This window comes from Lepus europaeus, chromosome 10 (genome assembly GCF_033115175.1).
Source record: "Lepus europaeus isolate LE1 chromosome 10, mLepTim1.pri, whole genome shotgun sequence".
NCBI lineage: Eukaryota > Metazoa > Chordata > Mammalia > Lagomorpha > Leporidae > Lepus > Lepus europaeus.
In genome coordinates, this window is record NC_084836.1 from 103877618 (window position 1) to 103981657 (window position 104040).

Here is a 104040-nt window from a genome sequence, read left to right on the forward strand (position 1 = left end):
GCCCCAGCCTCAGGAGTCGCAGTTGTTTCCACAAAGTCCTATTGGTTACTCGGGTCAACCCTGCAGGTGGCAGGGACAGGTCCCCCAGGACAGGAAGACCAGGAAGTTGGGGGGGGGGTCTCTGGGGTACATGGAGGGGGCTGGCTACTGTGTGCTTGACTGGTCATGCCCAGCAGGAAGAGTTAGGACTGAGTGAGTGCCCGTATACATACAGCTGCCCACTGCACATACAGTGGGTGCTCACAAAAGGCTCACTGGGATTAGCTGGAGCGGAACACTCACCGCCCCATCACTGGTGGCATCCTCATGACCTCTGGCCCTTCTTCCACATCACACACCCTGATGAGATGTCCTGCATCCTCCAGGCGCCGTGCTGGGGACACGGCAGGGACAGAAGCACACCTGGCCCCCTGTTCAGGCTGCTTGGGGAAGACGCTGGTGAATCGCAGGAAGGGCTGCAGGTGAGGAGCTGCCCTGGCCAGCTGTTTCTGGAGGGAGCATTGAGCTGGGGCCTGGGTGACATGAAGGAGCCTTGTGGGTGCACGGGAGAGGTAGGGCCTTTCACACAGATGGGCCAGGAGGGCAGAAGGGGGTACATGATCCAAATTCAGGGACCGTAATAAAAACTCAAGGGACTGGCCGGCGCCGTGGCTCAACAGGCTAATCCTCCGCCTTGCGGCGCCGGCACACCAGGTTCTAGTCCCGGTTGGGGCACCGGTTTCTATCCCGGTTGCCCCTCTTCCAGGCCAGCTCTCTGCTATGGCCCGGGAGTGCAGTGGAGGATGGCCCAAGTGCTTGGGCCCTGCACCTGCATGGGAAAACCAGGAGAAGCACCTGGCTCCTGGCTTCGGATCAGCGAGATGCACCGGCCGCAGCGGCCGTTGGAGGGTGAACCAACGGCAAAAAGGAAGACCTTTCTCTCTGTCTCTCTGTCTCTCTCACTATCCACTCTGCCTGTCAAAAAAAAAAAAAACTCAAGGGACAAGAGGCAGGAAATGCAGTACTTGGAGCGAGGAGGAAGATGAGCTTAAGTCCAAGGGCTGTGGGCATCTTGGAAAGGACTTGCGAGCGGTGTCTGGGCAAGAGGTGGTAGGGGCCTGGCCCAGGAGGGCTGTGCACCTGTGACAAGGCAGGGCCTTTGTGCAGCATTTGCTGCTGAATGGGATGTGTGTATGTGTGTGGGGAGAGAGAGAGAGAGAGAGAGAGAGAGAGAGAGAGAGAGAGACAGTCAGAGCTGCTTCCAGGCTTCAACCCTGAACTAGCAGGACAACGATGGTGGCCCTGAGCTGGGTGGAGGCAGACTGGGAGCAGGAGGCCAGGGCTGGGGGGTAGGGTGGGTATTCCATCCAGGTGAGATGTCAAGGAGGCAGAGATGTGGGGTTGGGCGGAAGATGTAAATTCGGGAGCTGTCGGATGTGGGGGGGGTGTGCAGAGAGAAGCCCGGAGCTCCTAGTTGCTCTTGTAGTCAGAGGTCAGAGGAGGAGCAGCTGGCAGGAGACAGAGAGGAGGATGGGAGGGGCCCAGTGACAGCCAGCGGGCAGCACAGCTGGCATCTCTCCAAGTCCCCTATCCCCAGCAGCACCAGCACCCTCCCCTTCCGCACAGCTCTCTGTCAGAGAGCTGGGACAGTGGCTGTGTCCTCCATGGGCTGCTGTGGGCAGCCCCACAGTTGCAGCCCTGCCACACCCTACCCCACGCATCTGCCTGTCCCTTGCTGGCAGGGCCCAGCACCGAGCAGGGCGATCCCCTTCCTTCATTCTGTGTCATGGGAGGCCATGGGGCTGCCCTAGCTCTGTCAGCATAACCTTGGACAGGACTGGCCTTTCTGGTCACTGGAGACAGAAGATGCCTGTGGGGGTGGCCAGGGATGGGCAGGTTAAAGCGAGGACTATGAAGAAGGGAAGTGGGGTGGGTAACGAAGTGAGGGTCTTGCCTGCCACATCAAAGAGGCTGGACTGAGGAGGGAAGAGAGATGCACAGAAGGTTCTGGATTGGGTGGAAGATGCAGTCCAGTGAGTTTTGCTCCAGGAAGAGCCGTGCTGGGCTCTGATCCTGGCCTTGTCACTCCTGTGCTCTCACCTGCTCACAGCCCAGCTCTGCTCCTGCCCCTGCAGTGGGGCAGGCAGGAGGTCGCTGCTGCAGACCCAGGGGCTCCTGGAGGTGGCAGCTGCACTGTTTGCGGCGGTTCCAGGCGGGCAGTGAGGCTTGTATTAACGAGAGGTAATTACGGGCATCCGGATGGGCCTAAGTATAGCTCATTGACAAGAGCAGCCCGGGCACAGCTGCTTCCCCCACAGGGCCGAGGCCCTGCCTGTTTTAAGACTTCTCTAAGGTGAGGCTGCTGCCACCCCTGGGTGCTGGGTGGCTGAGCGGATGGCACCCCAGGGACCAGGAACCCTGAGCAGAGAAGCTCGGAGGGCGTCACTGCGACCGGAGGCTCAGGTTGTCCTCACCAAGCTCGGTGCTGCACAGAGGGGACACCGAGGCCCGGAGGAGGGAGAGGACCGGTCCTAGGTCACAGCAAGTAAACAGCACAGCCCGGATTTGAGTCCAGGTCCAGCGTCAGGCGCTTTCGACCGTGCTGTGTGGCATCCCTGAACCGGATGCTGTGGCCTGTCCCCAGGAGCATGGTGCAGTGAGGTGTGGCTGACAGTCCTCCCAATCATCAAAGGAAGGAAGGGCCACCGTACGCATGTCACAGACCTGGAGACTGAGGCTCGGGTGGAAGAATTCAATACCCGGTGCCCTGCAGTGTCCTGTCTCAGTCAAGTCCTGCAAGTTCCTGGAGACTTCTAATTCCTGTGGGAGGCGAGGGGCACAGGACCGGGTGCAGGGAGTGGCTGAACCTCGATGCATTTACCGTGAAGGCCCTCAGACCCATGGACAGCTCTGGAGCTGGGTGGACACTTCTAGGTGGTTCTTTATTTTTTTTTTAAGAGTTATATATTTATTTGAAAGGCAGAGTTGCAGAGAGAGAAGGAGAAAGGTGGGGGGAGAGTGAGTTCATCCTTCTGCTGGTTCACTTCCCAGATGGCCTCAAGGTCCAGAGCTGGGCCAGACCAAAGCCGGGAGCCAGGAGCTTCATCCAGGTCTCCCGGGTGAGTGCAAGGGCCCGAGTACTGGGACCAACTTCTGCTGCTTTCCCCGGCACATGGGCAGTGTGGAAGCACATGCAAAGATGCTCAGTGTCATGGTCATCGGGGAAGGCCCAGCAGACCCACAGCGGGACACCAGTTCGCACCTGCCAGATGGTGCTGATGAAAGCATGGCTGGCCGTCCCGTAACACAAGGACGAAAGAGGAAAATAACAAGTGCTGGGGGGGACGTGGAGAGCTTGGAATCTGAGCATTGCTGGTGGGAGTATAAGACGGCACAGCTGCCGTGGGAGACTCTGCTGGTTCCCCAGGGAGTTAAACAGAGGTGGTGCAGCAGTTCTGCCCTCGGGGGTACGCCCACAAGCATTGAAAACAGGGACTTAGACAGAGAGTGCTGTACCCATGTCCGAGGGGCCATTACTTACAGTGGCCAGCAGGTGGAGACAACCACAGGTGTTCATCAGTCTGCAGTGGCACCAGATGGAGCTAACGGGTCCACACACTGAGAGTGCACTCAGCGTCACAGAATTGTATGCTTTAAAATGGCTGGTTTTACATTATGTGCGTTTTACCTCAATTTTTTTATTTCTTTGAAAGGCAGAGTTACAGAGAGAGGGAGAGATAGAGGAAGAGATCTTCCATCCATTGGTCCCCCCCATCCCACCCTCCATGGCTGCAAGGGCCAGGGCTGAGCCAGCCCGAAGCCAAGAGCTTCTTCCAGGTGTAGATGGCAGGGGCCCAAGCACTTGGACCATCTTTCACTGCTTTGCCAGGCCATTAGCAGGGAACTGGATCTGAAGTGGGCCAGCCGGGACACAAACTGTCACCCACAAGGGATGCTGGCATCGCAGGCAGCAGCTTGTAACCCACCGTGCCACAACACCCGCCACCTCAGTTTTTTAAAAAAAGGGAAAATGGGCTGGTGCTGTGGCATAATAGGTTAAACCTCTGCCTGTAGTGTTAGCATCCCACGTGGGTGCTGGTTCATGTCCCAGCTATTCCACTTCCCATCCAGCTCTCTGTTATGGCGGTGGAAAGTGGCAGAAGTGCTTGGGCCCCTGCACCCACGTGGGAGACCTGGAAGAAGCTCCCGGCTCCCAGCTTCAGATGGGCCCAGCTCTGGCCATTGCAGCTATTTGAGGGAGTGAACCAGTAGGTGGAAGATATATCTCCCCCCACACACCGTCCCTCCCTCTCTCTGTAACTCTGCCTCTCAAATAAATAAATAAATCTTTTTTTTTTTTTTTTGACAGGCAGAGTGGACAGTGAGAGAGAGAGACAGGTCTTCCTTTGCCGTTGGTTCACCCTCCAATGGCTGCCAAGAACTTGGGCCATCCTCCACAGCAGAGAGCTGGCCTGGAAGAGGGGCAACCGTGACAGAATCTGGTGCCCCGACCGGGACTAGAACCCGGTGTGCCGGTGCCGCAGGCAGAGGATTAGCCTATTGAGCTGCAGCACTGGCCAAATAAATCTTTAAAACACACACACACACACACACACAAGAAAACATCCATGGAGAAATAAAATCTACACTAAGCAGCCAAGTGGGCAGTGGGGGAGTATGTATGGCTTTTGTGTGACACATTTATTAGAACATAAGGAAGTCAGAAAACAAGTGAAGGAAGTTTCCAGCCCACACAGGTGTTGGAGGAAAGTGCTGAGCCCAGCCTTTGCAGGGGGCGACGGAGGCGTCTTCCGGGAGTGGTTTGAACCTCTAGAACTGTACTCCCCAACGTGGTAGCCATTTGGCATGTGTGCTGTTTGAATTTAAGTTAATTAAACTTAAATACGACACTGCTTGGGACACCCCATCTCATATCATGGGGTGCCTGGTTCAAGTCCCAGCTCCACTTCTAATTCCAGCTTCCTGCTAACGCACACACTGGGAGGCAGCCGTGATGGTCCCCACAAGGGAGGCCTGGATAGAGTTCTGGGCTCCTGGCTTTGGCCTGGCTCAGCCTGGCTGTTACAGGTATTTGGAGGAGGGAATCAGTAGATGGACAGTCTCATCCCACCTCCCTTCTTTTCCTTCCACTTAAAAATAAAACAAATAGGGCCCGGCGCTGTGGCGCAGCAGGTTAAGCTGCCACCTGCAGTGCCAGCATCCCGTTTGGGCACCAGTTCAAGTCCCGGCTGCTCCACTTCTGATCCAGGTCTGTGCTATGGCCTGAGAAAGCAGTAGAAGATGCCCCAAGTCCTTGGGCCCCTGCATCTGCGTGGGAGACCTGGAGGAAGCTCCTGGCTTTGGATTGGCCCAGCTCTGACCATTGTGGCCATCTGGGGAGTGAACCAGCAGATGGAAGAACTTTCTCTCTGTCTCTGTCTCTCTCTCTCTCTAATTATGCTTCTCAAATAAATAAATAAAGCTTTTCTTAAAAAATAAATAAAATTAGAACTCCAGCTGCTCATGGGCACTATCTGCATTGACACCTGTGCCTGGTGGGCCTGGTGTTACCACGTTGCACAGCTCAGGATCTAGGGAGTGACAGCACACACTGGGCAGACAAGTAAATGTGAGAGTTTCCAAGAGCAGTGAGAATGATGGAGAAAACCCAGCGGGGCCCTGAGCTTGGCTGGCGGGCGGGGATGAGGCTGGAGGTGCCGACCAGATCTGCACTGTGCAGGGACTATGCCCGTGCTCCCCACTGCAGCCCCTCGGCTGGTGGGTGCAGCCCCCACACTTCTCCTTCTTTTCATGAGGGCTGGGGAGCTGGGCCTGCACTGTGAGCCGAGACCTGGGTTCCAGGCCCAGCTGTGCGTGGCTTCGTGCTGCCTGCTCCTTGCTGCCGTCTGTCACGGGAGGCCGTGGGGCTGCAGCCTGTCAGTTCCAGAGGTCTGAAGTCTGAAATGCTTCACGGGGCTGGCTTCCTGCTGCGGGCTGCAGGACGGAAGTCGTCTTCTTGGCTGCTTCTGCTCCTGCCCCTGCTGTGGGCATTCCTTGGCTCATGAGCTTGCCTCGCTCTGACCTCTGCTTCTGTCCTCCTGTCACTGGCTCTGACCCGGTAGGCTGCAAGGACCCAGGAGATTAGGTTACAGCCGTCAGGTAACTCGAGGTCAAATCCCCGTCTTGAGACCCTTAACTTAGTCACATTTGCTGGGAAATCACATCTGCACAGTTCCTTTAAAAAATATATAGTTAAGAGGCCAGTGCTGTGGCACAGTGGGTTAACGCCCTGGCCTGAGGCGCCGGCATCCCATATGGGTGCCACTTCCAATCCGGCTGCTCCATTTCCAATCCAGCTCTCTGCTGTGGCCTAAGAAAGCAGTGGAGGATGGCCCAGGTCCTTGGGCCCCTGCACCTGCGTGGGAGACCTGGAAGAAGCTCCTGGCTCCTGGCTTCAGGTCGGCACAGCTCCGGCCATTGTGGCCATTTGGGGAGTGAACTAGCAGATGGAAGACCTCTCTCTCTCTGTGTAACTCTGACTTTTAATAAATAAATCTTAATATATATATGTATGTATATGTATATATATGTATATGTATATATATATATATATAGTTAACTGAAAGGCAGAGCTGGAGATGGAGAAAGAGAGAAAGAATCTTCCATCTGCTGGTTCACTCCCCCAGTAGCTTCAACAACCAGAGCTGCACCAGGCTGAAGCCAGGAGCTGCTTCTGGGTCTCCCACGTCGGTGGCCAGGACCCAGGGACTTCTGCCATCTTCCGCTGCCTTCCCAGGTGCACTAACACGGAGCTGGATTAGAAGTGGAGCAGCCGGGACTCAAACCGGCACCCATATGGGATGCTGGCACTGCAGAGACGGCTTAACCTGCCATGCCACAGCGCCAGCCCCCTGCACAGTTCGTTTTCACTTTTGACAAGCACAGGGCATAGTAACTGCATGCCATGCTTGGCTCCAGACAGATCCTGTGTCCGATGTGGCCCAGCCCCTCCGAGAGCCACTGCCCTGGCTCGTGCTTGCTCTGCTGCAGCCACACCAGCTCCTCGCTGATCCTTAGCTCTCCAGGCACAGGCCAGGGGGCTCCTCCGAGCAGGGCTGGCGAGGGTCCAGGCTCAGAAACCTCGAGAACTGCTCTCTGCTCTCTGCTACAGACACGAGGATTGGGGCCTGGGAAAGGGGAGGAGCTTGCTTCAATCTGTGTCTGGCATTTCCAGGATGGCCCTGACCCAGGATCAGGTAGTCCAGTGCCCACGTTGTAGATGGGGACACAGACACAGCAGCTCCATGCAAATGCCGCCCCCTGGTGGGGCCTTGCGTATGCACACAGCCCTGAGGGTGTACCTGTCACCAGCCAGCACTGCGCATCCCCAGTGGAAACGGGCACCCTGCAGGCTCCCGGGGCCCCTCTCAGGCGGACTTCGAGCCACACAGGGAGGGACACAGTGGGTTGTCACCGGGGGCTTCTGGGTGGGACTCTGTGCTCAGGCAGAAAGCTGGGCAGCGCTACTTTCAGACCAAGGTAAGATGGGTCCCTGCCCCGGCTCTCCCCCCGGACTTCTGGCCTCGAAAGAGCCATGTTCCTCCCCGCAAAGCAAGGGGTGCTCAGGGGCCCAGAGGCCCCCCCTCAAGAGCTGCAGAACCCCTGTAGACTACACCCTGGGCCGGCATTCCTGGGCAGCATCTCCAGGCCCAAGGGCTGGATTGTTGGAGGGCACGTGCACATGTGCTGGCATGTGCAGGAGTTGCAGCTCCTCATGGGCGGGGACAGAGGTGGTGATGGGAAGAGGGTGGGGGCTGGGCAGCCGCTCCCACCGCATTCCGCCCGGAAGTCAGAGGAGACCCGGAACTGTGTGGCCGAGCTGGCTTCCCAGGCCATTGGGAAGATGTACTCACCCAGCTGGGGAGGAGAGCACGCTGTGTCTGACCCCATGGCTGCACCGATTCCACGGGTCTGTATTTGTCAAGGGCAAACTCCCTGACCAGAGAGGCACCCCCCCCCCCCCGCCGAGGCCTGACCTTCCCAACACCCTGTCCCCTCCAAGTCCAGCTGACCCCGCCCTGTCTTCTCTCCTCAGGATCCCTGCCGCCCGGAGAGGCAACCCAGGCGCCCCGATAGGGCGACGGCCCCAGCCCCTGCCCCGCGGGCCGGGATCATGAAAGGCCTCGGCGACAGCCGCCCCCGCCACCTCTCCGACAGCCTGGACCCACCGCACGAGCCCCTGTTCACAGGGCCTGACCGCAACCCCTACCTGCTGTCACCCACGGAGGCCTTCGCCCGCGAGGCCCGCTTCCCGGAGCGAGCGCGCTGCCGGGGGACGGCCTGTTCCCCCTCAACAACCAGCTGCCGCCGCCCAGCAGCACCTTCCCACGCATCCACTACAACTCCCACTTCGAGGTGCCAGAGGAGAGCCCCTTCCCAGCCATGCCCAGGCCACCAAGATCAACCGGCTGCCCGCCAACCTCCTGGACCAGTTCGAGAAGCAGCTGCCCATCCACCGGGATGGCTTCAGCACACTCCAGTTCCCCCGCGGCGAGGCCAAGGCCCGCGGCGAGAGCCCCAGGCCGCATCCGGCACCTGGTCCACTCGGTGCAGCGGCTCTTCTTCACCAAGGCCCCCTCGCTGGAGGGCACGGTGGGCAAGGCCGCTGGCAATGGCAGCAAGAAAGGTGGCTTGGAGGACAGCAAGGGCCGCAGGGCTAAAAGCAAGGAGCGGGCCAAGGCCGGGGAGCCCAAGCGGCGCAGCCGCTCCAACATCTCGGGCTGGTGGAGCTCCGACGACAACCTGGACGGCGAGGCCGGTGCCTTCCGCAGCAGCGGCCCAGCCTCCGGGCTGATGACGCTCGGGCGCCAGGCGGAGCGCAGCCAGCCGCGCTACTTCATGCACGCCTACAACACCATCAGCGGGCACATGCTCAAAGCCACCAAGAACACCGCCACCGAGCTGGCCGCCCCGCCACCCCCACCGGCACCCCCGGCCACCTGCCCCAGCCTTGGGGTGGGCACGGACACCAACTACGTCAAACGGGGCTCCTGGTCCACTCTGACCCTCAGCCACACCCACGAGGTCTGCCCTAAGACCTCAGCCACCTTGGACAAGAGCCTGCTCAAGTCCAAATCCTGCCACCAGGGTCTAGCCTACCATTACCTGCAGGTGGGTGACCCCCAGGGCCGGGGGCGGGGCAGTGCCCGCTTTGAGGCCCAGGGGAACCATGCCCTTGCTCAGGAGGTTGCATTGTTCTGGACCTCTGCCCTCTGTGTGCGTGCCCCGTGGGCGATTCCTCCCATTAGGCACACTCCTCAGATGCTGATTAGGGGCCCCCGAGCCCAGCCCCCAGTGGGGACCCAAGCATGTCCCTGCACTGGAAGCTGTGCCATGCCAGCCCCTCACAACGCCAGGGGCATGGCCTAGTTGCCAGCATCCTGCCCGCCTCCCCCATCACACTGGCGGCTCCTTGTGGACAGGAGCCATAGCTGACGTGGCTGTGTGTCCACAAGGCCCAGGACTGAATCTGAAGTGCTCAGGAAATGCGAGAGAGAGGTAGATGGTCAGATGGACGACAAAATGGGCAGCCAGGAACAGCTGAGGCACAGCCCCGAGGAGCAGGGTGCTTGACACAGATGCAGGGAGGGTCGTGCCCGGGCAGGCAGCGTGTGATGGAGTCAGCAGAGGGTCACAGGAGCCCCAAGCCCCCCCCCCCCCCAGCTGGGGGAGGCGCCGCCCTGCAATGCTGGTGCTTACAGAGGCACTTACGGTGCACCAAGGCCACAGGTGCGCCACGTGGGCCGGTGCACAGCCGGTGCTGAGGCGAGGACACTGTGAGCGGGGACCTGTTGTCCCCAGTGCGGTGGCTGCTGGTACAAGCATGTGTGTGCGTGCTGAGAGGGTGTACCGAGGCCGTGGCGGGATGTGTGTCCGGTATGTGTCGCTGGGGTGTGGGATGCTGGGGCGCTTGCTGAGGGGCAGGGGGTGGGGGAGGTGTGCGCACACACAGGGTGGGCTCCCGCTGGGCTCGGGCCAAGGTATGTGTGTCCTCGCTGGGGGGGGGGGGGCAGGTGCACGAGCTCTGTGCACGTGGAGGTGTGCGCACACACAGGGTGGGCTCCCGCTGGGCTCAGGCCAAGATATGTGTGTCCTCGCGGGGGCGGGGGGGCAGGTGCACGGGCTCTGTGCACGTGGAGGTGTGCGCACACACAGGGTGGGCTCCCGCTGGGCTCAGGCCAAGGTATGTGTGTCCTCGCGGGGGGGGGGGGGCAGGTGCACGAGCTCTGTGCACATGGAGGTGTGCGCACACACAGGGTGGGCTCCCGCTGGGCTCAGGCCAAGGTATGTGTGTCCTCGCGGGGGGGGTGGGGAGCAGGTGCACGGGCTCTGTGCACGTGGAGGTGTGCGCACACACAGGGTGGGCTCCCGCTGGGCTCAGGCCAAGGTATGTGTGTCCTCGCGGGGGGGGGGGGGGGCAAGGTATGTGTGTCCTCGCTGGGGGGGGGGGGGCAGGTGCACGAGCTCTATGCACGTGGAGGTGTGCACACACACAGGTGGGCTCCCGCTGGGCTCAGGCCAAGGTATGTGTGTCCTCGCGGGGGGGGGGGGCAAGGTATGTGTGTCCTCGCTGGGGGGGGGGCAAGGTATGTGTGTCCTTGCTGGGGGGGGGGCAGGTGCACGAGCTCTGTGCACGTGGAGGTGTGCGCACACACAGGGTGGGCTCCCGCTGGGCTCAGGCCAAGGTATGTGTGTCCTCGCGGGGGGGTGGGGAGCAGGTGCACGAGCTCTGTGCACGGGGAGGTGTGCGCACACACAGGGTGGGCTCCCGCTGGGCTCAGGCCAAGGTATGTGTGTCCTCGCTGGGGGGGGGGGGGCAAGGTATGTGTGTCCTCGCTGGGGGGGGGGGCAGGTGCACGAGCTCTGTGCACGTGGAGGTGTGCACACACACAGGTGGGCTCCCGCTGGGCTCGGGCCAAGGTGTGTGTGTGAATGGGTCACATGACCACCCACTAGGTGTTCACGACAGTGCGGACTGAGTGATGGAGGAGAGTGACTGCGTGTGTGGCCCCCAGCAGCCGGCAGAGCCTGGCCCAGGAAGGGCCGGCCAGGGCCCCTTGCTGTGCTACTGGTTCTCTAACTAGCCGGACCAGGAACCGCGGCCGCGTGCCCAGCTGTGGCCTCACTTGCTGTGCGTCCTGCACCTTGGTTTCCCCACCTGTGGGACACAGGCTGTTGATTGCCTCCAGGACCCCCTGACGGGCACCCTGCGGCCGGCGCTGGGTCCAGGTGTGGGCTGCCTCAGCCTGGTGTCCACCTGTGCAGTGGGACCAGAAGCCCCCCGGAGGTGGTGGCCTTGAAGTGACAGCAACAGTGGGCCCTCAGTGAGGAAGGAAGACTGCAGGGGAGGCCACTGTGGCCACCGGCCAGGGCAGCTTTGCCCACAGGGTCGCGGAACAACCCGGGGCTGTGGACATTGCCTGTGGCAGGCACTGGTTTGAGACCCGGCGCCGACGCTGTGGCGGAGCGGGCTCCTGCCCTTCGGCCGGGGGTGTCTGGACGCCAGTGACCCTAGCCCAGGGGACTGAGGTCTCCGAGGCGGGAAGCAATCCGACCTGCAGGTGGTGAGCCCGAGGCTGAGCCCTGCCCCGTCCCCAGGTGCCCGGCGGCGGCGGCGAGTGGAGCACCGCGCTGCTGTCCCCGCGCGAGGCCGACGCTGCGGCCGAGGGGCCCATCCCGTGCCGGCGCATGCGCAGCGGCAGCTACATCAAGGCCATGGGCGACGAGGACAGCGACGAGTCGGGCGGCAGCCCCAAGCCTTCGCCCAAGACCGCGGCGCGGCGCCAGAGCTACCTGCGGGCCACGCAGCAGTCGCTGGGAGAGCAGAGCAACCCCCGCAGGTGGGCTGCAGCCCCGCCCACGCGAGGCCCCGCCCACGCGGGGCCCCTCCCCGACGCCCCGCCCACCCGCGAGCGCGCTCCGGGGAGCAGGGAGCAGCCCGGCTCCTGGGCTCCTGCGCAGGCCGTGTCCCCCGTGAGCTCCTCACGCGTGTGCCGCGCACCTGGGAGCCTCCCGGCCCCAGAGCCTTAGATCCAGGTGGAGCTGCTTTCAGGCGAGCCCCGCCCCCAGGTGCGGGTCCTTAGCTTGGCACCCCAGACCGGGCACAGGTGAGCCCCTGCCCACAGCGGGGACGCACCCCCAGGTGAGCGCCACTCCCAAAGGGAAATTGTCCCTGGGGAGCCTGCCCTCAGAAAGCCCGTCCCTTGGTCCCTTGCAGCAGTGTTAACCAGGGCAGCCCTGAGCCCGTGACTGACCCCCACCCCACCCCACCCCACCCCGGGAGCCCCAGGGTGGAGAGAGGGCCTTCACGGCCCCCACCCCCCTCCCCAGGCGCCACCATTTGAGCCTCATTCCATCGACTGTGAGACTTGGTAAAGGTAGAAGGGACAGGCTAGTCCTAGCTCTTCAGCCCCCGGGGGCGTCAGCCAAGGCTGCAGGTGGCCCGGGAATCCAGCAGGGCGGTGGTGACGCGAGGCGGGCGGGGGTGGTGGCTGGGTCAGAGGGCAGGGATTGGCCTCCAGTTGGGACCCAGGACTCCCCCAGACAGCCCATCGGAGCCCGGGTTTTCCCCATCTTTTAGTGAGGGAGCTGAGCAGGAGGCCTGTGAGACCCCTTGCAGCCCTGAGACCCCACAGTTCTGTGAATGGGGTCTAAGGTGGGCGAGGAGGGCAGCTGCAGGGCACAGGCCTGGGGTGGACTGGCGTCCGGGGCAGTGACAGCTGCCCCCAGCTGTGACTCCAGCTCACCCCGGCGCCCGCCTGGTGCACCTGCGGCTGCACCACGGGAGCCCACAGGCCGTGTAGTTGTCATCTTGTCGGCGAGGACACAGATGAAGCCCGGGGTGGTGGCTTGCCCAGGGCCGCCTAGCACAGGAAGTTGGGTTCCAGCCCAGCCCGCTCTGTGTCCGGGGCCTGAGCTGTTGGAGTGCTTGGACGTCATCCCCAGACGTGGGACTCACCACCGGGCTCAGATGTGAAAGGGATCGGAGAACTGGGCCCGAGGGCTGCGTGCCCTCGGGGACCTGGTAGAGGCCCCTTCATGGTGGCACTGATGCCCTGTGACCCGCCTGGCCCGAGATCTGGCCACCTCTGTCCCATCTCCGGAATTGCCCCCCAGACTTGCAGGGATGAGACATGTGCTGCAGAATTGGGCGGGGCTGGGCGAGTCACCTGCTCAAACCGTGAAATGCAAGCTTGTTCTGCCACCTCGTGGCTGAAGCTGGCATGACAAGCGAGGACCTCCTGCTCCCAAAGCTGGTGTTTCCCCCACCCCTTGGCCCCCAGCTGCCCAGCTTGGCAGGGACTTCTGTTTTTCCCTCTGCCACTGGATGGCCTTGGCCAGGCTTTTCCCACTCTGACCCTCAGTTCTCCAGGCTGAACAATGGGTGGGCTCATCTGCTCCCCACCCCCATCTGCTCCCCCACCCACCAGGAGTCTGGACCGGCTGGATTCAGTGGATATGCTGCTGCCTTCCAAGTGCCCCAGCTGGGAAGAGGACTATAACCCCATCAGCGACAGCCTCAATGACTCCAGCTGCCTCAGCCAGGTGAGGGCGGCAGGTCAGTGGTCTTGGGAAAGCCCACTCCCCCAAGAAGGACAGGTGCCCAGCCCAGCCCCTGCTCAGTGGTCCCCAGACATCTACACTGTGCTTCTGTTTGTTTTCTGTTCTCCAAGTGCCCATGCATGTCTGCTCTGCGGACTGTCCCGTGGCGGGGGAGCGTTACCAGGGGCCCAGCACGCCCGGCCTCCGGAGCCCAGGGCCCCGCTGTGAACCCAGGCTGCCAGCAGGGGCTGTGGGCCCCGTCAGCCCTGTTGGGTTCAGAGCCATGAGGACGGGGAGCTGGAGGCCTGTGTTCGAGTCCTGTTCCTGTCACTGGTGGAACAGGCCCAGCTCAAGGCCCCTCCCTGAGCCTCAGCTCCCCGAGTGGCTCGGCAGGTGGCAGTTCTGTGTCGGGGGCTGCTCTGAGGAGGGAATGAGATGGTGAGCTTCTCACGTTCAGCCAGGGGCGGCTGCCTTTGCGTTATCATCTCTTGTTGTGCAACGTCGCAAGTTACCTCTCTCCTCTGACCCTCTGTGCCCAGAGGAAAGTGGGACTTCCGGTGGCTTTGCACTAAGAGTGATAAGAACTCCTTGCTGCATTTAAAAAAAAAAAAAAGATTTTATGTGTTTATTTGAAAGGCAGAGTGACAGACAAACAGGAAGAGATCTTCCATCTGCTGGGTCACTCCCCAAATGGCTGCAACAGCTGAGGCTGGGCCAGGCTGAAGCCAGGAGCCCAGAACTCCATCTGAGTCTCCTGCAAGGATGTGGGGGCCGAAGGACTTGGGCCATCGTCTGCTGCTTTCCCAGGCGCATCAGCAGGGAGCTGGCTGGGAAGCGGAGCAGCCGGAACTTGACCCCGCACTCCAGTATGGAATGTGGGCATCAGAAATGGCAGCCTAGCCTACTGTGCCAGGACGCCGGCCCCACTGTGCTGTCCTCTTAATTTACCTGCAGTTCTCTCAACTGTCAGCTCCTTGAACTCTCACAGATGGTGCGGTCACGTGGCTGGGAGAAGGTGACGCTGGATGGGGGCCCCCCAGCCCCTGCCCCGTGCACAGTGCTCTGGAGTTCGGAGAGGGCAGAGGGCAAGGTGTGCATGGGAGGGCAAGCACCCGCTGCTGGTAGGTGCACACGCAGCATCCGTGCACCCAGGCTCGTGGGCCTCGCTCTCCTCACCACTGCCCGAGCCCCTCCCCCAGGCTTCCCACACCCAAGAGTCTGACCCCCAAGTGTGGCGGGCGCAGGCCCAGCTTTCACCCGGGGAGCGGCCCTGGCTTCCAGTCCACTGGCCGCAGCCTGGAGCTCCGTGTCGGATCCCCCAGCCCGCCACGTGGTCCCTGCCTCGCATGAGGGAAAGCCAGCGCCTCCGTGGACCAGACCCGGGCCTTCCTCTCAGTCCTAGCCCTGTTCCAGCCACACTGGATCCTTTCTGCTGCTCAGCCAGCACCGTGCCACCACCCCGTGCCGGGCGCCCTGCGTTTGCTGTTCTCTCCCACGAGCACTCTGCTCGCACATCCTGCAGAGCGGGCTCCTCCTTGGATCGCAGGTCTTGAGACGCTCAAATGTCGTCTCCTCCAGGAAGCCTTCCCAGATCAATGAAGCGGCCCCGGCCCCGCTGCCATCCCCAGCTTCATCTGACACTAGCTGGAGTGATGGCGCTTTGCTGTTCACTTGATGTCTGTCTCCCTCCTAAGAGGGGCTCTCCTTGTAGGTAGTGACCTGGCTGTCTTGCGCGCTGAGCATCCCTGGCCGGGGCCCTGGTGCAGGGCGGATGCTCAGTGGGCGGACATTGCTCCTCACTGTCTGTCCCGTCACGTGCTGTCCTCTCTCGGCTCTGTCGGTGTCCGCCTCTGTGATTGTCTCCATCCCCTCCCGCCTCGTGGACTTTTCTCCCGTTCTCTCACGTGCATCTTCATCCTTACTCCACGTCTGTCTCTCTCACGGACCCCATCTCCGTGCCCAGCCTGGCCCTGTTACCCAGAAGACGTTGGCCCTTTGGCACACAAAAAGGCTCATGGACCCCCACCCCCCAGGCTGGGGACCCCAGCAGGACTTACCTGCCATCCTCCACCCAGCCCCAGCTCTCTCCTGTGACCCCAACCCCAAACCCCCAAGCCCCCTCCTGCAGAAACGAATGAGTTGAGCTACCTATGTGGCCCCCGAGTCAGAGCCGTCCCAGCCTGGGGAAGAGAGGGTTCTCAGCCCCTTCCCTAACCTGTGTATCCAGGTGGGCTGCCTGTCGAGGTGGGGGGCAGCCAGCAAGAGAAGGCCTCGGTGACACCCAGCCCCATGTTCCCGGGGGCAGCCGAGCGACCGCTTCGAGCAGCTGGGCACCAGCCGGTCTGGGAGGAGACTCATTCCTGCAGCCGGACCTGAACCCCCAGCCCAGCCCCCAGCCCTGGCCCCCCATAACCCTCACCCTCTCTTTCCTGCAGATTTTTGGACAGGCCTCCCTGATCCCCCAGTTGTTTGGCCATGAGCAGCAGGTCAGTATGCTTGCCCTTCACCCTCACCCCGGGCCTGGAGTCCAGGGCTGGGTCTCGGGCCTGCGTCTGATGGTCCCAGGCCCAGCCTGAGCAGGTACAAGCAGAGCCGCCGCCAGGAAAGCTGCCTCCAGACCCTCTGCTCCCTACACCGTCACCCAGTTCTCTGTGCCTCAGTCTCCCGTTCTCACAAATGGGAACATGAAGCTAGGTTCTGTGAACGGGACGTGAAGCACCCGCAGGGCCGTGGGGGTGTTCCCCAGGTTCTGGCTGCGGCCTGGGGAGTGGGTTGTGGCATTAGCTATTGGGCCCCAGCCCCGATCAATCCCCTGACACTGCCCCTGCGCTGAGCGCCTGCAGGCCCTTTCAGGGTGGACACAGGGAGTCACAGCTTCACAGAGGTCCGCGGACACGGTGCCGGCCACCCTCACCGCAGACGCACGCATCCTGTGACCAGGTCTCGGTTCCGGGACCAGAAAGCACACCTGGTGCTCTGTGCCCAGCCTCTCCCTGCAGCCAGGAGTGGGCAGTTAGGCCCAGAGCCACACCTCTGCTTGGAGCCCCGGCTGCCCTCAGGCCTCTCTGCCCCTGGAACCTGCCCCAAGGGGGCCTGGGAGCCTCTCCGTGCAGTCGTGTGAGTCAGGGTGTGATGTGCTGACGGTCAGCTGACCTCCCCACCCGAGCCTGGAGCGTCTTTTTAAGAATGTTTATTTTCAGAGTGAGAGAGAGAGAGAGAGATACCAATTTCCACCCGCTGGTTCACTCTCCAGATGCCTGTAACTGCCAGGGCTGGGTCAGGCCAAAGCCAGGAGCCAGGAACTCCTTCCAGGTCTCCCCCCTGAGTGGCGGGGGCCCAGGCACTTGGGCCATCTTCTACTGCCTTCCCAGATGCATTGCTAGAGAGCTAGATGAGAAGTGGAGTAACCAGATGCAAACCAGCACATGGCTATGGGACACAGGTGTCCCAGGTGACAGCTTAGCCCGCTGCACCGCAGTACCCAGCCCTGGGCATATCTTAACCAATGCTCACAAATCCTCCCGCTCATTCCACTTGGCTGTCCTGTGTTACTGGGTACAGACTACCAGGTGCCGACTCCCCCGGGCACCATTATTTGCACATTAGAATGAGAGAGTGTTCCCTTATCTCCTGTGATCTTGACACAAACCCTAGGAAACTGGGGCTCTAGCCTGATTTTACGGATGGGGAAACAGGCAGCAGTCAATGGCTTGCCCGTATTCATGCGGCACAGAAATGCTGGAGCCAGGCGTGAGCTGCTGGCAGTGCAGCTCCGGAGCAGTGCTGTGCCATCACCGCGCAGGGCCCCACTGGCCTTGGCCGTGGCAGTAGCTCTGGGAGGTAGCACCGCCTCTGCCCGCCCCTCCAGGTGAGTTTCAGGTCTGCCCGTGGCCTGCACCCATGGGAAGCATAGTCCATACGTGGCCAGTAAAGTAGCCCCAAGTCACGTGTGGCTCCTGGTGGAGTGGCTTGTGGCTAGTACAACTGTGGAACTGTGGTTCGTTTCTCTTCTTGTAAACCTAAACAGCCCCACACATTCATGGCTCCCCAGTTGAGATCTTCCCAGACACCCCGCAGATCGGTGATGACCCCGCTTGTTGCACCTGCTGCTGGCTCAGATGAGCACATGGAGTTTCGTTTCATGAGGATGAGGGAGAAGTGCCCAGAGGGGGCAGGTGTCTGGGGCACTGGTGAAGACGCCACTTCGGATTCCCACATCCCATACCTGAATGCCTAGACGTGAGTTCCAGCTCCCTGCTGGTGCACGCCCGGGGAGGCAGCAGGTGGTGGCTCAAGTACTTGGGTCCCTGCCACCCATGTAGGAGACCCCGATGGAGCTCTGGCCTCCTGCCTTTGGTCTGGCCCAGTCCTGGCTATTGGAGGCATTTGGAAGTGAACCAGGGGGTAGAAGATATTTCTCCCTCCCTGTTTGCCTCCCTCCCTCCCTCTCAGGTAAAATAAGTAATTCAAAGGCTGCCGGAGGAGGCCACAGCAGCCTGAGTTCACACAGTTGGGGCAGGGGCAGGACTGGTCCCAGGCCCAGATCCATCTTTCCCACACGTGCTGCTCAGGCAACTTGTGCCCTCTCCCCCAGCCCCCCACCAGCCCTGGCCTCCACCTAGCGTTCATCTCTGGCCAGCCCACTCCCAGCTTTGATCTCCTCTGTCACCCACGTGACCTGAGACGTGTCAGGCAACCCTTGCAGAGCCCTGAGAGAGTGTGTGTGTGGCAAGGCCCCTCTGGGCTCACATCCTCAGCTTCACACCTGCCGGATCCGAGACAGCCGTCTCAGGGGGCACAGTCGGGAACCATCTGGACGAGGCAGAATCAGACACAAGATGGCAAATAGTAAACACCCTACTCTTCTCCATGTGCTTGTGGCAGACATCACCAATCAACCCTGCCACTACCTCACCCCATCAGACCATTGCACCAGCTTCATCTTTGACTCCCTGGCCACCATCCATTCTATACACCTAAATTATTATTAAGTACATATCTGGAGTGTTGGTTCTGCCATTTCCTCACTGGCTGCTCCTGGCAAGTGTTTTTTTTTTTTTTCCCTTGCCTGGCTTTGGTTGTACATCAAAGAGATTGGACTGTGAGATGGTGAATGTCCAGGACACACCCCACCACCCCATTCCAACATTCAGGGCAGACATTACTAATGGATTGTAGACTTCCTGCTACATGAATTGAGAGGTGACGTAGCACAACCAATCTCTCAGCTGGTCAGTGTGACACATGAGTACAGTCTTGCTGACTGCTGTGTTCCGGCTCTCTCCCCATTGTAGGGCTGGGGAGAGTGGGTTCCTGCAGGGCTGAAGGGGCTGTTTGTTTCTCCGTGGCTCCACCTGCACATCCCATACCCTGAGTGAAATGGGAGGCGGCATGGGCTGAGAGGAGGCTCCACAGACTCTTCAGCCCCCAGCAGAGCTGAACACCAAGCACCTCTTGCCCCAGGTAGGCAGAGCCGGCCCCTGATGCGTGCCTTTGCCTGGACAGGTGCGGGAGGCAGATCTGAGTGACCAGTACGAGGCAGCCTGCGAGTCAGCCTGCAGCGAGGCCGAGTCGGCAGCAGCCGAGGCGCTCGACTTGCCGCTGCCCAGCTACTTCCGCTCCCGCAGCCACAGCTACCTGCGGGCAATCCAGGCAGGCTGCTCACAGGAGGAGGAGGACAGTGTCTCCCTGCAGTCCCTCTCCCCACCGCCCAGCACTGGCAGCCTCAGCAACAGTCGCACACTTCCGAGTGAGTACCCTGCTTGGGGAGGGGCTTTGTTGGGGTTGCCGCATGGGAGCCCCCCAGGACCATGCCCCAGTGGGCCAGCCTGTGGTGGATGCCAGGGAGGACTCCACGGTGGAGGGAGAGTTAGGGACCAAAGCCAGAGGCCTTGGGGCAGAACTTCCCAGCAGCTGGCAAAATTGGAGCTCCCCAGGGGTCACAGAGGCAGATGCCCCCATCGTGGGGAGAGGGAGGCGTGGGTGTGGGCAGGAGCTGGTGGGAGCCTTGGTCGCTCCCTGGCTAAATACAGCCACTGCTCATAGAAGGGCTCCTTAGCGCAGGTGGGTGAACCTGTAGGGAGGGTGAGAACCGGTGAGGAGGGAGAGCTTTCAGTGAGAGAGTGGGAGCCGAGGTCCCGGGTTTCTGTCATTCACAGTCAGGTAACCCCCCACACACACACCCGGTGCTCGTTCCAAGTCCCCCAAAGAAGGCCTGTGCGTGACCAGAGGCCCTGTGCACGACCCTCTGGGAATAAAAAGTCCAGAGCAAGAAAACGCTTCCCCAGCTCTGCTTTAGTAGAGACAGTTTTGAGCTTGCTCTGCCTGTGCCTCAGTTTCCCCAACTAAACAGCGCATAAGCTGGACCCAGGGGGCTCTCAGAGAGGTGAAGCAAACCTTGCATGCAGCACCAGCTCTCGCCCCTGGGCCTCCTGACCACACCCACATTGCCAGCTGGTTCCTGCTCATAGGACACTTGCTGTGGGTCAGCCAGGCAAGGGCCCCCTGTGCCCTGTACACACGGCAGCCAGGTTACAGGCTGAATGAGCCGGTGTTCACAGCAGGTGAGCAAGAAGCTTCCCTTTGCTGCCAAAGCCTCTCCGGCCTTCGCGCCCCGCCCTGGGCGATAACTGGGGCAAGTCCCTCCAGGCCACAGCACAGAGTGAGTTCGGAAGTGGAGCAACTGGTCCTCTAGTTATGAAGAGTCTGGTCTGGTCTAATTGCAAAGTTTCAGTCTCACCCACTGCAAATCTGGCACCCCTGTAGCCGGGGCTGGCCTTGGGCTGGGATGCCATCGTGGCGGGGGGGATGCTGGGTGTGGTGGTCAGTGCTTCACCAAGCCGTGTTCACCAGTGGCTGTTTCTGGTTCCTCCAGGTGGGAGGGAAGGGGCTGTGTGGTGGGTGCTTCGTGCTGGCTTTTTCTCCTTCCCTGGGGGGGCCTTCTCCCCTGGCATGGAGGAGCCCCCTCACGCTGCTGCATCTGGGGTTGCCTCTCCTCCCCACTCAGCCTCTGAGGCCAAAGGGTCTGGTGCTGCTACCCCGTGCAGGTGCTGGATAGGGATGGGATACCCGTGGTTCACACCCCAGTCAGAAAGGAGAGAGTGGAGATTCGGAGACTTACTGACCCACAGCAATTCTGAAGCCCCTCTGGGCAAGCTGTCATGCAGATACCCTGGGATACGGAATATTTCCTTTCATTTTAATGTTATCTGTTTTTATTTGTTTGAAAGGCAGAGAGCCAGAGAGAGACCTTCCATCTGCTAGCTCATGCCCCCCCCGATGCCTGCAACAGCTAAGGCTGGGCCAGGCCGAAGCCAGGAGGCCAGAACTCCAGCCAGGTCTCCCACATGGGTGGCAGGGACCCAAGTACCTGAGCTGTCACCTGCACCATCGCCTGGTGCACATTAGCAGGAAGCTGGGTCAGAAGTAGAACCAGGACTAGAACTCAGGCACTCTGATATGGCGTGTGGCATGTTGTTCAGCTGCTGTGCCCAGCACCTGTCCCTGGAATATTTCTGGAAGATCTCCTGCATTGGAGACTATGAGTTTGGGGCATTGAACACCTTTTTCAGACCTGAGGAAAGTTAGGGAGCTAGAGGTATTTTTACATCTCAAGTGGTCTTAATCCCTTTAGCCTAAGCTGTTCAGTTTTACCCATTTGCTCCCGCAAACATTTATTGTGGAGGGGGAGAGCTGTGGCACAGCAGGTTAAGCCACCGGCATCCCATATGGGTACTTGTTCGAGTCCTGGCTACTCCACTGCTGACCCAGTTCCCTGCTAATGCACCTGAGAAAGCAGCAGCAGATGGCCCAAGTCTATCCACACAGGAGACCGGGATGGAGTTCTGGGCTCCCAGCTTCAGCCTGGCCCAGCCCCGGCCATTGTGGCCATTTGGAGAGTGAACCAGTGGATGGATAGTCTCTTTCCCTCCCTCTCTCTCTCTGTCACTCTTTCAAATAAATAAAATAATCTTTTTTAAAAAATAAGTATTGGCTTTTCTCTGTATTTGATCTCACGCAACAATTCTTTCGGAGTCCTGGCTCTCTCTCGCCTTCATGATGCCACTGTGTGTTATCAAGCTCCTGTGCACCCCTTTGCCCAGCTGAGAACAGCTGCTAGCAGGTGTGTTACTGGTGTACAGTGTTACTGAAAAGTGTCACAGCCACACCCTTGCTTTGATCTGGTGCCCATGCCGCCGGCACCTGGCTGTGACCTTGTTTTGGTCTTTGTCCTCAGGCTGTAGCTGCATTTGTTGGAGGGGCTGGAGTGAGATGTTCCTTTTCAAACTGGGCAAGTTCTGGGCTCTCCGTGCTCTAAACACGCCCTGCAGACCGGCTCGTTCTTCTCAAAGTTCTGCTCTTGCTTGCCAGTCCTTACCACGCGCAGCCAAAAGGGGCCTGCTCTGGCTTCCGGCATTTTGCCCAGGAACTGTCCTGCCCAAAGCCATTTGTTCTCCTTCACGTTCCTGCAGAATAGGGGTCTTCAAGCGTCCCATCACGGGATACGCACCATTTACCCAGCATTTAGTCCCACAGCCAGCACCGCGCACACTCCATGTTCATTTTATCAAAAGACCCGGTTACGACACAGTTCAGTTGTAAACTTTTTTTTTTTTTTTTAAGATTTATCTCATTTACTTGAAAAGTAGAGTTACAGAGAGGCAGAGGCAGAGAGAGAAAGAAAGGTCTTCTATCTGCTGATTCATCCCCCCAGATGGCCACAACGGCCAGAGCTGAGCTGATCTGAAGCCAGGAGCCAGGAGCTTCTTCCTGCTTTCATGCGGGTGCAGGGGCCCAAGGACCTGGGCCAAACTCCACTGCTTTCCCAGGCCACAGCACAGAGTGAGATCAGAAGTGGAGCAACCGGGACTCGAACTGGCGCCCATATGGGATGCCGGCACTGCAGGCAGCAGCCTCACCTGCTATGCCACAGCACCAGCCCCAGTTGTAAACTCATTAATTAGCTCTCACTTGTGCAGGTTCAGAGAAGCCCTAGGCTGCAACTTGGCCAGAGGATGGCAGGAGCAGGAGGTGAAAGGGCTGGGTCGAGGCAGCCTGATCAGTGACCCTGGGTGCCTGCCTGTTGAAGGCAGCTTCATCGGTTGGCCAAACCAGTTTACCTCTTGTGGGAGAGACTGGCACACAGCCAGGTTGGGGTTAGGATTTGGGGTAGATAATCCCAGCAATCCCAGCACCCCCCGCTCCGTGGGAGTGGTCCAACATTTGGCTTTAAAGGGAGGGAGGGCTGCAGGCTCCAGTTATTCTCAGTTTGAGGCCTTAGCCCAAACCAAGATAGTCCAGAAAGCACTGTGTACAAGGTCTCCTCCTCACATAGACAGCACACCTAAGCAGCTACTTACAGACATACACAGAGAGCCCTGTGCTCAACCTGCACGTGACAGGAGGACAGATGGCCAACACCGCCTACTGGTAGTCTCATGTCCACACACCTCACATCAGCATGGCCCTCCACACGCACTCACGCCCATGTGAGTCTCCTTCCAGCCTCGTGCTGCCACCACACCTGTGTGGGAATCATGCCTCTAGCAGTCTGGGGCCACGCTTCTCCTCCTCAAGTTTCCCCTGCCAACCCCCCCTCCAGGTCCCCATAGCAACCAAGCATCCTTGCCTCCCCCGATCCCCTCCTGCTCAGCCAGTGAGCTCAGTGCCCTCGCAGGGAACGCTGAAGCCACCAGACTGGCCAGGCTGGTCCACAGGGTTCTTTGTGTCCAGGTAAGAAAGGGCGGTCCTCCTTAGCCACTGTCCTGCCAGCTCACGGGCAGTCTGATTAGAATGAGATCCTTTGTTTCCGTGTGCCAGGAGCTTGTTGTAATGATGATCTAATTCAGTGGTGTCTGTGTTGTGACGGGCACCCCCCCCCCCCATATGTGGAGTCTTTCATCAGTGTAGAACTGGCCCAGCTGTACACAGGAATGTGGCCCGCAGCCGCCTCACTCCAGCCGGACACACAGGCCCGCCCTCCCGGGGCAAGGTCTCCCTATAGTGGCCACGCTGCACAGAAGGGTCCCCTCCTCTTCAGTTTCTACCTCCAGGGAGTGACCCATCCCCTAAGTTGCTGAGAGCGTGAGCTCTCTTGGCCCCTGTCCAGGCACAGGTGTGCTCTGGCCGTGTGCAGGCTGGTGGGGACCATGGCTGAGGGGGTGCTGAGGCCGTGAGGGCCTGGCAGGGGCTGGCCCCTCTCACGTGGCCTGGGCAGGGCATGGAGCTGCCCACCACCCACCCACCCGCCACTCCGGAGCTGGCAGCTCCCCAGCTGCCAGAGTTGCCGTTACCACCCTTCCCCCACTCTGACCCAGATTCCACATTCCAGAAATAGCTCTGGCAGGTGACTGGCAGGCAGGGTGGGCTCCAGCTGGGATGGTGGGGGACACAGTAGCTTGGCTGAGTCTCCATGCCTCTCCCCAGCCACAGGACCTAGCTGGGAGGGGTCGTGGGGAAGCCACTGCCCCTGAGTCGCCCCATCCTCCTTCCTCCTCTCTCTGGATCCTTCTGCTCCACCCTTGTCCCCTCCTCCCTTCCTTCTTCCAGCTCCCCTGCCTCTCCCTCTCTCCCCTCCATCCCTGCTTCTGTCTCAGTTTCTCCTGGCCCTCCCCCACCCCCATCCTCCTGTGTCTCCCCCACTCCTTCTGGATCACATGGGAAGCTGTGACATCACCCAGGGACCTCACATATGGGGGTCGCTGGGCGGCACCTAGGCTCCCACTGACTGCATTCTCTGCACCTGTGCGTGTGTGCACGTGCACACACACGTGAACTACACCCCGCACACACATGCGGTCACTCTGGAGGTGCCTGAGGCGCTGGGCTGAGCTGGGAGAGGCTGCAGGCCAGGGAAGCACCTGGGTTCTAGTGTGTGCTCTGCTGCGTCACCCTGGCTGGCTCGCTGCCTCTCCCTGGGCCTCAGGTTCTCCATCTGTGCCGTGAGGCTTGGGTTTGGGGATCCCTGTGCACCTCCCATCTGTCCCCATCCAAGGCCCAGGCTGCTCGGCCCTCCCTTCTTTGTTTCTTGTCTGATTCGCACGAGAAGGGAGGCTGACAAACTTCCCTAAGGGTAATCAGTCCATGTCCCCCAAGCCTGCCCCTAGACCTGGCTAGAATCCTCCCCTAGTCTCTGCCCACTGCCTGCAGACCCACGTGTGCTCAGCACATCCAGACCCCAGGATGCATCAGGGGCAAAGGGAGCCTCCAGGACCCTGATGTCCAGAGACTGCAAATAGACCTGATCCATGTGTCATTCAGAATCCTGGAGCTCAGGATTGAGATTCAGTTTTGCAGAGAAGTGTGCCGCCTTCAATTAGTGATGTCTGCTGGGCAAGGACAGTTACACACATCTGCCATCCCTGACTTAACCCAGTCCACCCAACACACACACACGCACACACACACACACCTAGGCACATATTTACAGAGGTTTTACAAAGACAACTGTAGCCTCGAGGCTCTGGGTGTCAAGGTCGAGGTCACCCAGCTGGTGGGGGCTCATGGGGCCGTTTCCCACGTGGATCTGCCAGCTTCCAGTCTTGAGTGCTGCACGGACCTGCATAAAGCCACATGGTCACAGGAGCTTCCCAGAGGTCGTCTGGCTGCCGTAGTGGCCCAGGCAAGGGACACGCCCTGGGCAAGGGCCATAGGTCCAGAGGGCAGCGGAGGACCCAGGAGACCTCCCCAGAGTGGGTGATGAGGAACCAGTGTCTCCTCTTGCTGAAGTGGGCACCTCTTCCCAAAAGGCACTGGACAGAGGCAGCCTTGGACCAAGATGGTCCTGGGTAACCAGGTGCCTACTGTGTGCTGGGTGCATGGCACTGTTCTAAGTCCTGTTTCAGGCAGGTGACTGAGCCTTTGGGGGGAAACAGTGACCAGGGCCGGTGAGCAGGCCTCCAACCCCAGGACGGAGACTTGACGAGTCAGGCACAGCAACAGAGATGGTCGTCTTCCATCTGCTGGTTCACTCCCCACATGCTCACAACAGCCAGGGCCTGGTCAGGCTGATTGCAGGAACCAGGAACTACGTCCTGGTCTCCGTATTGGTGGGAGACCCATAGGCCTTAGCAGGAAACTGGATTGGATATGGAGCAGCTAGGACTTGACTCAGCACTGCAATATGGGATGCTGGCATGGCAAGTGACAGATTAACCCACGTGCCACCACGCCAGCCTTAGCAAAGGCACTTAACCAGGACCCCAGAGGTGGCAGTTAAGGGTCTGACAGCCTTTTCTTAGTAGATATTTGATTGAGCAACGACTATGGACCAGGCTGTGCCGTTGATACAAAGGGGGAACCCTTGCCTTCGTGGGTAGTACATTGGGGGTGGAGGGGACAAAGCAATAAGCCCAAGGAAGTGCATGGTTTATTGATAAACAGCACAAGGTTAGGGCAGTGGAAAAGCGCTGGCAGGGTGAGTGCCGTGGAGGTGAACACGTGGCTGGGGCAGAACCAGTGAGGAGGGCTGGGCCTGGCCGCAGGCCACGGAAAAGACTCTGGCTTTTGGCTCTCAGTGAGGGGACAACCACTTCTTAGGTTTTGTTTAAGATTGATTTTATGTAAAAGGCAGAGTTAGAAAGAGAAAGGGAGAGAGAAAAAGAGAGACCCTTGATCTGCTGGCTCACTCCCCAGATGGCCACAACAGCGGGGGCTGGGCCAGGCTGAAAGCAGGAGCCAGGAGCCTCATCTGGGTCTCCCACGTGGGTACAGGGGACCAAGCACGTGCAGTGGCACACGAGCAGGGAGATGGATGGGAAGTGGAGCATCAAGGACTCAAATTGGCACCCATTATGGGATGCAGGCATTACAGGTGGTGGCTTTACCCGCTGTGCCACAGCACTCGCCCCCCCCCCCCTTTTTTTTATAACTTAAACACTCAAGCTCTTGTGAGGAGCCTTGATTGAGGGCTAGAAGCGGTGATACAGTCATGCCAGGCTGATGAAGCTGGCCTTCAGGGCAGCAGTGAGGGTGACAGCTGGACAAGTCCACAGGACGCCCCGCAGGGTTGAACGCAGAGGGTGATGGGAGGGCATCTTTGGGGAGCAAGGCAGGACAGTGGCTGGTTGGGAGAGACCCAGGAGCCCCTCCATGACCAGGAGGGGAGACTTGCAGCCCAGGCTGGGGCTTGGGGAACTCAGAGTCCCGTCCGAGCCCCACCTCAGGGATTCCTGCCAGACTGGGGGCTCTTGGGCCAAGGACTCAGGCCTCCTACACAGTAGGTGCTTCCAGGACCTAAAACACCATCACAACCGCCAAATCCCTTAGCCCAGGGGTCTCTAACTTGAACTTGGTAAAATACAAACTCTCATGGAGCCCAGTTCTGGCCCAGGCGCCTGCGTTTCCGTCCATCCAGCCCGTCCCACATGACCTGGGAAATCCTGCCTTAGTCCGTTTTCTCTTCTGGGGACTGATGGGTCTGCTGTGTCCCAGAGAGGGGGAAGCAGTGGTCGGAGGGAGTGTCCTTGACTTTGGGAGGTCCTCGTGTGTCCTGCCCCGCCTTGGGCTGTTAGGACCCTGGCTGAGTGTACCCTTTTTCCTATGAATAGCGCAGGACTGGTCATAGGATGCACAGACTACTCTGGGCGCTTGTGCAGTGCCCAGCATCAGAACGGCTCCATAGCCTCTGTTGCTTTTGTTGCTATTTCCATACTCGGATGCCAAGTCCGGCCAGTGGTTGTGTCGTCTCACAACCCTGAGCTGCCCAGGCTTCTTGTCGCCTTTTTATTTGAGGAAAACAGAAGCAGAGAGAGGGGCAGGCAGCTGGGCGGGTCACCGGGAGGGTGGCAGGGCGAGTGAGCAGGGGACGGGGCAGAGGCGCTAGGGCGACGCCCCCTGCCCTCGTGGGCGTGCTTGCTGCTTTACTTCGCCCCACGCACGAGGAAAGGGAGGGAAGCTGAAGGCGCTTCTCGCCCGTGGCCAGGCCGGGCCTAGAACCCAAACTAGGGGGCTCGGCAGTTAAAGCTGACCACGCGGGGTTGAGAAGCCCACCTCAGGCTGCTTCTCTTGGGCCTCAGTTTCCCCCGTCCCAGCGAGGTGTCGCCGGGGGCCAACTCTTGAGAACTCCGGCCCCGGGCGGCCTCCCGCACGGAGCATGCGTCGCGTTCCAGCTGGAACCGGTTTGGCGGGGCGGTTTGAGGGGCGGAGCCTCCCCCACCCCTCCGCCGCCGCCGCCGCCGCCGCCGCCGTGCTCGGGCATGCGCGTGCCGACGTGGGCGCGCGCTCCCTTCCCGTCTCGCCGGCTTGGGCGTGGGTTGGAGCGAGCGGCCCGCGCGCCTGCGCACCGCCCCAGCCCCGCGCGCGCGCGCCGGGCCACGTGCCGAGCGGACTGCGCGCGTCCCCAGCCCGGGAGTCCCCGGCGACGCGCGCGCGGCTGACGCGGGGGGCGGGGCGGGGCGGGGCTGACGCGGGGCTTTAACCCGGAGGCCCCGCCCCTCGGGCGTACAAAACCGGAGCCTCGGGCCGGGCCGCGTGAGGGAGGAGGGTGAGTGCCCGCCGCTGGCCGCAGCTGCCGCCAGTCCGTCCGTCACTGCGTCCGTCTGTCTGGTCCACGTCGTCGCCGCCGCCGCCTCCTCAGCCCGGACGCCCGGGGCCCGCCCAGCGCCGCCCGGAGCAGCCGCGGCCCCGCGAGGAGACGGGCACCGCCCCCGCCCGGCCCTACCCTGCCCCCGCCCTCTTCCCCGTCTGTCCGTCCGTCCGTCCGTGCGTCCGTCCGCCGCCCCCCGCGCTTCCGTCCTTCCGTGCGGCCGCCCGCCCCCCGGCTCGAGTCCCCGCTCGGTCCGCTTTGTCTCTCCCCGGCTCGCTGTCTCTTTGTCTCTGCCCTGGCGCTCCTCGCAGCCCCTCCCTCGCTCCCCGGTCTCGGGGCCCCGGCGTAGCGCCCCTCTCCGACCTCAGAGCCGCCTCCGGGCGCCCCCACAGCTTTGGGGGCCGCTCCCACTGGCCCACAGCACAGAGGTCCCCCTGGGTCTGTCCGCATCCTTTGGGGTGCTCCTTTCTATCTGTGCCCCAAGTTCCTGGGGTCTTGCCTGCTCTGGGCTCCCATTCTCCCAGGCGTCTCCTTCTTCCGAGAATCCCCCAGACCCACTGGGACCTCTCAGATCCCTTGGGGGTCTCGCCTTGGGACCCCTCGTGGCTCCCCAGCCCCCCCCCCTGCCTTGCCTTGGTTTGTCCCTTGGCTGTCTCCTGTTCTCTCCCAGCACCCCGCTTCTCTGGCTCGGGGCCCCTGCTTCGCCCTCCCTGCCCCTCGGAGCCGGTGTCTGTCTCAGGGGTCCCCCTGTGAGCCTGCTCCTCTGCCTGGGGCTCTTGGCCCCCGTGCTTCTCCGCCCGGCCCCCTGTCTCCCCTTCTCTCTTGCTCCCTTGTTTTCTCCCTCTCCCTCTTTCTGTCTTTGCCGGCTCTCTGGGTCTCTGACCCCATCCGGCCCTCATGGCTTTGTGTCTGGAGCTCTTGAAGCAATGTGAGTGGTGGGGTGTCCGGGTCGGGCCGGAGTCGCCCGCAGGCTGGCCGCGGCCGAGGCTCCATGGGGTTGGCGCTGGGGCAGGGGCTGGCGCTGGGGCCTCCCCACAGAGGGGGCAGGGGGGACCGGGTTGGGGGGGGCTTCCTGCTCTGAGGCTTCTGCTTTAGTGCTTGAGTGTGTGGAAGGTGCCGTGGGCCGGGCATCCCTGCCCGCTTGGCCCTGCATGGCCTGGCACTTGGTGGTTGCTTGTGGGCAGGCCTGGGCTATTTTGGCGCCGGCAGGATGTGATATCACTGGGGTGTTTTAGACGGGCTGGGGTGGGGGCGGAGGGGGCTGCGTGCTTGCCAACTTGAGTAATGATATTTTGCCGGGGGGGGGGGGGGGTGCGGCCTCCTAGGCAGCTGGGCTGTGGGGTTTGTGGCCAGAACTTTGCAGGCCACTAGGACGGGCAGGGGAGGGAGGGTCTGTGCTGCCTTGCCCTTGCTGACTGTTCATAGCAAGCAGGGCGTGGAACTGCTCTTCATCTGCCACCCTTGAGCATTCCTTTGGGCAGTGGGGCCTTGGTTCTGCTGGCCTCAGAGCACGTGACCTTGAATGAGCCCCTCTACCTTGCCAAGCCTCGATTTCCCCATTCCTAAAAGGGACATAATCGTGTCTGCTGGCCCAGTGGACTGCCCAAGATCGAATGAAACGCGTCCTTGCTTTGTGAGCCGCGGAGAGGGAGAGTGGCTAACCCCGTGGGTGCAGTGCTAGTCCCTGCTAGAGCGGGGGTAGAACCCAGGCCAGCATCACGCCAGGTCCTTTATCCTCCACAACACTTGCTACCTGGTCATTCAGAAGCACAGCTGGGCTTCCAGTGGAGCAGAGCGACAGCTGCCTCTTTTTCATGCCCTGATCTCTGGTTGCTCTTAGTTTATAAAGATCAGCAAGTATGCCTGGTGAGAGGTGTGTGCTGGGAGTCAGTGTGCACCATCCCATTGTTGCTTAAGGGTGGGCTCTGCTTGGACGGTGTAGTTGTGGCCTCTACCTCCATGCTTCCTGTAGAGGGGAACAAAGGCCCCCGCAGACAGACTACCCAGAGGGCTGGGGTCCTGGAGTGCAGGAGCAGCTTTGAGCCAGGCACCGCCTCTGAAGTCCCCGCTGGCTGGTGTCTGTGCCCCATGTACGACAGTCTAACATCCACTGACCTTTTGCCGTCTGCCCTGTGCTTGGCACATGACATGGGCTACTCAAAGGAGGAGAGGCCTGGTCCCTCACCTGGAAGTGAGCAGTCCAGGTGCTGGTGCCCACAACTCACTCACTTTCAGGGAGGTCACTTTCCCTTGGGCTTCCTGTCTATAAAAATGGGAATACCTATTCTCCCAAGACTGGTTCTGAACTACAGAATCCCTTAAAAAATTAGTATCCTCTCTCTGAGCCTGTACTTTCCCTCCTGGTGTGATTGATCTCTTGGGTCCTTCTGGCTCTGACATTTTGAGGATTCTAAGGTAACTCAGAGACCACCGCTACATCTCAGCTTACCTTTCCAAAGTGTGCCTAATCACAGAGTAAGAGGGAGAGGGTGCCGAGTGCCACCTGATATGTGCTGGTGATGTACTTGGGTTAGGTAGGCTTCCAGGAGGAAGAGAAATGGGGGGCGGGGAGCATTTGAGCCGAGTCTCTGCTAGGCAGATGTTTCTGCCTCTTGCAAACTGTTCCAGAGTATGGAAGCAGTGTGAGCTCTTTTTTTTTTTTTTTTTTTTTGACAGGCAGAGTGGACAGTGAGAGAGAGAGAGAGAGAGAGAGAGAAAGGTCTTCCTTTTGCCGTTGGTTCACCCTCCAATGGCTGCTGCGGACGGCGCATCTCGCTGATCCGAAGGCAGGAGCCAGGTGCTTCTCCTGGTCTCCTATGGGTTGCAGGGCCCAAGCACTTGGGCCATCCTCCACTGCACTCCAGGCCACAACAGAGAGCTGGCCTGGAAGAGGAGCACCAGGACAGAATCCGGTGCCCCAATCGGGACTAGAACCCGGTGTGCCGGCGCCGCAGGTGGAGGATTAGCCTAGTGAGCCGCGGCGCCAGCCAGTGTGAGCTCTTAATCTCTATCATTCATTCCCTGTGTAATCTTGGGCACATTTTTAAAATTATTTATTTGAAAGGCAAAGAGAGATCTCCCATCTGCTGGTTCATTCCCCAAATGCCCATGAGAACTGGAGCCGGGCCAGGCTGAAGCCAGGAGCTGAGAACTCGGTGCATTTTCTTCTGCTTGGGTGGCAGGGACCCCAAATACTTGAGGCATCACTTACCTGCTGCCTTCCAGGGGGCGCATTAGCAAGAAGCTGACATTGGGAACAGAGCTGGGAATTCCAGAATGGGATGCAGGCATTCAGAGCAACAACTTAACCACCCTTGCTGCAAATTTCTTTTTTTGAGCATCAATTTCCTTATCTAGACTCAAGATGATCATATTTATGCTAAAGGATGTTGGGGATTAAGAAAGATTATATATTTTAAAATACCTGGTACACTAGGCACTTAATAAACATGATCTTTCCTCTCCCAGTAATATCTGGGTCACTTTTTCTTTGTGGAACAGACAGAGGCCCAGCCTGTCTTTCCACCCCCTGTAGTTGGGGTTCAGGTAAAAGGAAGGCACCTTCTGGCCGTTCTGGTAACACAGGAATAATCCTGTAATCTCAGGAGCCGTGTGAGGCATTGTGTCGTCTGCCAAGCTCTTTCCTGACCATTGTTCCTCACAGCCGTCTTGGAAGGAAGTCAGAAGCCAGTGGAGTTCTCTCCAGTTCTCAGGTGAATGAAGACGCGGGGGCCCCAGAGAGGGGCAGGAACCTGCTCACGATCCCACAGCAATGTCTGGGCAGGCTTGGAACCCAAGCCTCCTGACTTCCATCCCCACAGCCCACAGCTTTTCTCCAAGTTTATTGCTGCTGCCTGGTCGCCTACACCTTAGGCCGCCTTCTCTGGGTCTGGCATCTGTTCTGCAAGGATTTACTTGACATTTCCTCAGTCTCTGAGCTCATCTCAGATTTAGGAGGCTAACACGGGGCGGGGCTGGCCGGGGACTGAGTCACCACCACCACCACCACCCCCCCCCCGTCCCGGCGCTGTCATTCTTAGCAGGAACCACGCCAGAGACCTGTCGGTTGTAGCTGCCACTCAACAGGCTTTTCTTGCAGAAGTGCCGGTGGGCTCAGGATGTGTTTCCCTGCACTGTCAGGGGAAAGCTGCAGAGGGGACTGTTTCTTCCCTCCCCGGACTCGGCCACACTGGGAAGTTGTTGCCTGGCCCCCTCTGGTGCCCCTTCTCCCTTAGAGGCCCACACTGCCAAATGCCACTTCCTGTGGGAGGGCTGGCGCCGTGAGTTCTGTCCTAGGCCCACACCTGCTGGAAGCGTGACTCTGGCGGATCACGTCCCCTCTCTGCGCCTCAATTTCCTCATACATGAAGTCAGATCCATGAGCTCCCTTCCCAAGGAGCCTCGTGGGGCAGGTCTGGTGGGAACCTACTTGTAAACCAGCCCTCCAGAGGTTTGTGGTGCGGAGAGGGGGAGCCTGTCGGCTGCACCGTAGGAAAAAAATGAACTGGGAGTGTCCTGGGTTTGGACAATGGCCTGGCTTGTCCCTGCTGTGACTTAGGGTTGAGCAGCTGTCTGTGCCTCAGGTTTCTGCCCTGTCACATTTGGATGGAAACACCTACCTCATAGGTGGCCGTAAGAGGTGGCAGTCACCACCACCATCGCCTCCATTTTGAATGGGACTGTTTCCTATTTCCTATATTCTGTCTGTTTCCAGAAGCAAGTCACCCTCCCCTGACAGTCCTGGCAGCAGACCCCATTAAACCCGGCCAGGGTGAGGGCTGGGGCACTGAACATGGAACAGGAATGAAATCCAGTTGTTGACAGGCGTTTGATGAGGTTGATGACGTGTGTGGTGTGAACACCTCTCCAGCTCCCGGGTTTCTCGGTCTGTGGCTTCCTTTCCTCACTCAGTCTGTACTGGAGTCAGCTGTGTTCCTCATCACCCATTTCTGGAAACCAAGGTTAGCGTAAATAAACTTCCAACTCTAGAGCTAGGAGATGATTGTTTCTTGTTTCAGTGTGTGGGGTCCCAGAACGTGACCAATGCCAGGGCCAGGCTATAGTCAGAGCACCTTCTCCCCAACCCAGGCTCTCTGGTTTCTGGACGTTGCTGGCCTGGATCAGCAGTGGAGACCAGGTGCACCGAGGCCTGGTGTGGCCAGTGAATGGTCTCCTAGTAGGACAAGGGCAAGAGAGGCGGTCCCAGCTATACTCAGCTTAGCCCAGAGCTGAATTGGACTTGGAAAGCATTACCAAGGCCTGTCCTCCCAGCCCTGGGCCTGGCTCTGAGAGAATAGGGAGACAGACAAAGCGTCTGCCCCTGGGAACTTAGGTCTGACAGGGAGACAAGGCCTACAATTATGAGAGACTGTGTGACAGTCTGTAATTAAGTGTCGGCTGAGGAAAAGCATTGTCTGAGAAGGAAGGAGTGAGTGTGAGCCGGAGCGAACAAGAGCCCTTTGAGGGGACTGGATCTGCAGAGGCAGAGGGTGGGGCTGACGTTGCGGGAAGTGGTCTGTTCAGAGGCAGGGGGCGGGGGCTGGAAGGGGGCTGTGTTTTGGGAGACAGAGTTATGCTGGTTTTGCTGATGTGCCTCTGGTTGGGCGTGGGGGTGGCCTGGACAGTCTGTGAGGCCAGGAGGCTGTAGGCAGCATCGAGCATCAGCTGAGAAGCCAAGGCCTTGGGGAGCCATGGAAGGCTTTAGAGCAGGGCTAGCACAAGTGGGGGACTTTCTCAAGAAGATGAATCAGGCTGGGTGAATCGGAATAAATAAAAGTGACATGACGGCAGGGAGGAGGCCCTGCAAGCATTCAGATGAGATAGTGGGTGAGGCTTGGGTGGGGCCCATGGGAAAAGCCATTTGGGAAAAGCCAGAGGATGTAGTACTCCCTGAGGAAAGCCTGGCCCGAGCCTGATGGGCCAGAGGGAAGGATAGTGGATGTTGCTGGTTTGGGGACAGAAGTGGCAGTCTGAGCACTTTCCTTGTGCACCTGCTGTATGCCAGGCTCAGTGCCAGGGGCTCCACCAATGCTCTCATGAAATCTGTCCAACTAGCCAGAGGCAGGTGGACTTATCCCCATTGTACAGATAAGGAAATTGTGGCTCAGATCCAAGGCTGGCTGTCTCCAGATGCTGGCTTTTCCCATAGTTCAGCCCTGATTCTTGGCAGGGGAACTCCTGCTGTTAGGGTCCCAGAGGGGTGAGCCTTCTTGCCCTTTGACATAGAGGCCCACCAGGTCATCTGATAAAGCCCACAAAACCCTGCTTTCTGAAAATGCTGAGCACAGATTTGCATGCCAGCTTAGAATTTCTTCAAGGTGGGAGACTCAGAGGAGCAAGGGACCTTCATGCCAGCAATTTTACACAGCAGGCTGCAAGACAGATCCATAGCCGTGCCGTGTGTGTCCAGTCCCAGCGGTGGGCACTTCCATGACTGAGCCCATTGGAATTCTCAGCCCCTCCAGAGAGACTGTTCCTGGGCCAAGCCAGAAGCATTAGTCACTCACAGGGGCAGGCAGGTACTTGTCCCAGAGTGCTTATTAGTGCAGGAAAGCCTGGTGATGGAGCACAGGCCCAGTTTCACGGGCTGCTGCCAGGGATATGCAGTGGACAGAGAGAAGGTATAGGGAATTGATACCAAGTGGCCACTGTGAGAGCCATTAGTGTCTGCATCTAAGAGACTAGTGATCTGGCCAAGGCCCACAACCAGTCATTATCCTCTGGTCTATATGCAGCATACATGGCCTTGAGCTCAAATTTTTCTTTTCTTTTTTTTTTTTAAAAGATTTATTTATTTATTTGAAAGTCATAGTTACACAGAAAGAGGAGAGGCAGAGACAGAGATAGAGATCTTCCATCCGATGCTTCACTCCCCAGATGGCCGCAACGGCCGGAGCTGCACCGATCCAAAGCCAGGAGCCTCTTCCCGGTCTCCCACGTGGGTGCAGGGGCCCAAGGACTTGGACCATCTCCTACTGCTTTCTCAGGCCATAGCAGAGAGCCGGACAGGAAGTAGAACAGCCGGGTCTTGAACCGGCACCCATATGGGGTGCCGGCGCTTCAGGCCAGGGCATTAACGCACTGTGCCACAGCGCTGGCCCTGAGCTCAAATTTTGTCAGGAGGCAGAGCAAACACATGCAGGCACAGCCTCCATGTACCCCTCAACCTAGTCCTCCTTTGCCTCCATGAACACTCCCAATGTCCCAAGGCCAGTCTGCTTTAGCACGTCCTCTCTGAGCCCAGGTATATGTAAGATACTGTTGGAACTGTGACCATACCAAAATACGGGAAAGGTTTTGAAGAGGGGTTTTGGTGCTCCTTTGGAGCAGAGACAGCCTGAGCCATATCACTGGGACATTGAACAGTGGCCTGGTGTGCCCTGTGCTGCTCTTTTCAACTGCTTTAATGCATTTGATTACCACTTGCCAGGTGCTTTCTTGTAAATTTGCCCAGTCTTGTGTGTGTCCGTTCTTTCTATTTTGTTTTCAGCCTGTTGGTTCTGGAACTTTACTATTTGCTTAGTGTGCTTTGATTTGCAAAGCACTTGCATCCACATTATCTCAGCAGATCCTTGCTACAACCCTAGGAGGTCATCCTCATTCTCCAGAGGAAGAGCTGTGGGTCACTCACAGAAAGTGCCTGCCCAAGGTCGCTCTCACTGAGCTGCTCATTTGTTCAACAAATGTTTGTTGAGCAGAGCTGCTCCGGGGATACACTGATGTGCAGAACAGAGTTCGCCCTCCGTCATGACATAGCCAGGACCCACCATGGGCTTCTGACCCTTTGTTCATCCCACTGTAGACCCCTTGGTTTGGTCTTCAGTAATTTTAAATTATTTATTTGAGAGAATTCCCATTCGCCTGTCCACTCCCCAAGTGCCTGCAATAGCCGGAGCTGGGCCAGGCCACAGCTGGGAGCTGGAAACTCACTCTAGGTGGCCTGTGTGGGCAGCAGGAGCCCAGTTACTTGAACCGTCACTGCTGCCTACCAGGGCTACTTGTGCAGAAAGCTGGGATCAAACCCAGGCAGTCTATGTGAGTTGTGTAACCACTAGGCTAAGTGCCTGCCCCATGAGTTAATTATTAATAAGAAAGTAAGGAAGGCCATCTCAGCAGAAGGCCATCTGCTCCTCCCTGAGGGGGGTTCTCCCAAGGGCTGTTCTGCCTAAGATCCTGGCCTGAGGTTTTTAAGCCTCCAAATATTTGATTACAGTCTTCACAGGTGTGGAGCCTTGCGACCATGTGCTGAGCTGAGGACCCTTCTGCCTCCTTTAATATTAGATGATATGAAATAAAGACAGGTCCTAGTATAGCAGGTCTGGAATGGACTCTGGCCCAGCCCCCTCACATCTGAGTTGGAACAAAAGCTAGGACGGAGCTGGGGCTTGCCAGGATCGCATATTGAGGGAGGCATTCCTTCCCCTTCTCTCACCAGCCTGTCGTAATTTCCCCAGTCCTTCCTGGTAGGAACCCTCGTATACTAGCCGTGTGTGTTCACCATTCAAAGCCACCTTCAAATCCTTGCTATGCCTCAAGACCAGGTTTTTCCTCAGAGTCTTCCCTGATACTGCCCCCCAGCCCCCTCAGTACCCTGGAGCCCTACAGAGTCCAGGTGGTCTCCTGTTCTCAGAGGCTGCCCACCTGCTGTGTGGAACTAGACTAGCGCCCTTGGAAAAACTTTTCAGAATCTGGGTGCCTGGGTCCTTCCCCCAACCCGGAGTCAGATACCTGAGACCTAGGGGGAAGGGTCTCTCAGTGTGTTTTTTTAATAATTAATTTTTAAAATTTGCTTATTTACTTGAAAGGCAGAGCAACAGAGAGCTAGAGATCAATCTTTCATCTGCTCATTTGTTCTCCAGATGACTGCGATGTCCCAGGCTGGTCCACACCAAAACCAGGAGCTGGTAACTCCATCCATGTCTCCTGAGGGGTGGCAGGGACCAAGCACTTGGACTATCTTCCAGGCACATTAGCAGGAAGCTGGATTGGAAGCTCAAATGGACACTCTGAATGTCTTGATACTCTTAGCTTGAGTTGTTTTATTGGTAGTAAAAATTGGATTTTTATTGGAAAAAAGCAATCTACATATGAGGTTAAGTTTTTCAAACCTTGTTGAAAAAAATACCCAATGAAAAATTAGTCTTTCACCCACCTAGAAGCCTGGATAATCCCTGTGACCAGTCTTGATGTGCCCTTCCAGAACTGCTCAGCACGTGGGGCAGCCATGTCCGTCGCACTCCTTTTTGTACACACACAGCAACAGGTTCTCTTCAGGCTCCTCTGTACCGGGCCTTCTTCGGTGGGCCTGTCTCTGTTGTCCAGGCGTCCTCTTATGAGTGTGTGTCTCTCCTACGGCGGACGGATCCCTGATGGTTCCTCCCGTGCTCTGCCCAGGGCCGGTTAGGTTGTCCAGTGTCACTGCTGTCGACAGTGCTGAGGACACACTTCCTCACCTGTCTGGGGCATTGCCGTGTCTGAGCCTGCGCACTTGTGTTTTGTCACATATTTGCAAGTTGTCTTTTCTATTCTGAAATTTTTATTTTATTTTTTTAAGATTTACTTATTTCAGAGGCAGAGGCAGAGAGAGAGAGAGACAGACAGACACAGAGAGGTCTTCCATCTGCTGGTTCACTCCCTGGTTGGCCACAACAGCTGGAGCTGCGCCGATCCAAAGCCAGAAGCCAGGAGCTTCTTCCAGGTCTCCCCCACAGGTGCAGGGACCCAGGGACTTGGGCCATCTTCCACTGCTTTCCCAGGCCATAGCTGAGAGCTGGATCGGAAGTGGAGCAGCTGGGACTCGAACTGGTGACTATATGGGATGCCAGCACTGCAGCTGCCGGCTTTACCCACTACACCACAGCACAGGACCCAGAAATGTGTTTTCTTAAAACGCCTCAGATTCAAATTCATTTTCTTGGTTTAAAAAAGAACACTGTTCCAATCCAGTCCACGCTTCAACATATGAGGCGAGGCCCAGAGAGGGAAACAGGTTGGCCAGTGTCACTTAGCTCCACCAAGGAAGTGTCTCCAGAGTCAGATACAGATGGAAGGAAGTGAGGAGTGAAGAGAAGGAACAGGCTGGAGGGGAGACGGGACTGGACCTAGGAAGGGGGAGGAGACACTGTTACCTGGGAACCTGTCTGTGATTGAATTCCAGGGAGGTGCTTTGCCCCCTCCCACTCAGTCCTCCTTCAGGAGCTGCTCCGGTGTGCTGCACCTGCTTGGCAACAGCCGGGCGAGTGAGCTCATTCAAATATTTACTGAGCTTCTGAATCCCAGGACTGGCTTGGTCACTATGTCCCTGCCCTTCTCTGGGCCTCAGTTTCCTCATCTGAGTGGTCGGAGGTTCAGTCCTGCCATCTCCATGTCGCTGAGCTGTTGGGAAGATTTGGTAAGCTGACCCATGGCAAGCATCGTTAAGATAGACAATAGTGGTCTTAGCCAGGGGCCCACTGGGATCAGCAGGTTTGGACCAATCCTGGGTGGGCTGCTTCCAGTCTGGTCAGCCCTCAGGCTGGGGGTTTTAGGGCAGCTGTTGCTAGGTGTTGTCTCTTGCTGTTCCAGGACAGGGTTAGGAAATCATATGCAGGGACTTCCTGAGTTTGCTCTGCCCTGGGTCGCTAGGGCCTCCAGCCCCACTCGGGGATCTCAGATGGCAGACAGGACAGGTAGTCCAGGAGACCAGCAGGGTGTCTGCCGTGCTGCCTGAGTTTTGCTTCCTTCCCCAAGCCCACAGCGTGGCCCTTATGAGTCCCCATGCGTCGTCTCTGCAGCTCCTTTTCAAACCCCTTGGTGGCAGGGACGAGGAAGGGGAAGTTCTGTCTAAACGGTGTTTAAAATCACTAGCCTAGCTCCTTCCTCCCATTTTACCAGTGGGAAAACCGAGTCCCGGAGCTGAAGACCTCTCAGGTTTCCCTGTGAGTCTAAACTTACCAAGACGAGAAGCCAGGTGGTCAGCTCGCCCAAGCCTTCGCTCTCACCATCCTTCTGACGTCGTCCCAGTCTAGTTTCAGTTTGGGGTTAAAAACCAAAGTGAAAGAAACAGCAAAGCAGGAAGCAGCTGCTTCAGACCCAGCCCAGGCTGGGGACGCTCTGGGGAACCCAGCTGAGCTGGCCTCACTAGGAGAGGAGCCAGCCTCTTCTTCCCTTCCCACTGCCCCCCTTGCTCTGAAGGCCCGGCTGGGGCTGGGTGGGGCCCTGTGGGGAGAGGCGCCAGGCTACAGACAGGCGGTGGTGGTGGCGTCCAGGAGGCCGGGCTGCTGCTGTCTGGGAGACAGCCAGTGGGACGGGTTCCCAGGTGAAGTCAGCCTCACCTGGGTGTGGGCCCAGCCCGGGCCCAGGTGAGAAGCTACTGCCTTTTAAACTCCCGTTCTTCCGATGTAGGGCTCAGCTGGAGCTGGGCCCATGCTGGCCTGGGAGAGAAATCCTGGCTTCTTGAATCCACAAAGCAGTTCGCCCTCTCTGAAGGTAAGCGCTGGCGCTCTGCGTCCCTGGGAATACAGAACAGTTGCTCATCGTGGGCACTTAACCCATGGCAGTTTACTGTCAGGACCCAGGAGCCTGAAACCTTACCTTTTTTCGCCTTGATTTCAGGCCCCATCTCAGGGACTTGGAGAAGACAAGAAATGGGGGTAGTTGGGGGAGGCAGGGACCGTGGCTTCTCCCCTCTGCTGTCAGTGAATTTGTGGGTGGCCTTCGGCAAGACCCTTCCCTACTCTGGCTGTCAGATTCTCCATGTTTTTCAGCAAGTGGGAGTTCCTTCTAATTCTGCTTTCCGTGGAATCAGTTTTCGTTTCTGGGAGCTGGTGAGAGTATCAGCACCAGCTTTGATTGGCCTGTGTTTCTCAAAGCTCAGCTGTTATCTAACTGGCTGGGATCTCAGGTTCCTACTCTGTTTTTTTTTTCTAAGGAAACTCTCAGACCAGCCAGTGTAGATAAGCTATCAGTTCTGATTTTTCAACAAATAGGCTTTTTATATCCCACTCTCCTGCACAGTCACAGGGCCCCTGATGGCACCTGCTGAGCACACAGTAGGTGACTACATCAGGGAGCCACACCAGCCTTGCTGCTCCCTTGACATGAGGGAAAATAGCAAGCACATCAAGGAGAAGCCTGCATCCCAGCAGCCATGTGGACCTGTGGTTAAGAGAGGAGCGCTAGGCTCGGTCTGCTGGGTTCAGTCCTGGACTGCCCCCCACCCCCGAGCTGTGAGACCTTGGGCAAGTGCTTTACCTTTTTGGGCCTTTGTTTCGTCACCTGCAAAATAGAGATAACACCTGTTTGTAGTCTCAGCATAAGGATGAGAGGATGTGTGAAACACAAGCACAGTGCCTACAGAGGTACAGAGGAGGCACTTAAGACATCTCAGGGCCGGGGGGTGGGGAGAAAAGACGATGTAGCTGAAGACTGTGCGTGTCCTGTGCCTGGAGAGATGGGGGGGGGGGGTGCTGTTTGGACGGGAGTCTTACCTTGTGATGACTGTTTGCTGAGTGCGGGGCTCTGTTGGGGAACATGGAGTAAATTAAGACAGGCTTTAGAGAGGAGGTGACACTGAAGGGCCCCTAAGCTAAGTAGGCCCAGGTGGATGGACTTTGTGGAGGAGAGGGAATGGGCCTCCTGGGACAGCTAAGGTCTTCTGGGAAGGACTGCTCAGAACCACCAGAATCTGCCCTGCACACCGACCTGGAGTTTCTTTTCCCTTCCTTCCTTTCTTTTTCTTCTTCTTCTTCTTTTTTTTTTTTTTTTTGACAGAGTGGACAGTGAGAGAGAGAGACAGAGAGAAAGGTCTTCCTTTTGCCGTTGGTTCACCCTCCAATGGCTGCTGTGGCCCACGCGCTACGGCCTGTGCACCGCGCTGATCCAAAGCCAGGAGCCAGGTGCTTCTCCTGGTCTCCCATGCGGGTGCAGGGCCCAAGCACTTGGGCCATCCTCCACTGCACTCTGGGCCATAGCAGAGAGCTGGCCTGGAAGAGGGGCGACTGGGACAGAATCCGGCGCCCCGATCGGGACTAGAACCCGGTGTGCCGGCGCCGCATGCGGAGGATTAGCCTATTGAGCCACGGCGCCGGCCCCGTTTTCTTTCTCTTTTTCTTTTTCAGATTTATTTATTTAAAAGGCAGAGTTACAGAGAGGCAGAGGCAGAGAGAGGTCTTCCATCTGCTGGTTCACTCCCCAAATGCCTGCAATGGCCAGAGCTGGGCCAATCCGAAGCCAGAAGCCAGTAGCTTCTTCTGGATCTCCCATGGGTACAGGGGCCCAAAGACTTGGGCCATCTTCTTCTGCTTTCCCAGGCCACAGCAGAGAGCTGAATCAGAAGTAGAACAGCCGGGACGTGAACAGGTGCCCATATGGGATGCTGGTACTGTAGGATGCAGCTTTGTCCACTATGCCACAGTGCAGGCCCCAGACCTGGGGTTTCACTGCAGGGTCATCACTATCTGGACCATTTTTTGGGGGGTGGGGGCTGTGATAGACATGATGTTCTAGCCTGCCCTGGAACTTTCTTGCCTTTCCAAGCTTCCTGACGTGGCTATAAGGAGTGCAGTAGCAGCTAGGAGGTGTTTGCTGCCTGCAGCCTGCGCTGGGGGGGAGAGGGCGGGTTCTGACAGCTCCCGATAAAGGGCCTCCACCACTGCGGCCTCAGCAGCTGCTTCAAAGGGGGCCGCACAGCAGTGCATGGAACAGGCCAGGGTGAGAGGACTGGGGCTCCTCAGGCCAGCTCCTCCCTCCTCCCTTTCCAGACAGCAGAGTGCCAGGGGCAGAGCAGGGGCCAAGGTTGACTTCCATCCAGCTGGGAGTCCCCATCCAAGCAGAGAACAAATAAAGCAGATACCATCTGAGTGTGATAAGAGCCCTGAAGGCAACAAGTAGGTGCTGAGAGGTTCCCATTGAGTGTGGATGGGGAAGGTGACAGTCCAGGGCAGACTGGGAACAGCAGGTATCAGGACCCTGAGGTGGGATCTGTAGCCATCATCCCTGGTTAGCTCTGAGGCAAACAGCTGCGCCCAGCCAAAGGAGCCAGGAGCATTGCTGAACTAAGAGTGTGATAATGAGAGCCTTGCCAGTGATTCTGTTTTTAAATTATGTCAGAACTTGCAAAGTGTACTACTGGTCTCCATACTAATCAGGAGGCGTCAAGCTGTTTCTAGCACGTTTCCCTTTCACGCTCGTGCACAGAGCCCTGTGCTGAGGGAGGCAGGTAGCAGTCATGGCTGTTTTCAGAGGTGATGCAGCAGACAGGTAAACCCGCTTACCCAGAGTCACACCGCACGGGCAAGATACGATGCCCTGGTTCAGTGCTGCTGCTGGAGGGCCAGACAGAAGTTTCTTTTTACGAAGACTGCCATTCCAAAATCATGGTGGTTAAGCAGTTTTGGTATAATCTCCACACATTCTCCTCTGAAGCTTCTCCCAAGGTTCTGTGCCCTGTACACCTCTAGTCGTTATTTTCTATTTGAATTCTTTTTCTCTTATTTCTGGTTCTTGAATTTCAAGAAAAGAAATTATAGGCAGATTATAAGTCAGCCACTACTCACATATATATTTAACACACATCAGAAATAAATTTAAAATACTTTGCGATGTTCAGATGTGGGGATGAGAAAAAAAAAGTAATTTGATAACTGCTAGGGCTCACTGTAGGCGGTTCCTCAGCAGGCTGCTCACCAGTACATGTTTTTTAAGTTGTGATAAAATGTGCATGACCTAAAATTCACCACCCTGTCTGTACAGTTGGGTGGAATGAAGTGCATTCCCATCGGGCAGCCACCACTGTCCGTCTCCACAGCTCTTCCTCTTCCCAAACTGTCTGTGCCCTGGCACCCACCCTTCTACTTCCTGTCTCTGTGGACTTGGATGTGCTGAGCATCTCCCTCACTAGCCCATTTGGGAGGGGGGTGATATCTCTGAGTAATGAGTTCTCTTTTTTTTAAAGATTTATTTTATTTACTTGAAAGAGTTACAGAGAGAGGTGGAGACAGAGAGAAAGAGGTCTTCCATCTATTGGTTCACTCCCCAGATGGCCACAATGGCCAGAGCTGCCCCAATCCAAAGCCAGGAAGCAGGAGCTTCTTCTGGGTCTCCCACACGGGTGCAGGGGCCCAAGGACTTGGGCCATCTTCTACTGCTTTCCCAGGCCATTGCAGAGAGCTGGATTGGAAGAGAAGCAGCCAGGACCAGAACCGGTGCCCATATGGGATGCTAGCGCTTCAGGCCAAAAGGGATTTAACCTGCTGCGCCACAGCACTGGCCCCTGAATAATTAATTCTTACAATGCTGATTAATTCTCCAGGTTAATGCACACTGCAAATCTAACCTTGCACGTGGCTGTGTTCCCGAAGGATTGTGAATGGGCTGATCATTCCCTGGGAGGCCTTCCTCCACAGGGGCAGCCTTGGCTCCAGAGCCCATGGTGGCTGTGAGGAGCTGGCCACAGCCTCCCTGTGGAGGAGGCTGTGGATTTAACCACAGGACATGGACGTGATTCCTCAATTAGCTACTTATTGCTGGGGGTTTGGGCCAAGTCCCTCTATGTCTTTCAGCCTCAGCTTCTTTCTCTGGGAAATGGGACAGTACTTCCCAGAATGTGTTTGTCCTGAAACCAGAGAGAGAATGGAACTTCCCTCTGCAGCCTTAAGAATCCTAGCACAGGGGCTGGGGTTGTCACACAGGTTAAGCTGTTGCCTGTAATACTGACAACCTCATGATAAGTGTAGTTTTGAGTCCTGGCTTTTCCACTTCCAATACAGCTCTCTGCTAATGCACATGGAAAACAGCTCAAATACTTGAGCCCCTGCCACCCATGTTGTGGGAGATCTGAATGGAGTTCCAGGCTCTTGGTTGTGGCCTGACCCAGCCCTGGCTGTTGCAGCCATTTGGGGAGTGAATGGAAGATCTCTCTTTTTCTCTCTGTCCTTCTCCTTCTCTCTCTCTCTAACTCTGCCTTTCAAAAAAAAAAAAAAAAAAATCCTAGCACAGAGGGCAGGTCGTTGGTACGGCAGTTAAAGCTCCACTTGGGACACCCATGTCCCATATCAGAGTGCCTGGGCTCCAGTCTCAGCTCCACTTCCAGTTCCAGTTTCCTGCAGCTGTGCAATGGCTTAAGTACTTGGGTCCCTGCCATCCAGGTGGGAGAGCCATGTTGAGTTACAGGCTTCAGCTTTTGGTATGGCCCAGCCCCAGCTGCTTCAGGCATTTGGGAAGTGAACCACAGGATGGAAGATCTGATCTTTATTTTTAAAAAAAAAATTATTTATTTACTTAAAAGGCAGAGTTACAGAGAGGTAGAGACAGAGAGAGGGAGAGGTCTTCCATCCGCTTGGTCTCTCCCCAGATGGCCGCAACAGCCAGAGATGTGCCAATCCGAAGCCAGGAGCTAAGAGTTTCTTCCGGATCTCCCACATGGGTGCGGCGGCCCATTGATTTGGCCCATCTTCCACTGCTTTTCCAGGCCACAGCAGAGAGCTAGGTCAGAGGTGGAGCAGCTGGGACTAGAACTTGCAGCTCAGGTGGCAACTTTACCTGCTACACCTCAGTACTGTCCCTCATGTCTCTTTCTGTTTCTCTCCCTACCCCCACCTTGTGTGTGTATGTGTGCATGTCTGCCTTTTAAATAAAATGAAAATAAGTAATAAAAATAGAATACTAGCACAGTGTTCAAATGCCAGGAAAATAGAGTTTCTTTATACATGTAGTTGGGACCCAGAAGTAAAGTTACTTATCCAAGGTCTTACAGCAAAACTTAACTGACAAAGTGAGCTGAAATTTAGCCAATCTCACTCTACAAGTTGCAGCTATTTGAGATTCCTTGTTGGTCAGTGGACTGTGAAAGACAGTTGCTTTTCCATCTTATTGGATATTAAACTTAGCCCACAAAGCTCTAGCCTGCAAGGAAGAAGAGTGGAGGAGGGGGGCACAGGAAGTCTTTGGTGAGGAATCAAGAATGAAGGCTCTGTGTCAGAGGAGTAGTGTGAAAAACTTCTGTGATGATCATCTCGCCCAGGGGTAACCACGTACCTTGCACTTGGCACACGGCATCCTTCAACCACAGCATGCCCACTGACTCCAGACACAGCTTCAGGAGCCTTCTCAACACAGGCAGGCTCTCCTGATCAACCAGAAGTAGCATGCTGAGCGAAACTGGTGCCATGACAACCCAGTGAGGCCCCTACTTAATAGAAAGGAGTGGCAGCACTGGGAGGGGAGGGGGCTGTTTGAGGAGCAAGTGATGTCACAGGTCTCTTTGTGAGTGTAAAGAGCCTGGCAGGGCAGCCTGAAGCCTGGGAAAGTGTGTTGGCAAAAACATCAGGGCACAGCACCTCCCCGAGGGGTAGAAGTTGTCAAGGTAAAGTCGGCTTGCTGTCACCCAAGTGCTCCTTGGGATGTCGGGTGGGCTCGAGGTCTGAAAGTGAGATTCCCCCAGCCAGAGGTGGAGGGTAAGCGTGGCTTTCAACAGCAGCGTCTCGGCTCTGCGAGAACGCCTGTCGGTCTTGCTGAGGTGAGCTGTGTTTCTACTGCTGACACCAGAAGTTGAAACCTGTGGGGCTGCGCTCACTTAGCAGACTTGCTGTGTGACACTGGGCCTCCACTTTACTTAGCAGCACGAGGGGAACACGAAACACCTTCTTGGGGGGCTCAAATACATGATGCAGGTGTTAGGACTCGGCCTGGGGGCTGCTGCGGCTCCACCAGTTCTTGAGCACATGACAGATCTCGGGCAGCTGTGATTCCTCAGCCACTGATGTTCAGCCGGTTCACCCACAAGGGAGATCCAGATGGAATTCCAGGCCCTTGGCTTCGGCTGGCCTAGCCTTGGTCCTGGTGGCCACTGGGGAGTGAACCAGCAGAGGGAAGAGCTCTTTCTCTGTCTTTCCCCCCTCTCTCTGTAAGCCTGCCTTTTCCGAGCATTCAGTGCAGAGGCCTGGGAGAGCAGGATGTGTCGGTGCAAAGGGGAGAGGAGAGAAGCTGTGGGGGTGCTTGGCAAGGAGAAAAGGCCTATATCACTACACTAAAATGTTGGGATGGTGCTGGTACAAGCACAGTGTGGAGGAGTGGACAGCTGTGGGTTCTTAGGCAGGGGCCTGAACCTTCTAAACCCAGCCCCTGGAAAGTTTTGATCCCTTGCTTCTGCCCTAGGCCAGAAACCTGAGCCTCTGGCCTGCAGAATTGCTGGAGGGCCGGAGATTGGGCAGCAGCTGTGTGGGCCCCTCAAGCTCTTGTAATGACAGTTTCTCACCTGTGTCCTGAAAGGACTCGCAGCCGTTCTAGGGCAGGGGAAAGGGCAAGCTAGTATTGCTCTCATTTTGTACATGGGAGAAATTGAGGGCTGTGGAGCCAACGTGTGAGAGAATGCGTGTGTGCTGGAACCAGTATGCAAACTTAGGGACTCCCAGAGTGGTCATTGTGGTGCAGCCAGTTAAGCCTAAGCCACCTCTTGGGGCACTCATGTCCTATATCACAGTGCCTGGTTCGAGTCCTGGCTAATTCACACCTCCTGTCCAACTTCCTGCCAATACACTTTGGAGGCAGCAGTTGATGGCTCAAGTACTTGGTTCCTGCTGTCCACATGGAAGACCTGATGGAGTTCCTTCCTGGCTTCAGCCTGGCCTAGCCCTGGCATTGTGGGAAGTGAACTAGCAGATGGAAGATGTCTGTCTGTCTGTCTGTCTGTCTCTTTCTCTCTCCCCCTCCCCCACCCTCTCTCCCCCTCCCCCTCCCCCTCTCTCTCTCCCTCCCCCACCCTCTCTCCCCCTCCCTCTCTCTCCCTCCCTCCCTCCCTCCCTCCCCCTCTCCCCCTCCCCTTTGTCTGTCATTGTGCCTGTCAAATGAATAAGTCTTTAAAAAACAGGCCTCAGGGACTGACGACTACAGGTAGTTTCTGTAACTCCTAAGCCATTGGTTCAGGGGAGAAGGAAGCCGGGGTCCATTGATCTCACGGGTCATGGGTTTGTTATCTGAGGTAGGTGCCTTCCAGGTGAAGGTGTTGTGAGCCTGCTGTTTGCTGCTGAGGCCCAGGGGTCAAGTCTTGGGTCATTTCCCGTGTGGCTCAGCTGGATGAGCAGGTCCTTCTGTCCTTTTCTCTATGTTGCTAACAGAAGTTTGAACTACCAGTGACACACTATGATGTCTTGTGTCACATCTGGAACTGTGTGTTACATAGGAGGGCAAAGGAAGCATCTCGGGGTTGGGAAGAATCTTAACGCTCACTAGGGGCTTGAATCCCCCTCCTGACACCTCTTATTGCCTGAGTCTAGTCTGGCCGGCTGCCTCCAGACCCCTCTTCCCTCTTGGGCCAATTCTGCGTCTCAGACAGTTCTTTAAAATGAGGCCAAATCTGCTTGTCCTTAACAACCCCACCTTTCCTTCCCTTTCTGGTTGTAGTGTGACCCTGTGGGTCACATGTGTATGTGACTCAGTCCTGTGGATATTCAAACGCAGTCTCCAGACTGACCCGTGTCATTGTGCCCAAGCCACCCCTGTGTTAGACTGGGTGTGCCTTATGTTCTACCTGAGCCACATGCCCATTTGTGACAAGTTTATGTCAGACACACCAATCCACTCTTCTTGAGTCAGTCCCAGACCCAGGAAGCGCCACATGCCTGCCCCAGTGCCCAGTCAGTTGAGGAACCAGTTCACTGTCATCCCTGCACTTGACTGTGAGACTCTAGAGGACAATGCTAGTCATCCCGAGTCCCTGGAGCCAGCCCCGGACCCAGAGCCTCACTTCCCACATCTAAATAAGCAGCTGCTGTAAGGGGCTGGGCTTGAGACTTCTGCCTGTGTGGCTGCAGTTTGACAGTGTCCTCGCCCTACGATCACTTACAGCCTTCTGGGACAACCCAGTATTCAGTGAAGTCTGCCCTGGCCTTTCCTCTGCTGGTGCAGGCTTAGATGATGACTGTGATTAGTGGGAGTCTGTAAGGCATTTTTTTATACAAAAGTTTGATTTATTTATTTGAAAGGCAAAGTTACAGAGAGGCAGAAAGAGGTGTCTTCCCTCTGCTGGTTCACTCCCCAAATGGCCACAATGGCCAGAACTGGGCCAATCTGAAGCCAGGAGCTGCTTCTGGGTCTCTCTCCCACATGGGTGCAGGCACCCAAGGACTTGGGCCATCTTCTACTGCTTTCCCAGGCCATAGCAGAGAGCCAGATCAAAAGTGGAGCAGCCAGGACTTGAACCAGCACCCCTATGGGATGCCAGCACTGCAGGTGGCGGCTTTACCCGCTGTGCCACAACGCCAGCCCCCATGAGGCATTTCTCCACATGTGCTGCTTGTCTAATGTCATTGTCTTACTAGGATCCCAAATCCAGGATCATAATACAAGCCTGAGAAGAGGGCTGTCCATTCCTGTGTCTCTCCCCAGGACCTGCCTGGCACAGAGGCAGGCAGCATTGCTCTGCTGACCTAAACTGAACTCAACGGTTTTCCCCATTAAGTCCTGCTGCAGTTAATTTCATCCCATCTCTTGGCTGCCCAGGGTTCTTGGCTCTTGCGTCTGTCACCCGATATACCACCTGTCACTCCAGGCAGTGAATGGGCCTGTTAACAGTGCCTTTCTATTCTGGGATCCGCTTGGTCATTCAGAATGGTGAATGAGGCCAGCAGTCGAGGTGTGCTTGGCCTATGGCAGCCTGTGAAAAGCCGGGCTTCTGAGACCCGCCCCCAGGGCATGACATCAGTCTTCCAGAAGTAAGGGTAGTTTCTGGAGGCTCTTTTTTTTTGACAGGCAGAGTGGACAGTGAGAGAGACAGAGAGAAAGGTCTTCCTTTTGCCGTTGGTTCACCCTCCAATGGCCGCCGCAGCTGGTGCACTGCGCTGATCTGATGGCAGGAGCCAGGTGCTTATCCTGGTTGGAGGCTCTTTCTAAGTAGTACTTTCCAGATTGGGCTTCTAGAACCCCAGAGCTTTGAAAGGTAGCAGTGAGGCTCACCTGCCAAAGCCAGTATTGGAAAAGCCAAATAGTATTTATAAAACCCCATCTTGAATTCTCAATCCCCTAGCCCCTCAGCCAGCCAAATAGACTCTGGCCATCTCCTATTCTTCAACATCCTCAACTACTGGTTATAGCTTTGACGCACAAAACAGTCCTAATACCTGCAGCTTAGGAGCTGGCGTCGCCTCAAAGCCCAGACTCTGAGGGGCAGGGCAGGGACTTCTGAGCAGAGCTAACTGGCAGAGCAGGTGCTATCAGAGGGTCTCTGGGAATAAATAAGGTGATAGTCGTGGCAAATTCCAGCACGGTGGGCAAGAGGTGACCACTCCCCAACAGGCTGCTTACTGGATACGGTTGCTGTACTGATGAAAATGTGGCTTGGAAACTACGTTATTTGGAGGGGAGGGTCCCTGGTCAGAGGCTGGTGGAAGCAGGGCTCAGCCACGGGTGGGTGCCCCCCTGAATGCCTGGGAGGAACGGAACAGCCTGCCACTCAGGGCCTCTGTGAGTGCAGGCACCCTCCTGCTGGCTTTCCTCATGTGTGCCATGAGAGCTTTAAATGTGTCCAGCGCAAGGGTGGGGAACATCTGGCCTACAGATCATGTGAGGCTGTGAAATCATTTGGTGTGGCCCTGTCAAGGCAACCTCAGGAGAGACTTGAAATTCAACAAATCTGCAGCAGGCTAATTCTTAAGTTAATAACTTTGGTCCATGAACGAGGTTATAAATATCCAGATGGCTCTTGGCAGAAAACAGGTTCCTCTCCCCCCAAACACCACCCCCCCCCCACTCCTAGAGGGTCTCAAAGCAACATGGGAATTGTCTGTGGAGAAGAAAGGCAAGTGGAGCTGATTTGAGAAACCTCAGTGGATGGGAGTCCAAAGAGCTGTCTCCAGGTTCCCTTCGAGGTCTCCAGACTCTGGTTTAGAAATGACTGGAATGCCTAGACTGTCTTCCGGGCACTCTGCAGTCTTGGAATTCAGAGGCGTCCCGTCATCTCTCCAATCCTAGCACCCTGTGAACCAACCGTGTGACTGGGACAAGGGACCCCACCCTTCTAGACCTTACTTCCCAGGCTATGTGAGGCACAGCCAAGCTGGCAAATTCTTGTGTGGTTGGGAAACCCACACCCAGAACTCCAGCAAGAGGGTCAGGAGCATATGGGGCCACATGTCCAGAGAGCAGGCCCGGGGAAGAGCAATGGGAAGTCGTGATCACAGGCAGAGCATGCACTTTTTAGCCCTGTCTTCATGGCCAGATGGAGCCACTCAGAGGGACACTTAAAACCTGCTTGAGGACCCTAGGAATGAAGCCTAAGGCAACTGGCCTGGCCAAGGTCTCAGCCAGGCCCTGGTAGTGGGGTTAAGTAGCAACCAAAAGTGCCGGCTCTGCTCAGAAAGCCTAGGCTGTAACCCTGGCTTTGCCACGTACTGGCTGAGTGACTGTGGGCTGTCCGCTTCTCTGAGCCTCTGTGTTTCTCCTCCTTGAAATGGGAGTGACAGGCCTCATGGAGAGTTAGTGAGCTCATACAGGTAAAGCACTGCCTGCTAGGCCAGTTCAGGTCCATCCCTTGGTCAGCAGCGATGCCTGAGCTTCTGAAAGCTCCCAGCCAGTAGTTTCACACCCCCAGTTGCCTGGAACTGTGAACTGCGGGTCCACCCTCTCCCAAGGGCCTTACACTCCAATGAGGGTGTGAAAAGCTCCCTTAAGGAGCATTGCTTGCCCTGGCAGCTGAGCAGGTCCCTCTTGGGCAGCACTCCAGTTTCATAAAGAATGACCATCTGTGCTCCCACAGTGCTTTCCTGCCACCTGTGCTCTGGTGCCAAGATCCTGAAACCAGACCTGGCCTGCTGACCAGAAGCACCTTGTCTGCTTCTGCCTGGCCAGGACTAAGACAGACGTTTCTCCTGGCTGCCTGCGTTCTGTGGTTCCCATGAGGCACCTGCCTTCCCCAAGGGAAGATCTCGTGATGAGCTTCCTGGGCAGCAGGGTTGGGGCCAGAGCCCCAGCTGGAACGAGGAAGTCCCAGGACAGTGGCTGCAGCAGCTGTAGACTTGTGTGGCACAGGCCTCCGTACCTGGTCGGCCCTCTCTGTACAGTGTTTCTTAAGGTGGGAATTAATGCCATCTGAAAAATTTGACATTTTATGTGTTTTTATAAAATCAGATTTCTGGCACATGTGGCAACTCCAGCCATGCTGGGCCCACGTCTCCTTGTGGCAGCTGTGGGCCAGGGGGTTAGATACCCTGTAGACGTTTGAACTTGTGACCACCATCCGAGACCAGCCCAGGAGGACTGAAGGACTCAGGTCCTGCACAGGTACACAGCTCCCCATGGTTAGCCTGGCCTCACAGAGCAGAGCTCCTGCACTGTGGTTCCTGTGAATGCAAACTTGCTGTCATCTAGAAAATACCAGTAATGATTAGCCCCCCTCCCAGAGCTGTGTCTGGGTAAAGCAGCACCTGGCCCAGCCGCACTCAGTAACGATTCTGCTAAGGCTGCATTCCGGATGCTCTTGCTGGAGAGTGTTTAGAAGAAGCACTGCCTAATTTCTCTGCCCCCTTTCAGAAACGGTTATTTCTTCAACTTCCAACACCTGGTGCTTAGGGTTTTTCGCGCTCTCATTCCCACAGCCTCATTGCTGTACTTCAAGTTGTGCTCCTGGGGAACTGGGGAGGGGGCTGACTTGAAGGGATTTCAAAGCCCTGGCCCTGGGTATTAGATTCCAACTTAGAGCCAGAATAAGTCATTCTGTTTCCCTGAACTTCAGTTACCCACTTGCCAAATAATCATTCATTCATTCAGTATTTATGGAGCGCAGCCATGTGTTGGGCCTGGTGCTGGGGTAGCATAATAATTACACCCAGGGTCCTTTCCCTCAGGATCTTCTCCAGTAGGGGAGAGACAGAAGATAAGCAAACTGAAAATAAGTGATCGGTGCTTGAATCTAGCAGAGCCCTCGAAGAAAGAATAACAGCTGTTAAGAAGGGGACCCAGAGGGTCTTCACTGAGAACTGGATCCCCTGAGCTGAGATCTGAAGTCAGGATAAGAAAGAGCAGCATGCAAAGTAGGGGGGCTCTTAGAGAGGGAGTGACAGGCACAAAGTGTTTGCATGATCGTAAGGAGACTGGAGGCTGGAATGTGATGAGCAAGGACCATGTCGGAGCTGAATCTGGAGAGGTGAGCCCGGGCCAGTGCCTGTGCCAGGCCGAGGGGGCAGTGTGGGATTTTCTGCAAGGACCGGGAGTCTTGGAAAAAGTCTAGAAAGAGAAGTAATGTAAATGTGCTTTAAAGCATTCCTGCAGTACTTAGAGTGATAAGGCAGGGCAGCTGGAGTGGGACAATGACTAGGCTTGTTGGGGGAGTGGAGAGGTGGTCTCCGTAAGACGTGCTTTCACAGTAGAGGCGTGAGGCTTTGCAGAGTGTGTGACCAAGCATGTGGAGTCTGCTCTCTGGCAGAACAAGCTGGTGGGGCGGAGAAGATTCTGATTCATCCTGGACTTGACCTTGGTCCTTCCGGCTGATAGTGGGAATATGTGCTCCATGCAGCCGTCAGGGCCTGGTGCTGTGAGGTGCTCTGGCCATGGGACCTTATGAGGAATGCTCTTCCTGCTGTCCTCGCAGCCCTGGGAAGCCTGAGGACCCTGTCTGGGAGGGAGCAACCCTGTTTTCCTTCCACCAGTGTAGGCACTCAAGTGTGCCTTGGACTGTCCCTGCCTTGCCCCTCCCTCACAGAGGGTCCCTTCACCAGAGAACCCTGTAGTTCCTTGCCACTCAGTGATCCAGTCAGTGACATCTTCTAGAAAAACCCCAGACTGTCTCCCTGGAGGTGATTGCCAGCTCCTTTATTCAGAAACCAAGGAGTGGCTTGGGCCCACGCCCCATTATGGAGAACCTCGTGTGTCATCGCCTTGGCTCCTGCACAGCGCATATGGAGTAGCACACCCCACTTTGTGCCCGCGGAGCGAGTGCACTGGAGGAGCGAGAGGCAGAGCCTAGGCCTGACACTGCCCTGTCAGGAGTGAATGAGGGCGAACCCCTCTGCCTCTCTAGAATGGAGCCATGACAGACCCCACCTCATCTGTACTGGCCTGAGGATTCCAGCTCTGACACTGGCTCTCACTGCTCACTAAAGCGTTGCTCTTCCCGGAAAGTTCCATTTCCACCATCTGATCGATACACAGCCTTGTGTTATGTGCCTTCTGCGTGAAGACTCTCAATACTTGTATTGATTCATTAACATTGAACTCCTGGCCAACAGCACTATGACGCAGGCCCACATGGAGCCTGTCTAACACACATACTTTTTCCAAAAGGCACGTCGCAGCCTGTCTGCACTTAGAACTCTAGGTGTTCAGCCTATACTAAGGGGTCATTTTGAATAGTGATTTCTCCAATAAAAAGCCCAAAATAGGAAAAGCATAGTCCTAAGTAGACCATGAAAACACTTGTTTACAGTAGCAGAATTGAAAAGAGAAGGCAGAATGTCAGCTTTTTGGACCTCAGCTGCAAATGTATGCTTTGGGCCCATGTGTCCACAAATAACCATGAAAGCCCCTTACATGTAGATTTTGCAGTAACGAGTAAATCTAAGCAAGTAGGTCAGCTTAGACTCCAGAGAGTCTATGAATTAAAAACAGTGTCAGTGCTCAGTATGTCAGCTGTTAGTGTGGAATTGTTACAAAGAGAAGGACAGCCTGCCTGTGGGACAGCTTCTGAGGACATGGCCAGCTCCCTGAGTTTTGTGTCCTTGGCTTCTGTGGACTTTGAGGTCTGAGGCAGGTGCAAATTCTGGAGGCTCTGAATGCCCCCATTGATGGGTTTGTTCCAAGTCTATGGGGTGAGTTGTGGCCACACTGAAAGACTTTAAACAAAGTAGTGACGTGGTTGGCTTCCTCAGATGGCCAGGGCAGAATGGGGCAGGAAGGACAGGACAGAAGGTTGGAAGGCCAGGGACCAGCAGTGTGGGTGGTCCGGGGAAGGATGGGAGAGAAAGTGGGGAAGGGTCTGGCTGTGGGGAGCCCAGAGGGTCCCTGGAGTGACTTAGCAGGTTGTTGGCACGAGAGACGCTGTCAGTTTGACGTTGGTAACTCTTGAGGCATAGCCTGGAGGCAGCAGTCAGACTGAAGCAGAGGGATAGGAAGGAGCCACGTGAGCTGCCAATGGGGAGACAGCTCAGGGGAACAGCCCCCATCCTGACATAGCTGCTGGGGTTCTCTCCCAGCTCCCCCTGCTGTGAGGGGAGGGAAGAATCGGGCTAGGTGGGTGAGAGCCGCTGTGCTGTGTTTTTACTGTAGCACTCATGAGTTGCTTGATTTAGCTGTGTGATTTGCTGGGTTACTTACTGTGTGGGAGAGGAAGTGGGATCTTGGAGTCCTCGGCACCTCCTCTGACAGCGCTTTTCCCAGCTTGGCAGAGCCAGAAAAGGGATTAAGGGAGTCTGGATCTGTGAAGCCAGCGCTGTCCACTCGTGTGGCTTCCAGCTCGGCCCTTGCCTTCTCTGTATGGCCTGCTGCCATGGCCACCACACTGCCTGTGGCCCCCATGACCTGGCTTCTCTTGTGGACTTCAGGCCCCTTCTCCTTTATCTCCCCTGCCAAGCTCAGGCCTCTGGGAGCCAGCAAACATGAGTACCATGCCGGGCCACAGGACCAAGCCTAGCCCGGCCCCCAGGTAATGGCAAGGAGGCATCTCAGGTTCTGTGTTCCCTAGATCCCCAGGGAGATGGAGCCAAGGCCACATGTGAGCATCTGAGGCTGTCTTTGGCCACTGTGTATACCCTAACATTAAAAGGAAAATGTGGAAACAAGGTTGTTCTGACCTGTAGATGTAGTTGAGTAGATAAAGTCTTCTTTATTATTTATTTTTTAATGATTTATTTATTTAAAAGCAGAGTTAGAGGGAAACCAATCTTCCATCAACCAGTTCACTCCCTCAAATGGCTGCAACAACTGGGGCTGGGCTGGGCCAATGCCAGGAGTCTGGAACTCCATCCAGATCTCCCATGTGGGTGCAGGGGCCCAAGCACTTGGGCCTCTTCCACTGCTTTCCCAGGCTCTGTAGCTTCTGGGTCAGAAGTGGAACAACTGGGTCTTAAACTCATAAAGGACTTATGGGAGGTCAGTGCTGCAGGAGGCACCCTAACTCACTGTGCCAGAATGCTGGCCTCTGGTGGGTAGAGTCTGGAGACAGTGGAGATAATGAGCAAGGGGCTTCTGTGCAGAAGAAGCAAGGCCCTGAGCGATGTGAGCAGGGAGGCTGAGCTGGGCTGGACGTCTGGGGCCAGGGCTGCACAGAAGCTGTCACACAGGGGCTCCTGTCTGAGCTTTTGCATTAGGCACCTGTTGGTTGTAAGAGAGATAGGCAAGTAGGCAGCCCACAGGGACAGGTGCCTTAGTGGGTGCTGCACTTGGGATCTTTGAAGTATGCCCAAGAACCAGCTGAGGGAGGCAGTCACAGTCTTTAGGTGCTCACCCGCTAGTTTCCCTGTCTGAATGGACAAGAAGTTGTACCCATGTGCCCTGTTGAAACTCGTGGCACACAGGGTATCTCTCCAGGGCAGAAAGGATGGCATTCGTATCCTGGAGAGTACATGACTGGCGAGTTCCAACATCTTGGTTATCTGGTCCAGTGGCCTGCCCTGAGGTTCAGTCAGGAAATGATGGCTCTTCTCTGGGCTGGGCACTGGGCTGCAGCAGCCCTGAGTGCAAAAGCTGGTGCACAGGGAGAGAAGAGGGGTGCCTCTGCTTGGGCCGGGGAGCTGGGGTAGAGGGCTGGGAGGAACAGAAGGGGTTGCAGCAGGAGCAAGTGCACGTGCATGGCATGCCTGATGCATGAAGGGCTGGTGTGTGTGGTCTCTGAGCTGGAAGAGGTGCGCTGAGGGGTGGGAGGGCCGGGAGAGGAAGCTGCAGAAATGAGTGGGCGGGGACCAAGCAGAAGAGGGCTCTGCACTGGGAAGGGGGCCTAGAACCTTGTACACTAAAGTGTTGAGTCTTCCCCATGGCCAAATAGTCTCGTTTTTCGACACCTAAGGTCTTTGTTGCCATAATGGGATTCATTTTTTCATTCAACAAACATTGCTTGAGAGAGCACTGGCACAGACAGAGTTCCCCCAACCGCCCTGGAACTCTAAGGAGTGAGTACAAGTGGGAGAGTACTTGGATGGAGATTCCTGGGAGGCCTCTCTGAGAAGGTGATGTTTGAAACGTGAGGAGTTGAGGCAAGCCTTTCAGGCGGAAGGAGCAGCATGGATAAAGACCCTGGGTTGCAAGAAGTGGCTGGAGTGAGATGTTGGCCCATGTTTGCCTGCATTCACTCATGGATGAGAAACTGTCCTGTACAAGTCACGCCCCATCCTCTTGTCCCTTAGAGAGCCCCTGTGGCCCCAGATCCTCTTTGCTGGTCACACCACTTATCTGGCTGTAACTCGTGCCCCAGGAGACGTGGAGAAGCCAAGACAAGCTCTTATCACGTCTGGCCTGGCCTCTCCCTGGTTTACTTCCCTGTGAAGATTGGCTGCCTCCACCAGGGCGCAGGCCCTCCAGGGCTCCAGCAGCACTCAGCCTGGGCAGCCCCTTTGTCTCTTGGGAGAGGAGTCCTCTTCCCCACCAGATCCTAACAAATGCTGTGCACACTGACTTATCACAGCTGGGTCAGACCCAGCTACATCCTACAGATGATACGAACCCTGCCTGGAGTCTCACACAGCCCCAGCCAGGCTCAGAGCCCCATTCCGGCTCCTCCACATAACCACTGCCCCCTTAAGGCAAACGGGTTCTGATCTAGTGCGGAATATCCCACTGAAACCCTGCTTCCTTTGGGACCTTTAGGACAAACATGCATCCCTGAAATCTTGGGAGTTGGCCTTGTCTGCCAGGCGCCGGTGGCCGCTGGCCTCAGCACTCTAAGCATCTGGTTATGGGGGGAGTGCCCTTGGGCTGCAGACTACCCGCCCAGCCTCCCTGGCAGCAGCTGAGGACTGGTAAAGGTTTGGCCCAGTTCTCTCTGCCAGAAACCAGTAAGAGCCATGTGAGCCTGGCTTGGCTGGGCCTTAGCTTCTGTGACGCAGCCTCTGTGGTCAGTCCCTTTGTACAAGCCACACAGTGTTAACTGACGGCTGAGGTTTGAACTCAGGCTTGCCCAGGACCCTTCACACCGAAGGAACGACTCTCAAGTGGCAGAATTTCAGGCAAGCGGGGAGAACAGATTTCAGTTGTAGTGATGGGAGGCCCACACCTAACCTTGAGTGGGAGACAGGATGGGAAAAGGCCTCTTGCACAGGCCATGTGACTGCTTAGAAACGCCCCCGTATCACCCGAGGGTACTGAAAAGTTCCCAGGGCAAACAAGTGCTTGTCTGAGGCAGAACCAGGGCCTGGAAGCCAGACCCAGGTCATTAGTGAAGGCTGCAGACAAACGCAGCCCCAGCTGAGCAGGGAGGGGCCCAAGGCTTGAGGAGCAGAGTGAAGTGTTGTTTGGCCGAACACACAATGTTGCCACTGGCGATGCTGGGTAAAGTTTTCCGGACTATGAGCCTCACTGGTCCCATGTGTAAAGTGGATAGAATCATGATCCTTGCCTCACAGAGTCACTGCGAAGCTTAAATTACAAAGTCACAAAGCTGCTGGGTGCAGCTTAGCCCCACTTTTGGCTGTCAACGTGTGCCTTAAGGCGTGCTGCGCACGGGAGCTCATCTCCCCTGAGCCGGCCTGTCCCTGCTCACCGGGTGCTAAGTGGAGGGGCTCCTGTTGCCCTAGGCCCTGCTCCCCTGCTGTCTGTCTGCTAGTCCAGGGATGTGACTGTCCCACCATGCACCGCCCTTCCCTGGCCGCTGATCAGACTGCAGGTGTGTCCACAGGCTCCCGGAGCTTTCTCAAGGCCTGAGCAGGACGGGAACATTTTGAACAGAGTGGGTGGGTGTGATGCGAATGCACCTGACTCACAACTTCCAGAGCAGTTCGTCAGGCGCCAGCTTCATGGGCTTTTCTCATGGCACTCGCTGCACAGCTGGTGCTCCGCTGATGTGGGCTCCTGGTTCTCCTGGAGTCCAGCACATAAATGTCTTTTGAATAAACAGACAGATAGATGGATGAGTTTTTTAAATGAAGTTTTTAGGTAACTGGTTCACAGGTAGTTGTAAGACAAAGTATAAAGGGACCCCAGGTACCTTTTACCTGGTGTCCCTAGTGGTCAGGTCTTGGAGAGCTGCGGTGTGAAGTCACAGCACGCAGCTTGATGCAGGTGGCAGTCTTCTCATCTAATTCCCGTTTCCCAAGAGAGGAGGAGATGGGTGGGGATGGCATATGGGGAGGCTGGGGGAGGTGGAGTGGAAGGAAAAGTCCAGGGGGAGCAGTGGGTCTCTCGGTGACCTGGAGGAAGGCAAGGTTAGCCACTCCACTCCTTAGCTGTCTTGGCCACTGCCTCCCCTTGGTACTTTCACAGCCTCCTAGCACCATGCCCCAGCTGCTTACTAGCTCTCACTGCAAGGTGGGGGTTTGTTTGGTTAGCGTTGGCATCCCCCACTAGACCTGGCCTCTGGTGCGGGTGGGCAGAGCCTCTGGATGTGTCTTGGTCACTGCTATGTCTCAGCCTCCTTCTGCTCACTGAGGGAAGGGCTGGGGCCAGAGCTAGGGCCGGGTTAAGCCTCAGCCTTGGAAGGGGCTTGAAGGGGTTGGAGGCTTCGGTTTCTCACCTGTTCTTGCCCTCTTCTCCCCCGTGTGCAGGTTCATCATGCCTAGTGGCGTATAAGAAGACCCCGCCACCTGTCCCTCCACGTACCACATCAAAGCCGTTCATCTCAGTCACGGTCCAGAGCAGTACCGAGTCCGCCCAGGACACCTACCTGGACAGCCAGGACCACAAGAGCGAGGTTACAAGCCAGTCGGGCCTGAGCAACTCATCGGACAGCCTGGACAGCAGTACTCGACCGCCCAGTGTGACACGGGGCGGAGTCACCTCAGCCCCTGAGGCCCCGGAGCCACCCCTAAAACATGCAGCTCTGAAGAGTGGTGAACAAGGGACGCTGACCAGTTCCGAGGCCCACCCTGAGGCCATCCCCAAGAGGAAACTGTCATCGATAGGAATACAAGTAGGGGCTCCTTTTGCACTCTGTGTCCTCAGTCCACTCCGTGCACCTGCCTGCGTGTAATTACATCTGGTGAGGCCCATTAGGTCTCCTGGGAAAAGGTGGTTTGTCTGTCTATTCTGGGGGGGATCAGCCTCAAGTGGCTGACCCAAATTCCACCGTGGCCATTCCCTCCTCGCATTCCTCTCTCCCTGTGCTGCACTCTTGCAGCTTTGGGAGTGTGTTCCTGCCCTCCAGCGGGTTGTCCAGTGAATGTAGTTACACTCAGCCAGCCATCTGTCCACTGTTTGCCTGTCCACTGTCTGTCTGTCCACTCCACCCTCTGCCCTACCAGCCGACCCATGGGAGGTAGGACTGGCTTAACAGTCTCTAATCAAGAGTTAGCTTGGGTGTGGAGGCTACAGCCTCACTCTGCGGTGGGAGCAGCGTGGAGTATAAACAACGATGGGCCAAAGGCCCTGGACCCAGTGCTCTTGAACCATGGGGGTTCCTCGTGGGGAATTTTGCCCAGAGCCCTCTCTGGCCTTGGTGACAGGTAGGTAGCTTGGGTGATGCCAGTCCCAGTGCCTCCCTCCGTGGGAAAGGGTCCAGGCAGATCATTCCCTAGGGCCAAGAGGCCAAAGCCAGCAGGCCCTTCCAGAAACCAAACTCAGCACACGGCCATAGCCCCCAGCAGGGTGGAGTACAGCCCCCTCCCTCTGCCACCCACTGCTTCATGGAACCACTGGCATGCACCCCATATCAGTGATCTGTCTTCTGCCAGCTGAACTGGGAGAACATGGACCCTACCTTGTCATTTTCAAGAATTGAACTAAATCTAAAATGAGAGGACTCTCCTGACCTGGCTGGACTCTCAGACTAAAGTGGAGCGTGCTTGGGGCAGCCATTGTAGGCTGAGCTTGGGGCAGGGGAGAGGCAGAGCCCTCCCAAACCCAGGGGTTCAACCAAGGTGGTATGCATTGTGGCTTAGGGCTGGCCAAGCTGTTGACAAAGTGCTGGAACGCAGAAGGAACCCGAGGGCCTAGGTGAGACAGAGAAGGCTCACTGGGAAACTTCTCTACTTGCCTGCATTTGTTTCTCCCAAGAGAAACTAAAGCTCTGGGCTTTAGTTGCCCATCTTTGTGCAAGAAGAGACCCTCCTGTCTGTGTTCTAGCTCTGCCCAACGGGGCTGCTGCTTCGAGGTCCCTGTAGCGCCAGTCCAGATGGGATCCTCAGGGACGCGCCGAGTAGCCAAGTCTGATGACGCCCATGTCTTTGGGCAGCCCCACCCTCTCATTGGTCAAACCCTGGCTGCCCAGAGAGCGTGAGGAAGTGTTAGGAACACCCTTGATTCTTTCCCCCTAGGAAGCAACACTGATAAGGAGTGAGCCCATCCTGGAGGTCCCTCTCCTTGGACGCCCCTTGCCCCCGCTGCATGTTCTCCTTGCAGATCCACTGACGCCGCAGTCCCCGGTCTGGCACTTGCCAAGGGGGAGCTGCCTCCCTGCCCTGCTTCTGTCCGTGAGGGTCAGAGGCCCGCGAGCTCCCCGGGTTCTGAGAGTCACCCTGCCCCTCGGTGCCTCAAGCCCGGGGTCGATTGTGGAAAGGCTGGCCCGACCACTCCACAGCCAGGCACTTTGTCCCAGAGGAGAAGGGCGGGCCCAGGGCATCACTGTCGCCTTGTTTCTTCCTCTTCACAGGAGTTTAGAAAGAGTGTCAGCCTTGGAGTTGGCGCTGGCCCTCCCAGGGCCATCCAGTGCCAAAGGTAACCTCAGCCAAGTGTGCTTGAGGCCCAGCGAGGGCCTCTCGTAGTCTCCAGGGACTCTGCTGGCTCTTGCCCTGGGAGCCCTTCTCAAATCCAGAACTGCTGTCAAATGCTGCCCTGGGTATGGGCGCCTCCAGTCTGCCCTTCCAGGCTTCAGCCTCAGGGTTGGGGGAGTGGTCTTGCCTTAAGACACCCCCAGCTTCGACTACACCAGATAACGGCTGTGGCTTTGTGTGTGTGTGTGTGTGTGTTTTCTTTCTCTTTCGTCCTTTTTTTCTTCTCTCTGATGTGTGTAAAGGAGAGAACTAGAAGGAACGGTTCCCACCTCTCGGAGGACAACGGACCCAAAGCGATCGATGTGATGGCACCCTCCTCAGAGTAGGGAAAGCCAGTCATCCCCACCCCACCTCCCGCCTCCGCGCGAATGAGCAGTGCCCGGCTTAACCTGGTCCGGCCTCGGGCCCACGTGCAGCGTCTGCATGCCTCGTGTCTGTCTGTCCACACGTCCGTTTGCGTCGTCCCACTAATGTGAATTTCAGCAGCAAGTGTGTTGTTTGTTTTTTATTTTTGTCTCTGTCTCCGTGCCGTTGCTGTCGTTGTCCTCCAATAAGGTTGACTGCATTCAGCCAGTGCCAAAAGAGGAGCCCAGTCCCGCTACCAAATTCCAGTCCATCGGGGTTCAGGTAGAGGACGACTGGCGGTAAGTCGGAAGAGGTGGCGGCTGCTTCTCCCCTCCCCGCTCCCTCCCTCTGCTCTCACCTCTCCTGCTCTCCCTAACCCACTTCTCCTTGCTGGATTTCTAATACTCAAGCTGGGTTCGAGGTGCGGGCGGTGGCCCGGGCGTGGGAGGCTGGGCAGGGGGCGGGCGGGAGGACAGACGAGCACTTGCTCTGTGAGACCAGTCAGCCGCGGGGCCAGGGCTGGGCTGGGACGAGGCCTCAGCTATCCTGATGTTGGTGGTCTTCCTGGCCCCACTGCAGTAAACAGGCAACCTTATGACCTTGTCCTTGTGTGTGTGTGCGTGTGGGCGTGGGTGGGGCGGGGCAAGGGCTGAGCCGAGAATGAGATGGGGGCTGTGGGACCCGCTTCAGGCGCATGGTGAGCAGACGATGCATCTGTTTCTCTGTCTCCCGTGTGTCCGGGTTGGAGTGGCCTCTGGCCTCTGATCCTCCTGGTAACTCGTTCCTTCCTGTCCCCACCTCATCCATCCCCACCCACAGAAGCAGCGCCCCCTCTCACAGCATGTCCTCCCGACGGGACACTGACTCGGACACCCAGGACGCCAATGACTCGAGCTGTAAGTCGTCAGAGAGGAGCCTTCCGGACTGTACCCCACACCCCAACTCCATCAGCATCGATGCCGGCCCCCGGCAGGCCCCCAAGATTGCTCAGATCAAGCGCAACCTCTCCTATGGAGACAACAGCGACCCTGCCCTAGAGGCGTCCTCGCTGCCCCCACCCGACCCCTGGCTCGAGACCTCCTCCAGCTCCCCAGCAGAGCCTGCCCAGCCAGGGGCCTGCCGCCGGGACGGCTACTGGTTCCTGAAGCTACTTCAGGCAGAAACGGAGCGCCTGGAAGGCTGGTGCTGTCAGATGGACAAGGAGACCAAAGAGAACAACCTCTCTGAAGAAGGTGGGTGCTGGGCGAGGGGCCCAGGGGTGCACGGCTGGTTCTCTACTGTGGGCCATCCAGGCCCAGAGCGGCTGAGAGGGCCGGGTCTCTCCGCTCCCCTTCTTGGGCCGATTTGGTAAACTCACCAGGCCTTTCGTTGCTTCTTTGGTGCCATTCATCTGCCTACCTAACTAGATCTCTTTCCAGCGAGGCTATTTGGCCACAACGACGACTTGTGCGGGCTGCAGGGGTCAGCCACAGCTGGTTTTGAATCCCAGTTTATCCCTTATTTCTGAAATGACGTTGACCAAGTTTCTCTGAGCCCACTTTCCTGGTCTGTAGAATAGCATAGTCCTTCTCTAACTGCATGAGCACGTTGTAGGGATTGGATGTGGCAGTGCAGGCAGAAGGCCTGACAGAGACCTAGACGTGGAGAGTTGGTACCGTTGTCTTCCTCCAGCAGCTCCTGACTGGGTGCACCTGGTGGCCAGCCCTGGGGATCTAAGTGGGCCCTACAAGGTAGGAAGAATGGCCTATGGGTGAGACAGAAGTCACCTGCGTTTCCACTTCGTTTCTGTCTGTGCAAGGACTGTTGTGAGAAATCAGTTCAAGAAAGAGCTAGAAATATGCAGGGAGCCAGACACGCAGGTGGTTAGGGAGAGTAGGAAGCTCCAGGCTGGCACCCTCACCGACTCAGTTCAGCCATCGCTGGGCTCCCAGTTTCTCCCCACAGGAGGTTCAGGAAGGACAGGTCTTCACATCCCACTGACTCCTGATGAGTGGGCCCCCCATGAGAACCCTTTGATGATTCAGAGGGTGCTGTAGTCATGGTCTTGCTGTCCTCCAGACTTTTTCCCAGCTTTGATGTGCAGGGAACTGTAGTGGGTATATGCCCAATAACTTTTTACAGCAGCAGATTGAAAAATCAAAACAGGCCAGCATTGTGGTGTGGTGGGGTAGGCCACTGCTTGCAGTGCCAGCATCCCATATGGCACCAGTTCAAGTCCCGGTTGCTCCACTTCCAATCCAGCTCCCTGCTAATGTGCCTGGGAAAGCAGCAGACAATGGCCCAGGTGCTTGTGTATGTATGAGAGTAAGGCAGTCCAAAACCTGTTCTTCCCCTGTGCCTCCCTAGCTCCCAGGGAGAAGGGCAGGGGCTCCTGCACCGTGAACGCTCATAATTCTCCCAAGGGTTCATTCGATTCCCAGAGCTCCCGCAGGCAGTGAGTGGGCACATCCCCTGGTGCTATCGGACCTCCTCATCCCCCCACTCAGGGCTGCTTCTCTTCCTGGGAGCACCAGGGCCTGCAGGGTGGCAGACATTGTTCTCATCCACTTTGACAGGTCGGTGGGCCTCTGCCTGCAGCAGCTTGTTGATGGTGGTCAGAGTCTCATGCAGGTAGCACTTCAGGACACCCTCAAAATGGTGTGACCAGTGCTGCAGGGCTTGGGTCCTGGGCACATCCGGGTCACTGTAGGTCTTTGCCGCTGCCAGACTCAATTTGCACTGAACTTGGAGTAGGTGTCCACCACTGGCAGGGCTGAGACTCTGGACAGAGATGCCTGGAGCCACGTGGACTGCAGTGGCCGTGCCTAGGTGCCAGTCTGTAGCTCTTCCGGAGACTTGGACATGATGTCTGGCTTGGGGAACTGAGTGAGAAACAAGTTGAGGAACTCAAGGATGTGCTTGTGGGTGAGGATGTACAAGGTGTTGCCTGATTCCAGGTCAGTAACTCGCACCCTGTGGATCTTGTTTCGAATTACCAAAGAGAGGGCATCAGACAAGCTGGCATCGGGAGAGAGGCAGACACGGTTTAGGAGTCTTCTAGGCACACTTCTCCCCGAGCCCCTGTCTCCTGTTCTCGCTCAGAGATTTGTGCCAAGGCTGACTTAGGCAGAGGCGCAGGATGCTGACAAGGTCCACGATGGTCAGCATGCCCACAAAATGTGGCTTCCACTGTCCTGCCCGGGGCAGCTCGGACGCCGTTTGTCACCAGTGCAGCCAGGTGTCCAGTACGAGTTTGCAGCTGTGGGAGTCGGGCCGTGGCAGCAGTGGGGCCCCGTGTGGGGAGTATGCATGCTGGCTGTGGTTTCTGGGGTGTCTTGAGGGTACTCATTTCCCAGGCAGGCAGCTGTCAGAAGCAGTGACATCTTCGTCGCTAGTTGGGCACGTTCAGTTTGTTGGCTTTAGGAATTTTGTGTGGATCAGGCCCCGCCTCATCAGTTCTTTCGCATTTTGGCATAAGTGTTATATTATTTGCTAATAATGGCAGTTCTGTGTCTGGTCTTACTGCACAGCCAGAAGCTCAAGACAAAGGGGAACAGTCAGTTCACATCCCTGCCCGGTCCCGACTGTCGCTCATTTACAACACTTACCTTATTCCTGATAGGATGCTTATCCAAAACCAGTGTTTTCAGAGTGCTTTGATTTTCTGCACAGTAACATGATACAGGTATTCAGGGGAAAAATGGCTCCTAAAAATGTCATGAGCATATCAGATATTTAAAACTGTCTCAGTTTTTTTAAAGATTTATGTATTTGAAAGAGTTACAGAGAGAGATAGAGACAGAGAGAGACAGGTCAGTGTGTGCTGAGCACCACGTGCCAGGAGCAGTGAAGACAGTCCTGTCTCTGGTGGGACTTGGGATCTTGTGGGAAGGGAAGGTAAACCCCATGGTCAAGAAAAAAGCCTGCAGGTAGGAGCAGGATGGTGAGCACTGCCTGGCAGCGATGCAGTTACTGTCCCCTGGAGGGTAGGCAGGGAAGTCTTCCTGCTAGGGTGACCTTGGAGCAGAAACCAGAGGGAGGGGACTGTAGGGTTGTGGGAAGAAGAGCCAGCCTGATGGGGTGGAACTGTGGTATAGCAGGTAAAGCCACTGCCCGCAACACCAGCATCACACATGGCGCTGGTTCATGTCCCAGCTGCTCCACTTCTGATCCAGCTCCCTACTGATGGCCTGGAAAAAGCAATGGAAGATGGCCCAAGTGCTTGGACCCCTGCCACCCACATGGGAGACCTGGAAGAAGCTCCTGGCTCTGTCCTGGCTCAGCCCTGGCCATTGCAGCCATCTGGGGAGTAAACCAGTGAGTGGAAGATATCTCTCTGTCTCTATAACTCTTTCAAACATAAAAATCTTCAACAACAGGCCGGCGCCGCGGCTCATTAGGCTAATCCTCCGCCTTGCGGCGCCGGCACACCGGGTTCTAGTCCCGGTCGGGGCACCGATCCTGTCCCGGTTGCCCCTCTTCCAGGCCAGCTCTCTGCTGTGGCCAGGGAGTGCAGTGGAGGATGGCCCAAGTGCTTGGGCCCTGCACCCCATGGGAGACCAGGAGAAGCACCTGGCTCCTGCCATCGGATCAGCGCAGTGCGCCGGCCGCAGCGCGCTACCACGGCGGCCATTGGAGGGTGAACCAAAGGCAAAAGGAAGACCTTTCTCTCTGTCTCTCTCTCACTGTCCACTCTGCCTGTCCAAAAAAAAAAAAAAAAAAAAAAAAAAAAAAAAAAAAAATCAACAACAACTACAGAATAACCTGCCTGAGAGAGAACAGCTGGGCAGACAGCTGTAGCGGCCAAATGCTTGACGTGTCCATGGCCAAGGGAAAGCAGCCAGTGGCTGCAGCCGAGAGCCTGGAGGAAGACAGGTGATGGCATCGGAGGCCACTGTTAAGACCTGCCGTTGGCCCTGGGTGGAGAGGCTTCAGTGCTGCAGTTGAACCTCTTTAAAGGCTTGACCTGCTTGCCGTGTCCTAATGAGGCTGAGCAGGGCGCATAGGCGGGAGTCAGAAGGCTGTAAGCCTGGGGGTGAGAGGAGAAGGAAGAAGGTGGTGGCAGGGGTCAGACTCAGAACAGGATCTCCCGAGACTGGACACAGGCGAAAGTGAAGGAGTCGAAATGGTCTGGAGTTACAGCCAAAAGGATGGAGTCGCCACCAAGGTGAGGAATATGACGGAGGCCTGGGTGTTGAGAGTCCAGCTTTGAGCAAGTGACATCTAAGGTGCATTATCAGACTTTGGGGTAGCAAAGCAGGCAGGCGTTAGCTGTTCACGACTGTGGGGACAGTCCGCCTGGGGCTTATCGGAGGTCAGACTAAGAACAAAATGAGGTGATTCTGCTTAATGAACACAGAAGCAATCCAAGGACTGCGCCTGACACGGGGGTTCTCACGGTGGGGAGGGGGGAGCAACAGTGAGGTCAGAGAAAGGGCAGCTGGAAACCAATAAATAGAATAAAGTTTCCAAGAAGAGGGAGTCGGCCAGTGCCGTAGCTCACTTGGCTAATCCTCTGCCTGCGGCGCCGGCACCCCAGGTTCTAGTCCCAGTCGGGGCGCTGGATTCTGTCCCGGTTGCTCCTCTTCCAGGCCAGCTTTCTGCTATGGCCCAGGAAGGCAGTGGAGGTGGCCCGAGTTCTTGGACCCTGCACCCACATGGGAGACCAGGAGAAGCACCTGGCTCCTGCCTTCAGATCAGCGCAGCACACCGGCTGTAGCAGCCATTTGGGGGGTGAACCAACAGAAAAGAAAGACCTTTCTCTCTGTCTCTCTCTCTCACTGTCTCTGTTAAAAAAAAAGGAGTCGGCTGTGTAAGGCTGCCAAGGCACGGCATGGTGACGGGGGCAGGGCCTGGTTGGAAGAACAGGAGAGGACGGGGGGTGGGGGGGAGCCTAATTGGCCACATCAAGCATGGACTCCATTGATGCTGCATTGCCGCAGAGAGGTGGGAAGACTTAGGGTCAAAGGAGAGGCTTGGGGTTTTAATAATGGAACAATCCAAGCATGTCTGTGCATTGCTGAGCTGACCTTGTTAGAGGGGAAATGCATTGTGCTGAAGTGGGAACAGGCAGGAAGCCGTGTCCAAGGAGCAGCGCCGTGGCCTCAGAGGGAGCAGGTTGGGGAGAGCAGAGCTGGGGCAGTGTGGGAAGAAGATGGCCCCTGCCCGAGGAGTATCAGCCACGGAGGGAAAACCACAATGGGAGGGCCACGCCAGGCCCCAGGAGTTGTGGGGTTTGATGTTCTTTTCAGTGTAATGGGGTTGTATTTAGGGAGTGTGTCTCTGGCACACCACATCTTAGAAAATGTTGAGTTTGGCCATTTCTCCTTAAAAGTATGTCAAATTTGACGTCTTATACTGCAAAAATATATTAGGTGCATTGTGTAAAATTGTGATACTCCATGGCTGGCGCTGTGGCATAGTGGGTCAAGCCATTGCCTGCAGCACCAGCATCCTATATGGACGCTGGTTCAGGTCCTGGCTGCCCCACTTCCAATCCAGCTTCCTGCTAACGTGCCTGGGAAAGCAGCAGAAGATGGCCCCAAAGTGCTTGGGTCCCTAGACCCACGTGGGAGACTGGGATGAAGAACCTGTCTCCTGGCTGCGGCCTGGCCCAGCCCTGGCCCTTGCAGCCTTTTGGGGCGCGAACCAACAGATGGAAGATCTCTTCTCTCCCTGTCTCTGTAATTCTTTCAAAGAAATCAGTCTTAAAAAAAAAAAAAAAAAAAAAAAGACATGTGCGTTTTTAGAAAATGAGATGGGAACATTCCTGGTGAGCATGCAGTGGTGCACCCTGGGTTTCCAGTGTGGATCTCTTTGGCCCGAGGGTGGTGATCTGGACAGTGAGCACGGCTGGAGCAGCCCTTCTGGGGTCCGGGCGTGTCTGCTAGTTCTCTCTGCAGTCGAACATTCAGCCTGGCACTGTCCTTATTCATCAGGTCTCACAGTCCGCATACACCTGGGTTTGGGGTTTTATCCAGCTTGTTGATTTTTATCGAGAACTAGACAGCGTAGTACCTTTGCAATATGATTTTTTTAAAGATTTATTTACTTATTTAAAAGGCAGAGTTAGGGAGAGACAGATCTTCTATCTGTTGGTTCACTCCCCAAATGGCTACAAGGGCCAGAGCTGGGCCAGTGCAAAGCCAGGAGCTTCATCAGGGTGTCTCAGGTGGGTGGTAAGGGCCTAAGTACTTTGGACCCATCTTCTGCTTCCAGGCGCATCAGCAGGAAGCTGGATTAGAAGTAGAGCAGCTGGGACTTGGAATGGTATTCATGTGTGACGCCAGAATCACACAAACGTTTTGTACTTTATTTTTTAAGATTTACTTTATTTGAAAGATAAGAATTAGAGAGAGAGAGGCAGAGCCAGGGAGAGAGAAAGGTCTTCCATCCACTGGTTCACTCCCCCAAATAGCCACAATGGCTGGAGCTGAGCTGATCCAAAGCTAGGAGCCAGGAGCATCTTCTGGGCCATCTTCTACTGCTTTCCCAGGCTTTCAGCAGGGAGCTGGATCAGAAGTAGAACAGCCGGGACTCAAACCAGTGCACATATGGGGTTTAACCAGTGCACTGTAGGCCAGGGGTTTAACCCACTGCACCAGCCCCCTGTACTTTTTTTAGATGATTAGTATTTTAATTTTGGAAGGATGCTTTTATAAGTGATACTTTTTTAAATGATTATTTATTTGAGGGGCCAGTATTGCAGTTTATAGGGGAAAGCCACTACCTGTGACACCAGCATTCTTCCCATATGGGCGCCAGTGTGTATTCCAGCTGCTCTGCTTCCAATCCAGCCCCTTCAGGGAAAAGCCATGGAAGATGACTCAGGTGTTTAGGCCTGGGGCTTCTGGCACCTGGCTTCAGCCTGGCCCAGTGCTTGCTGTTGGGACCAGCTGGGGAGTGCACCAGCGGATAGAAGGTCTCTCTCTGTATCTCTATCAAAAATAAATCTTAAAAAAAAAAAAAAGTTACTTATTAGCAAGAGTGACAGAAGCACCTTCTGTCCACTGGTTCACTCCCCAAGTGGCCATACCAGCTGGGGCTAGACCAGGCCAAAGCCAGGAGCTAGGAACTTCACCCAGGTCTCCCACATGTGTGGCAGGGGCCCAGGTACTTGGACGATCATTTGCTGCCTTCCCAGGAGAATTAACAGGAATCTGGATTGGAAAAGTAGTGGGAACTGGAAATAGCACTCCAATATGGGATGGCTGCATCACAGTCAGAGGCTTCACCCACTGTGCCATAACACCTGCCTCCAGGGATGTCTTTGGTTACTGCATTTCCTGTTTATTTCTGATTAAATGCTCTTGACTTCTCTTTGATTTTATATCTACAGACTGCTATACTTAGAGTTGAAAAAAAAATTTACGTTCTTAAAGGGTTTTACACATTTTTATTCACCTCTAAAATTGCACTTATTTGTAGAATACAGTGTGATATTCCAAAGAAGTCATACTGCACGTATTGAGGAAATCCCAGTAATTAGCATCTCCTGCTTGTCGTTTATGTTGGAAGATTTCAGCGCCTCTCATCTAGTCCTTCTGTGAAATACAGAGTGGGTCATGGTGAAGTGCAGTCACTCCACTGTGCTGTAGAACACCAGAACTCGGCTCTGTCTAACCATGCCTCCGTACCCGTCATCCAGCCTCCCTCTCTCCTCTCGCTGCCCCGCTCTTCCCAGCGTCTAGTACACTTTTTAGATCAGCTTGGTTTTTTCTCTAATTTCTGCATAAACATGAGAAAGAATATGTGGCATTTGCTTTTTTTTTTTTTTTTTTTTTAATATTTATTTGAAAGGCACACACAGAGAGAGATACAGAGACAGAGATCTTCATCTGCTGGTTCATTCCCCAAATGGCCTCAATAGCTGGGGTTGGGGACCGGCACTGTGGTGTAGTGGGTAAAGCTGCTGCCTGCAGTGCCAGCATCCCATATGGGCGCCGGTTCAAGTCCCAGCTCCTCCACTTCCAATCCAGCTCTCTGCTGTGGCCTGGGAAAGCAGTGGAAGGTGGCCCAAGGCTTTGGGCCCCTGCACCAACATGGGAATCAATCTCCTAGCTCTTGATCAATGAAGCTCCGCCCATTGCAGCCAATTAGGGAGTAAACCAGTGGGTGGAAGACCAACTCTCTCTGTGCCTCTTTTCTCTTTGACTAAATCTAAATTTAAAAATCTGACTAACTTTAAAAAAGGAAAAGAAAATAGCCGGTGTTGGGCCAGGCTGAAGCCAGTATCACATGGGTGCAGGGGCCCAAGCACTTGTGCCATCTTCCTTTGCCTTCCCAGGCACATTAGCAAGGAGTTGAGACTGGAAGTAGAGAGCCAGAACTTGAACTGGTGCCCATATGGGATGCCGGCACATACACCAGCCCCAGTATTTGTCTTTCTGTTCCTGGCTTATTTCATTCAACACATCTTCCAGGTTCATCCAACTGCAAATGACAGATTTCCCTCTTATTTATGGCTAATATAACATTGTATAAATATACCACATTTTCTTCATCCATCCATCAGAAAGCACGTAGGTTAATTCCATAAGTTGGATATTCTGAATAGTGCTGCAACACACACAGATATGTTGATTTAACTTCTTGATCTGTAAATAAGGAATTGCTTTCAACATTGTGCCACTGAGTATGGTGTTTACTATAGATATTTTTTTTCTTTTTTTTTCTTTTCTTTTTTTTTTTTTTTTTTGACAGGCAGAGTGGACAGTGAGAGAGAGAGAGAGACAGAGAGAAAGGTCTTCCTTTGCCGTTGGTTCACCCTCCAATGGCCGCCGTGGTAGCGCGCTGCGGCCGGCGCACCGCGCTGTTCCGATGGCAGGAGCCAGGTACTTCTCCTGGTCTCCCATGGGGTGCAGGACCCAAGGACTTGGGTCATCCTCCACTGCACTCCCTGGCCACAGCAGAGAGCTGGCCTGGAAGAGGGGCAACCGGGACAGGATCGGTGCCCCGACCGGGACTAGAACCCGGTGTGCCGGCGCCGCAAGGCGGAGGATTAGCCTGTTGAGCCACGGCGCCGGCCTACTATAGATATTTTACAGATGGTTTGGTTAAGAAAATTATTGGATAGGATGGAATTTACAAATCTGCTTAACCCATCTGTTTTATTCTTAATTTCAGTTACTATATTTTTTAGGTCCAGACTTTTTTTAAGAGTTATTTATTTACTTGAAAGGCAGAGCTACAGAGTGGCAGAGGCAGAGAGAGAGGTCTTCCATCCACTGGTTCACTCCCCAGATGGCTGCAACGGCCGGAGCTACACTGATCTGAAGCCAACAGCCAGGAGCTTCCTCCGTGGCTTCCCACGTGGGTGCAGGGGCCCAAGGACCTGGGCCATTCTTCATTGCTTTCCCAGGCCACAGCAGAGAGCTGGATCAGAAGTGGAGCAGCTGGGACTCCAGCTGGCGCCCATGTGGATGCCGGCGCTGCAGATGCGGCTCTACCTGCTACGCCACAGCGCAGGCCCCCAGACCTTTCAGCTGATACTTTGTTGACAAATCTTTGTTCTCTGCTGAAAGTCTTTATCTTCTGTCTTCTGTACATATTCATTGTTATTTTAAAGCCTTCTTGTCAAGTAACTCTGACTCCTGTAGATCTCTGTTCTTCTCTTTTCGTGTGCATTGGTCCTGTCTCCTGATGTGCCTGGTAATTTTTATTCAGCGTTAGAAACCTTACATGATCGCTTCTCGGCCTGTTGGCCACGATCAGCTGTAGAAACTGTACATGAAAACTCTAAAGGTAACTGGAAGTTTAGCATAATTTTCTGCTCTTTTAAGATAAATTTTGTGCTTCTTGCAAACAATTAGAATAAGACTGGATCAATTTAATTGAAATGGAATTGAGCTGATTATGAGCTGGGTCTTGGTGCCAGCTCCTCCATTTGGCTCAGCCTTAATCCTGATGTGTATTCTTTAGGAAGTACAGTGAGAGCCCCTGCATGGCTGAACTCGCTTTTCCCTCTCGTCCCTCAAGACCCGTGGAGGCGCTGCCCAGCCGAATGCGCTTTCCTAGATGGTTCAGGTGCTGCCTCTCCCTCGGTAGCTCTGAATTCCAATTCTTCTCTCTCTTCCTGTGAAGCTGCCTTCAGTTGTGCTCAGCCGCTCAGTCTTGTGCTGCCTGGACCTTGAGCGGTGCGTGGGGGTACAGAACACCAGACCCGAGTGCCATTTCCTTCCTCACTGGGCTCTTGGCCTCTCAGAGTCTGGTTGCTTTGCTAATTTTCCTAATAGAAGAGGCTTGTTGTTGTGACTGACATTTTACCTGGTTGGCTTTGGCTTCTTGTTCTTGGTGGGAGGATTCAGGTTGTCTGGTACTAGATAGTTTGTTGTGGCCAGAATCAGAAGTCATTGAAATTTTAAGTTTTGAATCAGTCTTGCGTTTCTGAAATAAACCCAACAGAATTATATTATTATTTTAGTACCTTACTGGATTTGTTACATGTAATAATTTTGCTTTTGGGGGTGTACTGGTGCCCATAGCGTCCACACTTGGGATGCCCATAACTCACACTGCAGTGCCTGCGTTCAGGTTTCAGCTTTGCTTCTGATTCCAGCTTCCTGCTAGTGAACACCCTGGGAGGCATCAGGCAGTTTGTTCGTTTCGTTAATTACTACTGTCACCTCTTTAATTGTATTGTTCCTCCATTAATGTCTTTTTTTGGGGGCAGGGGCAGGCAGAGTAGACAGAGATAGAGAGAAAGGTCTGCCTTTCCATTGGTTCACCCCCCAAATGGCTGCTACGGCCAGCGCGCTGCGCCTATCCGAAGCCAGGAGCCAGGTGCTTCCTCCGGGTCTCCCATGTGGGTGCAGGGCCCAAGCACTTGGGCCATCCTCCACTGCCTTCCCGGGCCACAGCAGAGAGCTGGCCTGGAAGAGGAGCAACTAGGACAGAATCTAGTGCCCCGACTGGAACTAGAACCCGGGGTGCCAGCGCCACAGGCGGAGGATTAGCCAAGTGAGCCGCAGCGCCAGCCCATTAATGTCTTTTTTAGAGATTTATTTATTTTAAAGAGTTACAGAGAAGTAGAAACAGAGAGTTCTTCTATCTGCTGGTTCACTCCCAAATGGCTGAAACAGCTGGAACTGAGCTGATCCGAAGCCAGGAGCCGGGAACTTCTGGGTCTCTCACATAGGTGCAGGGGCTTAAGCACCTGGGCCATCCTCCACTGCTTTCCCAGGCCACAGCAGAAAGCTGGATTGGAAGAAGAGCAGCCGGGACTCAAACCCACTGCGCCCCAGCACTGCGCCTGTTGCTCTCACACCGGATGTCAGGCTGTTGGCCCTCCTTGTGCAGGCTGTGCAGCTTCCGCTGTGGTTTATTTGGACCAGTGAGTCATTTAGAAATGCTTGTCTTCAGTAGATATGGAGGTTTATTATACACTCTCACTGTTTTCTTAGAGTTTAAGTTTTATTCGGAAGGCCAAAGAGACAATTTTCCACCCACTAATTCACTCTCCAAATCTCTGCCACACCTGGGACCTGGCCAGACCAAAGCCAAGAGCCAGGAATGCAATCTGGGTCTCCCACGTTGGATACCTGCGTCATCCCCTGTGGCCTGCCTCCCAGTGCACATTAGCAGGAAGCTGGAAGCAGCCAGGACTCCCAACCCTGCGACTCCAGTGTAGATGCAGGTGTTCCAGCGGCAACTCCACTGCCACGTCTGATGCCCACTGGAACCTGATTACGTTGGTGTTGAAAAACATGAGCTGGGGGCCAGCATTGTGGCATAGTAGGTTAAACCGTGCCTGCATCGCTGGCATCTCATATGGGCACCAGTTCATGTCCTGGCTGCTCCTTCCAATCTGGCTCCCTGCTAATGGCCCGGGAAAAGCAGCAGAAGATGGCCCAAGTATTTGGGCGCCTGCCATTCAATGTGAGACCCAGCAGCAGTTCCTGGCTTCTGCCTGGCCCAGCACTGGCCACTGCAGCCATGTGGGGAGTGAACCAGCGGATGAAAGATCGGTCTCTTTCCCTAAGCAGCTTTCAAAATTTAAAAAAAAGGAAAAAAAAAGTGCTTCTCCTAGAACCTTTTTAGCTGCCTTTTAAGAGCTTTGTCTTTGGTTTTAGTGTAAACACATATTTTTGGATTTTGCTTGGGGTTGATTTGGCTTCCTGAGGATTGCTGTCATCTGCCAGTTCTGGACCATTCTTCGCCACGATGGATTTTTCTGTTTTCTTTTCGAACGTCTGGTAGATACATGTGCTTTCTCCTCCATGCCTCAGTCTCTCAGCGTCTCCTGACACGTGCATCACTGCCTCCAAACAAACGTGCAGGGTGGAGACTCACCAGGGTTTCCCACTGCAGACCAGGCCAGCTGGGATCCCTGCATCTGGGGCCGGGGCGCGCCTTTTATCCCCAGGTTATCCATTTTAAAAATGTTACTAATCGGGAAGTATAAGCATTTGGGGGAGGAGGAGGTCTTCTTCAGTCCTGCTCTCCATCCTTATTCATGGAGAATTTTCAAGTTTAATCTTTGTGCCACTTCCAGCAGAGCCTGTTTTGTTTCCCTGGTGGCCGGGTTTCTCTCCTGCTCTGGGTTCAAGAGTTCCCGTTTCAGCACCTTCCCTCTTTCTTCTCCCATGTCCCTGGCTAAACATTGCAGTCTTCATCTGTTCTCTGGCCGGTTCTCCAGCACTCACTCACTTGCCATTGCTGCTCCTGCAGCATGTTTGCTTAGCTGCTTTGTAACTACCTGTTTCTTAATGAGGCAAAATCTTCCTCCACGAACTCCTGAAAGTGTATCGCTGTGGGAAAGGGACCCACGCTGCATCCCCAGTCCCCGGCCAGCAGGGAGCCTCACGCCATGGGTGCCTGCCGGAGTTGTCCTCTCTTCTCCCTGGGCAGAGCCAGACCTCCTCAGCTTTGTGTGGTGCTGAGTCAGCGTCAAAGAAGTTCCTGCTGCAGCGCGTACCACTTCTCGTAAGGTTTTATCCCCTCAAAGTATGTTTGTCCCTCGGGAAACTCAAAAACTCGCCCCTTTCTCTGATACCTGCAACCCCAACAGCCCTCCTTCTAGGACTATCACCAGACTTGACCGCCTTTTTTTTTTTTTTTTTTTAAGGCCTCATTTACTTATTTGAAAGACAGAGTTGGGGAGACAGATCTTCTGCTCACCAGTTCACTCCCCATGTGGCAGCAATGGCCAGGGCTTGGGCAGGCTGAAGCCAGCTTCTTCCAGGTCTCCCACAGGGGTACAGGTGTCCAAGCACCCGGCCCATCTGTGGGGAGCTGGATCAGAAGTGGAGTGAACTGACGTCCACATGGCATGCCAGCACTGCGGGAGGCAGCTTTCCCCGCTACGCCGAGATGCCGGCTCTTCGGCAGCCTTCTTAAGAGGCTAAACGTCAGGGTTTTGTCAGAGGCCGTCTGCAGCCCAGCGCCTTACTGTGTTGGTTTTCGAGGATTTGCAGTCCTCTCACACCAGGAGACAGTACTGCCTTCCTGCCACCATTTGAAAACGGGAGTCGCACCGAAGGATCAGCCTTGTTCTCACAGCTAAGCGCTTCATAACCGGGATGTTAATTTTCGTAACACTTCTGTCGGGTTGTGTGATTCTATCTTGCTGAAGCTCTGGAACAGTCTGAATGTATGAGACGGGAATGATCTGTTCTTTGAAGTCTTTTTAAGATCCTCACCTGTAAAACTACCTAGGCCTGATTCTTTTCTCTGGGAAGACTTTTGACTTCTGCTTCAGTCTTTTAGAAATACTTGATCTGATCGGATTTATGTTTTTTCTGAAAATTGTTTCCATTTCAGCTCGGGGTTCAAACTGCACACAATGACCTCAGGAGCCCCGGATGGGGCTCAGAGTATCTGTGTTGTTCGCATCTCAGTGAGGGCGGAGCCTCCGCCCTCTGGAAATCACAGCTGATGGCCGGGGGAGGCGGGAGGGAGGCCAGGGGAGCTCGCCCTCGCCCCCTCGCCATGCCTTGCTCAATGTCTCTGCTTTTGCTTCCCCAGTCTTAGGAAAAGTCCTGAGTGCTGTGGGCAGCGCCCAGCTACTGATGTCCCAGAAATTCCAGCAGTTCCGGGGCCTCTGCGAGCAGAACTTGGTGAGTGGGCTCTTCCTCCTCCATAGCAGGACGCTAAGCCTCGGTGCCCCAGGAGAGCGCAGGGGCTGCTGCTCGTAACGCTGACGGCAGTGCTGTCCGTGCCTGGCACAGGGACAGCCAGGGGTCCTCTCAGAGACCGTCTGAGGTGGAGCACGTCCCTGTCCCTGGCTGCTGGACCTGGAGCTCAACCTGTGGCACTGGTGAGGACTGAAGGAAGCCACCACTAGGCTGGGGAGGCTCCTGCCCACACCTCACCTACTGGGGGAGGCCAGGACGGGATGTCCTGTGGACACTGCTCTCCAACTAGCCAGGAGTGTGGACCCCAGGGCACGGGGAGGGTCCGTCTCCAGGACCTGCTGGTATCTTGGGGTGGTTGTGGAACAGAAGGGAAGGGAACCAACGGCCTGGGCTTCTCCCTGCCTCCCTGTGAGACCATGGCCGTGAGTGTCTGCTTCCCTTGTTCGGTGCATTGGCTGCCTCGTGTAGTCGGGACACGCGTGCCCTCCTCCCAGCAGCCCCTCACCATTAGGGCAAGCCCTGCCCAGGAACTGGCTTCCCTCACTCCTGAGAGACTGACCCAGACGCTGAGGACAAGGGGATGGGGGCACTAAGCTTGGGGTGGGGACAGGACAGGCCCCACTGATGGCCATGTGCTCCACAGAACCCTGACGCCAACCCACGCCCAACAGCCCAGGACCTGGCAGGGTTCTGGGACCTGCTACAGCTGTCCATCGAGGACATCAGCATGAAGTTTGATGAGCTCTACCACCTCAAGGCCAACAGCTGGCAGCTGGTGGAGACCCCCGAGAAGAGGAAGGTGAGCATGGAGCAGTGCGGAGGGGAAGTCCAGGGACAAATTCCTGGTCGGCAGTAACGCTGCCCACATCGGTCAGTGCTGCTTGGCTCCCTTCTCCGTGTGTCGTCTGAGCTGGGGCTCACGTCCATCACTGCGTGGGGTCCATGCTTGGCACTTGTCTGGCACGTCGCTCGCTCCGTGTAGCTGAGGCTGCCCCCGGAAGCATGCTGGCCCACCCTGCATGTCCAGGGGAGGGGATTCCTGGGAGACCCCTTGCCCACAGCCCCGCCCGGCAGAGCTCTGGAGGCAGCAAATGGGCCCTCCTCCTGGGGCCTGCGCTCCCAGTTCTGCCCGCCTCCCTCTGGGGGCCAGCCTTGTCCCTCAGGTTCAGGTTCCCGCCTGCAAGCCAGGGGAGCCCGGTGCCCCCCATCGAGTTCTGATCCCTGGGTAGCAGTTGAAATGTGAGCTTGGACTTGGGTCCAGTGAGGCAGGATCGTTCCTGCCTGCATCCCAGACTCCCAGTGGCTCAAAGCGGGGTGGGGACAGGTGATGTGTCCATCTGCTAGAACATTCTAGACTCTTCAGCTTGCTTTTTGCTCTTGTGCCTTGTGCTTTTCCCACTATCATTGCTTCTTGTGGCTTCTTGACTCCAGATGTGTATTGCTTGTGCCCAGTGCTGGGAGGGAGGCCGGCGTGGGAGACTGGCCGCTGGCATATAGTGGGGGTAGTGCCACATAAAAGGTGGCACCTTTATTTTATTTTTGTTCCCTCCTCACTGTCTCACTAAAGGAAGAGAAGAAACCACCCCCTCCAGTCCCAAAGAAGCCGGCCAAGTCGCGGCCGGCAGTGAGCCGTGACAAGGCCTCCGACGCGGGGGACAAGCAGCGTCAGGAGGCCCGCAAGAGACTGCTGGCGGCCAAGCGGGCAGCGTCCGTGCGGCAGAACTCGGCCACGGAGAGCGCAGACAGCATCGAGATCTATGTCCCCGAGGCCCAGACCCGGCTCTGAGACCGTGGAGAGGGAGGGGGACGGTTTCAGACCATTAAAAACACACACACACACACTACATGCGTGGGACACTCTTCTCAGCCTTTAGTACGGCTGTTTTCTCTAGAGACCCTGAGCCAACTTTGAAATTGACGCATCCAAGGGCTCACAATTTGGCTTTCTCGGGTCCCTCCCAGCTTTAGTTATGAAGACTTCTCACACAAAACATCAACAGAAACCCCAAAACTAAAAACTCGTTTCCTCTTGCTGGCCAAGGCGGGCTAGACCAACGGACTGCAGCAGCGCCCCGCCCGGCCTCAGCGTGCGGCTCTCGCCTGGCTGCCGACCCAGGACTCCGACCAGCTCCTCACAGGACGACCACGCCCGGGGCAGCCATGGGCGCCTGCCACGCCCCCGCCCCTGGCTCCCCTGTGCCGACCTTGGATTTCGTTTCATTCTTACGTTTTTCTTTCCCTTCAGAGCTCACACAGGGGTCACCTCGTGGCTAGCGGCTTTGTGCTTCTCAGCCCTCGTGGTGGCTGAGGGCCCAGAGGACAGAGATGGACACGCATCCCCTCCCCTACCACGCACGCACACACGCACACAGACGGAGCTGCCCTTCGGCCCCTGGGGGCGGAAACGAGAGGAGGCCGCGGCCGTCACGCCAGGCCCTGCCTTTTTCTTCTCTCCAGCAAAGGAAAGTGAGGACTCAGAGGGGCGGCCCCGTTTTCCCGGGGGCTGCCTGTCCTGGGCCGCGCCGTGTCTGTACGTATGTGTACATATGCACATAGACCCTCAAGTGTATATTAACAAACGCCATCTGCCCACCCATGCCCACCAGCGCCGCCGCCGCCACCGGCTCTCGGGGCACCTGGCAGGAGGCGGGGGGTGTGAATAGCATATATTTTTACATGTACTATATCTAGGTGTGTGTACAAGTGTGTGTAAAAATATATACTTGTGTGTAAGCAGCCTTTTTTTGGTCTCCCGCCCTGCCCCCTACCGCGGGCCCTTCTGCCCAGCCTCTGATTTTTCTGTTCTGTTCTTTCTACCCGGATCACCCTTCTCTCTCGCCTGCCCTCCGTCCCCACTCCTAGGGTGTCTTGAGCCCTGAGCTGCAAAGGCCCGGGCCTGCGGGGCGGGGTGGGGAGGGGAGGGCAGGGCCAGGGCCAAGCCCAGCAGTGAGCTCGGCACACGAGGGGCTGCTCTATACTGTGTATATGACTCAGCGGCGTGGGAGACGTCCTCGTGTCCAGTGCAGGGGGAACCCAGGGCCTGCTCTGGGCCCCATTCCAGCTTGGCCGCCGTGTGTGACCTTGGGCAAGTCACTCGACCTCTGTGTGCCTCAACTTCCTCCTCTGTAACATGGGGACAGTCCCAGCCCCTCCCTACCTCACAGGCATGTTGTGAGAATAAATGAGGTAACGTGTACCAAGGGCTCATGGTCTTATTGGTGGGGTGAGCAAGGTGGGAGTAGCTGCCCCCCACAAACCAAGCCAGAGCCCCTCCTGGGAGCACATGCTGCAGTCCTGTCCCCATCGGATGCTTCAGACACAGCTGCTCGCCCAGAGCCGGGGTGGGACGCTTGCTCTCCTCCCCCAGCAGCTGCCCCCACCCTGGCAGCTGTGGGCACTCAGCACATACACTTATTGACCACCCACCTGCCACCAGCGCCGGCTTCCGGGGAGGCTGGGTAGGGCACACGCACAGACGAGTTCAAGTCCACGACAGGAGGCAGCAGGAGGAGGAAGGTGCTAGGAACCCAGGGTGGGCAAGAAAATTCTGGTCAAGGTTGGAGGAGGGCTGAAGGGATTCAGCCCCTGTGGGAGGGGGAGTGGCGTGGAGAGCGAGATGCTGGGGACACTTCATGCCAGGCAGAGGGGCCTGGAGGTACCAGCTCCTGGAGGCAGAAACCTTTCAGAATCCTTGGGGCCTGGCTGTGGAGCCAAACAGCAGGTCTCCTCCCTTGGCCCAACCCAGCCAGGATGCCAAGGGACACAGCTCCAACCTCCCAGGGGCTTTGTTCAAGCTGCCCAGCCCTCCCCCAGCTGGGCCCCTTGGGCGTCCTCCCAACTGTGAGCAGTCCCTGGAGCCCAGTACTTACTGTGGCTGAGAGTCCGGGGCCCCCAGGGGCTCTCATTTACTCCTGCGTCGATGCCTTCCTGGACCGACCCCTGCTCCAAGTTCCAGGCGGGGGGTACTGGAAGGTAAGGAAGGGGGGTCGGGGTTGCAGTGGGCCAGGTCCGCACCTCTGCCTCCAGCAGCGAGCCCAGCATTCAGAGGTGTGCGTGAGTGCCAGGGAGGAAGCCACGCCGCCCAGCTCTACGCCCAGTCGCCCGGGGACCTGGGAGTGGGCCCTCGGCCTTCAGGAGCCTCGGTGTGTGTGCGGCAGCAGGGAGAGTGTTAGCTCGGGGTCCCGGGGAAGGGTCCTGCTCCGCGCGACAAGACCACATCAGGGCAGTGCCGTGGGCCCCCAGCACAGCAGCAGACAGAACCCCCACACTGAGGATCAGTGCTGTGAGCTCCTGCCCCAGAAGCGGTGGCCACCATCGCTCCTGGAGGTGTGGACAGGTCCCCCGAACCACAGGACCACAGGACGGGGTGGCAAGATGCCAGGATAGTCCACCCCAGCAGGCAGCACCCATCTCCCAACACAAGGACATTCCCACACGACACCATCACTGCCCTCACGTCTAACAAGGGGTAAAGGTGCCACCCCACTACCCACATGGGAGACCTGGAAGGAGCTCCTGGCTTCAGCCTGGCCCAGCCCCGGCCACTGCAGCCATCTGGGGAGTGAACCAGCAGATGAAGATCTCTCTTTCAAATAAATAACTCAAAAAAAAAAAAAAAAAAAAAAGGCATGTCCCAGGCAGAAACCTTTTCCCTGGGAAGGTGCCAGGAGCCCACCTGTTACCTACAGGTCACTCCAGGGGCCCTAGTCCATCCAAGACACAAACAAGGCTGACACAGCCCTGGCACCACGTCCATAACCTCTCAATCAAAAACGGTTTCCCACCCTTCGTGGTTTTGCTGCTGCTGACGTCCCTGAAGTACCCGAGCACCTTGCAGCGTGCTGCGTGACTTGGACTTGCCTGTTTCATCTCGACCCAGCAGAAGCCTTGACCAGCGCACAACTTCGATGGTGCCCCACACCCTGCTGTCAGGAAGGCATTTGTCACTTCCCGGGGTAGGGCTGGCAGCAGCTTCCCAAAGATGAGTCCCCAAGGGGACGAGAGAGGACCCAGGACAGAGGTGGGGAGGAGGCACCCTCCCCGAGGCTGCAGGGACGGGCAGCAGGAGGCTGGGAAGCCTGCACGGGGCCATAGGGCGGGGGGCAGGAAGCCCAGGTTTCCCTTCCAGGACCCCGAGCTCCCAGACTCGGGCCTGCAGAGAGCATACAGGCGCCGAGTCAGTGCCGGGTGCAGCCCTGGGCCCAGGACAAAGCCATGCAGCCAGTGGCCCTGCAGCCCCGGTGGAGCCGTGCTGCCGAGCCCAGACAACGGAGATGCTTCCCAGCAGCAGCGGGTTCAAAACGCAACCTGGAGGGAAGTTGTGTCTGCTGGCTGTCCCACTCTGCGCTGCCCTCCAAACCAGCACAGCCCGCGACGCTCCCACAACGCCAGCTGAGTGACAGCACCCTCGGGCCGAATCCACACGCCTGCCCAGCTGCCCTCCTCCAGCCCCACTCGTTGGCCGCCTTTGGGCCTCGCCTGGGGCGCCGGCTCTGCCACCAGGGCAGGTGGTGTGTGTCCTTCCCCGAGCTCGTGGAAGAACCCCCTCCAGGCCCTCAGCCCGGCCCGGGCAGCGCTGACGCCCGCTGCACACTCGGAGTCCTTCTCCTCGTGTTGTACACTCGACGATGCCTGTGCTGCGTGACAGCCCGTGTCAACAGCGGCCTGCCTGAGGGCAGTGAGTGAGTGCCGTGCACACAGGAGGGCCTCAAGAACCAGCTCCTGGGCCAGCGGGGGTTCTGCAGAGGTGACCTGGGCTTTGAGGGGTGAGCAGGAGTCCTCCCAGGTGTGGCAGCCAGGGTGCAGCGAGCGCCATGCACAGCTGCCGTCACCAGGGCAGGACCGGTCCCCGCCTCCACGGAGCCCCGGCTCCAGAGTCCGTCTCCAGAACATGTCAGAAGAGCCTGGGCGGGGAGTCTGGGGACTCCTGGCTGCCCTGGGGCTCTAACCTTCCAGGTCCTGGCCGCTCCTGCACCTCAGTCTACCACCTGCGTCTCTCTGGACGCTGCCCTCTCACCCCACTCCTCCACGTGGACGCCATCAAGCGACTTGCGGTCCCCCACGTCCACGGCTGGGCCGAGCGCAGTCAGACGGCAGCGGCAGCTGTCGCGGGCGGAGCCGGGCTGTCCAGGGAGAGGCGGCCTCCAAGCCGCACGCCTCAGCTTCTCATTAATCAGCGTGTTGATGACAGTGGCCCTTCAAAAGGCTTGTGGAAATGGAGTTGAAAGTTTTAAATTAAAATTGTTAAGTCCATGCGTGGTTTCCATGAACTCTCTGAGGCTCTCTTGTACACAGGGGAAAAGCAGGAACTTTTTTTTTTTTAATAAAGTTAACTTTATTTATTTATTTTTTTGACAGGCAGAGTGGACAGTGAGAGACAGAGAGAAAGGTCTTCCTTTACCGTTGGTTCACCCTCCAATGGCCGCCACGACCAGCGTGCTACGGCCAGTGCACCGCGCTGATCCGAAGCCAGGAGCCAGGTGCTTCTCCTGGTCTCTCAGGCGGGTGCAGGGCCCAAGCACTTGGGCCATCCTCCACTGCACTCCCTGGCCACAGCAGAGAGCTGGACTGGAAGAGGGGCAACTGGGACAGAATCCGGCACCCCGACCCGGACTAGAACCCAGGGTGCCGGCGCCGCAGGCGGAGGATTAGCCTAGTGAGCCGCGGTGCCGGCCAAAAACAGGAACTTTCTGATAGCTGATGCTGGCTGGCGTCCATCACCTCACCCGGTGGAGGACGAACAAGGTCACACAGCTGACGGCAGGGTGGACAGAGACAAACACAGGTCACACACATGACGGCAGGGTGGACGGAGACGAACACAGGTCACACACGACGGCACATGTGGACGGAGACGAACACAGGTCACACACATGACGGCACGTGTGGACGGAGACGAACACAGGTCACACAGTTGATGGCAGGGTGGACGGAGACGAACACAGGTCACACACATGACGGCAGGGTGGACGGAGACGAACACAGGTCACACACGACGGCACGTGTGGACGGAGACGAACACAGGTCACACAGCTGACGGCAGGGTGGACGGAGACGAACACAGGTCACACACATGACGGCAGGGTGGACGGAGACGAACACAGGTCACACACGACGGCACGTGTGGACGGAGACGAACACAGGTCACACAGCTGACGGCAGGGTGGACGGAGACGAACACAGGTCACACACATGACGGCGCGTGTGGACGGAGACGAACACAGGTCACACACATGACGGCGCGTGTGGACGGAGATGAACACAGGTCACACAGCTGATGGCAGGGTGGACGGCAGCACAGCACGGCTGCCGAGCACAGGTGACCTGGAGCACCAGGTGGCGACCCCGCCGCATGAGAAACACGAACCGCGAGGGACGAAGAAGAGCTAAGGAACAGTCCCAACTTCCCAGAGACCATCGGCGTCCTGTGGGTGTGCAACAGGCACTCGACAAAAGCCAAGACCCTTTCAGGATCCAAACACTCAGCCAAGCGGGAGGAGGGGGAACTTCCTTAGGCTACACAAGGCGCCCATAGCAAAGTCCACAGCCGATGCCCCCGCCAAGGTCAGGAGCCACATGGTGTGTCCTCCTCACCTCTGCCATGGAGCCCCGTGCCACAGGTTCCAGCCAGGGCGGTGAGGCAAGGTCATTCAATTCAAACATTAAAACATTACAAACCGACATAAGCAAATGCATGGTGTCCAGGTCGGAAAGTAGGAAGCAAAAGCATCTCTACCTGGAGATAACAAGACAACGCGACCTCACGTAGGAACGCTGGGCCTTGTGCACAAGGACCTCTGGAGTAAGGGAGCGCCTTTGATTAGGACGCTGGCTACAGCCCCGGTCCATGAACACCCACTGAATGTACACCACTACGATATAATAAAAAAAAATCAACGTTTGGGCTTGGTGCCTGTTCCTGGCACACAACTCCTAAAACTCTTAGGATTTCTCGAGTAACCAGCGTCTCTTGCATGCTCATGATGGCACTGGTGGCTGGGGGGCCCTCGAGGGCTGCAGGATGGGGGCCCAGAGGAGGGGTGGAGCTTTCATGCCTCTGCACACCACTCTCCAGGAAAGGAGGAGCCGAATGCGGAGCCGGCGCCCACAGCCGAGGGCTTCACGGATCAGAGCCGCATCTCAAGGCCGCCCCGGGGCTCCCTGCAGGGTGCCGGGAGGCTGAGCTGAGGAAGCTCCCCACTCTCCCTGGGCCTCTCTCCCCGTTGGCTGTGCTGAGTTCCTTCCTTCCAGATGAACCGGAAATAGCAGGCAAGCTACTTTCCTGAGTTCTATGAGCATCTAACAAATTATTAACTCTGCCAGAGGGCTGGAGGAACGCATGACTTGTAGCCAAGCTGGACAGAAGTGTGGGTCACCTGGGGACCTCATACTTGCAGCTGGAGCGAGGCAGTCCTGGAGGCCGGGGCCCTTAAACCGGAGCTAACCCCAGTGTGAACGGAATTAAACTGCAGGACACCCAGCTGGCGCAGGGAGCTGGAGAATGCACATCTGGGTTCAGAACTCTGGAGTGAGAACATTCAACTACCCATGAACACTGAAAACGGAGTGAGAAACAATGCCATGGCAATGGCACCAAAAGCACAAATAAGATGTGGCCTGTGCACAACAGACCACGGTTCAGCCCTAAAACTGGAAGAAACACGGACATACGCTACTGAGCAACAAATTGAACTGAATCAGATTTGTACACTGAAGACTACACCATCACAGCACTGTAGAACAGTCTGGAAGTTCCCTTAAAGGGTTAAACTCAGCCCCCAGCACCCAGCACCCGCAGCCGGAAAACGGAGCCAGCATCTACACAGAAGCCCGTGTGCCGAAGCCCACGGCAGCATTTCACCTCCCTGAGAAGCGGAGCGAATCCCAACATCCTAACGTGGATTCACAACCAGGAAAAACGGTCTTCCCTACCCTGCAGTGAGCGGAATGACGTGGTGCGTGTTACGACGCGGGAGAACCCCGGCAACACTTGGCTGAGAGAAGCCACACACGAAAGGTTCCGTGTCGGACAACTCCACCTGGATGGAATTCCCAGCGTGAACCTACAGCTGAGCCGGAAAGTGGACCTGGGGGCCAGCGCCGTGGCACAGCGGGTTAACGCCCTGGCCTGAAGCGTGACATCCCATCTGGGCAGCGGCTTGAGACCCGGCTGCTCCACTTCCAGTCCGGCTCTCTGCTGTGGCCTGGGAAAGCAGTAGAGGACGGCCTGAGTCCTTGGGCCCCTGCACCCGCATGGAAGACCAGAAGGAGGCTCCTGGCTCTGGATCGGCGCAGATCCAGCCATTGCAGCCAACTGGGGAGTGAACCAACAGACGGAAGACCTCTCTCTCTCTCTCGCTCTACCTCTCTGTAACTCTGTCCTTCAAATAAGTAAATCTTTGAAAAAATAAAAGGCATGGAGCCAATGTTGTGGTGTAGTGGGTAAAGCCACTGCCTGTGACACTGGCATCCCATACAGGTGCCAGTTCGTGTCCCAGCTACTCCACTTCCAATCCAGCTCCCTGCTGATGGCCTGGGAAAAGACGACAGACCAGGTATTTGGGCCCCTGCACCCTCGAGGGAGACCAGGATGAAGCTCCCAGCTTCTGGCTTCAGCGGGCCCAGTGCTGGCCGTTTTGTTGTGGCCATCTGGGGAGTGAACCAGAGGATGGAAGCACCTTCTCTTTCTCTCTCCCTCCCTCCAACTCTTTCAAATAAATAAAAAAATTGTAAAACAAATGAGCACGAAGGTGAGGAACTGAAATTCTCGTGCCCTGGACAGGAACGAAGGAGAACGGCGCAGCCGCTCCGGGAAAGCTGCTGATGCCCCTCAAAGGATACAGAGCGCGTGACCAGCAACCCGCTTCTGGGCTGCACCCCACAGAACTGAGGCGGCCTGCAGGGGTAACCGCACGGTTACTCAGGAGAGCCTAGATGTCTGTCCTCTTAGGGACGGACGCAGACAGGATCCGTGGCCACTGAACACAGCAGAATGCTACTCGGCCTTAACATTGAAGGGACCTTGGCCCACGCGTGGATGAACCCTGAGGACATCATGTGCGGTGACAAGCCAGCACAGGACAAATACTGGATGATTCCTCTCGCACAAGATTTCAAAAAGCTCATGGAAAAATTAAAAGACCACCTTATTTTTGTACACACACACAAAATTGAAATCTCTGCATGTTTTCTTCTTTTTTAAAAAATTGTTTACTTATTTTGAAGGCAGAGTTACAAAAAGAGAGGCCTTCCACACACTGGAATACTTCCATACTCCCAATATGGCTGCAAGGACTGGGGCTGGGCCAGGCCGAAGCCAGGAGCTCCATCAGCGTCTCCCACGCGGCTACAGGGGCCCAAGCACCTGGGCTGTGCTCTGCTGCTTTCCCAGGCCCAGCAGCACAGAGCTGGATCAGAATTGGAGCAGCCAGGACTGGAACCCAGGCCCATATGGGATGCCGGCATTGTAGGCAGTGGCTTAACCTGCTGCATTTTCTTAATACACATTTTCCATGAATTTCTCTGAAACCTCCCATGCAGCCCCTGGAGTAATCAAATCCAGCGAGAGCCAGCCAGCGAGCAGAATGGGGGTAGCAAGGCAGGCGCCAGGGGAGGCCGGGATTTCTGCCGGGGAAGGATGGTGCACAGCGCAGCGCACTGGGACAGAAGCTCCGCCCCAGGCCAGCAGGTAGCCTGGGCCGGACCCTGGGCCAGAACAGTTCCTATCAACCGCACTCGGTGAACAACGGGTCCAGCCGGGCTGACGCCGAACACGCTGTGGCCTCGCAGACACCCGACAATCTCCTTTTTAGGACGAAACTCACTGAGATGGTCAGGGCGTCTCTGGCTGAGCCCGCGGCTGCAGACGACAGGCGGGTCTGCATGACTCCTGCAACTTCATCTGAAGTCTGCAATTTCAAACTAAAAAGACTTACAAACTAACTCGTCCCAGACAATTTCTGATCTCCGCCCACGGCCGCCCCTACCCAGCCCCGCAGCCCCCGGCGCGGCACAGCCCCGCACGCTGTCCCCCTGCTCCCAGGCCTCTCCTGGCCTGCCTGCCCGGCTCCGGGAGGTCCTCTCGGCCCGGCAGCTCCCCTCCCCCCTGCCGAAGCCTGCAGCCGCTGGGTCAAGGCATTTCCCGCCACGACCACCGACCACCGCAGCCTCCAGAGCAGGGTCTCTGGGTCCCCGCCCCACAAGGGCGGCCGCCCTGACACTGCAGGACCGCAGGAGGACGCCGCCCTCCCCAGGACAGGCTTGGCATCCGGGGAGAGCTAGAGCCTGGGTCTGAGACGGCAGGGTCCTGGGTGCGCTGCCTGCCCCGCTGCAGAGCTAGGAGCCACCGAGCGCGCCTTCTCCCCCGCCGCTAGGCCGCTCCCGCTGCCTCCGCTGCCCCAGCACCGCCCCTCCTTGAAACTGGAACCGCGGACGACAAGGAGCCCCGCGGGGAAGTTGGGGTCCAGGCACACCTCCGCCCGTCCAGTCTATGGGTCCAGGCCAAATAAGGCCGGGCGGGCCGCCGAGGCCCCGCCCCCGCCGTGTGCATTCTTCTGCCTTGTAAGGCCCGGCCGCCAGGCCCCGCCCCAGCCCCGCCCCCGGACAGACCCGGACCCGGACCCAGCCGCCAGGCCAGCTCCCCCGCGCTCCGGCTCTGCGCACCCTGCGAGAACCTTCTCCGCACCAGGTGGGAGCCCGCCCAGGGCCGGGGCCAGGGTATCTAGAGCAGATGGTCTAGGCGGTCCGGGCAGGAGATGGAGGATCTGGGGTCCCCGGGTAGCAAAAAGGGGTTCGAGCCTGTTGGGCAATGGGGGGCTGTTCAGGGTTCTGGGACCCTGTAGTCCAGGCTGTGCCCCTCTGCAAAGGAGTTACAGATGGCCTCGGGGGGCACGGGGGCCGGGGGGCCGGGGGCCAGGGAGGGAGCACAGGATGAAGAAACAGCCCAGCCAGGCTGCACACCCCTCTTCCACCAGTCCATCCACACCCTGGGGCAGGAGGCAGGAGTGGAGACCAGGGACCCTCCCACAGCCAGGGACCACAGCTCCCCCTCTCCGGGCCACCCCTGCACAGCTGTGCCTGCAGGCAGATAACGTCTGTGAGACCCCTGCAGGACTCACTCCGAGGGGGCTGGACAAGGACTCAAGGCTTGGAGAACTTGGGAAGAACTGGGAACTCAGCCTTGAACCAGAGGCTGCTGGCGCTGCCCAGCCCGGGGACTGCTAATGGGGGCCAGGCCTGGTGTGGTGGGAGTTCAGACACCATAGGAGAGAGGTGCCATCTGGTCCCAGACAGGCCCAGGACTGGCTGGGTCTGACCCTGGGGTCACGGACCTTCCCCCTGGAGGAACAGATGGTGGCTCCAGGGCTGAGGGCCCTGTTATCCCTGACCCCGTCTGCAGACAAGCCTGGTCACACACAGTCCTCGGGCCCGCCGCTGCCACAGGTCCGAGGCCAGCCTCTCAGGATGTGGTTTTCCTTTGTTCAGGCCTTGGGAACACCAGGGGCCAAGACTGCGCCCATCCAGCCAAACCCGGCCCCCACCCCTGTCGCAGATACGCCTCTTCCATTCTTGGGCCTGTTTTGCTAACCACGCGGTGGGGCGGCCCTAGGGACCTGCTGAGGCTGGCCAGGAGCCCAGCCCCGGAGTTAAGATCTCGCAGACCCGGGATGACTGGAGGAGAGTTGGGGGTGAAGGCCTGGAAACAGCTCAAGGAGCACTCACAGCCACACAGGCAGAGGCCTCCTGTGGGCTGGACCGTGGGGTTGAGGGCAGAGCAAAGAAGGGGCAGTCGTCCTGGGGCCTCGCAGGCCCCAAGTCCTGGTTTCCCCACCTGCATGACGGAGGCAGCAGAAACCACAGTGCGGGCTGTGAGTGGAGCAGACTGGAGGGTGCGGAGCCCCCGTGGTGAGGAGAGACCTGTGGGAGCCCACTGTCAGGACGCACCTAGAAACAGCTCTCTGCGGGCATGTCCCAGAGCTGGGCTGCAGAACAGACCGGGGAGCAAAGTGGCTGGGGACCAGCCGGAGGCCAGGGCGGCTCAATCACAGGTCACGAGAGACCGAGGTGTGGCCGCCAGTCAGAGAGGGTCAGGGTTCCCAGCGCCCCAAGGGTGACGCCGAGGGGGCCCAGACTTGCTCTAGGGGAAGGCAAGACCCTTCAAGAGTGTCAGAATGACAGGTGCGGGGCTGGGCCTGGATGAGATGAGAACTGGCTGGGGGCTAAGGGGTTAAGGGGCCAGGTCTGCACAGGGCAATAAGCCTCACGCAGGATGGGCCCTGGGGAGCTCCGGGATCAGTCTGCCACCCACCTGGGGATGGTCAGGCCCAGGGATGGAGCAGGCTGTGGAGGCGGACAAGGAATGTCAGGAACGCAGGGCTGCTGATCCAGCCACTTCCCACAGGGCCAGGGGAGCCTGGAAGGCCGCCCAGGCCAGGCAGGGCCCCAGCTGCCTCCCACGTGTCAGCCCACCTCGGCACTGGACCGAGATGCACAGTGCAAACACTGTCAGGGCTTCAAGAAGTCAAAGCCCGCTCACGGCTGGCACGGAGCCCAATCCAAAGTTTGTCACCCAGTCACAGCCAAAATAGCTTACTCCGCACCCGGCACATCTATGAAGCCCTCCTGCTGGGCGCTCCTCATGTCCCCGCTCCCAGATCCGGACTCGGGCTCAGAGCGGGGAGGCGGTTCAGGAGCCCACAGGGCCCGTGCTCACCTGCTTCCATGAAGGGCTGCGTGGCAGGAGCCCGGAGCCAATGCCAGGCTTGGGAGCGGAAATGCACTCTGTGGGAGGCAGGAAGGTTCCCTATCCTGGCCCCCTTCTTGCAGGGAAGCCCCACCCACCTGAAGCCAAGATGTCCAGCAAGCGGGCCAAGGCCAAGACCACAAAGAAGCGGCCACAGCGGGCCACGTCCAATGTCTTCGCCATGTTTGACCAGTCCCAGATCCAGGAGTTCAAGGAGGCCTTCAACATGATCGACCAGAACCGTGACGGCTTCATTGACAAGGAGGACCTGCACGACATGCTGGCCTCGCTGGGTACGCAGGGCTAGGCCTGGGTGGGCCAGGGACCTCCGGCACGTGGAGAGCACAGGTCCCACCTGAGGGGGTGGCTGCGGTGGCCGTGTCCATTTCACAGACAGGGAGACCGAGGTACCATGCAGGGCTGGAACCTGTAGAGACCGACCCGAGTGGGACTGGCTAGTGCAGATCTGTGCAGCATTTCAGTCTTAGAAAGGGCTCAGCCGCCAAGGGACAGCTTGGGGAAACTGAGACCCGGGGGAAGTCACCCCCACCGCAGTGACTTCCCCCAGCATGTTAGCTCAGGAATCACGTCCAGGTCACCGAGGCCGAGGCGAGGCCTGGCCCCGTCGCTCCCCAGGTGCTGGCCACAGACAACCAGACACCACCCTCAGCCCCAGCCCCTGGCACGGCCCTGGCTGGGGGAGGCAGCCACGGGCCCATGATGGCACTGCCCCGTGCCCATTTCCCTCCTGCTTAACAGGGGTTGGGGCCCTCGTGTCCCCACAAGGCGTCTGGTGGGGCCCGGGCAACCCTGAGTGGAGGGCTGCCACAGGACACCATCCTCTCCCTCGGGCCCGGCTTCTCCCAGCTTCAGCCCACGGTCACGGAAGATTCCTCCCCCGTGGCCCAGGCAATGGACTCCAGGGCTCCCACACGGGGACTGCCCCAGGTGCCGCGCTGGGACCCAAATGTCACAGCCCCTCCTCACGGGTGAGGGGTTGAGGCTCAGAGGAGACAAGGACCTGAAGACAGACTCATTTGCTTTTGCAAGGCAGCACCCACCCATGGGGCCCTGGACCACAGGAAAACTGTTGTAGCTCAAGTTGGTGTCTAAAGACCAATCCCAGGCTCCAGTGAGAAATGTCACACCCAGGTTAGAAGAGACAAGAACAGCAAATAAAATACTAATAAGCCCTGCAGCTGCCATCCTACATTTCAGAGCAGTCCTCTTGGATAGGTGTGCTTTTCGCTTCTACTTTACCAACGAGGAAATGGGCTCAGAGAGGTTGAGTGATCGGCCTGAGGTCACACAGCGACTAAATGGTAGAGCTGTGAACCCAGAAATTGACTCCTGAGTCCAAGGGCTGGGCCAGCCACTGTGACGAGCACGCAGCCCTTATGGTGTTTGTCTTCACAGTTCTCAGGATAGGGGAAGCTGAGGCATGGAGGTGGGATTCAAACCCCAGCCTGCGAGATGTAAAAGGACAGCAATTCAACTGCTTCTGGGAACGTGCCTCACTCGTGGGGCCGGGCTGCCTGGCTCTGGGTGCCAGCTCCACTCCTTACTCGCTGTGTGCCTCAGGCAGGGGTCGGCACGCGGCCTCACGGGGTGGTCAAAGTCACCCGTAGAGGCAGGTGCACGCAGACACAGCAGTGGGCCCAGGCGGTCGCTGCGACCACCCCCTCAAGGGGCCCTGCCCGTCTCTGCCACCCCGACCAGAGAGGCCTGTGTGTGCCGGGTGCACAGGGAGGGGGTGGAGAGGCGGGGACAGCAGCACAAATGCCACACTTGCCCCAGGGAAAAACCCCACGGACGAATACCTGGAGGGCATGATGAGCGAGGCGCCGGGGCCCATCAACTTCACCATGTTCCTCACCATGTTCGGGGAGAAGCTGAACGGCACCGACCCCGAGGACGTCATCCGCAACGCCTTCGCCTGCTTCGACGAGGAGGCCTCAGGTCAGCGTTGGGGGGTGGGCAGCCCTGGGCGTGGGCGTGTGCAAGGCGCCAGGCCCTGCCCCACCTTCTGCTGCCAGAACACCACGAGCCCCAGGGCTTCCTGCTCTGTCCCCCCAAATGCCAGACCCAGGCGGCCCGTGTCCACCAAGGCTTCCTACCCCTGACTGCTCCTGGTCTGCCATCAGGGTGCGGAATCCAGCCCACGCTCGGGTCTTCCCAAAGCCTCTGTCCCCCAGCCAGTTTCCCTGGGGACGCACACAGCAATGGCGGGCACAGCGACATCTCACTGTCCCCCGGCCAGTTTCCCTGGGGACGCACACAGCAATGGCGGGCGCAGCGACATCTCACTGTCCCCCGGCCAGTTTCCCTGGGGACACACACAGCGATGGCGGGAGCTCTCTCCCAGGGCCCTAGGCGGCCACCCACCCGACCTCTTCCAGGCTGGCAGACTTCCTTCTCCACCAGCCAGATCAAGCAGGCGCAGGGACTCAAGCACCTTGCCCAAGGCCCCACAGCTCCCAAGACGTGGGACCAGTGTTCCAACGCAGGCAGTGGGACGTACTGGGCCCTCCCCACCGGGAGGCTGCAAGGGCTGCTGGGCGCCCAGGGGCAGGGGACCCTGCCCTGACGGCCCCAGGCCCACCCCAGGCTTCATACACGAGGACCACCTGCGGGAGCTGCTCACCACCATGGGGGACCGCTTCACAGACGAGGAGGTGGACGAGATGTACCGCGAGGCGCCCATCGACAAGAAGGGCAACTTCAACTACGTGGAGTTCACCCGCATCCTCAAACACGGCGCCAAGGACAAGGACGACTGAGCCCTCCTCGGCGCCTGGCCCCTCCCACCAGCCCCGCCCCCGCCCACTTCTGCACCTGCGCCACCCCACGGCCCTCCAGGACACACTCAGCACCCTTCCTGCCAGGGCTGGGGTCGCAGCTCCCATGGAGGGCTCCGGCCAGGGGAAGCGCAGTGCCGGGCAAGGGCACAGGCCGGCCACGCCGAGGCAGGCGCCGCACCCCTCAGGGAAGGGCCATCCTCTGGGGAGACAGACCAGGAGGCCCAGGAGAGAGCTGGGGCCTGCCCACCCCTGGGCTGCCCGGGGGAGGAAGGAGCCCTGCGTCCTGGCGTCCAACACGTCACTGCACCCCTCACAGTTTCCCTCCCATGCCCTGTGGGCCCCCAGAGCACAGCGCACGCCCCCAGGGAGGGGGCTCACAGGGGCTTGTCCGGGATGTTTGTCCCCGGGGAGGCGGGGTCTCCAATAGAAGCTGAGCACTGCTTCCGCGTCTGGGTGTCTGTGGCTGGGGAGGGATGACGGCAGCCCTGCGCCCCGATACCCCCAGGCTCCCTCCCCGGCCAGGGGAAGATGTGGATCCTCCAGCCTAGGGTCCCTGCGCCTCAGGAGCACAGTCCTCCACAGAGGGGGCTCCGTGCTCAGCTGAGACCAGACCAGCAGGGGGAACCGACAGCGGGGAACAGGACTTGTCGCCTTCTTAGGGCTCATAGGAGGGAGAAGGCAGAGTGGGAGGACCCACAGGAAAGGCCACAGAAAAGGCCACAGGCAGCTGTGGGCCTCGGGACAGGTCAAGGTCACACTCCCTGAGGCCCAGAACCCGCATCTCTGAGTCGCTTCAGTGCTCTGGGAGGGCAGGGGTCCTGGAAGCACGGGGGGCTCTGAGGGCAGTGGGAGGAGCGTGCAGTCACTCGGGTGGAGGTGGGGCGCACAGTCACCAGCTCAGACAGACCTCGGCCCTGTGCAGCTCACCTCTGCACCCGGGGGCCAGGGTCCCTGCTGTGCGTCACTGACAGCGGTGCTGGGCATCAGAGGGGCTCAGGTACCTGCTGAGTAACTGGACAGAGAAGGGCGAGCACTGCCAAGTCCCCCTGTGGGGCCGGGCCACGGGGAGGGCAGGACACGTCCCAGCGGCCCACAGCAGAGGTCAGCAGGTCGCCCAGAGGCAGCCGTGCACACGTGGCAGAGGCCCAGGAGGCCCTGTCACACACAGCACCAGGCTGAGCCCCACAGGCCCCTGACCTCGACTCCAGATGGGGCCAGCCCCAGAGGGGTTCCAAACCAGGCCCCACACTGTCCCAGCCTGTGCCCCAGCCACACTCAGCCCCATCCCCAGGCTGTGGCCTCCAGGGCCCAGGGCTGCCCTTACACACACTGCTGCCAGCCCTGAGAGCCCAGGGGACAAGGGGGACACTCCCAGAGCACTGGCTACACACACCCAACACCAGGGTCCCAGAACCCTCTTGGCAGAGCCACAGAGGCCCCAAGGGCCTTCCCGGGAGAAGGCAGGAGCACGTCCCAGGCCTTCTCCCCTCCAACCCCGACGGACGGGCTTGCGTCATCGGGCGGAGGGGAGAGGAGAGAACGGGCACAGCCCATCCCTTCAGAGCTGGGGGAGGGGGCGCGTGGTCCCTGTAGGGGGAGGCAGGGGGAGCTGGGGGAGGGGCGCGTGGTCCCTGTAGGGGGAGGCAGGGGCAGCACCACTGCGCCACGATGCCGCTTCAGACAGAGGAGCCTTTCGAAAAAGAAAGAAAAGGTGGGTGGCAGGGATCCACAGTGGGACGAGACAGAGGACCCGGAAGCAGACACAAGTTGTGTCCAGCTTGCTTTGCTGGTGCAAATGGATGCCCGTGGAGCTCCCGCCTCCTCCCCCCAAAGAAAGAACTGTGGCCTAAACTTTCCACGTTGTAAAAATCAGGCCCCAATGGTTTGTGGCCTTAAGTATAGAACATATAATTATCAAACACTTAGACAAAAACATAAGGATCTCTGGAACCTAGGACAATTTTTGGAACATGGTCCACGAGAGGAATAACTGACAAATGACTTCATGAAATTAAAAACTCTTCCTCTGTGAGATCCGATGTAGAGAATAATAAGACAAACTACAGGGGGCCGGTGCCGTGGCTCACTTGGTCAATCCTCTGCCTACAGCGCCGGCATCCCATATGGGCACTGGGTTCTAGTCCCGGTTGCTCCTCTTCCAGTCCAGCCCTCTGCTGTGGCCCAGGAAGGTTTGGGCCCTGCACCCGCATGGGAGACCAGGAGGAAGCACCTGGCTCTGCACCTGGCTCCTGGCTTCGGATCGGCACAGCTCCAGCAGTAGTGGCCATTTGGGAGGTGAATCAATGGAAGGAAGACCTTTCTCTCTGTCTCTCTCTCACTGTCTGTCAAATAAATTTAAAAAAAAGAAAAAGACAAACTACAGACTGGGAGGAAATATGTGCAGGCCACGTATCTGACTGAGGCCTTACTTAGGACATGTAAACAACTCTCAAACTCAACATTAAAAAACAAGCATTCTGGCCGGCGCCGTGGCTTAACAGGCTAATCCTCCGCTTTGCGGCGCCGGCACACCGGGTTCTAGTCCCGGTCGGGGCGCCGGATTCTGTCCCAGTTGCCCCTCTTCCAGGCCAGCTCTCTGCTGTGACCCGGGAAGGCAGTGGAGGATGGCCCAAGTGCTTGGGCCCTGCACCCGCATGGGAGACCAGGAGAAGCACCTGGCTCCTGGCTTCAGATCAGCGCAATGCGCCGGCCGCAGCAGCCATTGGAGGGTGAACCAACGGCAAAAGGGAAGACCTTCCTCTCTGTCTCTCTCTCTCACTATCCACTCTGCCTGTCAAAAAAAATAAATAAAAATAAAAATAAAATAAAAAACAAGCATTCTGGGGCTGGCACTATGGCATAGCGGGTAGAGCTGCGCCTACAGTGCCGGCATCCCATATGGGTGCTGGTTTGTGTCCCGGCTGCTCTACTTCCGATCCAGCTCTCTGCTATGGCCTGGGAAAGCAGTAGAAGATGGCCCAAGTCCTTGGGCCCCTGCACCCATGTGGGAGAACTGGAAGAAGCTCCTGGCTCCTGGCTTCAGATCAGCTCAGTTCTGGCCATTGTGGCCAACTGGGGAATAAAACCAACAGATAGAAGACATTCATATTCATTCATTCATTCTCTCTCCATCTCCTCTCTGTGCAACTCTTTCAAATAAATAAATAAATCTTAAAAAAAAAAAAAAAAAAAAACCACAAGCATTCAGAGGCCAGCAGGTTAAGCCACTCTGGGTTAAGCCAGTTTCTCCAGTGCTGGCATCCCATATGGAGTCCCAGCTGCTCTGCTTCTGATCCAGCTCCCTGCTATGGCCTGGGAAAGCAGCAGAAGATGGCCCAAGTCCTTGAGCCCCTGCATTCACATGGGAGACCCAGAAGAATCTCCCAGCTCCTGCCTTTGGACGGGCCTTTGGCCATTGTGGCCATTTGGAGAGTGAGCAAGAGGATGGAAGACGGATTTCCCTTCTCTCTTCTTTTAAATAAATAAATAGTTAAGAAAGCAAGCAAGCCACGCCTCAACACATCATAGAAAAACTGCAGAACTCCAAAAATACAGAATCTTAGAAGCAAGGGAAAGGGGACGTTCTTAGAAGCAACTGTTAGAGTAAAAGTTGATTTCTCCATGATGGCAATGTATAAGACAGTGGCTTTTTTCCCCCTAAAGATTTATTGATTTGAAAGTTGAGTTACAAGGAGGGAGGGGGGAAGGGAGGAAGAGAGAGAGAGGGAGCGATTGAGCTTCCATCTACTGGTTTACTCCCCAAATGGCTGCAACAGCTGGGGCTGGGCCAGGCCAAAGCCAGGAGCCTGGAACTCCATCAGAGTATCCACATGGTGGAAGGGGACAAGGACTCAGGCCATCTTCCGCTGCTTTCCCTGGCAGGTTAGCAGGGGGCTGGATCGGAAGTGGAGCAGCTGGGACTCAAAACAGTAACCATATGGGATGTTGGCAACACAGGCCAGCTTAACCCACTGCACCACAACACTGGCCCCAGAGACAGTGGCTGACACCAATAAAATGAAGACACCAATAAAAACACGTATTTTCATGGATGGAGCACCCCAATGTAAAAGATACCAGTTCTATCTAAGTCATGTATAAATTCTGGATAACTCCAATTTACATTCCAGCAAGTATTCTTTTTGAAAAATATCATCTTAAAGAATACATAGAGGGGCCAGCACTGTGGTGGAGTTAAGCCTCTGCCTGCAGTGCCGGCATCCCCTATGTTGAGTTCGAGCCCCAGCTGCTCCACTTTTGATCCAGCTCTCTGCTCACAGACTGGGAAAGCAGTGGAAAATGGCCCGAGTGCTTGGGCCCCTGCATCCAATCATGGGAGACCTGGAAGAAGCTCCTGGCTCTTGCCTTCGCATCGGCCCAGCTCTGGCCTATGTGGCCAAATGGGGAGTGATCCAGAGGATGGAAAACCTTTCCTCTGTCTCTCCCTCTCTGTAACTCTACCTCTGAAATAAGTAAAAAAATCTATTTATTTATTTTTTTGACAGAGTTAGACAGTGAGAGGTAGAGACAGAGAGAGACGTCTTCCTTTCGTTGGTTCATCTCCCAGATGGTCGCCATGGCCAGCGTACCACGCCGATCCGAAGCCAGGAGCCAGGTGCTTCTCCTGGTCTCCCATGGGGTGCAGGGGCCCAAGCACTTGGGCCATCCTCCACTGCCCTCCTGGGCCACAGCAGAGAGCTGGACTGGAAGTGGAGCAACTGGGACTAGAACCCAGCACCCATATGGGATGCCGGCGCTGTAGGCAGAGGATTAGCCAAGTGAGCCACGGCGCTGGCCCCAAAAATCTGAGAGAGAGAGAGAGAGAGAGAGAGAGAATGATTGAATGAATGAATGAATATGAATGTGTTTTAAAAAAATAGAGAAGAGTAAAGATCCACAAATCGGGGCCAGCACCTCTGCCTATAGTGCCGGCATCTCATATGGGCACTGGTTCTAGTCCTGGCTGCTCCTCTTCCAATCTAGCTCTCTGCTATGCCTGGGAGAGCAGTGGAGGATGGCCCAAGTGCTTGGGCCTCTGCACCTGCATGGGAGACCAGGAGGAAGCACCTGGCTCCTGGCTTTGGATCGGCACAGCTTTAGACATTGCAGCCATTTGGGGAGTGAACCAATGGAAGGAAGACCTTTCTCTCTTTCTCTCCCTCTATAACTCTACCTCTCAAATAAATAAATAAAATTGTTAAAAAGAAATAAAAGATCCACAAATCACCATGTCAACTTCTAAAAAGAATAGAGAAGACTTGCCTTTTGAAAAATCAAGAAACATTATGATGCCATGATAATAAACAAGACTTACTACTCTTGTGGCAGATATTGTGGCACAGTGGGTTAAGCTGCCTCCTACAACACTGGCATCCCATGAGAACCAGTTCGAGTCCCAGCTGTGCCACTTCCAATCCAGCTCCCTGCTGATGCACCCGGGAAAGCACTGTAAGATGGCCAAGCAGGAGACCTGGATGGAGTTCCAGGTTCCTGGCTTGGCCTGGCCCAGCCCCAACCATTGCTGCCAGGTGGAGAGTGAACCAGTGGATGGACGCTCTCTCCCCTCTCTAACTCTGCCTTACAAATCCCACATCGTAATGCCACTTGTGGTCCTTCTGAGCCAGCTTCCTGCTAATGTACCTGGGAGTCTCTGCCACCTACATGGGTCTGAGACCTGGAAGGAATTCTGGGCTCCTGGCTTCAGTCTGGCCCAGCCCTGCCTGCTGCAAGCATTTAGAGACCCAGCAAATGGAAGATCTTTTTATTTCTTTCCCTTTTCCTTATATCTTTTTCGATGAAAATAAACACTGAAAAAAAAAAAAAAAAGACATCACTTGGAATGCCCCATCCCATATTGGAGTGCCAGGGTTCAAGTCCCAACTCTGCTAACTCACACCTTGAGAGGCATCAGGCAATGGCTGAAGGAGCTGGGTTCCTGCCATCCACTTGGGAAACCAGGATGGCGTTCCTGGCTCCTGGCTTCAGCCTGGCCCAGCTCTGGCTGCTATAGGCATTTGGGAAGTCAACCATTGGATAAAAGATCTTGGCCGCCCTTCCCTACCCCCTGCCTTTCAAGTAGATAAAACAAAACAAACATTTAATGTGACATTTCACAGTATTAAGTTGTTGTTGTTTTTTTTAAGATTTACTTGAAAGGCAGAGTTAGGGAGAAAGAGAGAGAGAGAGGGAGGGGTGGGGTGGGTTGAGAGAGAAGGAGGGAGGGAGGGAGGGAGGGAGGGAGGAAGTCTTTCATCCACTGGTTCACTCCCCACAGAGGTCAGAGGCCCAAGTACTGTGTCTCCTCCACTGCTTTCCCGGGCACATTAACAGGGCTCTGGATCGAAGTGGAGCAGCTGGGACTTGAACTGGCGCCCAAATGGGTTTTTGGTGTCAAAGGTGGTGGCTTACCCCACGCGACACACCGCCAACCCCTTCACAGGCTTTTTTAATAAATTTATTGAAACTCATAAGCTTTTCTAAAATTCTGACAAACTTCTAGACCAGTTATCTGCATGCACTATACATCAAGGAAAAAAAAAATACCCTTTAAGTCTTTTTTACTTTCCATAAATGTGTTTTTACTCTGACTTTGTATAAACATCAGATGCTTCCCTGTAGACAAGCTACTGTCTGGTTCAAAGACCTGTCACAGTAACTGATACAGTCGGATATTGCGATCATTCTTGTTGTAGTCTTTTTAAGATTTATTTATTTGAAAGGCAGATGACAGAGAAGGAGAGACACAGAAAAATCTCCAATCTGTTGGTTCACTCCCCCAACGGCTGCTATTGCTGGGGCTGGGCCAGGCCAAAGGCAGGAACCGGGAGCTCCATCCTGGTCTCCCACGTGGTGGCAGGAGTACAAGCACTTGGGCCACCATGCACCGCCATCCCAGCACATTAGCGGCGAGCTGGGCCAGACACCAAAGCTCCAACACAGGACGCCAGCGTCCCAGGCAGTGACGGGCTGTGTCACATCGGCTCCTCCTCAGTGTGGTCTTTTTTTTTTTAAAGATTTATTTATTTACTTGAAAGCAGAGTTGCACAGAGAGAGGAGAGGCAGAGAGAGAGGTCTTCCATCTGCTGGTTCACTCCCCAGATGGCCACAGTGATTGGAGCTGTGCCGATCTGAAGCCAGGAGCTTCTTCCAGGTCTCCCACGTGGGTGCAGGGGCCCAAGGACTTGGGCCATCTTCTACTGCTTTCCCAGGCCATAGCAGAGAGCTGGATCGGAAGTGGAGCAGCCGGAGATCGAACCGGCGCCCATATGGGATGCCGGCACTGCAGGCAGCGGCTTTACCTGTGACGCCACAGCGCCAGCCCCCTCAGTGTGGTCTTAATCATCCACAGCAATTATGACCTTGAACCAAATAATTATGACCTTGAACCAAATTTTATCTCACAGAAATGAGAGGGAGCAGAAAACTGTCATGTGCAAACGTATCAGCTGATCAGCAAAGCACAACCAACGTAATCCACCTAACAGAGCCACACATCACCTTTCTACATTCCTAAAGTACAGAAGGAACACTGTTGATAACATGACCCCAAAGTACAGCTACTCTGAGGTAGAAAAGAAAGGCACACACACATTAACACGATGCTTCATAGCCAATCGTGCAATTTTATCTCTTACTTAGAAATGACCCAAATACACATTTATCCTTTCATTAACTTGACTTAAAATTCATTCAGGGGTGGCACTAAGACATTAATAGTAATTAAGACATCAGTTGAGAGGCCGGCACTGTGGTGTAGTGGGTTAAGCCATCGCCTTGAACACCAGCATCCCAGATGGGTGCTACTTCACGTCCCAGCTGCCCCACTCTTGGTCCAGCTCCCTGCTAATGCGCCGGGAAAAACAGAAGAAGATGGCCCAAGTAGTTGGGCCCCTGCCACTCACATGGGGGACTCAGAGAAAGCTCCTGGATTCAGCCTGGCCCAGCCCTGGTTGTTGTGGCCATCTGGGGAATGAACCAGAGGATGGGAGATCCCTAACTCTGCCTTCCTCTCTCTCTTCCTCTCTCTCTCTCTTTAATAAAAACTAGTTTAGGAGCAGGTATGATGGTACAGTGGGTCAGGCTGCCCGCATCCCATTTCTGAGGGTCTGGTTCCAGTCCTGGCAACTCCACGCTTCCAATGCTGCTTCCTGCAGATGCACTTGGGAAGGTAGCAGATAATGTCCTAAGTGCTTATTTTCCTGCCATCCACACAGGAGAGCCAGATGGAGTTCCTGGTTCTGGGGGCTTTGGCCTGGCCCAGCCCTGGCTGCTCAAGGCATTTGAGAGAATGAACCAGCAGATGGAATATCTCTCCATCTCTCTCTCTGTTTCTATCTCCCTTTCAAATAAAAAATTTTTTAGAAATAATTTAGAGGGGCCAGAGCTGTGCCGTAACAGGTTAAGCTGCAGCCTATCGCATCGGCATCTCATATGGGCACCAGTTGGAATCTCAGCTGCTTCACTTCCGATCCAGCTCTCTGCTAATGGCCTGGGAAAGCAGGGGGGCCCCTGCACCCACATGGGAGACCTGGAAAAGGCTCCTGGCTCCTGGCTTTGGCCTGGCCCAGTCCTGGCTATTGCAGCCATCTGAGGAGTGAACCAGCAGATGAAAGATCTCTCTCTCTTCCCCCATCCCTCTAATTCTACCCTTCAAATAAAGAAAGAAAGAAAAATTTACAAAAGTTTTAAAGCAGGCAGGTGAAATAAAAATCTATAGAATTACCTTCAGCCTATGTGAACACATTATGTATGAAACATAAGTTAATTTTATTTTTACATTTGGGTCTCATTCCCAATATATCTCATTGTATGTTTGAAAATATTGCAAAATCAAAAAAAAAAAATCTAGAATTTGAAACATTCTGGTCCCCAGCATGTTGGAATAAAGAATATTCAATCTGGGGCTGGTGCTGTGGCACAGCAGGTTAAAGCCCCAGCCCACAGTGCTGGCATCCCATATGGGCACCAGTCCAAGTCCTGGTTGCTCCACTTCCAATCCAGCTCTCTGCTGTGGCCTGGGAAAGCAGTGGAGGATGGTCAGCGTGCTTGGGCCCCTGCAACCACATGGAGACCCGGAGGAGGCTCTTGGCTTCTGATTGGCTCAGCTCTAGAAGTTGTGGCCATTTGGGGAGTGAACCAGCAGATGGAAGACTTCTCTCTCTGGCTTTTTCTCTACCCATAACTCAGTGTTTTGTTGTTGTTATTTGTTTATTTTAAGATTTATTTATTTACTTGAAAGAGTTACACAGAGAGAGAAGGAGAGGCAGAGAGGAGGCGAGGCAGAGAGAGAGAGGTCTTTCCATCCGCTGGTTCACTCCCCAATTGGCCGCAACGGCCGGAGCTGTGCTGATCCAAAGCCAGGAGCCAGGAGTTTCCTCCGGGTCTCCCACATGAGTACAGGGATCCAAGGACTTGGGCCATCTTCTACTGCTTTCCCAGGCCATAGCAGAGAGCTGGATCGGAAGTGGAGCAGCTGGGACTCAAATCAGCACCTATATGGGATGCCAGCACTGCAGGCGGCAGCCTTACCCACTACACCACAGTGCTAGCCCCTTTAACTCTTTCAAATAAATAAAATAAATTTTAAAAAAGAATATTTAGGCCGGCGCCGCGGCTTAACAGGCTAATCCTCCGCCTTGCGGCGCCGGCACACCGGGTTCTAGTCCCGGTCGGGGCACCGATCCTGTCCCGGTTGCCCCTCTTCCAGGCCAGCTCTCTGCTGTGGCCAGGGAGTGCAGTGGAGGATGGCCCAAATCCTTGGGCCCTGCACCCCATGGGAGACCAGGAGAAGCACCTGGCTCCTGCCATCGGATCAGCGCGGTGTGCCGGCCGCAGCACGCTACCGCGGCGGCCATTGGAGGGTGAACCAACGGCAAAAAGGAAGACCTTTCTCTCTGTCTCTCTCACTGTCCACTCTGCCTGTCAAAAAAAAAAAAAAAGAATATTTAGCCTGTACATAAGTAATAAAACATACTGAACTTGTTGGCAAATGAGGCCCCATTCAATACATACAGTATTGTAACTACAGCAAAAGCCCCCACCAAAAAACAAACAAATGAAACCTGGTACAAGCTGCACAGTGCATCCTGTGGGGATGTCATGTGTTGCTACACTTAGCCATTAGGGGTCGCCCAAGATCACGGAGCCAATTCCAGACAGGGTTCCTAGCACAGACGCCAATCACCTCTTAGAGACCTCTAAGGTTCCCCCTAGCGGACAGGTGCCTCTAGCTCTAAGATGCTGACCTGTCCTGTCAAGGAGCAGAGAGTCCCAGGCCCCTGGAGCCCTCCAGAGCGTACAGAGACTTTCCAGTGTGGAATGCTCAGAGCCACACCCGGCCCACGACATGAGCACAGGTACAGGGCAGCGGGGAATCTGCAGGACACAGCAGGACACAGCTACTACAGGGGAGGCAAACCAGGGTGAGCACCTGGTGCAGCTATCCCGAGGCTGCTGGGGACGCCCACAGCAGAGTGCCCAGGTTCAAGTCCTGGCGCCACTTCCAATTCTAGTTTCTTGCCGATGCGAACCCTGGGAGGTAGCAGATAACGGTTCGAATGCATGAGTACCTGCTACTCATGTGGGAGTCACAGTAGAGTTCCAGGCTCCTGGATTTGGCCTGATCCTGCAATAAGCCCCATTACAGGTATCTGGGGATTAAATCAGAGGATGGAAAATATTTCTCTTCCTCTGCCTTTCAAATCAATAAACTTACAATTTTTTAAATAAGAAAAAAGCCAAGAAGGTGGCAGGGCCGGCACTGTGGTGCTGGATAGAACTCTGGGACACCCGCACTCTGCAGGGTTGGGTCCTGGCTACTCTGCTTCTGATGCAGCCGTCTTCTAACGCACCTGGGAGGCGGTGGATGATGGCCCCAGTGCTCAGTCCCTGCCACCCACATCCGAGACCTGGACGGAGTTCCAGGCTCTTGGCCTCAGCCTGGCCCAGCTCTGGCTGATAGGCCCATCTGGGGAATGAACCAGCAGATGGAAGTACTCACTTGCTCACTCGCTCACTCTCCCCACCCCCATCACTCTGCCTTTTGAATACTTTTTAAAAATAAAAATAATTTTTTAAAAGAGGGGCAAATGAGTCATTTGCAGATAAACAGGATATCATCCACGCTTTACAGGGAAGCAGTTGGGGCTCAAAGGGATGGAGCAGCCCATGGAGGACCACA

The 104040-nt window shown here is 56.6% G+C and overlaps 2 protein-coding genes, 1 long non-coding RNA gene and 1 pseudogene across 3 annotated transcripts; 3 read left to right on the forward strand and 1 right to left on the reverse strand.

The window, feature by feature from the left end:
• The first annotated feature begins 8137 nt into the window (after positions 1-8137).
• On the forward strand, positions 8138-79513 carry DLGAP4 (DLG associated protein 4). Its single transcript, XM_062204144.1, is given in 14 exon segments — positions 8138-8285; positions 8288-8416; positions 8419-8555; positions 8557-9150; positions 11638-11879; positions 13470-13584; positions 16017-16067; positions 19087-19330; positions 58759-59123; positions 61477-61565; positions 62086-62498; positions 76210-76301; positions 76963-77118; positions 77887-79513. Coding segments are annotated over 14 exon segments (2979 nt in total). The 5' UTR covers positions 8138-8152; the 3' UTR covers positions 78106-79513.
• Positions 28072-33544, forward strand: LOC133769036 (uncharacterized). The gene is made up of 3 exons (XR_009867096.1): positions 28072-29033; positions 31711-31818; positions 32820-33544. It is a non-coding gene; the product is annotated as an uncharacterized LOC133769036 (long non-coding RNA).
• LOC133767453 (5'-AMP-activated protein kinase subunit gamma-1-like) lies at positions 63724-64628 on the reverse strand (annotated as a pseudogene).
• An 8403-nt stretch (positions 79514-87916) lies between the features above and the next one.
• On the forward strand, positions 87917-93301 carry MYL9 (myosin light chain 9). Its single transcript, XM_062204145.1, has 4 exons — positions 87917-88005; positions 90144-90353; positions 91858-92019; positions 92668-93301. The coding sequence occupies exons 2-4, from the start codon at positions 90170-90172 to the stop codon at positions 92838-92840; spliced, it is 519 nt and encodes a 172-aa protein (XP_062060129.1). The 5' UTR covers positions 87917-88005; positions 90144-90169; the 3' UTR covers positions 92841-93301.
• The last annotated feature ends 10739 nt before the right edge of the window (positions 93302-104040 follow it).

Coding starts and splice junctions, on each gene's coding strand:
- MYL9 (XM_062204145.1), top strand. CDS start 90,170: ATGTCCAGCAAGCGGGCCAAGGCCAAGACCACAAAGAAGCGGCCACAG. Junction 90,354..91,857: donor CGACATGCTGGCCTCGCTGG/GTACGCAGGGCT, acceptor CACTTGCCCCAG/GGAAAAACCCCACGGACGAA. Junction 92,020..92,667: donor CTTCGACGAGGAGGCCTCAG/GTCAGCGTTGGG, acceptor GGCCCACCCCAG/GCTTCATACACGAGGACCAC.